Below are 144179 nucleotides of genomic sequence, written 5' to 3'. Positions count from 1 at the left end.
TGCTGATCTTGATTCTTTGATACTTTGTGGAATTATTTGGGTTGAGTTTTGCCTTTCATTTTGCCTATTACCTTCAGGAATCTTGAAAGTGGGCTCAAGTTTAAAGTTAAAATAACATGGTAAATGGCACTCAAATCAGGTTTTCAGTCATCAACACTTGTTTCAAAAACAAATCATTATTATTCTATATTTCAATATTCCTAATGTTCTTATATTCTAGGGGACAACTGCAATAATTTTCAAAGAATGCTGACTAGCAATCAAGAGATTTTGTTCCCATTAGGATCTAGGGCTGTCCACCCTATACACATACTTCTAGTTTTGCCATTTTACTGTTTGGGTTTGGACATCTTATTAAAACAGAAGGTAAAGATGAAGCTGGGGGCCAGGACAGGTGTCTGGCATACTGTACTCACTTGTTGATGACACATGACAAAGGCATTTCAGTTAGGAGAGTAGTGTTACTTGAAACATACTTGATTTTAGTTTTAAGCACAACAATTTCTTGGAAAATCTAAAAGGAAAGAAAGTTTGGAATGTTCATCTCAATTATCTCAGGAAACTTCAAGGCATTCAAATAGAAATTTACAGATACTTTGAGCACTCTAAAAATGGTCACACCCTCTTAAAACAAAAAACAACATCTATTTATGGGGAACAGGACCATTTTCCTCATGTGCCAGATGAGTTAAAATTTGGCACAATGTTTGTACATAAGAGGCAAACAATACTTGTGAGATGAAACAGGGCAGATCTTTGTGATTCATACTCAAGAAAGTGTTTGCACCTCTTTTTTGAGAAACACCATTGTAGCTCGAGTACTGCTTATCAACAGATAGACAGAGGATGTGAGCTTTCAGATTAGTTGAATCCTGTTTGGAATCTTAGAGCTACCTCTGTTCAATGTGTAGGGAATTTTGTTTAAACTCTGTTTACTCATTTCTGGGGATGGTGTGGGAGGAGCACTCATCATGGTGGTAAGGAATAACCTTGATACAGTTCAAATTTCCAATCACTTATCCAGCAGGAATTTGAAGGTCTGTAGGGTCAGCCAAAGCTGCCTTTAAGCCTACATCAATATCACAGCTTCTCCATTTTACCCAACCTTCTTTATCCCAAGAGCACTTAATAAATAACCTGGAATTGGAGCCATTGTTCAGTGGTAGAACATTTGCTTAACACCTGGTAAGGCCTTGGGTTCAATCCACGGTACCAAGGGAAAAAAATGCATACTCAACTCTATCTTGAATTTTTCTTTCTATGAAACTGAATCTATAACATTCATGTAGAATTGACCAAGTTCTAGCATTTCTTTTGGTATTTTATTTGGGATATTAAACAAAAAAATTAATATTATGACAAAGTTTCACTGACTTTTAATTTTTTTAAAAAAATCAAGTCAAAAATCCCAATTATACCTTTAGGAGTGGTATATACAATTGCCCTAAGTGACCTATCAATATGCCCAGTAAGGCATGCCAGAATATCTGGGCTTAGGACTGGTACAAGTCAAACATTTACTTTGAAAAGCTGTCTGATGCTTACCTCGTGTTACTCCCTTCTTCTGGTAGCAGTTGGCCAAATTTCAAATTATAAAGAATAACTCTTTTGTAAAACTGCTTAATAATCCTTGAAGCACAGAGAAACTACATTAGTCCTTTGAAGATAGTCAATTCTTAACCTGTTCTACCACAAATTGAGCAATATGAATTTTCAGTTACTGCACAACAAGTTAAAAAAAATAGTATTTAGCATCTCCTTCTTAACTTTTGTTGTAAATGTGACTGTTAAATCAATCTAACCATACTACAAATAAGAACTTAGTGACTTCTGGTTTGTTGACAGGTTAAAGAAACCGTAAGACTCTCAATTTAGGTGAGAGCGCCATTCCCCTTACTTCAGTTTCGATGCCACAGTCTTGAGGGTGGTATAAAAACTCATAGTAATTATTTAGACAAACGTGGGTTACAGGGCATCCGGTTCCTAAAAATGCTTCATTATGGTTCATATGCACGTTGTAAAATATCGTGTGTGGGATTCTGGAGTAGAAGAAATTGTTGGAGCACAGCACGAGAATGGCTGAGAGGCAGAAAAGAGAATCCCTCTGTTAGTAAGTACACATAGAGCAGCTCAGAAAGTTTTAGCATAGCCAATTAATAGAAATGAAGGCATGCTCCCTGACTCAAATAAAACACGTTTTAGAAGGGGGCAAGTCTGCAAAAGATGGTCTCCATATTATTGCTTCATCCCCAAAACACCCTCATCTACATCCATCCTTCTAAGAGGCTTTTGGATGATTATATGTGAAAATAATTAATACAAAATAACATCTTTTCATTCCACTGTGTGTGATTTTTTTATAGATTCATAAGAATACATCTATATTGTAGCATTTGTGCTAAGTACAGTGCAGGTTCTAGTGATCTTGTTCAATGGAGGCTTCATTTCTATAACCACAGCTTCATGATATATAAGAATAAGCACTGAGGGGCTGGGATTGTGGGCTCAGTGGGTAGAGTGCACATCTAGCATGCACGAGGCACTGGGTTCTATCCTCAGCACCACATAAATGTAAAATAAAGATTATGACCACCTAAAACTAAAAAATAAAAATAAAAAAAGAAGAAGCACTGAGAGTTGATGCAGCAATAAAGATTTATCCAGAAAAGCTAAAGCCTACCAATCAGTGACATTAGTACTCCTCCTCCTCTTTTAACTCTAAATATCTGTACCACATTTATAATTTTATCTGAGAAAGGGAATTTTTATGGTATAATCTGTTAATTGAGCTAGATGCCAAGGGCAGAGACTTAGAACGACCTAGAAATTATGAGACTGGGTAAGCATGAGGGGAAGAGTGAGGTTGGCTAATTACCTAGACCTCCCTAAGAAAAAATCTTCTCACTTGCACTTAGGGTACTGGAAGGGGCCTGAGGCCTCAGGAGATACCCAAAACTCACAAGTCAAATGCAAACAACATAAATCTGCCATCCTTTCTCTGAAAAGGATACAGAAATTGCAAATAATCAAAGATATTCAAAGATAAAAAAGATACTAAAAGATAAAAAGATATTCAACATCATCAGCTATTATGGAAACCCAAATTAAAAAATCACAGGGAATTATCACTGTACACCTATTAGCATATCTAAAATAAAAAGTAGTAACAGTCCCAAAAGCTGGTAAGGCTGCAGCGAAACATTACTACTTATATTTTGCTAGTGGAAATGTAAAATGAAAACTGAAAAACAGTTTCACAATTTGCTTTAAAAACTAAACATACAACTACCATATAACCCAGGAAATAAATTAATGAACAATTTATCCCAGGAAAATAAAAATTTATATTCACACAAACTGTATGAAAAAGTTTTCAACAGTTGGTCAAAAACTAGAAACAGTCTAGATTTTTTTTAAGAGAGAGAGAATTTTTTAATATTTATTTTTTAGTTTTCGGCGGACACAACATCTTTGTTTGTATGTGGTGCTGAGGATCCAACCCGGGCCACATGCATGCCAGGCGAGCGCGCTACTGCTTGAGCCATATCCCCAGCCCTAGAGTTTTTAATAGGCAAATGGTTCAATAAACTGTGGTTCACCCATGCCATGGAATAATAGTTTGCAACAAAAATGAATAAACTATGAATATATGCAAAATAAATAGATGAATCTCCATGAGTGGAAAATGCCACACCCTCAAAAAAAATAAGAGAATAAAAAAGAATAAAGATGATCACAAAAGGTTATATGCCATATGACACATTTATAAAACACCTGGAAATGACAAAAATCATAGAAGTGGAGAACAGATTTGTGGTGTTTAAAAATTAAGAACCGGAATTAGAGCAGAGTCCTCATATGATGGTTTTAAGAGGACAGTGGCAGTGATTCTACAAGTATCTTTATTGTGGTAGAAATGATCTGGCTATAATCATACCCCAATGTTATACAGTATTAGAGTTCTGCAAATGTTATTAGTGAGAGAAATGGAGGAATAGTATATTGATCTCTCTCTACTACTTCCTATAACTGCATGTGAATATACAATTCTATAAAAAATAAAAAGCTTTTGGAAAACTCTGAGTTTCAGTTACTTTTTGTCAATCTCAGTATGAAGCAAGTCATCTTCTAACACCAAATACAGATGAAAATGAAAGAAAGAAAAGTTTTTGTTTTAAGAGGACCCCAAACTGGAATGATCAAATTAGCAAACTAAACCAGTGGGTCAGTTTTAAGATCAGTCCACCCTGTGATCCCACAATTCCATTCCAAGGTATGCAAAAACATACCCACATCCACATCAATATGTACAACTATAATGTGCAAATAAAAATATGGGGAAAAAACCATCTACATACAAACATTACTTGTAACAACCAACAATGGAAAAATTCTTTCAGTATGAGAATAGAAACATTTTGTAATATATTCATTCAAAGGAATAACCAAGTGTAATTAAAATAAACCAATGTTACCAATATAAATCTCTAAATAATGTTAAAAAAATAAAATTATAGAATGAAACAAATAAAACTTTAGATGCCCACAAAACATATTTATGGATTCATAGATTTGAAGCAAAATTATAAAATCCACAGAAAAATGAGTAATTATCAAGTTTACATACAGGCATAGAGGAAAGACCACAGGATCAGGGATATTCACAGGGTCTCTACCTGAGCTTTTATCAGAAAATAAAATTTAAGTAAATGTAGCAAATCATTATGGACTTAATAAAACTGAATAGTGGGGCCAATGGTTACTTACAGTTGTCTCTTTCAAATGGTCCCTAATAAAGGAAAGGAAAATGTAATAAATACTCTAAAATCCTTAGAACTGCCCACGCAGCAAGTCTGGACCATGTTATTGAAGGTAACTTGACAAGAATATATAGCCTTTCATTGCCATTCTGAAGTTTCAGAATCAGAAATGTCAAAACCCCAAGTTCATACCTGGGGTGGCAAACCATGCAAGTTCACCCAAGATAGAAGACTTGCTAAAAGAAGGACATACTGAGAAACAGTAGGCTAGTCACCTGAGGAGGAGCCCTCCAACATGACAGATCTATGAAGGATAAGGAAGGCAGAGACTGTGATAAGGCTCCCTGGCTGCATGTCACACCCTACAGAATCCTGAGTCCTAGCACAGCTGTGGAAGACGCCACTGATTTCTAGCCTCAAGAATATGATGTGGTTTGCAAAGTGTCAAAAGAGAAGGTGTGGTGGTAATCCCAACCACTCGGGAGGCTGAGGAAGGAGGATTTCGAGTTCAAAGCCAGCTTCAGCAACTTAGCGCCCTGGGCAACTCAATCAGAACCTGTCTCTAAATAAAACACAAAATAGGGCTAGAGATGTGGCCCAGTAGTTGAGTGCCCCCGAGTTCGATCCTCTGCCCCACCAACACCACACACACACACACAAAAAAAAAAAAGAAAAGAAAAGAAAAGAAAGTGAGAGAGAAGGGGAATTAGAGAAAGACTGAAGTTCCCAAGTTAGGACACACCCTTTAGACTCAAGAAAACAAACATGACATCCCAAGATCATTCATCCAAGAAGAATCTCCGTCATTACATCCTTAGTTGTTACTAAGATTTATCCAGACCAAAACTGTAAAGAACCTACAGGCCACATCTTACAGTGCTTGTTAACAAATTCCAGTTCCCCAGGTCACATGTGATACCTGACCAGTCCCCAGCACAAATCCACATCAAGGAAGGGAGGAGAAAGAGAACCCCTATTGCCAGAAAAGTCTTCATTTTCGCAGACTGAAATCCAGATCCCACTGAGGAAACAGAAATTGGGAGCAGTGAGCAGCGTTAAATGCCAAAACAGCAGAGGCCACATCAGGAGTAAGTAATTGACTACCACTTTACACAGCACACACATGCCTCAAATATACCATCAAGTCTCCAGTTCCTAGAGTTAAGCAACTGTATGTTATCTTCATACAACAAGAAAAGCAGAAACTTACATAAATTAGAAGACTAGATAAATGCATTTAACCATCCAGTCTGTTCTAAACATTTTAAAAGAGTTCATTTTCTAAACTTTAACATTTTTATTCAATTATCAAAGAATGAGAGCAAACTTGAAGCAAAATGTACTATTTGAGTGTTCCCATAGACAAGCCTAAGAAAACCCCCCTGAAACACACACAGCTTATAATAATGAGTGACGTAAACGAGGTAGGTCTTTGAGAGGTGATTCAAAGATTAATGGAAGTCTCTACACCTGCTTTTCAGTCTGTATCATCAAAAATAGAGTTATTTTATGCACTAATGTATCTTTATTAAAACTCCCTATCATCCTAAAATGTCTATCTCCATATCTAAGAAGAAATAACTGTGAAAGATTTTAATTGTCCTGTGGACCTGAAATAAGGGATATGAAAGACTGATTTCACCTCTTCCACCAAGCAACTTCTACACCATGGCTCCCAAACTTAACAGATATCAAAATCACCTGGAGGGTTTATTAAAATACAGAGGGCCCCAATCAGTTTTCTGATTGGGGCAGGACTTGAGAATTTACATTTCTAACAAATTCCCAGATGATGCTGATATTACTGGTCTAGGGGCTGTGTTTGAGAACCGTGGTGTATAGGGTTTTGCCTTCAGAGAGCATGCTGTGCTGATGCCCATTAGCAGCACTTGCTTATCAAACTTCAAGAAGCATCCACACCACCTGAGGATCTTGTTACAGTGCAGATTCTAATTCAGAAAGTTGGGGTGGGGGCTAAAATTCTGCATTTCTAATAAACTCTCAGGTGATACTGGTGATAATGTGCAGACTACATTTGGAATAGCAAGGTCTGAATAAACCTCATGCACACTTAGATTCCTTTCTTCAAAACAGAAGATGCCACTTTACAATGAGAAATTCAAACTCTACTATGACAAGGAGCTTAAATAAATATTTGGTTTAAATGTATTCTGCTTTTTTTCTCTCAAAGTCAGCATTTACTAGAATTAAGCAACTGTATGTAATATTAATACAACAAGAAAAGTAGAAACTTATATAAATTAGAAGACTAGATAAATTCATTTAACCATCCTTGATATTACTTGAATTTTATCATTACATGTGCAGTCTGTTCTAAGCATTTTTTAAAAAGACTTCTTTAAAGCCAGGGACCATTCCATGGGTTTTCACATCTCCGGAGCTTGGCCGAACTGGTGCTCAATCAGTGACGGTAGGAAACTGAAATGGAGCAAATTATATTCCATGTATGTATGATTATGTCAAAATGAATCCCAATATTATGTATAAGTATAATGTACCAATAAAACATTTTTTAAATCCTTGAAAAGAAGAGATGAAGGGTGGGGAACAAAAAGAGAAAAGAAATATAATTAATTAGCATTTGTTTGATTTAACAATTTACCAAATGTTTATGTTCCACACAAACATATTTTCACTTTCATAATTATAACTTTTAAATTTCACGTGTATTAGGATAAAAGGTGAATTAAAACAGCATTTCAGAAACATTGCTTTCCAGGATGGACAATGCTAAAGAACAGTCCAAATGTAGGACAGAGCCTTGTGCATAGTGACGTACCCTGAGGCTGTGCACAGGTCAAGGTCTTCAACTTTCAGTAACCCTTTCTTAACATCCTGTATCTGCCAATCTACAAAACTACTACTATTGTTATGTTTTCAATAAACTGGTAAGAAAAAAGGTGATTTCTGTCTTAAAATTACATGGATATGTGACATTTGGTTAGCAGTACTTTTAGGATGAGGAGGGGGGTGTCTATAAAGTGATTGCCTATGGCTTCGCTTTGGAATCTCACCAGACTTCAACTTCTAGTTGCTCCATAGTCTCACCAGCATCTGCTATTTTAACTTTTTTCCATTTTACTGGGTGTATAGTGACCTCTCAGTGTGGCTTAAGTTTTCCTAATAACTAATGGTCTTGAACAATTTTTCAAGTGCTTCTTTGCCATCTGTATTCATATCTTCTTTGAAGAGTGTCTGTTCTCCCATTTTGCTCATTTGTTATTTAGCTATTTTTTTTTCTTATTGAGTTGTACCTACTATTTTTGTTTTGTATAAAAAGGTCTTTTTAGAAGAGTCTTGGTTCATTGTCTTGAGTAAAGATTCACATTCAGAATCTTTCTGATCATATTCTCATAGGTAGACTCAAACCTTTTTTTGGCAAGAATATATCATAGCCGTGTTGTATCTTTGTGGTAAAGTTTAAAATCTCATAATTTTAAGAACATATTTTTTCATTCTCTTTTAACTGTGATAAGATGCAAATACATTATTCCCAGTCAGTCATATATCTTTCAATTTTTCCACCAGAGTTTGTTTAATTATATGTTTTCAAATTTTATTTGGTCAGATTTCTACTTACTGCTTCTGGAGTTGAGTATAATTACAATAGACTCCCTTGCACCAGTTAATAAAGTAATTAATACAAGCAAGCTAAACACACACTGAGGTGAGACAAGTGCACAATCAGAAATTCACTATTTGCTCCTATCCAACAGATCCCCAGACACCTAACCGATTCATACTAACTCTCAGCTAAGTGGCTAGTAACAGTAAAACCCATCAGCTCTATCCCTTTAATACTTGTATTAAAATAGGGGAAAAAAGAAAAGAATTCTCTTGCTGGCTAAGGTGCCTGGCTAAGGTGCCTAATGATCTCACCCACAAGGCAGTCTCCCTGGTAGAGGAAACAGGACACCTTGGTTTTACTCTCTCTTTGGACCAGAGCCCAGCCAGCCCTCCCTCTCAGAGTCTTAAAGATAGTAATTTTTCTGCATCCTCACCTTCCTGCCTTGGGTTTAGAGAGTTCCATTTCTATTTGGCCAGATCTTTTTTTTTAGAGAGAGAGAGAGAGAGAGAATTTTTTAAATATTTTTATTTTTTAGTTCTCGACGGACACAACATCTTCGTTTGTATGTGGTGCTGAGGATCGAACCTGGGCCGCACGCATGCCAGGCGAGCGCGCTACTGCTTGAGCCACATCCCCAGCCCCAGATCTTTTTTTTTTTTTTTTTTAAACAAAAAGAATTTTTTAGTTTGGAAGATTTACAATACAGTCATAGTAGAGAACATCATTCCATAGTGCTCTTAATAGTACGGTTAGTCTTTTTTTAAAGCATCCCTTAATGAAAAGAATTGTTACTGGCTCACTTATTAGTTATATCAAAATAGTTACATCAAAATCAAAATAATTATTTATGCTGTAAAAACTTAGTACCATTTGAAAACATTAAATGCATACATTGAAAAAAGTACAATATTTTTATATTATTCTTTTATTTTTTTTAATTGGTTATTCAAAACATTACAAAGATTGCAGAATCACATCGGTTACACATCCACATTTTTACATAATACCATAATAGTAACTGTTGGAAGGAGACCCTCATTGTTATACAAAATTACATATAAGAGTTTGTGAGGGGAATGGGAAAAAAATAAGGAGAGAAATGAATTACAGTAGATGGGGTAGAGAGAGAAGATGGGAGGGGAGGGGAGGGGGGATAGTAGAGGATAGGAAAGGTAGCAGAATATATTATTCTTTAAATATAATCACTATTGCTAATGGAATGCATATGCCTGTTCAACACTGCAGTTTCTCAAATCTTTGAACCAGATTGGACTGTGCCATCTTCGTGTCTTATTCCATGTTGATTTTGCCACAGTGGTTGATTTTGCTCTGCATCACAGCAGCCACTGACTCCCCAGCTGCACAAAGGCATGCACTAATAGGAAGGAAAGGCACACCAGGACAGGGCTATCTCCAGCTCACTGTTCGCACAGTGACTGACAGTTGTGGAGTATCACTGTTTCCCTGGAAATATTAACATTCCCTAAGGTACCCCCACAAGATCACTGTAGTCCCTCTGGGCTCCTCAGCACACAGTGGAGGAACTGTGGAGTTCAGGACACAATGTGTGTGTCTGAAGAAAAACCGACATATTAGTAACTCCTTTAATGCAACAGCAAATTCTCACACACACTTTTTTAGTAAATGAATGAAAATAATAAAATAATGTTTTATATCTCTTCTCACTAATTCAATGAATTTAGTTCTTCAATATATCTACTGAGCACTTAATATGCCAGGGGCATATTTCAGAGAAATAAAAATTTGTTTTTACATGAAAACATGTACAGGAATATTTTAAACAGTCTTATTCGTAATAGCAAAATATTACAAACAATTGAGATATCCTTCAATGAGTGAATGGTTAAATAAACTGCAGTAATTTCTACTATGGAATATTACTCAGCAATAAAAGAAACAAATTGTTGATTCACTGGAACTCAAGGGAAGAATCACCAGAGAAGTATACTGAGTATGAAAGTTGATCCCAAAAGGTAACAAACTGCAAGATTCCGTTTATACAACACTCATGAAATGACCAAGTGGAAACCAAGAGCATATTAGCCGCTGCTAGGGGCTAAAAAAGAGGTGGGGACAGGAGGGAAGTGGACATAGCTCCAAAAGGGCAATATTAGGCATATGTGATGAAGGAAATGATTGATTGTATCGAAGTCAATATTTTGATTGTAATATAGTGATATAGTTTTGCAAGATGTTACTTGGGGAAAATTGGGCAAAAAGTACATTGGGTTTCTCTGTATTATTTTTTTACAACTGCATATGAATCTACAATTATCTCAAAGTAAATTTTGTAACATTAACAAAGAAGTTCTATAAAAACCAGCTATTATTTTAAGAAATTAAGTTAGAAGAGATCTTTTTCAATGACAAGAAAATAAGAACCATAAAAGAAAAAGAAAACAATCTACTAAGTAATCAATTAAGCAGAAATTGTAGGTGAGCAACTAAATCAGAAAAACTTGAAATGAAAAATAAAAGGATAAAATTGCTTTTATAAAACTGCTCTTACAAATTGTTTAGATCAAACAAATAACTCTACTGAAAAAATGAGCAAATTCATTTGCATAAATATGTGCAATTCACATAAGACTAATGAATTAGTAGCTTCTCTCTTCCATTAATAATTGCAAACTTAAACAAAAAGGGGTCACTTACATTCATTTGGGCGTCAAAATTTAAGAGATTTGTTAGCATTCAATGATGACAGTTTCCTTAGAAAGTATGCAATATTATTTACTCCTATGAGAAAGTAAATTAACACATCTTGAGGGAAAAATTTATCAATAAATTTATACTTTATTGCAATTCCTCATCCAATATTTTATCCTCTAGAAATATTGACATGAGATTGCAATGATTTATCTTAAATTAATTACAGCACTCGGTAATTATATAATATTGGCAAAGTAGATTCAACTCAAAAATTCATCATTTGATATGAATATACCACAAGTGTGGTTATATCCATAAAATGCACTAATGTTCAGCAATTAAAAATATAAAGTACACTGATACACCTTCAGTGCCTGTGTATGTGTGTGTATACAGCGTACACACACATGCACTAGAAAACTTCAGAAAAAAAATGCCACAACAGCTATCACTTAGAAATGTGTTAGAACTTTAATTTTACATTTTTAACACTTCTGTATTGCTTGCATTTTATTTCATGGATTTTCTTCAAGTCACCTGGTTAATAGGACTCTGCCTCCACTTCTGACTCAATATACTTAAAACCTAGTTTCTGGGTTTGCTGCACTCAATGTAACTCTTTGGTTTCTAAAATTAGTGACATTTTCAGATCTACCTGTCTAATGCTTCTCAAACTATCTCTGAAATAGAAAGAAAATGAACAACATCACATACAGGGTTGTAACTGGAAGATGCAAGCTCGAAACAGAGTTTTATCCTAAGTTTTCAAAAGAATTTTCACCAGTTTTTTATTTGCAATTTGTGCTGTGTGTTGTGTTACTGGGGATCAAACTCAGGACTTCACACAGCTAGGCAAGCACTCTACCACTGAGTTTCATCCCAAGCCCTGTTTGCATTTTAAATGACATTTTAAATTATTTTCCAGATAAGTCATCAAATACTTAATAGACTTTCTAGGAAATTTTGCCACATCCATCTTTAATCTTTGATTGTATTATTGCAGAGTACTAACATATTCTTGAGCTTGTCCAAACCCTAATATTGAAAAAGCAACACTACTGGAGAAACTTAAATTTTCATGGCATCAACTTGAGGAAAATCTAAGCTTTTCGTTGATCATGGGGATTGTTAAACACTTTAGATTAAACGTACTATCCAGGAGGCACACATTGCTCACCCAGGAGCACCTGTCCATATCAGTTAGTTCCTGGTATACACAGTGTTTCTTTGGGGATATGGAAAATGTGGTTAGAAAAGAGATGAAAGTGTTAACACATGAACTCTTGGAAAGACATTAAGAAGTCTGAAGAGAATGGAACTTGTTAAGGTTGATTTTTGCAAAATGTAGAAATGGTCCAAGTGAGGCTGCCTGTCCCTGTTGGCATCTCCTTCCCAGGTTGATAGCATTGGATCAGGTCTCATGCAGCTCCTGATAGCACCCAAGTTATTAGTTAAGCAATTAATATTAATATATGTATCACAAACGGTGGGTGGAGGGATGGCACTATCAGTGGATCATGAAATGACACATCATATCAGAGCTTTGAAGAATCCCTAAATCAGCTAATAGAATTTCAAAAAATGGCCAGCAAATGACCTCCATACAAGCACTTCAAAGGTCCCCCAAAAGACAATTCTGTGGCACTCCATAATGCTTCCTTATGTTCACCTTAAAAAACATTATAATTTTCTATGCCCAAATAATAAAGACAGGGTCAGGAGCTGGAGATGACAATATGTTAAAGGTTTTCTTTTTCCTCTCTAAGTTGGGTGAATTGAACACACCTGAGTGCGCCCTCCCATATAAAAACACCTCAGGCTTCCCAGTTCCTCTCCCTTGCTGTTTCCTGAGAGGATCTTACCCTGAGATCCAGCATAATGAAGGCCTTACTCATGCTGGAAGGACTGTTTCTGCCACTTTTTTCCTGGATGTGGATGTGCTCTGGGCAGAACAAAGGTACAGGGGGGACATTGACCCCTGGTGTTTTCAAGGGGGAGTTTCTCAATGGCGATGAGTCACAGGGCTTTTGATTGCCAGCACTGAATTGTCCAATGCTAACAATTAAGAACTAAATAATACTCATTAGTCCATGCTTTAGTCTCCCCTTGGGTCCAGATAATCCTGGTGGGTGAGTGAGGGAGAGCTGCGCTCAGGTTGCCATGAGTTTCTCCCTACCACTTCTTCCTCCTTGGGACCTACTAGAATTTCCCACTAGATCATCCTTGGACCATCTGCTTTTCTATATGACTCTTCCCATTCCTGGTAACTCGTTGTTCTTTCGCCACTTCACACTTGAGTTACTCAACCACACACTTCTAACTGGACTCCCTTATGCAAGTGCCCCACCTCCCCGCTACCCACAGAACATCCCTGTGTCAATTTTTAAAGATACAACCTTGAACAGACCCCCTCTTAAACACTCCAGGGCTTCCCTGCAGCCAACTAGGTATAGAGTAGCATCCTATAAAGACTGACCTAAAGCTACCCTTAGATCCCAAATGTCTGATGGCTTCCCAAAGAGTCACAGAAGGGAATTTTAAGATGGTTGCTTCTCCACTGACATTGCACAGCCTCTCTCCTGCTCCTGGTAAGAATGGGGTGCAGAATTCTCTAAAACATCTCACACCATCCTGAATGGAGATTTGCTCAACTTGAAAGAGGTAGGGATTAATTTATAAGTCCTGCAGGTGTATAAACTGCTCTAACTACTTAGAAGGAAAATGACAAGAGATGAGTATATGAAATAAATAGAATTGATGTAGTTCTTTTGGGAGAGGTTCCCTGGATTTCTAGGTGGGATAACATTGTCTTTACTTAGGGGAAGACTTGGGTGTTGGGGAACTAGAAACACTAATTTTTGCCTTAAGCTAAAAAGGGTTGTGTGCACACACAATACCTGTGTTTCCAAGATAAATGGAATACAACCAAATTGGGGAGAAGAAGGAATGTGAGCAGACTAAAGGGGCGGACAGGACCTTGGGGGACTATGAGATGGTAAGGGGTGGGGGAATATAAGCGAGAGGGCCCCTTCCTTTGTACAAATGGTTCTCTAAATTAGTCTTGCAGATCCTTGGAGCAGAGTGCTGTCAGTGGTTATTAGAGAGCTGGAGAAAAATGTAGAAGTGAGGTGAGAGCTAGGAATGGAGTATTTGGTTTGTGACTGAAACACTAGGACTCAGAAGTGAGGAGAGTAGAGAGGGAAAACAAAGGTGACATAATGAACAGCACAAGTTCTGCCCGTCCGTCTGTCTCTGCCCTCCAGTTCACTATCCCAAGTATGAGGGCCTGCGTTTGCTTCTGATGCAGGGGGCTGGCTGGGCAGAGCCTTGTAACTCTTGTTAAGGACTTTGGTCTTTTCTTAGAAAGGAAATCCTTATCGGGAGAGTCCCTATATTTAGGTTAAGAATCAACTACCCTACTCAAGATGGAGGATTGTGGAAGGCAGAATTCTAAACAGGTGATCCTTGTAAACACGTTGCCTGATGTGGCCCAGCCTGACTCTTTTAATTTGCACATCTGAAACCACTTGAGTTCCTCTTTTCCTTTTCTACAAAAGGCAAAGAATGCTTATTCAATTTTCCAAGGATATAAAGAAATTCAAATTTAAAATAATGATGGAAATGTGAAATTCCAAGAAAAGAAAATATGCAGATGTTTTGTAAATATAAATAACTCTCAATTCTTATGAAATGGAATTTTGAAAGTTGAGTTTCCCTTGTGGAAAAAGAGGCATATGAGACTGGGAACTTACGTCAAATTTCCGTTAAGCTTTAAAACTGACAATGAGTAGCTTTATTACAGTTTTTAAACACTGTTTACCCTAAATACTGGATCTTGCCCTGGTGAAATCAGACAGCTTTATTTGGGTTCTTTTGTATTTTTTTTCATTTTATAGTAATTTTATTAATTGAATCAACACATCTCCTAGGGATTTAAATATCAGATATTTTCTCAAATAATTCCACTTATTGATAATTAAGCACACAGACACAATTCAAGGAATAAATTCAGCAGTTTCAATGATATATTTTGTTTATAGTCATAAAAGAGCAAAATCTTTAAAGATAATTAATATTTCCTGGAGTATTCTCCCACAGAAATCAAATCAGTGTTAGATCTGATTTAACACCCAATGTGTGCGTGCTGTTAGGAAGTACTTCTGCTCCCAAAATGTGTGCCCTCCCTCCTGGGGACATGTGGACAGTTATGAATACAACTTGATCTTGAGCAATTCTTTATGCTCCTAGTCCTCATTCCACCATAATATTTCAGGTTCCTCACAAGGTCTGTGTTTTATTCAGCTTTTTTTGCTACTGTGACCAAAAGACCTGACAACAATTTTAGAGGAGGAAAAGTTTATTTGGGGCTCATGGTTTCAGAGTTCTCAGTCCACAGATGACCAACTACATTGTTCTGAGGCCAAGTGAGGAAAGGTGAAGGAAAGCAGCTCAGGACATGGCAAACAGAGAGCAGAAAGAGACTAGGTTCAGTTCACCAGGGATGAAATATATACCCCAAAAGCACACCCCCGGTGGCCTGCTGCCTCCAGGCACACTCTATATGCCTACATACCACCCAATTAATCCATTCAAGTGGATTAATCCATTCAAGTGGAATGAGCTTTGGGGGCATACCTCATATCTAAACCATGACAATAATCTTCAACAAGATCTTCCCCGCCTTTTCCACAAGGAAAATCCATGTTACCCATCTGCTCTGTCCTATTATCAGTATTTAGCACAGGTAGTAAGTAGAGAGTTTCATCAGAATTCTAGATTTCCATTTAATATTTCCTTCCTCATCCATTTACCAACCACATGTCTGACTTGTTGGAAGGAAAAACAGCAGTAAATAGTCACTACATGTATAGCTCTTGAACCCCAGTTGGGGGGAAAAGCCCTATAAATAAGTAGTATGATTCCAGGTTATAATGAGGGCTTTTGTTTTATTTTTATTTTTTTGTTTTAATTAGTTATACATGATAATACAATGATCTTCACATATCATACATTTGAATCAAATGGGGTAAAATTTCTCATTATTCTGAGTGTACAGGTTGCAGAATCACATTGGTCATGCAGTCATGTATATACATACAGCAATACTAGTGTCTATTTTATTCTCCTCCCCTCCCCTCCCATCACTTCTCTCTATCCAATCTAATGGGACACACTTCTTTTTTTTCCCCTCACATCATCATACATGTAAGCTGTATATGATGAGGGTCTCCTTCCATCTTCTGTGCAATTCCCCTTCTCCTTCCCTTTCCCTCCCACCTCTCTTCCCTATTTAGTGGTAATCTTCTTCTCATGCTCTTCCTCCCTACCCCATTTTGAGTCACCCCCTTATATCAGAGAAGACATTCGGCTTTCAGAGAAATGAATAGGGTGATGTGAGATAGGAATAACTGAAAGAGAAAAGCCACTTGAATAGGACCCTCAGCATAAGGTCTGCTGAGAAAGTGACATTGAACTGGGACATGGAAGAAGGGTTATCAAGCCAGAAGCCCAGAGGAAAAGCCATCTATGAACAAGGAGCTGTGAAGAGGGTGTCGACCTCACTGAGCCAAAAGGAGGTCGGTATGGCTAAGGTGGCTTCAAAAAGGCCTTGTTTCCTGCTCCCTGGGGCATTTTGGTAATGTATGCCACTTTGCTTTGAACAAAATTGGAAGGAAAGAAGGTATGCCACATAACCTAAAATGCAAGGGACAATCCCCAAAACAAAGAATTCTCTGGTGTCCAGTATAAATTTCAAATATTTCACCATTCATTTATAATAGAGAGAAATCTGTTAAAACAATCTGAACCTAGAATCCATCGTTCATTTATATAGAACCAGGTTCTCCCCCAGCTAAACAACCATATATATATTATATTATATATATATATATATAAATATTATATATATAATATATAATATATATGTAATATACATGAATGATGTATATATATGTATATATTATACATAATATCGGGATTCATATTGCTGTAATCATACAAGTATGAAATATAATTTGTTCCACTTCAGTCCCCAATACATCCCCTTTCCCTTCCCTTCCTCCTCTTCCTCTTCCCTTAATTCTACTGGTCTTCCTTCCATTTATTTATGGTTTTTTGAAATTACTGCATTATGGATATACATAAAGGTGAAATTCACTGTAGTATATTCGATAGAAGGATACATTGTAAAATGATTACCACTATTGACATAATTAACATATCTATCACCTCAGTTTCATTGTGATGAGAATACTTGAGACCTACTCTCTTGGCAAGCCTCGAGTATACCAGGTGCTCTTAATTATAGTCACCATGCTGTACGGGGAGCTCCAGAACTAATTCATTTTGCAAAGATGACAAAAAGACTTCTTATACAGTTTGTACACGTAACCCAAGGGAAGTTTGCACATCATTGTTCTTGGAACTTTACTAAGTTGTTTATCTTCCTGGAAAAATCTCACTACGGAATGGAAAGCCACTCTGGTGCTTGAAATCTATGTTGGTATTAGCCTTAGTCTTGATCAAGGTAAATATTATGTACATGTTAGAGTATTTCAACAGGTCTGCCTGAGTATCTTTTTATTGATATGAATAAAAAATATGTTTTAGTATATTTTTTCATTTTATACTGCAATGAATAAATTATAATTTTTAAAGTGTAAATAGGTTATCTCTAAATTTTTAGGAATAAGAAAGTAGGCATTAAAATTGCTTATTGTTAAAAATTGGAGCTTGTTGTTAAAATTGGGTCAAATCTTTGAAACTCACTGGACTACGACTTAGCAAATCAAGCAAAGTTAATTGGAGATTCAGTGACCAGGTCAATATGGACCACTAGGATCTCAGATTTTATACCAATCACAATAGGAAGCAGTTAGAAAGCTGTATGCATCCTGGTGAAATGATCTTATCTGCATCCATCCATCTTTGCAGCTGACCTAGAAAAAGAAGGAAACTGGAGAAGGGGTGCTCCTTCACAAGGCTTCGAGGATAGTCCAGGGGAGAGGCAGTGGCAGATTGGGCCAGAGTGTTGATCATGGAGAAGTGAATACATGTGATATAAATTTCAAAGGCCAAAGTGAAAAGGTTGGGAGATTGGCTGTAGGTATGAAGATAAAGGAAGATAAATTCTAAGGTGTTCTGGCTTGGATGTTGGGTGGACTGTGGCACTATTGGCTGAGATGGGGAGAAAATAAATAGAAAACAGGGTAAAATCCTGAGTTCCATATTGAACAAGAACATAATGAGAGAATATTTCAAATATCCTTTTGGAGAGATGACCCTAAAACTCAGAGGAGTTTAAGCCAGGTGTAAATTGAACATTCTGATCTTCCAGTGTAATGGTGTATAAAAAGCAACAAGCCAGGCTTGACTTTCAGTTCCAGATCTTTACTTCCTTAGCCCTGAAAGACTTGCTTCTTTCCTTCCACATGTACTGCACTGTGCTACTACTATGTGGCACATGACCAAAGCTGGAAACCTAAAACAATCTGAACCTAGAACTCTGTTGGGGATGCAAATCAAGTCAAGATGGTGCCTGGCACTTTGCCAGGAGGAGTGGTTTGTGAACAACACCAGTGAGCCATTAAGATGATGATTCCTTACTGGCTGACTGCTGTATCTAGATGATGTTAAATAAGTTAAGCTGTGTGTAATTAGTTAAGTATATATACCTCTGCTGTCCAGCAGAGAAGCGGTTCCTGCTACCTTGGGTGCCCGCTACTTTGAGTTCTTGCTCAGTTCCCGCTGAGTTCACTTGCAATAAAGTAGTTCCCTTTTTAACCTTCAAGTTGCTTGTCACCTCCCGGTTATTTGCCCAGCCGGACTGCGGTAGAGCTCATTCTTCATTTACATAGAACCAGGTTTTCCCCTAGATTTACCAAGATAAATAACCATAATAAACACACACACACACACACACACACACACACACATATTTAAGGACTACAATATGGTTTGTTAGTGCATTAGTTATACATAATATCAGGATTATCAAAGGGCTCGAGTTTTACAGGGACATTAGGTATTGGGGAACTAGGTACCCAGTATGAGCATCCTAATGAAAATATAGACCTTTTCTCTTCTACCAAAGACAGCTATATATGGTGTTTCTCAGAAAAGAATTCCAAGCACATTGTACACTGATTCTGGTTATCTGGTTTTGGTACCAGGAGGGGACTGGTACTTTTACAAAAGAAGGGAATCTTTGGGTGGTTTTGTTTGTTTCCTAGCAGTACTTGGTATTTAATACAGCAGTAGTTGGTATTTATTAAACTTGGTGTTTAATAAAATGCTAGACAAGCATTTTACCACTACCAAAGCCTCAGGCCGCTTTGTATTTTATTTTGAGACAGGGTCTTGATAAGTTACCCCAGATGGCCTCAGACTTGCCATCCTCCTGCCTCAGCTCCCCAGTAGCTGGGATTACAGGCATGCACCACCATGCCCAACTGGGAATCATTTTTAAATAAATCTCTAAGCTTCATTTCCTTTAATTAAAGATGGTTTTCCTTCATGCGACCTAATACTGCTCAGATTTCTTTGCTTGTCCACTGAAGCAGAATTGCTAATTTTTGTCTTCTCTTGGCAGTACTGGTGGAATGCACCTATCATAATTTCCATGTAGTAGTTAACAGAGCACTATTTTATGAAGATGAATTGATAGGCCCTGATGAATTATTTCTTGGGACTGGCTGTGTGGCAATTCATGTGCGACCAAATGTACTTGAGTTTGACTATCCTGTCAGCTTCTGTGGAATCGTACTACAGGTAAGAGCAGCAAGCATTGCACCCAGTGTCATCTGTAAAGTGGTGGGAAGTGTTGCTTTGTCTTTACTCTAGGTGCTAGAGTGCAGGTGGAAGGCAAGAAAACGAAGAACCTTTTCATCAATTCATTCATTCATCAGAGTCTAGTATGTGTAGGATACTAAGTATGAGTAGGACACTCCAAGACCTCTCTCTCAAGAAGCTCACAGTCTGTTGGGCTCCAGCTCCACGCATAGCATAATGTAGTATCCAGCATTGCCACACCTTCCTAATCCCCATAATCCTTGATATTGGTGCCGTCCTAATTTATTTATATAAAAGAATCAAGGTATAAAGGCCAGAAATGAGACAGAACTTGTGAGGTTGGGATATAGCAGAGCCAGGAATAGAAACCAGGTTTGCTGATGCCTATTCGAATGCACATTTTTCTTTGTTTTCAATTATGACTCTGGGATAAGCAGAACAGAATGCGTAACATGATAAAAAGAAATTTCCAGGGGTATTCTGAGGAAAAAGTGACATGGGACAGTCATGAATTCAAAACAGACTTTTCTTGTTCTTCTCTGATTAAAAAATATTGAAAAATATGTTCAAGGTATCCCAATGTCCGAGAAGGGAATGTATGAGAAGGTTTAGATATAGGTGGTTTCTGCCAGACCAAAAGCAAGTACAATATGTGAATTTAGTCTGTCTTAATGCTCCCTGCTTTAAACATGAGGCTAAGTGTGCTGTGCCAAGAACCTAACCTTATCATTACAGAAAAAAGATAACTAGGACATATTGACATGACGTTCTATCATGGTCTGAGAACAAAGTGTGTTTGTCTAGAACATACTATTATACCTGCCCTGCATGCGTCACAGCAGGGAGCTAGTGACTCAGGATCTGTTACACCTGCCAAGAAGAAATCCAAAGGCATCTTGAGATGCTCTAAGTTATTTAAAGAAGCTCTCACACCTAGAGTCTTTGGCACATTTAAGAAATCTGGACTGAAGTAACCCCCTGAGTAGAGATTGCCTGGGCTGGCATGTTAGGAAAAGCTAAAAGTTTAGATTGTAAGAAAAGAAAACAGAAGGCATGTTTCCTGTATTACAAGAACTTCATCAGTTTGTGAAACAGGAGTCTGAAATGACCAACACTTTGGTTCTTGAAACATCTCTGAATCGTGTGCAGTTACTTGGGCTAGTAGGTCAGGATCCCATCCTGAGACAAATGAAAGAGAAAAATCTAGGCACAATATTTTCTAACAAATGAGATGTGGCAATCAGGGGACAGTGACATATACCAAATGGGTGATATTGGCCAAAAGTCAACATGGCACAATATCAGTGTTCCAGACAGGCCTTAGAGATATGGCATATCAGTATATGCAAAAGGGGTGAATTATGTGGATAAAAATAATGTGAGGCAACAAGCAATAATAATCAGAGCTGATAACATGTTATTTCTGAGGGGCCCGACAAAAGAAAAGGCATAGAATGCATGACTCTTCTTTGGCATTATTTGGTACAGTCCCATTTCTGAGTCATGTATAGTCTTTATAATTTCTAAGGAAGATTTAAAATGCTCTTTTATATAAATAATATTTTTCCTAACTGTCAGTGCCTCCTCCCTTTTTGTGTTATAAACCTCAGTAGCTCCTGTAAAAAAAAAAAATTATATATATATTCTGGAGTCAAATTTAGCTGCCACAACTGGAGAGGAAAGGAGTGTACTGGCATCTGGAGAATAGAGGCCAGAGATGCTGTAGGCACAGGACACCCCCACAACAAAGTATTACCTGGCCCAAAGTGCCAGGAGTCTCAGGGTTGAGAAACTCGCCTCTAAATGCACACATTCACCTTTTCCTGGCCCCTCGTTCTCACTTCCACTCCACTCAGAAGTTTAGAATCACTGCAATTGAAATGACCTAACCCCTAACAACCAGGAGAGTGCCTGCCTTTCTTTCTTTCTTTCTTTCTTTCTTTCTTTCTTTCTTTCTTTCCTTCTTTCCTTCTTTCTTTCCTTCTTTCCTTCCTTCTTTCCTTCTTTCTTTCCTTCCTTCCTTCCTTCCTTCTTTCCTTCCTTCCTTCCTTCTTTTTTTCTTTCTTCCTTCCTTCCTTCCTTCCTTCTGTAACTTTTTGGCCCTTTTTAGTTACATATAACAATAGGATTTGTTTTCACATAATCATAAAAGCATGGGATATAATTTGCTCTAATTCAGTCCCCAGTACTTCCCTTTCCCTCTCCTCCTACCTCCCCTTGTTCCCTTACCTCTACTCTACTGATCTCTCTTGCTGTCTACTTATTTTTTTAATTATTTTTTAGATGGACACAATACCTTTATTTATTTTCATGGAGTGCTGAGGATTAAACCCAGTGCCTCCATGTGCTAGGCAAGCATTCTACCACTGAGCTACAACCCTAGCCCAAGTTTCTTTTTTTAAATTGATGTCTTGTAGATGTGCACAATGATATATTCATATATATACATGGGAAAGTTAGGTCAGAAACATTCCACTGTCTTTCCTAATCTCATCCCTCCTCCCTTCCCTTCATTTCCCTTTGTCTAATCTACTGATCTTTCTTCAATTCTTTAATTCCCTACCCCTTATTTTGGGTTGGCTTCTGCATATCAGAAAAAAACATTCAATCTTTGACTTTTGGGGACTGGCTTATTTTGTTTAGCATGGTAATCTCCATTTCCACTCATTTAGCAGCAAATGCCATAATTTCATTCTTCTTTGAGGCTGAGTACTACTCCATTGTGTACATACCACATTTTCTTTATCCATTTATCTGTTGCTTTGGCTATCCTGGATCTCACATTTTTCCAAATAAACTTCATAACTGCTTTTTCTATTTCTGTGGAAAAACATTGTTGGAATTTTGATGGAAATTGCAATGAATCTGTATAGCACTTTTGGTAGTATGACCATTTTGACAGAATTAATTCTGCCTATGTAAGAACATGGGATATCTTTCCAACTTTTAAGTTCTTCAATTTCTTTCTTTAGTGTTCTATATTTTTTCATTGTAGAAGCCCTTCATCTTTTTTGTTAAATTAAATTGATTCCTGTGTATTTTTTAGGCTGTTATAAATGGAATAGTTTTCCTAATTTCCTTTTCAGCAGACTCATAATTGGAATATAAGAATGTAATTGATTTATTTGTCTGTCTTGTCTTACCTCTTGAATAACTGAATGAGATAAAGCATTTAGACCCCAGGAAGCATATGATCCATTCATCTAACAGGATATTATGCAGCTAATCAATTTATACTATGCTTTAATGACACTGAAACCTCTCTATTAAAGTCAAAATATTAGAAAACATACATACATAATATATAATTACTTCAATTACATAAAGAATGGAGACCCTGTGGGAAATCCATACAAATAGTTATGAAAAATGAACTCGGGATGATAGGAATTGTATCTCATCTGCTGACCACCAAACATATTTCAAATGCTCCTATAGGGGTACATATTTTATGTTCAGAAACCTCAATTGGTAGCCTAAATACATCATTTTAAATTAGCTCTCTTCCTTTTGGTCTAATGTTCTAGAGGTAAAAATCAAAAGGAGAAAATATATTTTAATCCATAGATACCAGCTAAAATATTTTTAGAATTCCACCACAGTTTCTTTGTCCTTTAACTCCTCCTTACAGAAAGATTTTTATCCTAAGGACCTGTGGAAAATATTTCTTTCCCAGAATTTTGATTAAAGAAGACCAATAGAAAATCTTCAGGGTCAACTGACACTCATTTGCCAATTCCATTTAAAAATCCTATACCATGGGTTTCTACTTTATTTTGTGACTAAGCTAAGTGCTTCCCCTTTGCCAGAGAAAAATTTAATCACCTTACTTGGGCTAAATTCTCTGATCTCTTGAGATAAGTGGCCATCTTTTATTTTAATAAAATACACTGTTGTGACAAATTAGCTTGCATTATCAAAGATCTCTTTTCCCACCAGGTTTTCTACGATGGTTCTGTCTTTCATTCCTGGCTCACCTATAGACCAAGGAATCAAGTGATTTCTACTGAACTTCATTTGCAGTGTTTAGTTCCCAGGTCAGTCCAAAATATCACTGGCTCCTTGCCTGAATGCCAGTAGCTTTTTGCTGAAATGTATCCTCACTTGAGAAATGAATTACAGTAGATGGGGCAGAGGGAGAAGATGGGAGGGGAGGGGAATGGGGATAGTAGAGGATAGGAAAGGCAGCAGAATACAACAGTTTCTAATAGGGCATTATGTAAAAATGTGGATGTGTAACCGATGTGATTCTGCAATCTGTATTTGGGGTAAAAATGGGAGTTCATAACCCACTTGAATCTAATGTATGAAATATGATATGTCAAGAGCTTTGTAATGTTTTGAACAACCAATAAAAAATAAATAAATTAATTAATTTTTAAAATTTAAAAAAAAAAGAAATGTATCCTCACTTATCCAGAGTCCTTGAAAGTCCTAACTGGTTTGTCTAGCCACTGGGCTTCATAGCATGTGAGCACACGCCTATTTAATCTCTACAGCAGTTCACTTCAAAGGCCCAAACTGCAAAATTACAAAGCTAGAAATGGGCCTTGCCTCTTCATTGTAGACCCTTTTTTCTATCTACTCTTCTACAGATAGGAGGACACACTGCTAAACCTCAAGCATTATACCAATATCTGACACATAGTATCTAGAGGTTTCCTAAGTATACAAATTGGCTTTGATCTTCTCTACAATGTAAGAGGCTGTAGGTTGTACAGAAGAGTTGGAATTTGAGAAATAACAATCTGTTTCTAAATTTTAGATCAAAACAGTAATAAGCTATATAAGATATAGCTCAATTTGAATAAAATCAATTAGCAAATGAGTCTTTTGACCACAGCCAAAAGGCCACCTATAAACCCACCCTGAAATGAATTTGCTGGCCCTGGAATAAAGAGTTGTACAGTTCCAGGACCCCCCTTGAATACAAAAAGCCCACCTAGTAAGCTGACCTCCTGGCCTCAGAGGCCAGGATGTGGCTCCCTGAAGACAGCCTAGCTCCAAAAACCCAGGAACTAAAAGTGATCAATTCTTCCAAATTCACCTTCAGCTAATGCTTTCTTGTTCTGAAATAATTAAGGAAGAAGGCCTGGAAGAGATAGAATTGTTCCTCCCATAGCTTACTTCTCTCCTGAAGGAGAACAAAAATAAACCTTTTTTCTCTTAAAACTTAAAAAATTATAAAGGAAAAAAAATAGTATGCAATACTCCATTTTACAAAAGAAGGAAAATTCTATGGTTTAAACACTAAGTGTATAATCTCTTATAAGCAAAATGAAATCAAATAAGGAAAAAAGACTAGAAAATTTAAGCTAAGATTCTGCTGGACATCAGTTTTTGAGCAAAAATGCTGTTTGACACTTGCTAATAACAATAACCTTATTTATTAAAGCCTCACTATGTTCCAGCCACATGTTTCCAAGAACTTCAAGCATCTTAATCCTCAGTATCAACTATATGCATGAATCATTAGTATTTCCTTGCTGAATAATTTAGAAACTTGGGCTCGGACACATCAAATGATTTTCCAACTTCACACAGCCAGAAAGTCCCAGAGTTGACTCCATGATAAATGACCTGAATCCAGTGGTTTACATCATTATCTACCACTCTAAACCTACTAGACCCTCACCCACAGCCATTCTTTGACATAAAATTCATCAGCCTTACGAGCTCTTAGTACCTAATAAATGAGCTCTAAGAGATTCTAGGAATATCTCTCCCTAGACTAGTTACTATTTTTTTTTTAAAGAAAGAGTGAGAGAGAGTGAGAAAGAGGGAGAAAGAGAGAGAATTTCAATATTTATTTTTTAGTACTTGGTGGACACAACATCTTTGTCTGTATGTGGTGCTGAGGATCGAACCCGGGCCGCACGCATGCCAGGCGAGCGCGCTACCGCTTGAGCCACATCCCCAGCCCGACTAGTTACTATTTTAAGCAAAAAAAAAAAAAATTACTTCAAAACATTGTGAATGTTTTCTTTAAATATTTTTTCCTTAATTTAACAGACAACAGTTTTTCCATAATTCAGTATCCTACAATGGAGGGCTTGATGAGGGGCAGAGCGTATTGGACAAGAATAACACAGTTATGCAACATTTTAAAACAATGAAAAGTTACAACTTTTTTATTGTTAAATATACTAAGCTATTAAATCAAGGATATTGAACCATTAAGCTTTTGAATCATAATAAAATACCTGAGCCAAAATTCAGCCCCAGGGATGATAACTCTTAAGACTTGGTGTTGCTTTTTGTTTTCTTTCTCTGTCTGCTTTTTAATTCCTCTTTCTTTTTTCCTTTGAAAGTTTCCATGCCCCACTTGATGTCAACGAGATGAGCCAGTTGCCCTCGAGTCTCGAGGTGGCCCCTCCTCTTCAACAGTGGTACTTGGTACAGTACAGATTCTGTTCATTCTGTGGCTGCATCCACTTGAAAGATAACTGGGTAAGGATACAAGGCCCAACCAGAAAAATATTATTCAGGGCAAGTAAAAACAGCCAAGGTACACCCTCCCCACACACACACACACATACACTGAAGACAGAATGGCACACATATCAGTAGTGGAGGTAAATGTGGAGCTCTCTTGTACCTTGTTCACACCCGGCTTAGTCTTAATTCAAGTAAGACCCTACACTTACCCATCCTAGAGTTCTCTCCTTACCCTGGGATTTTTCCCCCTAGGCAGTAAGAATTATTCCACTTTACAAAATTCAGAACTGAATATGTCCCTCCAAGACCAATGATTGTGAAGGAAGGAGGAGTCAATCAACTCTGGAATGGCCAGTTTGGAACATTCTCTTCCTTTCTTTCACAAGAAATTAAATGTCTTAAGATGTGGAGAAAGGCCTTTGAAGGAAACATGGGCTAAAACATTTGGGTTTTAATTCTGGCTTCATTTCAAACAAAATTTCAAACATATACAAGATTACTTTGTGGGTTTTTTTTTCCCTATAATCTTTATGACACAGCATCTGTATTGCTCCCATTTTTAAAATCTAGATTATCCCAAAACTGTTTGCAATCTAGTTCATATCTTGGAGTTATTTTTTTTTTAAATGTCCTAAAGTTAACTGGTTCTATTCCCAAGGGAAGGAGCTCAAAAAGTCTTCCCTTTCTTTTAGAGCCATGTTTTAGGAATGTTGTTTATCTAGCAAATATTATGATAATGTTTACAAATTTTGTTTCTTCTACAGTCAACTCCTTTTTATGGGACACGCAGTCAGTCGCTGCAAAGGCCTTTCTATTCATCGCCTAATTTTGTGAATTTTAGAGGCTTGTGCCCTTTGATGTGCAGCAACAAAACAAATTAACTCAGTGGAAGATTATGATGTGATCTTTTATTTGTATATATCTGCATGATTTTAATTCATTTTAATCTATTGTAACCCCCTTTTATGATGCCTTTGAGAAAAGGCCATCAAGTGTTTTTATATTTCAATGTGGCCACAAATTTATAAATAAAACTTGACATTTTGTATCTGATTGCATTCCTAACTTAATTTCTAAGCTGTTGGGCTGAGTTACTGGGAAGATGGAAATTGGTGGGAAGATTATTACCAATCTTGCTTTTAATACATATTTAATACCAATACACAGCTGTTGAAAACAGGTCCTAGTGGTATGCAGTAACATGGCCAGTAAGCCCAGCTGCAAGACAGAAGGGAAATTTAAACCCACCAGGGAAGCAGGAGGAAGCTCAGAAGTGTAAGTGGGCAGGATGTCTATTAAGAGTCTCCCCAACCAAATTATAACCTAATATAAATCCAAAGAGTTGGAGTTTTTTCCCCCCTTCTCTTGACCTGTTGCTCCATTAGTTACTCCCGAGCAGCGTCAGCAACCTTTCTGTTCTTGGGACCAAAGATTCTGTGTTAACAAGATTTGTTGCACAAAATGCTCTGAAAGTTCTGATCAGCCATCCATGCCTTTTCAGATTTATTTTTGCCAAACTATTACCATCATTTTAAACTTAGAAGCTGTGTTACCATCAGGAAAATCTCAATTGCATTCTCTGTGGTAATGATCCATGTACCTCTTGGTAAAAGGGGCACAATAAGACCCCCAGGTGAAGGTCAGAGTTTTTCCAAAGTTCAAACCTGCCACTGAGTACCTGTCTCTAACCTGGATGGATTTTTACCTGCCAAGAGTTCAAGTCACCCTGCCCATGTAATTACCACATTTTCTGCTCGGGCTTTAGTAACACAATGTATTTTCTGTTTGCATATCCATTTAACTTTAATTCAGGCAAGGGAAACACCCACTCCCTGAAGCTACCATGGTATCAGTCCTTTCTACAAGGAGCAGCTTCATTTCTGGGTGAGGGTACAGGGCATCTTGGTCTCAGTCTGCCTAGGGCAAGGCCAAGACTCTCTAAGCATCCCCCTGTAGGGGGATCAGATGTTGAGAAACTTGCTTTTTGAGCCTAGATTCTTCTATTATGATTACCTTTTTTACCTTGCAAAGAAAGAAATCTTCCATTTCAAAAGTTTTGGGACCGCTATAGCCTCAGAGTAAGTTTCCCTTGCTTGAACCCACTATGTCAGGCCCAGGTGCTTTCCTGGGCTTCGTAATACCAGCTTGTGATATAAACTGAACCCTCAGCATGACTTTCCTATATTCCCAGTGCAGAGTTCTTGATATTTGACCAGTTAACTCTGAAACTCTCCTTGAAACATCATTTTCCTACTGATAGTATTATTTACCTACTATCTCTCCATTCTTTTGAGCTTTCCTTATAAAGATCTTTTATTATATTTTTATGGCTTTTACAAATGAGAGAGTAATCAACCCCCCCCCAAAAAAAAGAAACTTCAGAAAGGAACACAAATCAAGAATCTAAAATAAATCTCTCCCCACCACAAAGTGTTTGCAGACAGATGGGTGGACAGATGGATGATGGTACATAGATGGTAATATATATAGAGAGAGAAAGATTTACATATAAAAATACACATGTTTTCTCATATTATTAAAGACACCTAGGACATTACACTGGAAGATTATCTTATACTGTGTTAATTTCTTACTAAATAGAAGCACTTGGTTAAAGCAGATGGTTTAGACTTTTCCTAAAAGTTTAGTTACCAGAGCACAAGTTGGCATAGGTCGTTTTTTATTCAGCTTTTTTGCCATAGCTGTTAGAAAAAATACATGCTTGATGAACATTTTAATTCTTTCCCTCTTTCCTTTATCTGATATACCTACCCTGCCTTGCTACTTCAGAGGGTTCAAAATCAGTGTGGTGGTTTTGAGATGCCACTGAAGGTTGGATAGTGACTTTGCCAGTTTTCTTATTTTGCTATAATTCTTCTGTTTAAAATGGAACCTACAGCACAAAAGAACTCAAAGCAGTCATTCCTGACTTTGAGTTCATGACAATGTTGAATAAAGCAAAAGAGTTCTACAGTTCATCCTGTTATTCAAACATCCATACAAACTGTCATAAGCCATCCTCCCTGCAGATGGCACTGTTTAATAGGTTTAGAAGTGGGAGAAGCTACCATTATAACATCTATTTGAGCATCTGCTCCTGCTTCCCATTAAGTCTAAGATGCCATTAACTTTAGATACGCTGTTTTTTAAAACCAAGATAAAAGAAACTTTTTTTAGACAGAAACTAACAATCTGACAGTTTGCAATTTAGTTTTTAAATAATTTTATAAAAATTCAAAGAGCTCTATGGATATTTTAAACCATATCACCTTGTGCTGTATAAAAAAGCAAGTATGAACAAAATTAATGCAATCCTAAAATGTTGTCACAGTGAGTATGGCTCTTCTACATAACTGCTTGGTTCACAGTCATCAATGTCCCTGGTTCCCCACACATTTACCACTCTTTGAGCCATCAGGATCATTGACAATGCAACATCTCTTTAAAGAATGCTCTGCTCTTATCTCCAGAACTGCCTACCATCTAGTGACCCCCATTTCTCAAGTTTTCAGGAGGTGTCAGCAGAAAGTGTCAGACCAAATTCTCCATGTACAGGCAAGAACAGCTACAGTATAATTGTCCACTGGCCAATCTTAATAAGTTGTTGATTGTAAGTCCTCTAAAATACTGATGAGTCTTATTATGTGAAAGAAATGTGCATGTTAGAATGTGAAATATATGTGCCTGTTCTGTTCCAGACCCTAGAGATGCAGAAATGTGTGTATGCTGAAGTGTTAGTTATCTTGTTCAGGTAACATAATAAAGGGATACAGAAAATAAAAGCTAAATAACTATCATGTTAGGTGGAAATAAACACTATGAAAGCAATAAGGCTCGTAAAAGGTTTAATGTAGTGAGGGGATAGAAGTTAAAATACTTTTTTTCAGTAAGGAAGGCCTCATTGACGAAGTGACATCTCAGTAGGGATCTGAAGTTGTCAGGGAGCTGATCACAGGGCATGGGGGCAGTAAGACCTCCAGGCAGAAGGGCATCAGGATGCAAAGGCCACAGAGCAGGAGCATACCTGCCTGCTCAATGACTGGCAAGGACACCAGAGAGCTAGAGTGTGGAGACTGGAGTGGCATGGAGAGAGATGGGGAAGTTGCCATTTCCTGGCCCTCTTCCCCATGAGGTAGCCAAGCCACTCTGCATAGGGACTCACAGGCCATAACAAAGACTATGACTTTCACTGTGGGTCAGATAAATACAGTGGAGGGTCTTGAGCAGAGGATTCTGAGAGGGTGTGGCCTGAGAGGGTGTGATGAACTGAACTTTGTCTCCTAAAATGACACCATGAAGCTACTCCAATGATGCAGAAGGTGAGCTTATTTGGAAATAGGGTCATTGTTGATGTAATTAGTTCTTAGTCCTGCTGACACCTTTACTTTGGATTTGCCTCCCAAATTGAGAAAATAAGTTTCTGTTGTTATAAGCCATCCCATTTGTGGTGCTTTGTTATGGCAGCTCTAGGAGACTAAGGCACTAGTGAGTGTTAGCAGAATGACTCTGGCTGCTGGCTGGAGAACAGATTCTCCAGAACCAAGGACATAATCAGATGCCCATTAAGAGACAGTGCAGTTATCTAATTGGGAAATACAGCATCTTGGAGCAGTTTGACCAACAGAACTTAGAGACTGGGTATGGTATAGACAAGAACAGAAGGCTGCTGTTTCCCAAGATGGAAAAGCTAGCGGAGGAGCAGACTGGAGTGCAGGGCCAAGAGTATAGATTCAGTTCTGAACTTATTATGATCTTATTGGACATCTGACTGGAGATATTGACCAGGCCATCCCCTTAGGGCTTCTTCTATTATCACTGCTGGTCCACAATCAGAGTTTTCTTCTCACTCTGGACTTTAAGTGTTCTTTGCCCCCATTCAGACTAGAAGGTCTGCTGATGACACTTTGAGGAACATTACAACAGGATCAAAAAATCGTGATTGGGGGCCAGGCACTAGACAAATGGTTACTTGTTATTTATGGGGTATGCCACTTTCAAAGTAAGCTAAAGGAAATGACTGTGTTTATGCCACCACTCCCTCTACATAGGAATCATCCCACCCCTTTTTGCACTGTCTACTGAGCAAGTCTCATGACAACCCCACAAGGCCCCTCATCTTGCTCCACCTCACACACATGCCACCCTCAGGGCTTTTGTACCTTCTGTTCCCTCTGCCTGGAACTCTCCCTCCCCCCTACACCTCAACCTGTTCACCTCCTACTCATGCTGAAGATCTTAACTCATCACTTCCCCAGGAGAACTCCCCCAGAGTGCATCATCCCTACTTGTTAAACTGTCTACAGCTTCCTGTACTCCAGCCATTAGCAATTTTACATATGCAGGATTTGGTTAACCTCCATTAGGTCTTGAGCTGAACACACTTGAATGACACCTGAATTCTGTCTTAATAAGTTTCTCCAGGTACCTGAGAGAGGCCATTCATATTTTATCAGATCATAAAGAAGCAGTTGGATGTTTTGTGTTAAAGAGAAGAACAAAGTCGAGATTTGATAAGAGCATTACAAAGAAAATCTGAAGCAAGGAGCTCAGTAAAGAAAGTCACTCATAAGAATTAAGGAAGGTGTTTAAAAGGAGGATGCAAAAGAAACCAGATAGAGTAATAAACCAAATAGAGAAAATATAGTTTTCCAAAGACATTTTAAAAAGAGAATTAACCGATTAGGCTGAAACTCATCACCCTTTAATATAAGCAGCAAATAATTCTGTGAAAGCCACCAGTCTGGAAATCCTATCACTTAGTCATTCAATCAAACTACCATCAACCTAAGATTTTGTGCCTAAATGACAATATTAATTCTTAGTATAAATCAAGGAAATGAGGACATGCAACTCTCTTACCCATAGAGTAAGAGAGTTCTGCACCTTACTAACCTCACAGCAGGGCCTGTTGAGGAAATAGGAAGTGAAGGTTTGGGATGTCTCACAGGATTTTATGCTGTGGCTGTACTAAGGTGTAGCAATTATCCCCCCTGTAGCACGCCAAGTGGGAACTGTCATTCCACCATCACTTAGCCTCCAGAAAGTAACATTTTTATGACAACTCTGGTAGTAAAAAGTGCATGTTGACCCATGCAATTAAACAGATCTTTTCAATGTCCATGCACCTGAGTCTTCCTGGGAACCTTTAAAGTTCCTGAGAGGATGTCACACACAGATGAGCCAACTTACAGGGGCCTTGGAGGGTGAGTTTAGGGGTAACACTAAGCTTTGTTCTTTGTACATTTGAAATTATTATTTCAGATGTAAGATGAGTCCTTCAGAAAGCTCAGCATGTATCCACCTCCCTCTGGGCACTGAAATAAGCAGCTACAGCATAATGAAGGCCTTTATCCTTCCCAAAGGGCAAGTCCAAGGGGACTTAGACCTGAAGAATCATCCTAACCTGCTCTGGAAGTAACTTTGGTAGAATCCCACCTTTCAAAGTGAATGCTTAGTTAATTAAGCACAGAAATCAACTATGAGAAGACATTTCTAAAAAATAAATCCAAAACTCCTTAGGACTACCCCCTCTTTACTTATTGATGTTACCTACCTAAACTGTACTCACCTATAAAAGTTGTGATTTTTAATAGTCCCCTCTTACAAAACTAGCAGACATGTGAATATGAACAGTATATGAACAGCTTCCCACAATGGGACCAATAAGGGACAAAAATCAATGGAAATGCTTTTTCCCTCTTCAATATTTCAGGTTCTCCTAGGAATGACAATGACTCTGAGACACTGATTAGAGCCACCACTGTCTTACCATTCCCTGGTTCCCATTCTGGAGTTGGTGGGCTTCTGACCTTTTAAAGATGGTGGAAACAATAAGAAATAATCTTGTATGAAATTAATTCATTGCAAGTGAATGCTAGATTAAAAAAAGAGAAAATAAATATACAAGTTGTAATCACTTTTACCCCTCATACAAAACTCTTTTCATATCTCCATAACTTAAATGAAAACTTGCCGCAGTCCGGCTGAAGCAAAATAACCGGGGGGTGACGAACAACTTGTGTAGATTGATACAGCAGGAGTGGGAGCCATTTATTGTAGGACAGGAGGGGTATTTATACATTCCACACAGCTTATCTTAATTTACATAAACTAGATACAGCAGTCAACCAATAAGGAATCTCCACACTTAATGGCTCGCTGGCGTAATTTCACAAACCACTCCCTCTGGCAAAATGCCAGGCGCCATCCTGATTTGTTTACACCCTAATAAAAACTATACATTAAAGCTGGGAATGGTGGTTCATGCCTATAATCTCAGCAACTCAAGAGGATTGAAAGTTGAAGTCCAGCCTCAGCAACTTATCAAAACCCTCAGCAATTCAGTAAGACCCTGTATCAAAATAAAAAAAATATATATAAAAAAGGACTGGGAATATAACTCATTGCTAAAGCATCCTTGGGTTCAAACTCCAGTACAAGAAAGAAAAAGGAAGAAAGTCAGGAAAGAAAGGAAAAGGAAAAGAAATTATATATTAGTACACCATTTTCTGAAGTTACCATTCCCTGGATTACATTCCTAAATTAGTTTTTTTTTTAAGGGATGAGAAAAAATGGCAGGAAGAAATATGTCCTATTACAAGTAGCAGGAATTCATTCCTTGCAGATGAATGCTAGATATAAAAGAGGGAGAGAGGATGAATAAGCAGACTGTAACCAATGTCAATCAAAATTAATACATAAATCCTTGCTGGTCCCCATTGCTATTACAGAAAGCAGTGCCTGTCTTGGCACAGGAAGCTCAGAAGTGTGGCTGACCTGTTATCTCAGTTCCTCAGGTGCCCTTGTGCTGTGCATTGTGGGAGATGAGAGTTCAAAAATTAAATTCTCCAGCCTCCCTTTCAGGCTCTTCAGGCAGAAAAAACTGGCAGAGATGAGAAGACCTCCATCTCCACCCTGGTGTTTTCTAATGATGTGCGCCCAGATTCTCCTTAGTAGGGCTCCTTAATATCAGGTGAGGCACAGGATTGTACTTGAGGAACTCTGTTCTATTTCTCCAAGCATCTCCTGATCTGCAGAGCAGAAGCAATGTGAGAAGTCAAGCTCAAGTTCTGACTTGCCATTTCTTAGCTCCCTGATCATGAACACAACTTTTCAGCCCCCTTAACCCATTTTTCTGTGTCTTGGTTGGGGTTCCCAGCGCAGAATTTGACAAGGGGATTTATAGGCAGATGACTTGTTATGGAAGTGTTCCCATTAAGGGAATGAGTAGGCATGCCATGGAAAGGAAAGGCAACCAGCATGAAAGCTACCTACTGAAGGCATAGTCCTAGCCTCCGCAGGTCCTCCAAAAGAGCTCCCACATTAAACCCTGCCTCCAAATCTGTCTCTGATTCAAGCAGCAAACCTGAACTTTCACACTCTTGCATCACTTAAGCATAGGAGTGGCAAAGATTTTGTAAATTTTCAGGCTTAGCTGGAGTCATTTGAAACCAAACCAGACACTGATCAAATGACACGGATCTGCAGAGGGACTGTACAAACCAACATTATTGCAGATGTCAGATGAAGCTGAGCTCCATTTTCCAAATATTATACTTCTTTTCCTTAGAAGTAAACTGCAAACCAGCTGATCAACTAGACTCATTGGAATACAACACACATCACAGGAATTTTTCCAGCAGTTCCTTTGCATGTTACAATGGAGGGCTGAATAAACCTAATGGGACAAAAGATCTTTTTGGGTTGAAGTACGTCATGTTACACAGCAGTTTTTTGAACGTGATATTTATATATTTATATGAATTAAATGGTGCATTACAGTCATATATAATAGTGAGATTGGTTATACCATCATTATACATGCACATGACATAATTTGATCAATCTCATCCCCCAGTACCTACTCTTCTCTCCCTTCCTCTCTCCCCAGATCTGCTTGCTCTACTCTACTTATCTCCCTTCCATTATGGTTATTTTTAATTAGTGTATTATAATTACATATATGCAGATTCACTGTTCATTCATGGACATAGCACAGTTGGGAGATTTCATTCCCCAGTATTTTCACATGCTCTTCCCTCCTCCCTCCCTCTTGACCCCAATTCCCTTCCTCTATTGGTTTCCCTTTCATTTATTTTTTGTGAGATTCCCTCCTTTTCTTTGTTTATTCTTTTCTATCTCTCTTGCTCTCTGTTTCCACATATGAGAGAAAATATTTGGTCCTTTATTTTGAGTCTGATTTAGTTCATTTAGCATGATGTTATCCACTTTTATCAATTTACCCACAATTGGCATAACTTCATTCTTCATGGCTGAGTTAAACGTCATTGTGTAATATACCACATTTTCTTCATCCATTTGCATGTTGAAAGATCCCTAGTCTGGTTCCATAAATTAGCTATTGTGAATTGTGTTGCAATAAACATCAATGTGCCTGTATTACTGCAGTATATTGATTTTAGTCCTTTTGGATAAATACTGAGGAGTAGGAGAGCTGGTCATGTGGTGGTTCCATGCCTAGTCTTTTCAGGAACCTCCATAATGATTTCCAGAGTGGTTGTACTTTGCAGCCCACTAACAATGTATGCGTGAGTACCTTTGCCCCACATCCTCACCAGGGTTTAATATTATTTTTCTTCTTGAAGACTGTCATTCTAACTGAAATGAGATGAAATCTCAGGGTAGTTTTGATTTGTATTTCCCTGATTTCTAGAGATGTTGAACATTTTTTCATATATTTGTTGACCATTAACTGAAAACTTCTTCTCAGCAAAAGAAGAGGTGCATAGAGAGCCTACAGAATGGGAGCAAAATTTTTACCACACACACATCAGATAGAGCACTAATCTTTAGTGTAATAAAGAATTCAAAAAACTTGACAGCAATAAAACAAACAACCCAATCAGTAAATGGGCTATGGAACTGAACAGACACTTCTAAGAAGACGATATGCAATCAATCAACAAATATATAAAAAAAAATGTTCAACATCTCTAGTTACTAGAGAAATGCAAATCAAAACTAATATTTCATCTTACTCCAGTCAGAATGGCAGCTATTAAGAATACAAATAATAAGTGTTGGCGAGGATGTGGGGGGAAAGGCACACTCACATATAGCTAGTAGGACTGCAAATTGATACAACCAATATGAAAAGCAGTATGGAGATTCCTTGGAAAACTGGGAATGGAACCACCATTTGACCCAGCTATACCACTCCTTGTTTTATATCCTAAGGACTTAAAAACAGCATATTACAGTGATACAGCCATATCAATGTTTATAGCAGCACAATTCACAATATCTAAATTGTGAAACTAAGCTAGATGCCCTTCAGTAGATAAATGGATAAAGAAACTGTGGTATATATACACAATGGAATATTACTCAGCATTAAAAGAGAATAAAATCATGGCATTTGCAGGTAAATGGGTGGAGTTGGAAAATACTATGCTAAGTGAAGTAAGCCAATCCTAAAAAAACAAATTCCAAATGTTTTCTCTGATATGAGGATGTTGATCCATTATGGAGATGGGAGGGGAAGCATGGGAGAAAGGGAGGAACTTTAGATAGGGAAAAGGGATGAGAAAGGGAAGGAGGGGGAGGGAGGGGTATGGGGGTAGAAAGAGATGGACATCATTACCCTAAGTACACCTATGAAGACATGAATGGTGTGATTCTACTTTGTGAGCAACCAGATACATGAAAAATTGTGCTCTATATGTGTACTATGAATTGAAATACATTCCACTGTCATGTATAACAAATTAGAATAAATTTTCAAAAAGAGATTCTCAGCTGAGTTCTACAAGACCTTCAAAGAAGAACTGACATCAATACTTCTAAAATTATACCATGAAATGCCGAAGGAGGGAACACTTCCAAACTCATTCTATGAGGCTAGTATCACCCGGATACCCAAACCAGACAGAGACACATCAAGGGAAGAAAACTTCAGAACCAATATCCCTAATTAACATAGATACAAATATTCTCAATAAAATTCTGGCAAATCACATAAAAAATATTAAAAAGATAGTGCAACAAAGTAGATGCCCAATAAATGTTTATTATTATATTTACATAGCTAATTAATTACCTTGTCTATAAAACTCCCTGACTGTGAAACTCAACACAAATGTAGGTTTTCTTTTCACTTGCTCTACTATTACTTTTACCTTCTTTTTATCTGATATGTTGATATTTTAATAAAAAAACAGCATGTTTATCCTGGTTTTTCCAGTTTGTTAATATATAACTATACCAAACACAAACTATGGTTATTAATCACTTTATCTGTAATTAAACTTTATTTCATCCAAATAAAGTTTTTATTCCAAAGTATATACATGTTTAAAAAAAGACAGTGCAGCACGTTCAAGTTGGGTTCATCCCAGGGATGCAAGGATGGTTCAACATACAGAAATCAATAATATAATTCATCACATCAATAGACTTAAAGACAAGAATCATATGATTATCTTAATAGATGCAGAAAAAGCATTTGACAAAATACAGCACCCCTCCATGTTCAAAACACTAGTAAAACTAGGGATAAAGGAACGTATCTCAACACTATAAAAGCTACCTATGCTAAGCCCAAGGCCAATATCATTCTAAATGGAGAAACATTGAAAGCATTCCCTCTAAAAACTGGAACAGGACAGGCACTTTCACCACTTCTATTCAACATAGTCCTTAAAACTCTAGCCACAGCAATCAGACAAATGAAAAAAAATTAAAGGGATATGAATAGGAAAAGAAGAACTCAAACTATCGCTATTTGCCAAAGACATGATTCTATATTTAGAATATCCAAAAAAAATTCCACCAGGAAACTTCTAGAACTAATAAAGGAATTCAGCAAAGTAGCAGGACATAAAATCAATACCCATAAATCAAATGCATTCCTATACATAAGTGATGAATCCACTGCAAGAGAAATTAGGAAAACTACCCCATTCTCAATAGCCTCAAAAAATAAAATACTTGGGAATCTAACAAAAGATGTGAAAACCCTCTACAAGGGAAACTACAGAAGACTAAGAAAGAAATTAAAGAAGACCTTAGAAGACAGAAAGATCTCCCATGCTCTTGGATAGGCAGAATTAATATTGTTAAAATGGACATACTACTATTCAGATTTAGTGCAATTCCTATTAAAACCCCAATAACATTCTTCATAGAACTAGAAAAAGCAATCATGAATTCATTTGGAAAAATAAGAGATCCAGAATAACCAAAGCAGTCCTTGGCAAGAAGAGCGAAGCAGGAGGCATCACAATACCAGACCTTAAACTATACTACAGAGCAACAGTAACAAAAATGGCATGATATTAGCACCAAAATAGAAATGTAGACCAAAGGTACAAAATAGAAGACACAGAGACAAACCCACATAAATATAGTTATCTCATACTAGACAAACATGCCAAAAACATACACTGGAGAAAAGGTAGCCTCTTCAACAAATGATACTAGAAAAATGAAATCCATATGTAACAAAATGAAATTAAACCTCTATCTCTCACCCTGCACAAAAAATCAACTCAAAGTGGATCAAAGAGTTAGGCACTAGAACAGAGACCCTGAGCCTAATAGAAGAAAAGTAGGCCCAAATCTTCATCATGTCAGCTTAGGACCTGACTTCGTTAACATGACTTCTAAAGCACAAGAAGTACAATTAAGAATCAATAAATGTGATGGATTCAAACTAAAAATCTCCTTCTCAGCAAAGTAATCAATCAATAACATGAAGTGAGAGCCTACAAAATGGAAGAAAATCTTTACCACAGTCACCTCAGATAGAGCATTAATCTCCAGGATATATAAAGAACTCAAAAAACTTAACACTAAAAAATCAAATAACCCAATCAATAAATGGGCTAAGAGGAACTGAACAGACACTTCACAGAAGAAGAAATACAATCTATCAAAAACTATATGAAAAAATGTTCAAAATCTTTAGCAATTAGAGAAATGCAAACAAAACTACTCTTAAGATTTCATCTCACCCCCCATCAGAATGGCAATTATCAAGACTATAGACAACAATAAGTATTGGCGAGGATGTGGGGAAAAGGTACACTCATACATTGTTGGTGGACTATAAATAGTGTAACACTTACACATAGCTGATGGGAATGCAAATTGGTGCAACCAATATGGAAAGTGATATGGAGATTCCTCAGAAAACCTGGAATGGAACCACCATTTGACCCAGCTATCCCACTTCTCGGTTTATACTGAAAGGACTTTAAAATCAGCATATTACAGTGATGCAGCCACATCAATATTTATAGAAATTCAATTCACAATAACTAAACTGTGGAACCAAACTAGGTGGCCTTCAACAAATAAATGAATATATGATGGAATATTACTCAGCCTTAAAAAATAATGAAATTATGGCATTTGCCAGTAAATGGGTGGAGGTAGAGAATATTATGCTAAGGGAAATAAACCAATCCCCAAAAAACAAAAGCTGAATGTTTTCTGATATGCAGATGCTAACTCACTCAGTCTCCACTTATTTAAAGTTTGTGATTTTAAATAAGAAATATGATGTGTCTAGGGATCACTCATTAAATGGCATCTCTGGTGGAAAAAAAAAACAGAAATCAGTCCAACTCTCATGATGTTGACCCAGTTTCCAGAAATCCCTCCATCCAATGCACCATTTCATACCTCCCTCCTACTTTCGCTTCCTCTACACACTTATACATTATACCCGGGGGAAAAAGAGAAAAAGATGAGACAAATCAGTTTGCTGCATGCCCTGTTCTGTCACCCTCAGGGAAGGAAGGAGCTCTGCTCAGAAACTCACACTTTATACAGCTTCACTCTGGCCTTCTCCACTGTGCCCTTTTCTGGGGGAAAGAAGTGTGCTGGGCCACAGGAACATGCCACCAAGATCTCAATCCCCCAGAATTCACTGCCCAAATAGCCCTGAGCTTACACACAAGGCCTGCCTGAGCCCCACTGAGTCTGTCCTCCCAGGTGTGTGTAGCCCTGGGCCCAGGGACAGCCCGGGGACAGTTGTCTGCTGGAAATATGGATGCAACTTGGACACACCTGCACGGGCAGGCCCCATACAATGCAAGTGGGAGTGGGATTAGAGAGAATGGATTTAGCCACATCCATGGACAAGGGAAGGGATTTGAGTGGTGACCATTGCTGGTTCTTACCACAATGTCCCAGAGTAGAACTCTGGAATTCTAAATTAAAATCCGCCTTTCCGGCTCATCATGAAAGTTGGTTGTCAAAATAGGAGGGCAAACTTATCTTGTTTAACAGTTTTTTTCAATTAATTTATAATTTTTACATGGGTCTGCACTACATGTGCCTCCACTGACACAATTAGATAATAAGAGAGACCAAGGAACTGAGGGTAATGGGAGGAAGTGTTTGTAGTGAATCTTGGAAAGTTATCTAAATATGGTCAGAAGTGAGGACATGAGTGGAGTAAGAGTTAGTAAAAAAAAAAAAGGGAGGGCAATATCATTGGCCCTACCTAAATGTGGTAAGGGCCAAAGTACATTGATAAATTTAGATGAGACAATGAAAAAAAAAGGATGATGCCATTTGTCCCACACTTTGCAGAAATCAGTCTATACTGATAAATTTAGGTGAGCTAGTAAGAAAGGGACAATACATTGATCCTACGCATGGTGGAGGTCAAACTATATATTAAAGATAAGTATGAGATTATCCCCACACAAAACCTAAACTTCTTATAAACCTGAAGAATAGTTCCCATCTTGGGGCAGGGGGAGCAGAGGGCAAATTCCCAGGAACCATGGAGGCATCTTTTGTCATGACTATTGGGATGAGGGATAGTATTTACCTGCCAAAGATACTGATGAATAACATTCAAGGCACAGGAAAACCTTACACAACAAGAAATTATTTGGCCCAAAATGTCAATAGTGTCACTTTTAAGAAACCTAGGCCTTGAATCTTTGCATATTTACCTTGTCTTAATATTCCCCAGCTTCCATGTGAAAACTTACATTCAGTGTGTGTCCCCTGAATGTCTTCTATGGATTGGACCATGTGCTATACAAAGAAATTGTATTGTCAGTGTTCTCCACAGAAACAGTAGGGGAAAGAGAGAGAGAGACAGAGGGACAGAATGAATGAATGAGGAACTGATTCATACAATTAGGGAGACTAAGAAGTACCACAGTCTGCTGTCTGCAAGCTGCAGACCCAGGAAAGCAAGTGGTATAATTCAATCTCAGTCTGAAGTCCTGAGAACCAGAGAATCCAATGGTATAAATCAATCCAAGGACTTCCCAGGAGAAGCAAGAAGTCCCTTCTAACCTTATATGGCTACACCCTCACAGGCACATCAGAAATAATGTTTCATCCAGGCTCCCCATGGCCAGTCAAGTTGACACAGAAAGTTAACCATCAGAGTGTTACAGTTGGATATGAGCTGTCCCCCAAGAGCTCATGTGTGACAATGCAGGAATGTTCAGGGTTGAAGTGGTTCGATTGTGAGAACTATAATATAATCAGTGGGCTAATCCACTGATATGGATTAACTGGGTGATTACTTGCAGGTGGGGTATAGCTGGAAGAGTTAGGTCACTGGGGACATAACTTTGCAAAGCACTTCTCTCAGCTTCCTAGCCTTCATGCCCTCACCTGCTTTCCTCCATCACGTCCTTCCTCCATGATTTTCTGCCTTACCTTGTGTTAGGGTTCTCTAGAGGAACAGAATGAACAGGAAGTATAATTATAAAAGGGGGACTAAATAGATTGGCTTACATGACCAGAAGCTGGATGGTCTACAATGGCCATCTTCACACTGAAGAGAGCTGGGAGAACCAGTAGCTGCACAATCCAAGAGGCTGAAGCCCCAGAACAAGAGGGATCAACAGTGCTACCCTAGTCCCAGACCAAAGGCTTCTGGAGAATCACTGGCAGAGCCTGCTTTGCAAGAGTGAAGAAGGGAGAGTCCAATATCCTCAGACAATTGCAGCAGCAACCATGAACCCATTCAAGAAGAATTAAGCTTGCAACTGCTCTGCTTCCTTGTTCTTCCAACTTTTATTCCACCCAAACTATCATCCTATTGGTCAGTGCTGCCCATGCTTAGAGAGGGTCTCCATTTCAGTTGGCTATCCCACATGCTAATCATTCCTAGACACACCTCCATGAACACACCTATAATCCTAGGCATCTCTTAATCCAATCAAGTTGACAATTCAAATTGACGATATACTTTGGGTCCAGAGCTTCAGGCTCAGCTGACCACCAACTGAACCTCTGAAACTGTGAGCCAAAATAAACTCTTTATCCTCTATGTTGTTCTTGTCAGGCCTTTTGGTCCATGCAACACAAAAGCTGACTAAAACACAGAGATACAATGCCAATGATATGTCACAAGTCATGAGGAAGTAGATTGACAATATTCTCTAATAGTGCTTAAAAGAACTACAATAGGCAACACATCTCACATATAGCATATAATATGTAGCAATTTTTGGCAGGCTGAAATTGAAATTTGATGTATATCTCTCTGGTTTTTCTCTTGGGCAAAGAAACTCTCTGGATATCATGAACCCTAAGAGAAAATCTTAGCTTAAAAACCACCATACCAAAGACTGCCTCCTAACCCTGCTTCCCTAATCTTGCCTGCTCCAATTTTTGACTTACAATTTCTACTTTCTTTTTTTATGTTATATGCTCTTGTCCCATCAAATCTGATTTCTCAGGAAAAATAAATCAAATAAAACCAAAGTAGAGTGGAAACGATGATAATGAAAACTAAGTCGAATGTAAAGGACTGATTTATGTCCATCAGACTGAAAACAAGTAATAAATGTGAATCCTGAAGGTGTAGAACAGGAAACAAAAAAAATATTTCCTCATTCTCCCTGACCATACCTTTCAAGTCTTCTTCCTGATTTGTCACATTACTTGACAAATACACTTGACCACACCTCCTGACATTGCTCAATATTTGCTTGAGTGAGAGGGGCTGAGACAGCTGGAGAAGGAGCTCTCATTGCCCTCTGCCCATCATCCAGCCAAGTCCTCAGTTTTCCAGTACTCTGCTGGAGAGATGAGGCATTCATACCAGCTGCCCTTAGCGGGGCTCCTACTGTTTTCTCTTATTCCAAGCCAACTATGCAAGATCTGTGGTAAGTACAATTTCAGCTAAAATTATTCCAGTGTGATAGTCTTCTGAAAGCTATTATCAGAGCACTCTATGTAGAGTTAACTAAGAAAAGACCCTATATCAGGTCTATGTCTGTTTCGACTCCATGCGGAATGGAAAGGGTAATTAAAAAATGATGAGAAAAACTCCACAAGAGGGATCATAGATTCTGTATTAAACTGCCTGTTCTTCCTAAGCTCCAATCCTCTCTACCACAATACCCCTACCAAGTAACTCTCTACTTTGTTCATTTCCAGTGATGGAAAATTCATGATCCCAGAAACTTTTCAGGATCATAGAAAGTGATCTTCTGATTTTGAAGTGCAATCTATTTCTGCAGTTCAACCCATGGCTTTGGTTTAACCCTTTGTAACTCACAGGAAAAAAATAATGCTGATAAGCTCTTTCAAACAATGAGTTTTCTCTCTTGTCATTGTTTATGTTTAGATATTTTAAGCTGCATATCTTCCATCCTTCCTTTCTTTCTATAGGACATAGGTTAGAACCTCATCATCTCTGAGTATTAGCTCCGCAGACTGCAAAGTTCTATTAAAAAAAAGTAAAGCGGGAGAAAGGAAATCCAGGCATGGGTCTAGTTTGACCCCTTAAGTGGAGGATAATGAAGGACAATTGTTGAAACACTTGATCTCTTGAAGTCTGGTATAGGCCTCAGGTGTATGATTTCTCTTTTGTGAATCTGTATTCTAGAATTTAGCTTTAAACAAATTCAAAGATGACTAGATTGTGCCATCTGCAGCTACATACTCCTGGTACTCTAGCCAGCAAGAGGAGATCAATACCATAGGAGACAGGCTTGTATTCAAGCCAAGGCTAAAACACAGAATCTTCCAACTCACATTTTTCTTCCTGTACTGTCAGTTTCCCTACCGGATCCAGAGAATAGGAGACTTCCAGGGAGGCTTTGAAGTTCAATTCATTGCAAAGAATAATTAAATTTGTCTTTAGTGGTCAAGGAAGTTGATTAGAGTTGTTGAACAGGAACTAAAAAGTCTGCTTTAATGCCAGAAAATCTCCTGAACTGGATGCTTCCACAAATCTCAGAAATATGATTCACAATTGTCCTATTGTGCCTGCAACAAACTGTGACCTTCCTACAATCACTCCATTCAGATATTCTTGAGTGTTTATTACAGTGAACAAAATGTGCAAGAGAAATCACATCTCCTGTCTCTAAGTATGACAACAGGAACTCCAGTTGCACTGTAAATAGGAACATATGGAGCATTTTACCATGTGTTAATATCCACAGTTTTTAAATGAAGAAACCAAGGGTCAGGGAAGTTACATAACTTACCCAGAGTCATAAATTAAGGAGCAAAGAGACCATCAAAAGGTGCTGAACACAGGACTACTTTTCTTCTCACTGTCTTACCAACCCATGAGACTATATGGAGATGGGAAGAATTTGGGGATTTTTCTCAATATTGTAAACAAAATATCTTATGTTTTAGGTGGCAATTAACTCTACTTATTTTCCTCCAGATCTTTGGGAACTCTGGATTCTCTTTTACCTCTGCAATAAAATGAACTTCCTTTCATGTTCTCCACTGTAATTTGGGGATATTGTAGGCTAAAACTAGAGGACATTCCAAAGGGAGTGTACTGCTAAGTAATGATCTTGATGCCTGGCCAGTTGGGCAATCAGATAATGCAACTTGGGGGTCAATCATCAATGTAATAGAATTTTTGCCTTAGGGGAATGAATGTTCTCAGGATTAACCCAATAAAGTTAGTAGAAAGAGAAGAAACTAGATAGAAAAAAATAGAAAGAGCAATAGATAGGAGTCAGAAGACATGTATTCTAGTTTCAGTTAACCTTCCAATTATGAAAATTTCTTTAAGGACATTTCTCCAGGGAATGATACTAGATATCCCAGGCTGGACTTATATGCCAGTACCTGATTCACAAGCTGTTAAAATACTGAAATATTACAATGCTACTTGTCACAGAAGTAATGAAGTGGAGGAGGGCTCCAGACCCACCTCTGTATTATTTCACCAACAGCTAGTAACTACTGGATTGACTTTGGTCTGGGCCATAACTATTAGTAAATATTTTAATATAACCCTTGTTTCTAGTCTTAATGTTTTACGAGCATTAATACTGTTACATAAGTTTGCTAAGTTCAGAACCAAAGGGGGTTGTTGAACATGGCTGAGAAAGTTGATGTTAGAGAATCAACCACGGAGCAATAGAGATTTGGATTGGGTTCAAGTCCCCATCAAGGCTTGGTCCAGTTATGTCAATACGGAACCTCCATTTTTAGTTAATGTAAGGGGGAAATGAAGCCATCCTGATACACCTCATAATAGTATTGCCACATTATTTCTTCCTTTCTGTACTACAGAGGTCAATAAAGAAAACTACTCTTATCTGAACCATCTATTGAATACAATGATCAATTCAGAATACACAAGCAAAACCCAATCTGCAAATGTCCTGTTGTCCCTCAGCCTTGTTGGAATTCAGAACAAAACCCTAAAACAACAAGTCGAAAGAACTACGGAAGGGAAAGGTGAGTGTTATATTCTATGAAATATTTAAGAAACGATCTACCTATCTAAAGAGATTATCTCCAACAAATCCTAAAAATTATGTGTTCAAAGTACCTCTGATGCATCAGTCCCAGCTGTATAAAACCTGGAGTGACAGTGCCTAGCAGCATCAAATCCACTCACTCTAGAGCTAGGTCATGCTTCTTTGGATCCTTCAGAACCACAAAGGAAAGCAAAATATATAGACTCTTAATATGGTGTTGTAAACTAGATGAGTTTACACATAAGGATATGAACCACAAACAAAAAAGCTCACAGTAGAGCAGCATCTGTGGAACAATAAAAATTTCAAGTGGGTTCAAGTCCAGGATTATCCTTGAGCTAGTCACATTAATACTGAGCCTCAGGTTTTGAGTTGATATAAGGGGGAAATGAAGCTACTCTTTCCTCTTCATATTATTATAAGAGAAGTCTGAAAGTTTTGATACTCTATAAGACAGAACATAAAAATCAACTATTACTGTCCTAGCAAGATGGCAATATGAAGATAGAAAATCCAAAGGTTTTAGTATTTATCTATTTTTCTTATCTTTTTTTCATCTTTTGTAAATATTGCATGATTTCAAAAAGATCCCATTTTTTCATGAAAAAGACTAAGACCTAGCTTGCACTGATACAGCAGAGCCTTAGAAGGCTCTGCTTTGGGGATTAAAAAAAAGAGAACAATAAAAATTTTAGTGTACAGTAGAATGGAGAAAAAGAAGTTATAAGCAATATAAGCCACAAGGAAGACAGGAAGCAAAAAAAAATCACAAGCATGTGTCTTGTTAAACTTGAACACTTTTCTTTTCAGATCTAAATTTAAGCTCGGGACAGCTTGCTGTGATTATACTGGCTTTGGAAGCATGTCATACCACTGGTGAAAACTTTACATATAATGAATATCTGCTCAGTCATCTAGAAAAGAAATTCCAAGACGAAATTGAAAATATGAGTAAGAATCAAATGTTCAGAAACCCTCAACAACTTTGACTTCTCCTCTACTGATTCAGAACTGAATAATGTCCCTCCATTGTGTCCTCCTTCCTCTTCATCCCATTCATCCTGTGGCATCCCTGCAGGTTACTTCCCCCTCTTCCCTCTTTCACTGTGTGACCTGTATTTTTTTTCTTTCCAAATTGTGTTCAACTGAGCACTGCCATATCTATGTCAAGGTCTCCTTCACACACACACACACACACACACACACACACACACACAATTCTTTAGTCCTCCAGGAGCTTGGCTTTTAGGCAAATAATGAGTAACACCAGAAACAGCTGAACAACACAGGACACTGAGTTGTAAGTAACAAAGCATCCAAAATTAATATAAGAGCTAAAAGTGGCCAGAGTACTTTATCACTGGGAAAAAAGGGTTGACAGTCATGGCTACTAGTGAAATGCATTATTTTTTTTAAACTCCCACCTAATATATATCCTATTATTTATTAACTTCCTCCAATCCCACCTTCTTTGAAGTGCCTCCAACCCAAGACTTTCAGCTTACTGTTACAAAGGCAAGAGGCTTGGAGGTAGGAAATCTAGGTTCTAGTCATAACTCTGTAACCAGCTGAATATCTGGATAGTCCTTCAATCTCTTCACTGTTGGCTCTCCTCGGATTTAAAATGAAAGGGGTTAAGTCAGATTTGGTGACCTTTAAAAGTCTTTACATTTCTTGGATTTGCTCATCCTATGGGTGATCTCTACCTTCTCTTACTTACCTCTTTAAATATACAGAATGACAATAAAGAAAGTAGGAGTATGTTGAAAGGAGTATATTCCCCAGTACCATGAGTAAATATTTATCCTTTTCTTTCTGCCAGAAGCACATGATGGCAATCCACTGACCGACTTCTACCAGGTCAGCCTGGACGTTTTGACTTTGTGTCTCTTCAAGGGGAACTACTCAACCACCGAAGTTGCTGAATTATTCAATTATACAAAAAACTATTATTTGGGTGGTCAGTTCTCAGTAGGTGAGTGTCACTTAACCCAGTTCCCTTGGCTCCGAGGATACAATCACCAGTAGTTCTTGCCCTTTGGGTTTTTGTACCAACATTAATCACATTTTTTTTCCCTATCTTCTTTACCCTCAGAAGAGAATATTCTTTGGGGGAAATCATGGATAATGGTTGGCAGTTAAGCCTCTTTCCAGATGTGTGGTACCATAAAAAGACCTGGCTCCTAGTGCGGATTAATATTACAATCTGTAAAATAAGGATGGAACATGAGAATATACATACAAAATATTTTAGAAAGCATAGAGTTTAAGAAATAAAATTCAAGGCAAGTCATTTAATTTAACACTGCCTCTTTCTCTAATTTACTGAGACAATGTTGGTTGACTTGAACAACACAACCTCTCCTGGGGAAAAGTCCAATATTTTGATCAAGTAAAGGAGAAGAACCAATTTCCCACTGTGTCAGTTTAATCATCCAAAAGAAGTCTCCTCTAGATAACTAGTATTGGTGCTCAGCTCCTATGGATCCAGATACATAAGGTCAAAGCAAAACACCAGTCAGTATTTCTGGACAGAATGTGAGACTTCCCATATTCCTTTTCTTTTAAGAGAGAGAAGGTGCCATACCAAGGAGCAATCAAGCATCAAAGAAAGAGTCCTTATTCTTCCTTCTTCCCGTCTTTTGCCTCATCCTGTTCCTTGAGAGGATTTACTGGGGAACAATTCTGTTAACTGACATTTTTATTCAGTGTAATGGACTGATTAGGAACACACAAAGGTTTTTTTGTTTGTTTTATTATCCTGGATTTTCTCAATTCCCTTACCAATGTGGTTGAAAAGTTGAAGAATGATTTAAAAAGATGAGAGCAATCAAGATCTAAAAGTGAAAGCTAGAAAGAAAAAAGCAGGGAGAGGATTTCATAAAAATGAAAGGGAGATCAGTAGAGTAGAGATAAGGATGGGAAGGGGAAGAACAGAGGAAATGGGGAGGTTCTGGGCAATAAAATCCTGCATTCCTGGAAATCCCTCCGTCCAAGACAAACTGGAATGGTTGGTCAACCTATCACCAACGTTTTGTTCCCTAACAGATATTGGTGCAATGGCTGAAAATAGATGGGAGATCAGTAGAGTATAGAGATTAGGCAGAAGGAAGAGTAGAGGGATAAGGGAGGTACTGGGCAATGAAATTGATCAAATTATGTTATGTGCATGTATGAATATATCACAACAAATCCCAAGATTTTGTATAGTTATGATGCACCAGTAAAATAAAACAAAAATGGAAAACTATTCATGAATATGGACTTACAAATCCATATATGGTTTTATGGCTGTAACATAATATGTCATATATGTGCACATGACAACTCAACATAGGGAAGAAATCTTGAAATAAATTTGAGTGCATAGTGAAAGATGATCAGCCATATCTTGAAATCCTTCTCCGCTGTCATCAATCCGAATGACCAAACATTCTGGTTTTTCCAAATTTGTCCATTTAGCTGACTCTAAGTCCTATCTCCCCAGAAATCCCTTGGTCTAAGACAAACTGGAATGGTTGGTCAACCCATTACCAATGTTTTGTTCCCTGACAGATACTGGTGCAATGGCTGTCCTGGCTCTGACATGTGTGAACAGGAGTCTAACAAATGAGCAGATCAAAGCAGAAAAGAATTTAACAAAAATTGATAAGTGTATAAGGTTCCTGGTAAAAAAAATTCTGTCTGAGAAAAAAGAAAATGGTCTCATTGGAAACACATTTAGTACAGGAGTAGCCATGCAGGTAAGTCAGAGGGTAAAAATAGGAGACAGAAGAGGGAGTCACAGAGAACAATACCTTGATCCCTTATTATTGACCCCCTAAGATGATGATGATATTATTATTATTACTATCATTATTATTATTTCTTTTTTATTACTTTTTAAATTATATGACAGTGGGATACATTGCAATTCTTATTACACATATAGAGCACAAATTTTTATATCTCTGGTTATATACAAAGTATATTCACATCAATTTGTGTCTTCATACATGTACTTTGGATAATAATATCCATCATATTCCACCATCATTTCTAACCCCATACCTCCTCCCTTGCCCTCCTACCCTTCTGCCCTACCAGAGTCCATGTATTCCTCCCACACTCCCCCTCCCTACCTGACTATGAATCAGCCTCCTTATATCAGAGAAAACATTTGGCATTTGGTTTTTTGAGATTGGTTAACTTCACTTAGCATTATCTTCTCTAACTCCATCCATTTACCTACAAATGCCATGATTTTATTCTCTGTAACTGCTGAGTAATATTCCATTGTGTATATATGCCACATTTTTGTTATCCATTCATCTATTGAAGGGCATCTAGGTTGGTTCCACAATTTAGCTATTGTAAATTGTGCTGCTATAAACATCGATGCAGCTGTGTCCCTGTAGTATGCTGTTTTTAAGTCCTTTGGGTATAGACTGAGGAGAGGAACAGCTGGGTCAAATGGTGGTTCCATTCCCAATTTTCCAAGAAATCTCCATACTGCTTTCCATATTGGCTGCACCAAATTGCAGCCCCAACAGCAGTGTATGAGTGTATCTTTTTCCCCACACCCTTGCCAACACTTACTGTTGTTTGTATGCAAAATAGCTGCCATTCTGACTGGAGTGAGATGAAATCTTAAGAGTAGTTTTGATTTGCATTTCTCTAATTGCTAGTGATGATAAACATTTTTTCATATATTTTTTGATTGATCATATATCCTCTTCTGAGAAGTGTCTGTTCAGGTCCTTGGCCCATTTATTGATTGGATTATTTATTTTTTTGGTGTTAAGTTTTTTGAGTTCTTTATATAACCTAGAGATAAGAGCTGTATCTGATGTGTGTGTATAGTAGTAGTAGTAGGAGGAGGAGGAGGAGGAGGAAGAGGACTATGTTTCCTACACTATTTTTCTTACATGATTTCCCAACACCATCTGAAATATATTCTTTTCACCTTCAATCTTTACCTTTTCATATCCAATGCTTTTATGAAGCTTTTCCTAACTATAATTTCTTTATGAAATTAGAAATTTTGCTACAACCTATCTTGTTATATCACATGTAATTTCACACTTTACCACATACTGTTGTTTTGTGTGTTCATCTTTCTTCCAAATTATGTTACTGCTGCATTAGTAGTGATAGTAGTAGTAAATAGTGTCAGTATTTGTTGTGTCCTATTAAATAAATTAATGCACATAACATCATGAGGAAAGGATTATCCTAAACAGGAGTATGAGTCAGAGTGTCAGTAAACTTGCCAAATTTTATAAAGCCAGAAAGTGTTATGGATGGGGATGGACCTCAACAGTTGTTCTCAAAACTCACTCAGTACCTATACTGTCGTGTACACATTCCTCAAGGTCTGGCACTTTTTCTACATTCTTTCATTGACTTACTGAACTCTAAGTGGTAGATACAGGAATAGAAAAAAAAAGAAGGTTTGAAGGAAAAAAATGCAGAGTCATTAGGATGAATAATTATTTGTCAGGCTGACGCCCGTCGGGTAAGAGAACTTTCAGAAGCATCTCTTGGTGACTGGTCAAAATACAAACACTCTATCATTTCAAGGCCATGTGCTCCCCATTCCTACCTTAGGCCTTTGCTCATGCTGCTCCCTCAGCTCAGAGTCCCCTCCTCTTTCCTCCTTCCAACATGCCTCATACTGCCAAGCTGCCAAGGCTCACCTCCAATACCACCGCCTCCAATGAAGTTTTCCTCAGACTCACTACATATATGTGAAACCCTCTCCATTTTTGAAAGACAATGTCACTAGACACTTCTCTTAGGGCATTCATTTAGGGCACCTTTTACAATAGTTTGTTGATTATGTTTATTGAGTGCATCTTTATGATAGGTATTATTCTAGAGTTAAAATACAGGAGTGAATATGGCAGAGAAAGTCTATTTTCAATGGAATCATTGTAGCTTGCATTACACAATTCCCCTGCACTCAAACTAGTCTATAACCTTCCATATAGTGGGAAAGATAACTTAATTATCCAAGGTGCTTCCTATGTTGTCAATGTTCAGTAAATTCTTACTGAATTAGTTAGGTGCCACCTTCCACCCTATTTGAAGTGTCTCTGACTCGCTTTCTTTCTCACTAGGCCCTCTTTGTGTCATCAAAGTATTATGAAGAAAGTGAATGGAATTGCCAACAAACTCTGAATACAATATTCAAGGAAATTTCTCGGGGAATGTTCAATAATCCAACTGCTGCGGCCCAGATCTTACCTCCCCTAATGGGAAAGACCTACTTGAATGTTACAAACTTTCCTTGTGTCTCTGATTTAGGTATAAGCACTGAAGGAAGGGTAAACTCTTTTGCCTTTCAGCCTAACACCCAAAGGATGTGAGAGGCAGGAGTCTTTAGGGACTGAAAGTGAGAGGATAAGCCTCTAAGCCATAGAAGTTTCTAGACAGAATTCAGTTCTCATTACAAAATCAGGAATTACAACCACCTGAGGACTTGTTCTCAGGGTGGCAGACCTTATTCTTGATTGAAACATAGATAAGTGATGTCTGTCTTCAAAGAGATGTTTTCTGATTGTAGATACAGAAATTCCCATCCTAGAAAAAGCATCATTCCCATTCTAAACGAAGTATAGAAGGTGAATATTATATTTCTGACTTTTCATTATTCACACAATAATTTCCATTATTCCTCTGTGAAAAAATACAGGGTTGGAAAGAATATGGCAGTATTCTTAGACAAATGTAGTATGAATTATTTATTCAAACAGATTATTTTGAAATAAGGTAGAAAGGAGTCATTTTCTTCTATCTCCCTTCATTCCTGGTACAGCCACTTACAGATTTAGGGGCATTGGGCAAATGTTTAACCTCTAAGCTAAAGTAATTTCTAATGTAGAAAATGGTAACACTACCTCACACAGGTTTTGTGAGAACTGATTGAGCTAATTCATGTAAAATGATTATTGCAATGGCTGGCACTTAATATGTTCTTAGTAAATATTAAGAAATGAAAAGAGGGAAGATAAGCATTGCTGGATTCTGTACCAAAGGGGAAAAAAATCAGGACTGTCTGTGGAAAACGGGCATTAAGCCAACTGAATTGTTTAAACAGCTGGGAGTTGAGCCCAATGCCAGCATTCACAGGTGGGGTAGTCTCTGTTTTCATTTCTGTTTAGTCACATGAGAGATCTTCCCCTTGATGACATTTGCTTCTTGTAGCAAATTCATCTCTGTATAAAGGAAAGGAGTCCTTAGACAGGGGTAGAATGGTATGCAAACTCTGACACCATATTTATTCTTCTGCATATCTATCTCTGCTTTTCTGTCTCTGTCAGATAAATTCAACATTTCCAATGATGCACCTGAATCTAACACACCTTCTAACTCATCCTCATTCATCCTCGTCCATTACTCTGTGGTAATCAATGAAACATATCCTATCAATGTCACCGTGCCAAATGGTTCAGTCTTCCTAGATGTGATGAAAGAAGCTCAAATACAGAATTCGACAGCATTTCGGTATGTCTGACCATAACCTAATGCTAATGTATTTACTGTAATTTTGAAAGACTTGTTAAGAATATATCTGCACCTGAATATAAAGTGTATTTAAGACACTTCTGTACTGGTACTTTTGTTATCCATCTATACCTCACAGCAGGGTTTAAAAATACCTATTATATGCTAGGAAGATTATTTCACCTCAAAACACATAATATGTATTAAGTTAATGTTCACTTAATGAATGAATGAATCCCAGGATTCTTTCTTTTTTCAGCAAAACTTGAATAAATAGAACCTTTTATATCAGACATCTGTGTCTAGAAGAGTAGTTCTTAACTACTTTTGAATCAATGACTCCTTTGAAAATCAGATGAATGTAATGAAAGCTCATCTCAGAAAAATTAACACCAAAAAAATTGACATTTCAATTGGTAATTTCACAAATGCACTTAAGTCTCTCCATTTCTCCTTTTCAGGAGATGTATGGACCCCTAAATTAAGGTTCCCTGGCCTAGAGAGGTCAAATAGCAAATTTAAGATATTTGTGCCCCTGAAAAGTATGATTTATTTGACTCCTTAAATCTAGTTGAAAGTTATTTATTGTGTCTAACAACATGTGCTGTAGAGAAAATCTGAATAATTGTGTGTGTATATATATATATATATATATACACACATATATAATAAATATATTTAAAAGACTGATTTCAAGAGCTTCCAAGCAGATAATGAAATATGACTAAGGAATGTGAAATAGATAACAACCTTGTCATTTTGTAATACACATCACATGAAATATCAATCCTTCCTTCCTGATTGTCTTTTCTAAAAGAAAACCCACTAATTTGCAGTGCCTTGAGGTTAACATGAGGTTAACACTTTCTTCTACTGCTCCAGTATCTTCAACAGGTACTATTCCAGGGTGGAAGGTTGAAGAAGTTAATTGCAAAGTGTGTATAATGGCAGTGGGGGAAGACAGAGCCATGGGCATCACATTGCCACTTTGACAGAGTGTGAAGTGCCTGCATCAGAATCCCTGGACTTTTGATAAAACCTGCAGCTTCCTGGTCCCCAGCCCAGACCTAAGAATCAAATAATCTGAGTATAGGTCCAGGAAATCTGTATTTTGGGTTACATCTCCAAGTTATATTTAAAAACATTAAAGGGTCTCCTTTGAAAATTCTAAATTCTTATAACTCATTCACTGTCCCCATAGTTTCACAATGGAGCAGAGCGCATGGGGCCCCTACATTACTTCTGTCCAGGGTCTGTATGCCAACAACAATAAAAGAACCTACTGGGAACTTCTGAGTGGAGGCAAATCACTGAGCCAAGGTAAGAAGAGATGTACCAAGAAGTTCCATGGAGTATAAATGCCCAAAGTTCTCAGGTGGGAGGGCATAAGCTTTTGTTGGAAATGGGCCAAAGTGTTGGGCAAGATGGCATCTAATGGTGATTCAGTGGTCAAATCTTTTGACCTCTCTTTCTTCCTCTTTTCAGGAGTTGGTAGCTATGTTGTTCATAATGGAGAAAACTTGGAGATTCGTTGGAGCAAATACTGATAAGCCCAGACTTTCCTCTTATGAATGCACCTTTTGGAGTAGAATTCTATGCAGAAATTAGCCCAACACTCCCCCCTCCAATTCAATAAAAGATCAATGTCTGTACAAGAAGAGCATGTTCTAATCAGTTAATTTTCAAAAGGATTTTATAAGTTATTACAGGGATGATCACCTAAAGAAGAATAGATTAGACTACATGTCCAATAAGCTGGGTTCGGCTCAAGCTTCCCCAACTATCTGGAGGATCTTCGGCAATTGGGGAAAATTAAAGTTTACATCTAGGGCTGGGGTTGTGGCTCAATGGTAGAACATTTGCCTCACATGTATGAGGCACTAGGTTTGATTCTCAGCACAACATATAAATAAATGAATAAAATAAAGGTCCATCAACAACTAAAAAAATTATTTAAAAAAGTTCCAGGGTCTAAAGTTGCAGCAGCAACCATGAGATCAATGAAAAGCTCACAAGGAGACATCTCTCTGAAGAAAGCAAGGGAGGAACCCAGGTGTCACTGACTTCATACAGGCAGTGAGTAGAGAGAAAAACTTGTGTGGAAAAGGAAACATACAGGAGAAATCAGTCCATAGTTTGAGGAACAATACCATCACCTCCTCTGTTTGTCTCCCTTGGTTCCATTTGTTCTTCCCCCACATTTATTTTCCATTTAGTTCCCCATAAATTCACCCTAGTATTCATGTTAAATATGCATGCAAAAAAAATCACATCTGATCAGTAGTGGAAAGAGAATAGCAGGAGAGAGGAAGGGGAGGAAAAAAATCACCTCTGATGTCCATTTCCACCAAATTTAAAAAAAAAAAAACATTTTAAAAAGGGGGTGAAAGGTTTCTAGGCAGCATGAACTGAATTGCACTGTATACCAAGTACCTGAGTTGCATACAGATACAGCCAGGAGCCAGAAGTACCTTTAAGATGTCAAAAGGCTCCAATCTACTGTCATATATAACTAATAAGAACAAATAAAACTTTTTTTAAAAAAGATGTCAAAGGGTGGAAGGTGCTTCACATATCACACAAATAGCCCATTTCAAGTAACTCCCAGAAGAAAGATATCCTCAGGTAGAATCAAAATATTTTAAATTACTCCTCATACTTTCTTCATGATAATCTTCCTCTCTTCCACCTGCGACCCTGCTTCATAGACAGAGGCTGAACCCTACTCCTACATACCACTTTCTGATACTGCTTCATAGACAGAGGCTGAACCCTACTCCTACATACCACTTTCTGATACTGATTCTCAATTCTCAGTTCAACTCTCCCCTGTCCTCTTTTCAGGAGTTGGTAGCTATGGTGTTCATAATGGAGAAAACTTGGAGATTCCTTGGAGCAGGTGGGACACATGTCCCCATTATTAGACTGCAGTGGATTCTATCCTCTTGCTACTGTGACTTACCTTGAAAGTAACAGTAGAGACAGGAAAAAGATGTAAGCCCTTCCAGGCCCTCATGGTGCTGCTAGTACAGAGAGCAATTGTCAGGTCTAGACTATACACTGAAGATAGTAATTTTGGATGACAAATCCAAAAAAAAAATGTTAGAACTGGCACACTATCCCATACTCTGCAGAAGGGAATTGTACAAGGGCAGGAATAGCAGGAAGTGGAGACACCGGCTCACGTTAGATATTGTCTAGCACACCCTAATATGTATCCTGTGTTCTCACCTCACAAAACCACCAACAAATTAGTTCACTAATTCACTCATTCAAGTCACAAGTGCTGGGGATTGAGGAGTGAGAAAAACAAACCAACCCCTACCTCCTTGAAGTAGTTATTCTAATGGGGAGGAAGACAGTAAACAACTGTACACAGTGTGACAGCCATAAGTTACAGCAGGGAAGGGTGTGGTGATGCTGGTGGGGGTGAGGTTAATAGGGGATGGTCTGGAAGGCCTCTCTAAAAGCTTCCCTTTGGACAAAAAGATGAAGGAAGTGAGAAGCCACCACAAGGATATCTAGAAGAGCGTCCTGGGTGGGATCCTGGAGGTAAGGACTTAAAGGAAACCCAGAAGCCACATCTTATAGAGCCTTGTAAGTCATAAAGACTTTGAATTTTATTTTAAGATGAGAGCCACTGGACAATTCCCCCCAAAAAGCAGCTACTTAAAATGCAGAAAAGAATCAGCCCCTTCCTTCATAATTTCAAAATACTGTTCCAGTTCTGTATTATAGAGGAGTTTTCTTTGCTTTATAAAATGGGTACATTTCTAAATATATATATATATATATATATATATATATATATATATATATATATATATATATATATATATATATATACTTTATCTAGTTAACTGATGCCTTATTATCTAATTACTTGTCTGAAGGGTTTGGGTGTTGAAGACTGTTGTCATCCCCAGGTAAAGAAAGATAATTTTTTTTTAATGAAACAGAGGTCTTGTTTAAAAATCTTCAAAGAATCTGGGCCAGAACCAGGTCCAGGTTAACTTGATTAATTGCATAAAGCCAAACTTCACCTGGAAGATCCCCACCTGAGAACCAAAAAAGGGGCCTTGGACCATAAATGAGCTCGTGCCCACAAATCAACCAAACCTCAACAAAGTGGCTGCAGATAAACATTCAGTAGATTATTCGACTGATGCAGTAAGGAATAGAAGTCTTGTTTTATACTCACACATTAGCCAAACTTTCTAATGTAATGACCTAGAAACTTGGTAAAAGCTACTTTCTTGTCACTGTCTTTGCTACACCTAGCCCCAATTCTCTGTATCACTGTACTGCCTAGAAGTCACCTTCAGACACCATGGAGGGTCTATACAGTGGGTAAACACAGATAAGCAATGGAAATTGGTTATATCAGGAAAAGTCAGCTTAAGTAGTGAGGAGTGGCTGGGTCAGGAGCAGAGTGTTTTACAACGATAAGCGTATATAAAAGAAGGTAGAATAACACTCCACTTGCAAACACTGGTATCTGTGGACAGGGAAACGTGGGCAGGACAGGAGAGTGAAATGGCTTGGCTTTCCTTCTACCTCCTAAACCTTCTCTGGGCTATGGCTGGGACTAGTACCCAGACCCGAAGCTTGTGCTGTGAGTATGCTGTTTATTCTGAGATGGCCAGGGAAACAGTTACCCTGTGAAGAGGCAAAGACCTCAGATAAAAGTCTGCTGATGAGAAAGTGATTGGAAGAGCAATCACTGTAAGAGTTCCAAAGTGGGTGAGTCAGGGTGCAAGTGTGTGCTGTTCATCATTCCTGACTCAAAGAACTTGTGAACCAAGTTGATGCATTTTTTATTAAGATGAGCTGAAGTACTATTGCAGGAATGATGCTTGCTGGTACAAGACAGACACTTAGTGGCCACTGAGACCTGGTACCACTACCAGGGAGGTAGTGGGAGGTTTTGGTAATGACTGAGGAACATCCTGTCCCAAATCTTTAATATTCTTCATGGAAGAGTAGGGTGAACATAGATGCAAGGCAAACAGTAATTTTAAGAAGTTACCAGAAGTCATGTGAAATGTCCATGAGCCATATCACTTAAACATAGTAAATGAAAAATAACTTTTACAACCCCAGATGTGAGTTTTTAAGAAAATGTAAGGACTAAATTACATTTAAAAAATCAATGTTTTCTGTATTTCTCTTCAATTATTTAAGTTGCCAACGCCAATCAAATCTTCTATTAAAAAAAACATGGGAATCATGTTTCTGAGGAGAGGGAATAAGGGAAAGAGGTTTGATAAGTAGTTTTTCTCTTCTCAGCTGTCCCCTCAGAACAACAGCCTTGGGTTGATGGCCTACAAGCACTCATGGAGAACTCAGTGATCTCATCAGCCTACCCAAACCCCAGCATCCTGATTGCCATGAATCTGGCTGGGACCTACAACCTGGAGGCCCAGAAGCTCCTGACCTATGAGCTCATGGCCAGTGACACTGCGGGTGAGATATCTGAGCCCCTTGCCACCCTCACAATCACACACACCACTAGCCACTCTCAGATACCAACTTTATGTCACCCCATCACCACCTGAATGCTGCCTTTGACTGTACCCTGATCACTTTTCCTTACACACTGATAAATACCTGGAAAGAAAAGTGTGTGAAGTGAGAACATTAATGAAGGAAGATGGTGAACCAGAAAGAGCTCCCAACTAGACGCACAGAGAGCAGACTTCCAGTTCTGAATATGCCACTTACCAATTGTGACCTTGAGTTTGAGTTTCTTTTTCTTTTCTTTTCTTTTTTTTTTTGGGGGGGGGGGTGGGGGTGGGGCACTGGGGATTGAACCCAGAAGTGCTCTACCACTGAGCTACATCCCCTGCCCTTTTTTAAGACAGGGTCTAAGTTTTCCAGGTTGACCTCAAACTTACAATCCTCCTGCCTCAACCTCCTGAGTCACTGGTACTACAGCATGAGCTATCACATGCCAGCTACTCTGTGACCTTGAACAAATCACTGAATGTGACTCAATCTCACCTCACCCTCTAATAACAATAATGCCATAACTAATAGCAATGACAATGACAATACAATGTCTCTTCTGCCTACCTCACAGGAGTCACCTTAAGGCCCAAGTTCAATAACAAATTTTAAATTATTTTCATAGGGAAACTTGTGTGAGTGTTCTTGCTGCTTTTTTAACTAGATACCAGGGATTATTGGCAAAGTCATGGATCACACAAAAGATACTAGATTCAATACTCCCTTAAGTATTTTTCCATATATATTTCTTCAGAAATATCAAAAAATTATGTGAGTACATAAGTTTAAAAAATCAAAATGACCTGGATATGCTCAGCCCTACCCCTGGCGATCCCTCCCCTTAGGATGCCTTATGTCACTGCTCTGTTTGCTCCTCTGCAGACCTAACTACTGGGCAGCTCGCCCTCACCATTATGGCCCTCACCTCCTCCTGCCGAGACCCTGGGAGTAAAGTGTCAGTTCTGCAAAAGAAAATGGAGAAGTGGGCACCTTCAAGTAAGACCTCATGGGAAGGGAGGGGAGAATGAGCACAGAGTCTCTTTCCTGAAAATTTTAAACCCAGAAAGGAAAAGAGTAGAAGTGGGGAGAGTTACACTGTCACCTTCTCTGATAATTCCACCAGTGACAGATTCACTCCTCAGTCAAAAAAAAAAACCTAGAAAGTCAACAGACTGTTCACACTCATTGGAAATAGCATCATCCCATCATCCCTTTTATTCTGTTCAATTGCCAGATGATATTCTGAAAAACACTGAAGTTACCCTTTGCCAATACTCTTTCTTTAGGGAGAAGTGTTCTAGCGATTTCTATTTTTAAAATTTAGTTTTTCCTTCTTCATAAATGTCTCGAGCATGAGGAATGTTAGTATAACAAAGACTCTTTATTCCCTCTTGAGGCCCTAATGACCAAGTGACAGCTTTCTATGGGCCAAGTCTGGCGATCTTGGCACTGTGCCAGAAGAACTCAGAATCAACCTTGCCAATAGCAGTCCGCTTTGCCAAGACCCTGCTATCCAATACCGCTCCGTTCAACGTGGGTAAGTGGCCACCATCAGACACTGCCCTAAGCTGAGAACATCACAGGCACAATGTGCTTAGTGGTGGAGCTGGACAAGAAAGAAAGGAATTTGAAAAACCTGAGAACCATGCAAGCTTGTGCAAATGGGAGACATTTAGCAAAGTTTGTTGGATATGTGAATTAGGGAATAAATGAAGGAAGGGGAGATAGTAACATGTAGAAACAAGGATAATATTTGAAATGTCTAGCAGCTACAGAACCTCCACTGGGAACAATAAACATGTCACCCAAGTGTAGGGGTTACTTCCAAAGTGATGCATTGCTTCAGCCCTGCCCTGCACCATCTTTAATTGCTGCTAATGCTTCCACACTCAATTTTCCTAATGCTTCTCTCTTATTACATCCAAATATCCTCTTTCTATTAAACAGCAACTGTCTAACCCATAATGTTCCCGGCTTCAAGAAACACTGGGACTATCTTATTCCTTCATTCTGAAAGCTTTCAGCTGCTAGTGCATGGAAGCTTTCTCCTTGCACATCCTTCTTTGGTCCATTCCTCAGGGTGTAATGATCTCTTCTCTGTAGGGGTCACCGTCATGGCCCTCTGCCACTCTCTCATCAGTAGCATTATCTCAGGCTTTGCCCTTTATCTGTGCCTCATCAGAAACCTGTCTCATATCAATTTCTATCAACAAGCAGATAAATGTACTCTGGGCCCTTCTCTGGATCAAGAACAGACGCATCTCCCTTTTCATCCTCGAACATTTCTGGGGCATCTCAGCCAATCAGAAACTCTGGACTTCTTTGCCTCTGGGTTTTAATAACACTATCACCTGGAATGAAGTTACCTGACTTTCAGGTGGAGATTAGGGTAGGAGGAAAAGATCAGTAAAATAAAAAAATGTTATCTGGCAAGTTTTCCATTTGTTCTGGTCTTGTCACATCAGAGCTTCCTCATTCAGTCCACACAAGTTTATCACACACTAATAATGGCAAAGTCCCTGTGTCAAGTGCTCTGGGGGATGCAAAGTTCCCATAATTCAAGTGTTCACAGAGCATAACAGCCACAAAACACAGCAGAGGGTGCTGAAATCGCAGAACAGGCAAAACAACAAATGCTAAATGAGTTCAGAAAAGAGGCTGCAAATGACAGAGAAGATTTCACTGAAATGTGGTGATGGTCAGATTTTCAAAAATGGTGGATTTTTGAAAGATAAAAACTAGACAAAAAGCATAGGATTGAACATACCACCAGTCTACATTAATGGAAAGTATGAGCTGTAAAGGTGCAGAGATCTAGGTTCAAGTTCTGGCCCTGTTGCTTACTGGTTGTGTAGGATTGGGCAGTTATTTAACTTCTCAGACCCCCCATTTCCCCATCTCTTAAGGAAATTAAATACAGTTTCCTATTCCACAGATTATCCTGAGGACTAAGTGAAATCATGTAACTAGAACTCCATGAGCACATACAAATGTTAGCTGTTCAAAATGCAGTGGTGGCAATGATGGTGGTAGGTCTGTCCCCTCTGTGATTCACAGACACGGGAGCAGTGGCAACCTTGGCTCTGACCTGCATGTACAACAAGATCCCTGTAGGTTCCGATGAAAGCTATAGAGCCCTGTTTGGTCAGGTACTAAAGAATATTGTGGAGAACATCAGCAATCAGATCAAAGACAATGGCATCATCGGAGACATCTACAGTACTGGCCTTGCCATGCAGGTAAATACGTCTTGGATGCCCTTGATCAAGTCCAAGCCAATAAGCCCAGATTGTAGGATCAAGAGATCAGATGTCTGCTGACATCTCTGGAAAAGCTCAACTTTGAAGTAGATTTCTAATGGCACCTGTGCCTCAGTTTCTCCACTGGTTAAATGCAGGTAAGTGTTAATTATCTCTTATCTCATAGATAAAGTATGAAAACAAATCTATATGAATTTATTTTCCTCACTTGGGAAAAAATGAAATAAATAAATTCAAGAAATGAATTGGTTTATTATTAATAATGACAAGTTTACTGGTCATAGTAATAATGATTGAAAGTTTGATGTGTACATAATAATATTAAAGCAGGTCCTCAAAAAAATTGAATTTTCTGATTCAATCTTGCCAGCCAAATGCTCTTTTTACCCCTTTGTCTTGATCCAAAAAAAGTCAATTTTCATTTTAAATGGTTAATGAAAATAATCTAAAATTGACTCAAAAAATTCCCTCATAAATGGTAGAACCAGTCTGTTACCAAGCCCACACTCAGTCCTACACTCCCTAGTATATATTTCCAAACTTGGGGTTGGTAAGATGATGCTTGATAGCTCCAACAACACCTTCTCCCTACCCTAGTTGATTAAGGCAGCATCCTCTGTGGAATGCTGATGCACCCAGGATATTAAAAAGTCACCTGGGCCAAATCCTCTGATCTATACTGAGAAATTTATGCTCTGAAGTCTCAAAATATCTTATGGGATTAAGAGAAAAGCTGCACATGAACTCTCCACATCAGGAAAGGGAGAATGCTGGAGTTAGGATGCCAGCACTAAACCTAATCTAACCCTGGACTGCTACTAAAAGGAAACTGTCTCCTGAGAAATAAATGCTGATATTGGTATTTTCCAGACATTAAAAATTAGTAAAGGGCATAAACAACCTAAGTATCAGTTAATGTTAAACATAAGAATAAAAACAAATCCCCATTCCAATGTACCATGTTTAGTATTGACAAATAAGAATCAAGTCAGTTTTCATGTCATGGTTAATAAGAGTCTGTCACAGTACAAAGCACTGGATATTTTCCATGGTTGAGTCAATCATACAAGAGAATCCCCAGTACTCAGGTCTAGAAAACTCCATGAAAGAAAACAGGTAGTCTGGAAGAAATGGCATACGAATTGGTGGGGGTAGAGGGAAGAAAGTCATGACTCAGCTAAAATAATCTTGCTTCAACCTAATGCCTGATAGAGAAGTGTTTATTTTGTAAATTTGCCTTATGAATTCTGTTTTGGATCTTATCATCTGTTAGTTATACTCTGATAAGCTGTACCTGGGAACTAAAGCTTTTCCTCCAAACCCAAACACCACAGACCATGTGGGTTTCTCAGTTAAGACGCTGCCCACCTGGAGTTTACTCAGGCAGTGACTCTATCTGAAGTCAGCAAGTATCTAATATATAACCTCCATCTAATCTAAAATGTTCTGGTATTGAGATCAAAGGGTTCTGCAGGTATAACAACTTGGGTTTGAATCCCAGATCTGCCCACTATCTTGAACAAATACTGAATTTCTTGGAATTTCATTTTCTCTACAATAGTGAAATTGCAACTAAGTTAAAAGAAATGTGATGTACAAAAAAAAATCACAGATGCAATTTCACACTCGCTCACTGTTCGTGGTCTCTCCCAGAAGAACAGCAGTGCTATTAATATTAAATCTTTTTAGCCTTTGTTTTCCCTCTTCCAAGATGATGGTTCCCTTCACATGGCTCAAGCTACCCACTCCCTACCCAATGGCACTCTCAAGGCATTTCCTCTGTTCCCACATTTCTCTCTAAATGCTATCACTTTAAGCTTCCTCAGATAGGAACTTACACTGACAAGGGATCTCATAAACCCATTCATGATTGTTATTAATGACATCTAATAGCTTAACAATATAGAGTATTGGCATTGGTAACTCTTTCTTAGCAGAATTTGGGGGGATATTGTTACTGAGGAGTATCTATCTGATACTTCTTAAACCAAACTGCTTTGTAAAGTCACCTGCAGCAAGATCTATGGTTCATGCTTGCCAAAGACAACAGTATGGTCATACATGTCACAACTGTCAAAGTGTCCATACCTCTCTCTCTAGCTGAGAGAACCATTTCTGACTCATCTCTACCTTCTTCCATTCCCCATAACCAGCTCCAGGCAAACCAGTCATCAGCAATCTCAGCCCTTTAACGTGCTCTGGTGGCCCTAGCCAGCACAACTGTAAAGGAAAGAATGTGGTAATGGTAGTTTGTACATCACATTACAAAATCCTTTTAAATATTAGCCCATAGAATTTCAAATGTCAATTTGAAATTGTCAAGCAGGAATTGTGCTTTTATTTAACCCATTAGATAAAAAACTCAACAATGTTAAGTGAATTGGTTGGTATATTAATCAAGACTCATTTTTCTGTAAACTAAACTACAAATCATTTTGCTAAAAAAAATGGGAATATCATATACACTTGGAATTCCAAGGCTACATTAGGTGGTCTCAGGAATAATCTGAATAAAGGGTTCAAACCATGATATCATGGACCACCTTTCTTTTCTCATCTCAGCCTGGTTTCCCTCATTCTCTCCTGCTACGTGGCTTCTTCAAAGTATTTCAGGAAGATGATGACTCAATGTGCACTCGCACAGTCCCAGCTGAAAAACCCCAACAGGAAAAAGAAGTGTTTCTCTCCCCAACTACCTATGTCAGAGAAAGATTAAATAGTTCATGTATCCACCAGTCACTGTCCCCAAGGCGTTGGTGCACTGAGATCAGCCCAGCCCAGGCCACGAACCCACCCACAGCCTTCATGGTGGAGCCTCTGATTGGCAGTGCTGACAGTTATGAGCTATAGGGAAAGTCCACCCGAGGGTGCACATGACAACACAAAACAAGGGAAGTCGGCTACATGTGTATGGCCAGGTTTGTCTAAATCACAGCTCCCAATGGGGTTGGCTTTGCCCACTCTCACCCTCACTCTACACCCAAAGTCTGCTCATAAATATGGCAGCCCTACTGGTGTTCCTTGAATCTGACCATCTCACCAGTCTTTGTTTTGTGACTAATATGTGATAGATACTGCGCTAAGTGGTAGAAGTGCAGCATTGAGGAAGAAAAATATAGTTCCCAGAGCTGTGTATCCCTTACAAGGCATGTAAGTAAAGCTATACCTAATCTTTCTCTCTGTCTCTCTCTTTCATTCTCCCTTTCTCCCCATGTTCCTCTCTTCCTCCCCTCTCTCCCTCTTGTCCCAGGCCCTCTCAGTGACACCTGAGCAACCTAACAAGAAGTGGGACTGTGAGAAGACTATGAATATAATACTGGATGAGATTAAGCAGGGGAAATTCCAAAACCCCATGTCCATTGCCCAAATCCTTCCTTCTCTGAAAGGCAAGACATACCTAGATGTACCCCAAGTGACCTGTGGTCCTGGTAAGAACTCTTAATATCTACCTCTACTTATGTCATAAGTCAGCACCTTATGCCAAGATGAAATGTAGGTCAAAGTTAAGTGGCATGTAAACTTTGTATGTCTTCCTCCCACATCTGTCTTAAAATCCCCAAGAGCATATGTTAGCATACAGCCATACCATTCAACCCTCAGAATTCAGCCCCATGTCTACTTCATTCAGCATACATTTATTGAAAACAACTATGGACAAAGCATTTTGTGGGATGCTAGAGAAGGGAGGCCTATAGTCTGAAAACCAAATAGCTTCACATTCATTTGACAAATACCGCCAAACATTATGCATATCTTATCATATCTGCTTTTTACAAAGTAGGAGACAAATACACAAAAACTATAATATTTGGAATAATGAAACAAGTATTAAATAGAAATTAAATCCATTCACAATGCAAAAGCAAAAAAGATGACCAATTATTGATTTTATTTGGGAGGCCTAAGATAAAACAGCTGACATTTTAGTCATCTAATTATGAAAGCTTGATCTCACAAAACACCAAAGGGATGGTGTGGAAAAATAGTATGCTACTTTTTAATTTGAAATATCTTTATTTTATCCAATTATAAATACAACACAGAAATATGTAAAATTCAAATATTGCAGAAATGTGTGTTTAGAAAGTAGGGATCCTTCATCAAAATTGTATACTCCAGAGATAGTATTGGTATGGATTTCTAGCTCTTCTTTCTAATCAAATACCAACATAAAGTATTATTCTCTTAAATTAACTTCCTAAGACAAGAAGAGATTATAAACTTCTTGTCCATTTCAACACAGAATCTACAGAGACCAAATGTTCCCAACCATACTGAATATTTATACTCACCTAACTCCTTGGGCTGTTTCCCAATGATTTCCCAACTTTAACAAGTTGGCCATAGAGTCTTTGCCAGGATTCTACATTAGTTGTCCAAGTACCTTGTTAAATGGTCTGAAACTTATTACTTGCTTGAAATGTTTCTGGGATAAGTTGTCAGTAACAGACTTCACACCAACCACATGAACCCCATAAACTTTGACATATTTTATATCTTCACTCTTCACAGATCATGAGGCGCAACCAACTCTATCCAATTACCCTTTCCCTGTCCCAACCTCAGCATCTAATATCACTGTCACATATACCATAAACAACCAGCTGAGAGGGGTAGAGCTGCTCTTCAATGTGACCATCCCAGTTAGTGTGAGAAGTGGATCAGTGTTACTGGTTGTCCTAGAAGAAGCACAGCGCAAAAATTCCATGTTCAAGTGAGTGCTGCGAGTGTTGCTTGCCGTTCTCCTAGTACTGCCCTCAAATACTTTCTCTTTCTCTCCCTCCGTATCCTTACTTGTATTCCTTCTGCTAATTTAACATGCTTTTATAATAGCCCCTTGAGGAGCTCATGAAAATTTAAATCATACATGTCAATATAAGTCAAATGAGTCAATGTTAAGTCATACAGGTCAAGGAGAGTCCACTGTGGATTAGAAGACTCAGACTCCACGGCTTTGTTGGGCCCCAACAACTAGGTACTATTTAGGAAGATGTGGAATCTGTGCTATAATAAAGCATTTGAGATAGGAGTGCACAATCTGGGGTTAGTGAGTAGACTGGTGTTCATAGAGGAGAGGATAGAGGGCTAAATTAAGTGACATCTGAAAGGGTAGGTTGGATGACAGTATAAAAAGTCTGAAGTCCCAGGCTAAGGAGATCAGCTTTCATACTGTAGATATTGCAGATAAGCATTACAAGTTTTTGTGTAAGGAGACCCGTGTTGTAAAATGTTACTTGGACTGTGAGAAGAGGAGGCAAGCACAAAACCTATGGTGGCTACAGTAATGAAGCTGTGAAGTGACAAGGACCTCACCTGGAGTAAATGAAACACACCAAGGAAGACTGTGCAGTGACATAAAGTGGAAGGCAAGAGAACGCCCCAAAACTATTGATGGGAGTGTCAAAAATAATGTCTTTTAGAAAACAATCAGACTGGTTTAAAAAATTATGTGTTCCAACTTGAAACACTGGAGACATTTAGAGAAGTCCTTGGAAAAGACACCAAGATAGGCAAAAGAGATCGGAAAATCATCTTATAGAGATGACAAAGTTAAGGAACTATGCAGTAGGTGGCAGACGCGTGCCCCCAAAAAAACATGAGGCAGCTCTAATATTTCCCATTTTACAGATGACACCCTAGGCCCAAGCAAACTAAGGAACATTCCTAAGATCAAATAATGCGTAACTGGCAGCGTGGAGAGCTAAGCTCAGATGTGACTGACTCTGAAGCTCATGTTCTTTCCACTCTCCTGTCAGGGAAGAGCAGAATACAGGAATAAATTATGGAGGAAAAAGCTAAACTTTGGGGAATGCTTATAGTTTGCAAAGAGAAAACAATAAAGAAAAATAGGTAAGTCTGTTTAGAATGAGCCAAGGGAAAGTGCCCACTCATGGAAAGAAAAAAGGAGATTAATTTTCAAACCTTCTGAATATACTGTTCTTTTCTACGCTTAGCTTTAATGTTGCCTGACTTTTCTTTTTCTGATTGTAAATATAATAAGTACACATAATAAATTTTAGGAGGGAAAAAGCATAAGGAAGAAAACAAATCTACAGTCCGTTCACAATATAACCAATGTTAATACTTTTTATAATTTTGTTTTTTCTATGCATATTACAAACAGTTGTAATCATCCTATAAGTGGAACAGATATTTCTATAAGATATGAATCCCATATTTTCATTTAGCATTATTGCTTATTTTCCCATTTTGCTGAAAATTATTGAAAATATTATTTTCATAACTTTCAAATATCCAATCTCAGATATTCATTCCATCATTCATGTAATTTTTTTACCCATTGCGGGCATTTACACTTTTTAAATTTGATTTTAAAAATCCATTCATTTTAATTTCATTTGATTTCAGGCAAAGTACTTTCATATTCATTAGTCATTTGCATCTTTTTCTTTTAAGCAGGATTTTATCTGATCTTTAAAAGAACTTAGAATTTCTCTGCCCCCTCATCTTACCTCCACTTATTGCCTGACTTAAAGTGAGGTATTAATTATGTATTATTTTATTCTTAGATTTGAAACCACAATGACATCTTGGGGCCTTGTTGTCTCTTCCATCAACAATATTGCTGAAAATGTTAATCACAAAACATACTGGCAATTCCTCAGCGACAAAACACCTTTGAATGAAGGTGAGAGAAGAAAAGGGATGAGCATATCTTCTGTAGTTGGGAGGCTACATCCATTATTTTATTTCATTCATTCATTCATTTAATCAATAAATGTGAGACTAAATATGTATTTATAATAATTTATACAGTAATTACATAAATATAGATGTGATATGTATATCCATAAACATACACACACACACACACACACACACACACACACATACATATATAGCCCTTCGATAGATACATTAACTCTTTAAGTATTAGTGGCCCTCTTTTTACAGTGGGAGCAACAATCTTAGTGACATTAAAAGGACTTGTGCAAAGCAGGCATCTAGCATGTGAGAAAGAAGACAATCAAACCCAGGTTTCCAAACTCACACTCCAGCAAAACCTTAACATTAGTTAGTCTTTGCCCAAATACTAATATACCCTCCAACTTAAAGAGAACTGGTGTATAGTTTTGTCTAAAGATGATGTTACCTGGTTAAGCTAATGTTCGCTGTCAACATGCAGAGCGATGGAAAGCCAAAGTCACAGCAGTGCTAAGGCTGTGGCTTGATAAGAAGGCTTTGTTATACAGTACCACAATGGGAAAGCTGTTGTTCTTAGCATCTGTCATATAATTAACAAAACCTGGCCAGTCAGAATTTGTAGGACTGTAGCATAGCACATAACAAAGATCCTGGAGCTGCACAGGCCTTGGCAAGAATTCCCTTCTTTTATTTAAGACATGCATTAGGCAAGTGATGAATCTTCTCTGGACCAGTCTCCACAGTTATAAAATGGAAATGGCTATAACAATTTCTTAAGTTACTGGGCAGATTACAAATAATGTATTTAAGTACTGGGCCTTTTGTATGGCATGTATTCAAAAGTGGAAATTATTATTATCAATTCTCCTACCTCTTTTATCTCAGAAAATTGCCCTGAGAACTAATATTAGACTAATTTTTGTGTCTACCAATTACTTTCTTTCTCTGAGAGAAGGATGGCAAAGGGAAAGGTCTCTGAGATTCAAAAAAAATGGGCCTGAACTTGTCACTGTTTCTATTGCCTGAACTACCTGGAAGATAATGATGCACCTGGAAGATAATGGATGCTGTCATTTTTTATCTTCCCTGTCCTAAAAGACAAAATTCTCAACCCACTTCCCATCCCTATTTCTTACAAAATCTTCCCCCCAAAAAGTGAAATACTTCTTGAATGCCCTAATTTTGACTGAAATAAGCCATTTTAATAATAACTACCATTTGTTGTATAATTATTATGTGTTGGGTCCTATATGAGGCACCCAGCAGTCACTATTTCTAATCCTGAAGATAACCCTTCAAAGAAAATATTATTAACAAAATTTTCTTTGTGGGGGGAAAAAGAGGCTGGCACATCTTAAGACATGCTCCACAAAATACCAACCTGGAAACTAGAAACAAGAACTCCCCAAATTCCAATTCCATATTTCTTCCAGACTAACAAAGTGCCCATTTCTCACTAGGGTTATTTTATTCCTCAAATAAATTTATTGGGCTGATCATTTGGGAAGTAGGGTTGATTACATGCACCATGATGACCCCATTTTATTCTTTTCTTTCCAGGAGTTGCTTACTATATTCCCTTCAACAACGAGCACATCACAGCCAATTTCACTCAGTACTAAGAAGGAGGTGAGCTCAGTTTCTACTGAACATCTCCAAAGGCTAAGTGAATGTTTTCCACTTTGTTTCAGAAAAAAAAAAATTGGATACCTACAATGCTATTCTTATTTTTGGTGAAAACACAAAAGAATACTCTGTGGAATAAATGATGCAAATTCCTCCAGAGTCTGAACATTCCTGACTCATGAAAACAAAATTTCCCGTTTCCCAAGAAAATGACCACCAGCCCTCACTTAAACCGGGCAGACAGGAAGGGTCCAGCCGACTTTTCTTGGAGATCATTCTGATTTTCTTGATTAACTAAACAATGCACTCCCTATTTCTACAAATGATATGTTTTTATTTTATTTTTCTTTATTTTTTATTGGTTCTTTTTAGTTATGAATGACAGCAGAATCCATTTTGACATTACTATAAAATCATGGAATATATCTTGTTCTAATTCAGTCCCAGTGCCTCTCATGATATATTTTTAAAAAGTCCTATTTGTGTTTCTAGCACCAAATGCTCCTTTTCAAATCACCTAATATAAACATACACCTGTAGGTACAGCAAATATACATAAAATGGCCAAAATTGTTTCATATGAAAACTCTCAGATGGTTCAGAACTCCCTTCCATTTCTATTACTTGCTCTGGGTAAAATCAGGTTCAAAATATATGTTTTATATAATTTTATATATTTACTATATAGATATAATTCATATTTATAACAACATATAATATAAAAATATATAACATATTATGTGTCGATCACAATTCTATCCTCTGCTTATAGGAGTCAACACTGGTACAAACTTTCTAGAGAAAATAAAAATTTATATTAAAAGACCTAAAATATACAATTGGCCCTCTATATTCACAGGCTCTGCATTTGCAGAGTCCACCTATTGCAGACTTAAAATACTTTCAGTTGAATTTGTAAGGAATATGTACCAACTCTTCTTCCCTAAACAACATAGCATTAACAACTATTCACATAGCATTCATGTTGTCTTAGGTATTATAAGTAACCTGTACATGATTTAAAGCATACAGGAGGATGGGAATAGGTCATATGCAAATACCACACCATTGTATATAAGGGATTTGAGCATCCACAGATTTTGGAATCTCTGGGGTCTTGGAACCAATCCCCTAGGATATTGAGGGCCGATGACTGTACTCAAACTTGAAACAAAATCCCAATTGTGAAATTTATGCAAAGAAAAGAATCATAAGAGGACACAAAGATACACAAGAATCAAAATGTCAACTGTGACTATTGGAGAACAACACTTAGGTGCAGTCACAATGCACTGCCTGACACTGAACCCCAGCATGAGACAGACTGAATTTCACAGCCACAGTCCTCCTGTCCTGGCATCTTAAAAACAAGTAACTGCTCACTGGTAACAGTGTGGCTCTCAGAAGAAAGAGATGTGAACCAACCACACAGACCCAGGTCCTCATCCCCAACGCACCTGTTAAGTAAATCACTCTGTCCCAGAAAAATGCCAGGACAGTCATTGTAATAGAAGGAAACTTCAGGAATGATGAATAAAGTGTCTCTCTTATCATGTAATGTACATAAATGAAAAAAGTAGAGGTTATCTATACATCCAACAATAGGGTCGTGGACAGACAAACTTTAATAGGACACATAATAGAATACTAAAGGTTACTATAATTCACCTTCAATACTTGCTGACTTGAAAAGACATTCATGACATAAAGCCAAGTGAATGAAGCAGACTATACAACATTACAGAATCATCCATGCCAGTGTTTTGGTGGCTCTGTTTGAGACAATTACTTGTTATATGGAGGTTTTGTTTTTTGTTGTTGTTTTACTGTTTTTTAAGTTTTGGCTATTTAACACATAATTGAGCAACTGGAACCTAGGAAAAATATTTTAAGCAAAAGCACCTTTTTTGCTTAACAATAAATTGGGCAACCAAAAAACCCTGTGTGTTTGTATGTGTACCTATGTGTGTGTATTGGCAAGACTGGGAGCAGAGGAATGAGTTGAATCTATCACAAGTTGCAGCTCTGCTTTGACAAAGTGCTTTAAAATGTACCCATGTGTATATTCACTATAAAAATAACCTTATTTTGCTATAAGTAATGAAAAGTGTGAAAATACTGTGAAATATATTCACCTATGAGTACTTGAGACAGGAAGTCACATAAATTTAGTTTATAAAATACATCTATTTTTCAAGACATTTCAGGGGTCTTTTCTAGGTTGCCAATGCATATTCTAGTTGGTTTCCATTTGTCATTATCTCACAGATGAAAGAGTTCTACTCTTATTCCTTTGGAGATAATTATTCAGCTTAAGAATTTTTCCAAGCAATGACGCTCTTGTCTTCTGTCGCTGATTCCTACCTTTTGGTCCTTTAGCACTAGTAAATTACCTAAGAAGAAACAGTTAATCAGGGGATTGACTCGTATCCCTGATTTTTTTTAAAAAAAGAAAGTATTACAAAATTACTGAAAAACCTAAACAAAAAAATCAAGATTAGATTCACATATACAGAAAGTATCTAAAAGGGGAAAACCTGACATTTCCTCCAAATTTCTTCTCACTATTTTACTATTCCTACTCACACATTCTCACAGTGCCACGAGAAAGAACCACAATATATCTCCACCAACTAGCACAGTTCCTGGCATAAAAATATATATATTGATTATTTCAGATCAGAAAAGATAACTTCCAGTTGAAAAAAATAGCCTGAAGATATGGTGTGAGAAGAAATCTGGACACGGAATCAAAATATTTTTAGCAATCATTCTGTACATGTTAGCAAGTAAGCTGAGTGACCTGGACAAGACAGATTCTCATTAACTAAAAACTCAATTTCTTCATCTATAAAATGGGGAGTCTGGCCTAGAAGCATCTCAAAAATTTTCTCAGTTCAGAAAAGGTTTAAGAATTGTATTCCTGAAGATATGTATATTGTTTATAAAAAGCTCCCTACCCAAACACACTAGCTGTATTAAAAAAAAAGAATAAATTAAAAGTAACAGCCCCCTCCATTCATAATCACATGTGTGTATTCTTTAATGCTTTAGGTTAAGTTGCAGTGACTATAAAAAGAACTTTTGTGACCTCTATTGGCCACCAGTGGTAAAGCCTGAATTTTTTTTCAATGCATTTTGACACATCATCCATAAATGGAGTATAACTATTCATTCTTTTGGTTGCACACGATGTAGAATCACACTGGTCGTGTAATCAGATATTCACATAGGGTATTAATGTCTGACTCATTCTACTATCCTTCCTATCCCTTCTCCTCTCCCCTCCCTTCACTCCCCTCTCTCTAATCCAAAGTACTTCTATTCTTCCCTAGCCCCCGCCCCAAATTAGCATCTGCATATTGAAGAAAACATTCAGTCTTTGGTTTGGGGGGATTGGCTTATTTTGCTTAGTATAATATTCTCCAGTTCCATCCATTTACCAGCATGTACCATAATTTCATTCTTATTTAAAGCTGAATAATATTCCATTGTGTATATATACCACATTTTCTTTACCTGCTCATCTGCTGAAGGGCACCTAGGTTGGTTCCATAGTTTAGCTATTGTGAGTTGAGCTTCTATAAACATTTATGTACAGATGGGAGAAATCTTTACCGCCTACACCTAAGATAGAGCACTAATCTCCAGGATATATAAAGAACTCAAAAAATTTAATACCAAAAAACCAAATAACCCAATCAATAAATGGGCTAAGAGGAACTGAACAGACACTTCACAGAAGGAGAAATACAACCATCAACAAATATATGAAAAAAATATTCAAAATCTTTAGCAATTAAAGGAAAAAGATAAAATCAAGTGTTGACATGCAAACAAAACTCCTCTAAGATTTCATCTCACTCCAGTCAGAATTATCAAGAATACAAGCAACAGTAAATGTTGGTGAAGATATGGGGGAAAAGGAAGGGTCAACTATTTTCTTGTATGTGGAAGTTAAGAGATAAATAACAAATTTTTAAAAGTAGGGGAGAGGGGAATCTCATGAAAATAGAAGTGAGAACAGTGAAGTAAAGGAAAGGGAACAGAGAGGGAAAGGGGAAGAATTGGACAGGGGAGGAACAGCAGAATGAAATAAACCAAATTATGTCATTTGCATTCATGAACATGTCACAATCAATTATACTTTTATGTATAACTGTAATGCACCAATTTAAAACATCGATTAAAAAGATAAAATCAAGTGTTAACATGCATAAAAGTTTATAAAAGACCTAACTCCAGCAGATTGACAATTTTGTAAAGTAAGGTTTTTACCCATTTTTCCCGTCTATCCTTTTTCTGATTATGTTGAGCAATTTTTCATATATTGTTGTATAAGTGTTATGAATATCATTTTCTGCACTGTGAATGGGTTCCCCTTTTTACTTTTCTAATGGTTTCTTTTGATGAAGAGAAGGTCTTACTTTTAATATAAAAAATTACATCATGCTCCATAAATACATACCATTATTTTGTGTCAGTAAAATAAAATCTGTAATGCTTGCAGAGGTACAATTCTCTTAAGAGAATTACTGGAAGATCTTAGTGCAGAAAAAGAAATGGTTATACTTTTAAAAAACAAAATTAAGTCATTTTGCAGACAAAATGAAAAGAAAATTGGAATAATCACAACCACACAGAAGATAATCTATTTAACAAATAATAAGCAGTTTTTAACTAAAAAGAAAAAATATGAACAGTATGACTAAAATATAGACAAAACATACAAGCAAGCAAATTGCAAATGCAAAAACTACAATGGGGATGTAGTTCAGACATAGTGTACTTACCTAGTATGCTCAAAGACCTGGGTTTAATCCCTAGTATTGCAAAAAAAAAAAAAAAAAGGTGGGGGGGTGTAAAATCAAAGACATGAGAAAAAGCTTGATATTAGTCATCTCTAAAAAGGAAAACTAATCTACAACCAATTTGTAAATTAAAGTAAATGGGACTTAGAAAATGCTAATGAAAATCAACTTCAGTGTACTACTTTTAGCCAACCATCTCTGCCAGACTGGTTTTGTTGCTGTGTCTTGTCATTTTTCTCATTACTCTTCAACTTAAAATTAAACTTTAAAATTATTTTTTTTTTACTTTTAGTCAAGGAAAACTTTCTCATATCAGTACCTAAAATGTCCAAAAGTGTAATATTCTTAACTATGAATTCCATTCAAAGGCAAAGCTCCCACCCTCTCCCAGCTCAATCCTGCTTTAGGTCGAGAGTAGTGGGAAAAAAAATGGGCAAGGAGTGTCTATTTCCCCCACTTAATGCTTTTATCGCTCAAGGAAGATCTTGTCTGCCCCTGATCTCTCTCACCATTTGTGATTTCCGAGGAATGGCATCTATTGTGGGCTGAATTGTGTCCCCCCAAAAATGTGCTCAAGTCCTAAACCCCAATCCAACATCGGAATGTGATCTTATTTGGAGATAGGGTCTTTACAGAAGTAATCAAGTTTAAAATGAGGTCATGGGGTGCTTGTAATCAAGTCTGTTAACTCTTTGGAAGCAGATTCAGCGTGCAGGTCTATCAAACTGTGAATAGAGTCCTCTCAATACTTCCACAGGCATGACGAGTCTTATCTGCTGCTACTTGTGATATTATTTTCAGGGGAAGGCGATATGCAGATTTATTGATTTAAGCACAACGACATCAGTCTCCATTTGCTAATCCCATTTGTGTCCTAGGAGCTTGGATAAGGATCTTCTCTCATTCCAATTATTAGAAAGCTTCGGGCTCGTAAAAATAATTGACCCAACACTCTCCCAGAAGGGTGACACGTTATTCACCGTAACTTGACTAACTGAAGCTACTGTCCTTTCCCTGGGATCGCTGGGCTCACAGATCCTGACTCTGCTGTTTTTCTGTGGTGAGACCCCGAGAAAGGCAAATCCTTTGACTCTAGGGATGGAATGGGCAAAGCAAGGATGACTTACTCGTCTCGGGGAATTGTTGGGAGGACTAATACAACAGGATGTCCTCGTCTGACCACTGCAAGACCAAAGACCTGCTATCTTCCTAAGGTGGTTCCCCAGGGTTCCCCTCGAGAAGGGGCTAACGCAGTAAGGAGCTGACTGCTAAGCGAACCCCAGGATTAACGGTGAGTTACTCAAAGGAGAACACTCAGAGCCCTTCCGCCTTCGGAAAAGACGCGGGATTGGGTAGAAGCCGCCACAAAACCAAGAAAACGCGCGCAAGTGGCTGGACGGGACTCGTATTGACCCGCAGACAGCAGCGCCGGAACGAAGCTTCCGGGCTCGGGTTTCTTCCCTTCCGGCGGGACTCTGTGCGGAGTGGACCTGCGTGAACACAACTTCCGGCAGGGCTAAGCAGTATCCTGAGCATTTTAACTTCGCGCTAAGGCGCCGCTCCGGACCCGGGAGAACGAAACTGTGGTAGTAGCGGAGGGAACCTGGCTGCCCGCGACCATGTGGAGGCTGCTGTCTCGCGCCAGTGCGCCGCTCCTGCGGGTGTCCGTGTCAGGTCAGAAGTCCCTTTGGGTCCCTAAAGAAGACTTCCCCCTTCTCCGGCCCCCCCCCCCGCGCCCTCCAATGTTGCCTCTTCCAAATCCAAAAAACGGTGCTAGCTGCAGCTGGTTGGGGGCTGCCCTTTCCCGCCGCCACCTCCGCTCTAGGGTTCCGTACCAAAGGGGCACAGCCGTGTGGCGGGGTGGCTCCCGGCTGACTTCTTCAGGGAAGCCTGAGCGCCCATTTAATGGAACCCTCTAGACGCTGTTAAAAGTACCTTTGGCCCAGCCTTTGTCGCCTCGTTCAACTTCATTTGTCTTTGTAGATCCTAGGGCAGCCCTGCCCGCCAGTGCTGGCCTAAAGACTCTGCTTCCGGTGCCATCCTTTGAAGGTGAGAGTTTGTCTATCACTTTCCTCTTGGTCTTTTCTCTGATGGAACCCAGTAGAAAGTAGAAGACATTGGGTGTCCTTGTGCCATCTGTCCCCATTCACTCATTCAGTAAATAATGCGTTGAAGGCATACTATCTTGTCGGTGTTCTAAACACCAGAGGTAAATAATGAGGGGCCGTAAAAGTTCCCTGCTCTTAATGGAGCAAAAAGCCAGTGGATGGTTCCCCTATAGCCTATTCTTGGTATGTGGCCCATGGTCCAATCAGCCAAAACTAATTGGCCTCAAATTTGGACTTTTGATGTTCTCTCCAAAGGTGATTGCATGTATGCAATCATTTAACAATATTATATAAAGTGCTAATGTATTAAATATAAAAGTTTACAATAAGCCTCAGTTTTGTAAACTACTTTGCCATTCTTTTTTAATATACTGCAAAATCTCAGAACAATTAAAGGCATGTGGCTATCTGAAGGTCTTCAACGTGTAATTGTTAAACCACTTTATGTTCTGGGAAGTACATACTGACTTGCAGTCAAAAGCATTACCAAATTCATTTCTAGCTGCATGAGAAAGCTGGGAGGCAGCTTTTATAACCTGGAATAGTAATAATTTTATAATTCCACTGATAATTATATCAAATATCATTCTTTGAGGTCTCCTTTGTTTTATGATTCCATCATAGAGACATACTTGTTTTACTACCGAGATTTTTTTTACATAAATGACAAGATGTTTGATTCCCTACCCCTCAAATTGCCAAGGAAAGAGGATAAAGAAGTCAAGTGTCTGGTCTGAGGTTGTGCCCACCCAACCTCACCCAGTACACTGGGGCACAGATTAGGAATTGTGCAGGTCTCAGCATAACAGCCTCTACATATGTCAAAGACAGTACATTGATTGATAAGATTCCTAAGTTGTAAGTTTTCCAACAAAAACGTGGCAGAGATGAAGAACTTAGTTATTTTTATATGCAATAAAATATGTTTTTATCCCATTAACATCCAGAGATGCAGTAAACTATTTTTTAAAAAAGAATCATATTGTCTGGCTTTGCTGTTTTAATTGGATAGTCTAGACCAAATTACAAAACATCTCCAGGCCTAAGGTTCTTCATCTATAAATTAGAGATTAAAAACACTTTCTACCTTAAATTATGTTTATTGACCTGGGTGATAGTGATGTATTTGTCTCATGCATTCACTTTCAGATAGTTAACTGACCTTTATGTGTGTTAAATGTTAAAAAAAAAAAAAATACCAAGGCTATAAAAGTGTTGTGAAGATTAAGAGAAATAATGATTTCCAAACAGTTCCTTTAATAGGTGTTAACCCCTGAGTGGGGTTAAAAAATGCACATTAGCTTCAAGGTTAAAACTTTGCTATTTTCAAAGACTTAGAAGCAATTGTGTTAACCATTATCAATAGCGTGAAGAATGCAGTTTTACTAAATGCATTCACAAGAAGAATGTAATATTTCTTTGGAATTATTATCCAAAGGTAACTCCTTAAGAGTTGCCATTTACTGTTATAACTCTTTCTAGAGATATGTAGCTTTACTTACTCTTGGTTGTCTGTGTTCCTTTTAGATATTTCCATCCCTGAAAAGTCCAAGCTTAAATTTGTTGAAAGGGTACCACTTGTGCCAAAAGTAAGAAGAGAACCTAAAAATTTGAGTGACATACGGGGACCTTCAACTGAAGCTACTGAGTTCACAGAAGGCAATTTTGCAATTTTGGTGAGTGAAGGAAGCTACAGATTAAAAACAAACAAACAAAAAAATTTTCAAAGTCTTCAATTCTAGTCTTTTCCTCCAGTCTGTATTAGAAGTGCCTCACAGGGATGCCACATACTAGCTGCCCTTTAAACAGATGTATAGAGGCTACTAGGTACCCTGTATACCTATATCTTTTTAAATGTAGAATGAAAATCCCTTATCTATGAAGGATACATTCCTCGTATCCCACTGGATGCTTGAGGCTATGGATGGTGCTGAACCCTTTGTACAAGCATTGTGATACCATGACAGTGCATCTAATAACCTAGAGGGCTACTGAGTGACTAATAGATGGCCTAAATAGCACAGTTACATACTGGACAAAAGATAATTCATGTCCAGGTGGAATGGAATGGAAAAGGATATCTTGCTGCTCAAAACAACATGCAATTTAAAAACTCAGGAACTGTTTACTTCATATTTTTTTATTTAATATTTTCAGACTGTGGTTGACTGTGGATACCTGAAACCACAGAAAGAGAAACTATGAAGGAGTTGGGGGAACTACCATAATATAAAAGCAGAAGAGAGACTAATTTGCCCAGCCAGACCATGAGATCTCTTCAGACTCTTAGTAAAAATAAAACTATCCACAACTTCAGCTATGAGGCAGCTGTTCCTTTATTTGTTGAGTAACTTCCATAAAACTAATTGAATAGCTATACGAACAGGTGCACTGGGCTTTATGTTTCATCCAGCAGGGAGACATTTCAAAGTTCATCAGCCTGCATGAATAGCCCCTGCTGACCTCTTAGAACCTCATGCCCACTTCTCCAGCCACCCTGGCTTTTACTCCCATTCAGCAAGCTCTTTACTTTGTCAGGTCTTTACATAAACTGTTCCTCTACCTGGAACTCATTCTCTTGCCTTAACTAGTTTTTATTATTTTGTCCTCAGCTTTAAATGTCCCTTCTTCAGAGGCCTACCCTGGCTCACCACCGGAATGGGTCTACCATACTCTTTTATTACCATATGCTAGGCTTTTCCTCCATGGTACTTCTTAGTAAGAACTTACATTTTCATATGTATCTTTGAGGCATGGTTTCTAAAAAAGGGAGACATAATAAAAACCCACTAAAGACATCTAAGTTCCCGTGTGTTTCTAATTCTCTCATTTACTTTTAGGCATTGGGAGGTGGTTATCTCCATTGGGGCCATTTTGAAATGATGCGCCTGACAATCAACCGCTCTATGGACCCCAAGAATATGTTTGCCATATGGCGAGTACCAGCCCCTTTCAAGCCCATTACCCGCAAAGGAATTGGACAGCGCATGGGGGGAGGCAAAGGTGCCATTGATCATTATGTGACACCCGTGAAGGCTGGCCGCCTCATAGTTGAGATGGGTGGGCGATGTGAATTCAGAGAGGTACAGCATTTCCTGAACCAGGCTGCCCACAAGTTGCCCTTCCCAGCAAAGTCTGTGAGTCGTGAGACCCTAGAGAAGATGCGGAAAGATCAAGAAGAAAGAGAACGTAACAACCAAAACCCCTGGACCTTTGAGCGTATAGCCACTGCCAACATGCTTGGGATACGGAAAGTACTGAGCCCATATGACTTGACCCAGAAGGGACGATACTGGGGCAAATTCTACATGCCCGAACGGGTGTAGTGAGAGCACAAGGAATGCATGCACGTGAGCTGCTGAGAGGGGGATCTGCACTTTACTTCTCTACAGCCTGACCATTAAAGACTCCGGGTATGTCTTAGGTTATATCTAAGAAGCAGTGTGTTATCTGTTTTTTTAAATTAGAGTGTAACCTGAGGGTATAACTTCTCATTGGTCACCTTTAATCCCTTAAGAAATTAAGAATGATTATTAAAAACAAAGTTCTTGGTTCTTATGGATTGTGAAATAAATGTCTTCAGGAATGAAACAGATGTTCGCATTTCATCACTCATGAAAGTCTGACTTAAAATGTCCGCCCTTGCCTTTTTCCATGACATTTACTAGTTAGAGATACAAATGTTTTTGGAGTAGTAACAAAGAAAATAAGGACACTTAATAGGTTAATGGATTCAAGAGATATTTATTGGTGCCATCTACCCATCTTCTTTGAATCTGGAAAGAGGGGATGTTGGACAATATGACAAGGAACATAGCTTTTAGCAAAGGAACGTAAAAGTTGAAATTACATGGTGCCTCCTAGTCTGGAGGTCTCCAAGGAGGGGAGTGTTAGGCTCTTTGTGTCTCTGCAGGATTAGCACAGTGCCTTATGCCATCTGGCACACAAATTACCACTGCTGGATGAATGGGGACCCCATGTGATTCAAATTCCCATGGTTCCAGCACCCTGTTTATAACAAGATTAATCTATATTTCAGAGCTAGCCAGTTATAGCCCCTATTCAAACTAAAGGAAACACAAATTACAAGAAATGTTAAACCATTTGCTTTTGAAAATTAATAGAAAGCACACTGATAAAATGTCATTTTTATCCCATTTTCTTAAAATTACATTTCCAGAAAAGAAAATAAGAATTTATCACCGACTTTCAGAAGTACACATCTGCACAATTGGGTGGTCCTCAACAAGTCATGTACTATGAATTTTTAATGTATTTTTAGTGATCCTTTTGCAGTGTAATCAGTAAATCATTCATATTGGAACTCACATATACATAGTTTTTAAAGGGGAACAGAACAACCTTGAGTTGGACAAAGCCTCCAGACCACTTCTGTGCGGGGTGCATTCCAACCAACAGTTTCAGCCTGCAATACATACCACGAAGAAGTAAAGCAAGCGACCTCTTACTCCTCCTTTCTTACCTCACACTTCACCTGTTTGTGTGGACAGAAAGAGGCTACTAATAGGACTCCACCATCACCACCCACAAAAACAAAAACGGGGGGAGGGGGCTGTTAAGTGGATCAGCCCAGTGGCTGTCAGCTTTCACAGCTTCTGACAATAAAAAAAATAGTAAAAAAACTTTTAAAAGGTTCCCATTGATGCCTTTAAAGAGTCAATCCCAAGCACTCATCCGTGAGTGGAATCACAACTTAATAATAGATCGCTGAGTCAGCAGATATTTGAGCACCTGTGAGTGGCAGGCACTGTGCTAAGCACTGGGGACAGAGTAGTGAGCAAGACAAGGCCTGGTACCTCCCAATTTGAAGACTACTGTGGGACCCTGAAGAAGGAAGAAGATATATAGTTGGTCAAGGGTGAGACCTAGAAGAGCCTTAAAAGCAGAAGTAACAGGTGTGCTGATCTTAGTTCACAGCAGTTCACAGAAGACTCTGTTGAACTGAGTGTGCTACAGGAACTGCCCCTCCACAGCCATCCTGTTGGTGTGGGCTCCGATCGTCATCTCCTAAGCAGGTACCCATTATGCCTATTGATGTACCCTGCAGGCCCTTCCTTTAAACCATTTGCCTAACCAACTATATATTGCTGTGCCCTCTGTTCCTTCATTCCTTCCCCCTCCCATTTCCATATTTGCATACATTCTCCCTTTGCATAACGTAATAAGTAGTTGATTGATGCCTTGTGTCATAATAAGTTGCCTAATGGAAAAGAGGTATAGCTGATGAGGAGTCTGCAGTGGAGAAGTGATGACCCCACAAAGGTGGGAGAAGGATTGGAAATGCCACGAAGATCCATCTGTGAGGGCAGAAGGAAATAACAGAAAAATGGAGGGGAAAAATCATAGATTGTAGAGCATGGTATTTTATTTTCAAATAACTCCCTCTTCAGTAGGGGTAAGATAGTATTCACAAGGTTACACTAACTTATCCTAACCCCAGTTCAGGGTCCACCTAATGCAAGAGCTAATTCTTTCTCATTCTGCCATTCCCAGACACCAAGGCTCAATTTTTACAGCAGGAATCAACAATTTGACCTGTACAAAGCATTCTGCTCCCAGGTGCAGTTATGGGACAGATTTCTACCTCCTTTCTTCCTTGCTCTCCCACTGACTGCTACCAGCTCCACTCATTTTTATCTGAAAAGTCCTTTTCCTTAGTTTACCTATTCTAGCACCTCATCACACACAGATTAGGGAAACTGGCAACAAACAGTGAATGCTCCCGAACACAAGAGTGTTTAGTGAAAGCAGACCTGACCCTCCTCCCCGATGACAGCTCACCTTTTTCAGGAAAATATGCTCCCAATGGTGGAAGCCAAGATGATCACAAGGATAACACAGCAGATCATGATCATGATCTTCTTCTGCTCATCCAGACAAGGAAAGAAAAAGCACATGAGCAATGACATCACTGTGAAGGAGACAGTTCTGACTAAAGGAAGACAGGTGCCTCTGAACATGGAGGAGGGTACAAAGGGAAAAGGAGCAGCAGAAGGGAAGAGTGATGGATCTGGCTTCTGGAACCCGGAGTGTTCACAGAAAAATAGCAAGGTGCTCTGAACGAGTGAACAAATTCTTTTGTGGGAAGTACCTCAACTCTGAAACTCAAGTGCAGTTACACCGCATTCTTTGGGAGTGAAGCTACTTTCAAAAAATTGAACTTTCTAAACCATCAGAGTCCTAAAACCTGAACAAAAACCACCACATGGTGGCACCAGATCACCAAGTGTTTGCAGGGAGATAAGAGACAGAACTGTTTTGCAATCATTAGAAAGTCATTTATTTTTAAATTAGCAATAAAATAATCAAATTTACATTTTAAAAAAATACAAAAACCCTTCATGTGTTGCATTCCAAACTTAAAGTCCCAGGCCTCAGTCTCAGATGACAGTAAAGGCCTGAGATTACAGCCTATCTTCTAACATCATAGCCATGGGGAAAAGGGCATCCCTGTGGCTCTGTTTGAGTGCTGGGTAGTGAGAAGTGAGGAGCCTTTGCACAGGAAGCTAATAGGCAGTGCCTGGATCAGGGTGCTTTCTCTGCCTTAGAAAGCATTACTGTTAAAGCTGAAATACAGCTAGTACCCAAAATCAGGGAGACTGACAGGGATCTAAGGGGCTACCTACAGCTTAGCAGTCACTACACGAAAATTTCCTGACTGTTGCTTCCTCTGTGACAAGAATTGGGGAAAACAAAGAACCTGTCAAGCTCATTCACCCAGTAGCAGGTAGTCTCGGGTCTCTCCCAACTAACTCCATCCAAGACAGGACCTCCCATAGGTCATGTGGATTGTTGTGGGATGTTCTCAAGGAAAGCCTAGTGGAGGCAGCAGACAGGGAAAGGTGTCAAACCATTACACCTCTACCTGCTGCACAGAAACCAGAAATCAACTCAGTCCTTAGTCTGAATATCTCATTTGATTCTCCCAGTTCTCTTCTAGAAAACAACTTTGTTGATGACATAAGATGATCATAATTCTACAATGATTCATTTGCAGGTAAACAAATGCAACTTATCTAATTTTTAGTCTAGCTCAAAAATTTTTTTTAATTTTTGAGGTCATAGTATCTTTCTTTTCTAGTTTCCTATTTCCTGAGAAACAGACACATATATGTACATGCATCTCACATACACATTTTTAAAAATACACCTGAACACATGAGTGACTGAACACTCAGCCTCATGAAACCTTTTCAGAGTCTGAGACTCTAGCACCTTGTCCCCAGCCCAATTTTAAATCCCTGGTTAATTTTGGCCTCAGGGCAACAGCTTCACAAAGTGTCACTCCAAAGGTGAAAAGCCAGTTTCCAAAATTCATAGGGAAAAAATATTCGAAATCCTCAGCCTTTGAAAATGGCAACCTCAGATGACTATCATCCTGGTCCCTCTTTGAGTAAACATGAGAACACAACCTAAAGAAAGACCAAATTGGCCCCCAGGTTGATCTTAATTTGAAGTTGAATTTCAAGCAAGTCAACTTTTTGGACCAAAATGGCATCTACCAGTCACTCATGTTTTCAGAACCCATAGGACTGGCATCCTGCCATGCAGAAGTCCCCCATCAAAACCCTATTGTTGCCAAATTTAGAAGAATCCATCTGCTTTGTTAAAGATACTCCCCTAGAAAAATACACTGTAATTTCTGGGAGAATACTCCATGAGGTAGAAGATGCAGCACCTTGGGATAGTCTCACATGGGATTTCCAAGGTGCAAGGCATAATTTAACACACCACAGGAGGGAAAAAGCTGGGTCAGTTCATATGGTCCAGGAGGAAAGGTACTTCAGTTGCTGGGGCAGGAGTTGGTTTTGAGGAGAACTTGGGGGTTGCATCAGGTAGGTTAGATTCCTCCAGGGCTAGATTGATTGCTGAGTCAGGTCCAAGGATGGTTACAAGGAAACAAAGGAACGGGTTCCCTTTGCTCTCAGGAAGGCCATTCAGACTCCATTCCCATCTGAAGATAAAGGTGGTCCCACCAGGCTGGAGTGAAATCAGGTTCTAAGAGAGGCGGGGAGAGGAGCTGATCAGTGTACCACGTGAGGAGGAGGAGCAACAGGAGAAACCACTCACAACCCTGGAAGGTGCAATGATCAGAAGCAACTGCAAAAGAATATAAAAAATACAAAAAAAGAAAGCCAACCAACAAACCCAGATAGGGCCTGGGATTAAATATTCCACTGCAAAAGAACAAAGATCCCAACTAAGGGAGCAACAGAAAGCAAATTCTGTGGGCCTTGTATAAGTCTGTGTGAGAGAGACAGGCTGTCACAACATTGGGAAGACTTGGGTGGGGGCAATCACTGCTGGCTAAAAACATCAGTTCTCTGGCTCCCTTCTTGAATACTAGGTTCCAGAGCCTTCTGGTACTCAAATCTCTATGCCCTTTAGAAAGCAGAAGGACAAAAATGAAAAGAATATGGGAAAGTTCGAATGTCATATTACGACTGCTCCACCTTATAATCTACATAAGCTTGGCCAATTTCTTAACTTCACTGAGCTTCAAAGAGTTTCCCCATCTAAACTGGGGACATTGATAGTATCTTAGAGCTATAGCTGATGTATGTCCAGGGAGCATAGTCCCAGCTTGCCTTCACTCCCTCCTATTCAGAGACGAGGTAATGTAAGTGTTGACTTTGTTAGGGAATATGGAATGAACCATGAGGAGCAACTTTTCAGCAAATTAGCATCTTATAGAAGGGATTAGTCAACTAGAAACAATGTATTATTCTCTTATCCTTGAGGAGTCACCTCAAAAATGATTCATTTACATTCAGGACTCCTGGAAATGGGCATGAATTTGCAACGGGCACCTGAATTTGGAAGGCATCTATCAACCAAGGATATGGGAAGATAGTTATCACACCTTTTTTAAAAAAAATCTTTTCCAATGAGATAGTTAAGATTCAGGATAAAACTCAATATCTTTACAGTCAAAAAGCTATCAAGGACTACATGGCAAATGTCAGAAAAAAGGAAAAAAAAACACCAATAATTAAGTGCCTCTGAGAAGCTGGTCACCTAGCTACTGTTTCTCTCTCAAGAAGAGGTACTTGTTTAGTGATATGATTAATAATCTGACTTTCAGACCTGCTCGTCACAAGAAAAAAAGAGAAATGAAGAAATACACTGGAACTAAGTACAAAAACACAAAGGGGCAGCTCTGAGTCTCAATAAGGACATTTTCAAGTCTGAAAAATGTTTCTCTCTATTACCTCAGAAACTCAACTTCTGTGAATTTACAATGAGAAAGAAATAAAAAGGGGGAAATATTACATAAGGTTAGTCACACTGCGTTATAACAAAAATATCAAACTCCAAAGTGGAGAAAGTGTTAACTATTTGAAAGCATATCCACAATCTCATGTTGAAGATTAGATTTACAAAGAGATTTGTGTGGGGGACGATCCTTATGATTTTGTCACTGGGCACAAATAATAGATAATATAGTTTGAACTGTATAAAACTGAGTATGTGTGTGAACATGCCACAGGGTTACTAGCAATAACGTTAAAGCTATTTTCATTTCTCTATACTTTATAGGCTTTTAAAAAAACTACACATGCTACATTTTATTCAGAAAAAAATCTTAAAAGTCAGAGTCTTCATAACTAGATCATTCTGTCATGCTAACTGCTACTTAATGATCAGCCCTATCTTTTAGAAACATACTTTTAAGAAAATTAATAGCACTGATTTTAAAGTCACTCTGAAAAATTCTCTAGACTTTGTAGACAATGATAAATAGCTACCTTATTTTACAAAGACAAAGTAAAATGTAGTAAAGAATAAAGAACTCCCTAGGTCCACTATTAGCTGTGTGAACTTAGTGCTGTTCAACTTTACTTCTCTTTAAGACTCAATTTCTCTAAAATGTGCACATTAGCACTACCTATCCCATGAGAGTATCCTACAGATTCAATGATTCACGGACAAGTTGTGTAGTATATTGTTTGCCACAACTCAGTACTTGGGAAATGTTAGCTATAACCTCATTCAAGATCAAATCAGTCAGCCACAAAACAAAACTACAGGATCCAAACCCCAATACAAAGCTTCATTCACAGTGATGAGGATATAGAAAGCAAAGCCCAAGAGCTGTGTAGGAATTCAGTAGGAATTCAGAAGACAGACCCCAGATCCAAGACACAGACTCCCTCACATCCACCTGCATGTCAATGGGATGCTCAAGTATGCCAGGAGACACTCAGAGAAAACAGAAGACAGGGACAGTTTAAAGAACAGGAACAAAAGGAGACCTGACCCATCTAATGCAGCCAGATCTGAGAAGAGAATTTTAAGGAGATGAAAGTATCCACAGGCTACCAAAAGTTTTAGAAAATTCATTATGCCCAAGGACAGTCATTAGAGGAAGGAAGAGGAATGTGAAGTCCCAGGCCAGTTTCCTCATGGGAAGCCAGTTCAGAGTCCCTGAGAACCACCCCTTTACTTACATTTCAGTGCAGCAGCCCCGCAGGCCACTCATTACAGCCCAACGGAAAGTCCAATAATCAATGCTAAAATGCCCAGCAACACAACTACTATCACAATGATAATTATCAATTTCTGGAGAAGGGAATAAAACAAAAACAAATCATTATTACAAGGAAAAAAAGCAATTCGTCTAAAACCCAACCCCTCTCATCTCTGATAGAAAGCATCTATCTTATCAATCCAAATAATCAGCTTACATCTCAGTAACACAGCCTTTGGGACAGGAGTCCCCTGTGTTTCTCCTTTGCTAGCAAAGCAATAAATCTTCTTTTTCCTTTTAAAAAAGAAGAAAGAAGCAGCAGCAGCTTACAACTCTATATAAAGATATCAGTTAGGATATTTCACAGTTCTTAAATTACTTCTAGACTAACAATGCCAGCAGATGGAAATATGGAGCTTGTATTAGCTCTCAGTTCACACTACAGTCTTGTAAATGTGGACAAATGTAGTAAGAGACACCACCATGGGGTCTCCAAGTAGCAGTTATCCAAGACATAAAGTGACTAAGCATCCCTTTTCAAGAGGGAGTATAAAAACATTTTTATAGAGTCCTAATTTTTCTTTTTTAATACTAGGGATTGAACTACGGGCATTCAATCACTAAGTCACATCCCCAGCCCTATTTTGTATTTTATCTAGAGACAGGGTCTCACTGAGCTGCTCAGTGCCTCGCCATTGCTGAGGCTGGCTTTGAACTCGAGATCCTCCTGCCTCAGCCTCCAGAGGCACTGGGATTACAGGCATGTGCCACCACACCTGGCTTAATCCTAATTTCTAACTTATTTTCATCTGTCCCCTAAAGTCCACCTCTACCTATCAGACCCAGTATACTGAATGGGTTCACCTCATAAAATAACTTCCAGCTCCCTAAGTACCAGCATAAGCAATAGATGCAGTTGGAAGAAAAGGCATTGAAGAACAAAAATATCAGAGCCCATGAGAAATAAAATTAGTAAATGGAAGAAGCTCCCAAAACTGGATACCCACATTCAATGAGTAGAGCATCTTAGAAGTCCTTGAGCAGCCAAGGCCCAGAAGAGTAGGCAAACACCAAGGTTTAGTGGAAAAAGCATGATTGGGATCTGAATCTGAGTCCCAGCTCCTGTATTTACTAGATGATCTGAAGCCAGTTACTTAACTTCTGGCCCTCAATTGTTTCATCTAAAAGTAGAAAAAATAGACGCCTCCATAGCTATGAGATATGTACGTAGCAATTAGCACAGTGCAAGGTATGAGACAGAGAAAAAGAAAAGTGGGCCGGGCTTGGGCTACTGGAGTGGAAGACAATGAAAAGAAAGAGTCAGAAGAACAGAAGAGGCAAGTGTAGTATCTGAAAGGTTCATGAGCTACATCCAGGACAGGACTAGCAGCAAGACCTGGACCATGCATCTGTCCTGCAGAGCTGCCTGCTAAGCATGTCCTTGGGTAGAGAGCACGTGAGCCAGATCCATGCAAGGCACACTAGGAAGGAAGGGTGAGCAGCTAGTCTCTAGGAAAGGCTGAGGGAAGGAGGGTATGATGAGGCAAGGACAGAGCTCAAAGGCACAGGCTCAGAGACACAGGTGGGGGTGACCAGAGAGGAGAGGCAAGTACCACCAGCAGAGGATAAGGCGCTCACCCTCCGAGCTTCACTTTGATACTTGACAGCCTTTTTGGTATCTGCCACGGCCCGCTCCACAAAGCCCACTGATTGGTCCATGTTGTTCTCAATCCGGTCAATCATGGTTCCCTTTCCCCAGGTGCAAGAGGTGGCAGCAGCAGAAACAGAGACAGGAGGAAGGAAGAGAAAGAGCGAGAGACAGCGAACAAAATGGACCCTTTTCTGAAGGTAGCAGGAGAATCTCACCTTTCGGGCCTGACCCTGATATTTCACAGCTCTTTTAGTTTCGTCTCGTGCCTTCTCCACATGGTCCACTGTGTGCATGACATTCAACTCTATGTTATCTAACATCTCGCCCTGCAGAGAATAGACACTAGTCACACCCAGTTAACCTGTCCAGAACAGCCCTAGCCACTTAGAACCTTTAGAGAAGAGGAGCGTTGAGAAACCTTGCAACTCCACCTTCTGTAGGTCACATCTTCGCATTTCCCATGTGACTACCAGTACTTCCCCAGCCTTGATGGGGGTCACTCATTCAAGGGACGTTCACTGAACTACTTCTCTATAACCAGCACTGTGCTGGACATGTGCAGCAGACTGTCTAGATGCCTGTTAACTACATATGAATATACTCTGAGGGATCCCTCACTCATCTCTCTCTCTCTCTCTCTCTAAATTAAGCATATGGGGAGGAGCTATATATCTCATGTTTTCAGAGTATCACCAGGGTACTGGCCTCTTCCTGGTCATTCAGACCTGAAAGTTCATTCAGCACACACTGACCTTGCTCAATACTGTAGAGTAGTGCCTGGCACACAGTAGGTATGCAATAAGTATGAGATTGGAAACATTTGCTTTCTCCAAGAGAAATCCCCAGGTCCCTAAGGTCAGACATCGGGTTTACCCAAGCTGTTTGGGTATATCTTCCTTCCTAGATGGTTGTTTCATAATAAGATTCTCAAATGTTGCCCAACTATTACTTCCTGACATGGATGTTTGGCCATTCTAGTTAATTCCTGTGTGTCTGAGAATGGAAATTACCCCCCCTCATTTCCCCAGGACTTCCTCAGTGTGACCCCATCACGTTTGGCCCACTGTGAACAGAGCAAGGCACTTACCATCACTTGAATCTCAAACCCGTTCCTCGGCAAGGCAGTGTGGGGTGAAAAAAGAAAGTGGGAAGGAAGGGACTTGAGAAATGGTCTCAAAACCAGAAGGAGGTGGGGGTAAGAATCAGGCCCAGAGCAGAGAACTGATGTCAGAAATAGCTAGACACACTCAGGCTTCACCTAGGTTTTGCACTGTCTTCCTAGGAAGCAGTCTCCAATTCTATCCAGGTGGCAGAGCATCTGGAAATTCCTGGTAAACGTGTCACAGCACTATGACCCTGTGGCATATATATCTGTGTCCTAAGAGTTGGGGACCATCTGGTGCTGTGACGCTAACCCCACATGCAGGTAATACAGAATTCAATCCTCAGCACCCTACCAAACTCAGCACCCTGAGTTTTCCAAGATTTTCTGTTCTTATTCTTTTACTATTTTTTCCCTTATGTTTGTTCTTGTTCCTTAACAAAAAATTGCCAAATTTTCAGAAAAACACAGGTGAAAAAAAAAAGAACAAAAAATCCTCTTTAGGTTTCACTAAATTGTCACTGTTAACTGGATAAAAGAACACATTTTCAACGTCATTAGTCTCACATGAGGAGACTGTTTAAACCATCACCAAGAAGCCCTATCTCTAATTTGAAAAAAAGAAGAAGGAGGGGCTGGGGTTGTGGCTCAGCGGTAGAGCGCCGCTTCGCACGTGTGAGACTCTGGGTTCAATCCTCAGCACCACATAAAAATAAATAAGTGAAATAAAGGTATTGTGTCCAACTACAACTAAAAAAAAAAAATTTAAAAAAGACGGAAAAAAAATCCTGAGGCTGGGTGAACTAGGCATTTGATATAACACATCAGACTCTGTGTCAGCTAGCAATGACTGTGAAGTCAAGTAATGGACAAGAAAGATAAGGCTGAGGCGGCCCAAGGCGATGAGAATGCGCACCTCCTTGAGCTATGGAATTCTGCTCCTGTTATGCAGTTCCCTGGTTCACCCTTCCTCACCTGACTTCCACTATGCCTTTCCTCCGCTGTTCTCAGGGGAACCTGAGCTTTCCTCTCCTCCATCCCTGCCAGTTACCTGGTTCTCCACCAGCATGGCGATGTCCATAAACATGTCATGAAGTTCTTTAATGCTGCTCTCCAGCCTCACAATGTCCTTATGCCGACCCTCGATCTCACTGAGGGCTTGCTTGGAAATCTGCGAGTCGATGATCTGCAACAGGCCACACAGACAGGCCATCAGCCACCCCTGCAATCAAGGCTGCCCCTGCAGCTGCCCTCATACACACCCAGGTGGGCTCCTCACATCCCCTATGTCCCTGCAACTGCAGCTTATCCTGTGTTTGCTAGACCAGGTGAAGCTTTCCAGGCCACATGACTCACCCCGGAAGTGAAGATGGCAGGGTTGCCACTCTCTAGCATCTCCTCCAGCTCCTCATCTGTTGTCTTTTTGCCAGCTTTATAACAAAAGAAGTAGAGCATCAATTTCAAGATCAAAGCACAACTCCATTTTTAAAGTTTCCTGAAAGTTAGGAATCTGGTTGCTTCATTCTAAAGGCCAGGGTCTCTACAACACTGCCCCCAAAGCCTCCCGATTTTTTTCTTCTGATTCCTCCCTTCATCCAATCCATCCATAACAGAAATAGCAGCTCCTTTCCTAAAGTACAGATCATGGTGCTCACATCACTTCCCAGTTCGGGCTGTGTACTAACCTCATGCTCTACGCTACAGACTACAAGGCCTTCCTTACAATGTACAGTTCACGGGAAGCCTTCCCTTAACCATCTTAACCTTACACTGCCACTCCAGACACACCCTTTTTCCCAGACCCCGGATGGCCTACAACCTAAACACACATGCATGCCTGTTCATACAGTTCATCCCACTTGAAGCACACTCACCCTGCAGGGCCCTGCCTTCCATATCACAAATTCCTAAAGGGCACAGCTTTATGCATGTCCTTATTCCTCACGGCAACCTGCACCACGCTCTTATTTCACAAATGTGCTTTGCTACTTGACAGCAAAAATGAGGGGAAGCAGGTGCGTGCTTCCCCTCTAGGATGAAAAAGTGCTGGACTCCACAGGGATAAAATGACTTGGACCTGACAACCATGTGCCACCTTTCCCAAGATGCAGGATGTGCCAATGCTGTAACATCTGCTCTGAGACTGGGCACAAAATATCAAGCAGAAGCCACAAGCAGGGGTGCTTGTTGCTTGTTCTCCTACAGTGTCACAACTTGGAATGGACAATCACATAGTAGGAAAGCCAAACCTTAAACACATACTAATTTCAAGCTGCCGCTGGATTCGCCCTTTGCTGCGTTCACGAAAGTCCACCTGAGCCTCATTGTACTTGGTCATCACCTCCACAAACTTCCGAGAGAGGACGGAGTGCTGTGGAAACAATGTTAGATGAGTATGTCCCCAGGAAGTGAGGGAGGGAAAAGGTGCACAACTGCTATAAAGCTTCTTCCCTTCCCCACCCCACCTCCCACAGCCTCGTCTACAGCAGCACTAGGTGGGACTCAAAAGACCAAGTATGATACCTTTTTAACTTCCTAGCTTGGATCACTGGGTAAGTCTACTGCTATTCCAAAGCATGGTTGCAGTATCTGTCTATCCTCCTGACCTCACATGGTAATTAAGAGGCAAAAGGAGACCATCTCTGGGAATCCTGGAGCCCTACAACTACCTGGACTAGTAAAAGTTTTCTGGCACACCCCTGGCTTGTTTTCTAAAACTGTCAGCCTCCCTTCCCACAGGTCATGCTACCGAAGATCCTTGAGTTCTTACTTTAACTTGTCACCTCAACTTTCTTTACTTATTGGTAGATACATTCTCTAGTAGCCCTGGATGCTTCAGCTCAAACCTTCATAATAACTTTTACTCCTTGCCTACTTCTCAGAAATAAGCCTTATTTATTTGCCTTTGCAAAATCACCATTATCTCTATTTTATGCAAATCCACTACCACCAGGCAAATTCAGTCACTGTAAAACTGACTAGAGATTCACCAGCCTCTTGCTCTTCCTCACTTGTTTCCAGCTGGATACTTGTTCCACGGCCACTTGAATGTCATGCAGCTCCTGAAGGATACAGATGATCCCCAAAGTTCCTGGCTCCAAACTGAACTAATGACTAACAATCTTTTCAAAAAAGACCTCAGTTTCTTTGCTTGTGAAACAAGGAGGCACTAACATTGCTTTGGGGAGTCTTGGGAAGTTCTTAAGGCCCAGAAGGAGAGTGTGAGAAAAGGGCCCAAAGGGGCTGGACTCTAGCCATGACCCCTGCTGGATAGTTCAACTTTAGCAGTTTTTCATATCGAGTTCCAATAAGAATTGTAATTTTTGTTAAAAAAAAAAAAAAGACTCCACAGCTTAAGAAAAAGAAAGAAAATAAGAATTGGAGAAGATGATTGTCAGATCAGGGACAACTTTACCTGAGATTTCCGAATCCGAAGGTCTGCTGATGAGCGGACTTCGTCTTCTTCAATATGCCTCTCCATGCCTGGAATGAGAAAAGGGTCATTCCAGCAGTGCATCTCCTCTTCCTTCTAAAAAACAAACTCTTCCCTGCAACCTCCCCGCCCCCCCATGCTCACACACAACACCCATGAAGGGGGAACGACAAGGTCAGCTCACATGAGCCACAGACCTGCTTTCATTAGCCTTTACCACACAATACCAGGTCTGAGTCTTGGTCACCAAGAGACTAGCTCAAATCCTTGCCCTGCTGCTGACCAGCTCTGTGGCTTTGGGAAAGTCACTTATACTCTCTTAGGTTTCATTCTCTTGTTTATAAAATGAAACAAATGCCAATACTAGTTGAGTATCCCTAACCTGAAATGCTTAGGAGCAGAAATGTTTTGGATTTCAGATTTTTTGGATTTTGGAATATTTGCCTGCACACAATGAGGTATCTAGCGGTTAGGACACAAAATTCTTTTCTCTCTTACACACCTTATAAACACAGCCTAAAGGGTTTTGCATCATATTTTTAGTGCATCTGTTTTTGGACTGGGATCCTTCACATAAAGTCAGGTGTAGCATTTCTTACTTGGGTCCTATCAGTGCTCAAAATGATTCAGATTTTAGAGCATTCTGGGTTTTGAATTTTCAAATTAGGGAAGCTCAACTTGTACATTCCTCACAGTACCAACGTGAAGGCTAAATGAGAATGCACATAAAGTGCTTATTAGCACAGCGGTAGCCACACTATCATTATTATTTTTGGAAGCTGCTTCCAACAACCCCCTTTCCACACCCATTAGAATAGTTACTGTAATTTATTTGGGGGGAAGAAATGACAAGCTAGGCTCAGTGATTCTGCTTTCTCATCTGAGCAACTGCACATACTCACCAAGTACTTTGAGCAAGCATACAGACTGCAGCCATGGAACTGTGGAAACCCTTTGTTCCCCAAAAGAATTGAATCTATGCTCTGAAATAGGTGGTGGGCAGCAATGGAAGGTGCCCACCAAGAAACATCTGTGGACTGAATAAAGCCTGCGTGTATGTATGTCTAAAATTACTACTCTAATGTCGGCTGGTGCTGGGGAAACAGAACCAATAAGAATACAACCATGGACTGAGCAAAAGGACCAGGCCAGTAGCTGAAGCACATTCCAGCTCCCATCTCCTAACTTCAATTCTGAACTCTTTCAACTATAGTCAGGATTCAAGAGAACGGGACTTTCTAGGGCTGCCATAGGTCACTCCAGGGACAGTGCCCAAACCATAAGTCACTTCATCCAGATGACTGTCAGTTCAGAGGAGGTACATGCAGGGAGCTGAGTGGATGGTGGCAGGGGTCAGCTTGTCCCCCTGTTCCCTTCTTACTCTTTAGTTTGTTCCGGACATTGTTGGCCCTTTTCTTGATCTCGGTTGTGAGCTGCTCAAGATCATCCTTGGTTTCTGGGTAAACAGAGGAGGTAGAAGCCATTAGAAAAGGAAGAACTAACTTCTTTTACAACCATCAGCAAAGGGTGTGGGAGCTTAGGCACCCACTGCTCTCAACAGTATTATCCTAGTGTGTTTCCCAGAATCTATCATTAGAATCAGAGAGCTTATTTTTAGAAAGCATTTTCAGGCTGGATGTATAGCTCAACGCTAGATCCTATGAATGAAGCCCTGGGTTTGATCCCTTGCAACCCCCCAAATTAATATTTGATTAAAATAAAAGGCATTCTCCAGTTACCATTTTCCAGATGTACAGCAGAAAATACCCAGGGTTTAGGCCCCAGAATCTGCTTTTTCAATAAACCTCCCCAAGTCAGTTTTGAGAACTTTTCTTTTAGAGGAAACCACCTGGTTTATGATGAGGGCTTAATCTCACAGGGTAGGAGAGAATTCTGTGGGAATTCTTGGTGAAAGAGATATAGTCAAGGTTCATCAACTTAGAATGAAGCAAGTATTTTTGATACACCTACTCCATGCCCAGGACTATCCTGGATGTTAGCTATAACCATTCATTCAAAAACCATCCTTGGCACCCCACTACAAGCTTGGAATGGGGCTAGAAACTAAGGAATCAGAAAGAAGATGTAGAATCCGCCTCCAAGGTGCTCAAAGTCTAGAGAGGGGTGGGAGCAAAATAAACGAACAGCCCTGACATACAGTTTGGAGTAGGCGGGAGTTCTGACAAGGTGGTTATAAAGGGCTCCCTGGCACAGCTAGGGATTGATAGGGAAAGCTTCTAAAGATGAGGAAAGTAGGACAGAGTCTCAAAGAAGGACTAAGGGTTAACCGGGTAATGAAGGTGATTGGCACTGGCGCCCCCAGGAGCAGGCACAATATGCAAGAGGGAATAAGAAATATTTGGAGAACAGAATTTAGTCTGTCTAAAGTATAAGTAACATGGGAACATGCAGGGTGGGAGAAAAGGTGGAGAGGAGGGCAGGAACCCGACCGACATGACTCCCATATGCTCTGCTAAAATGTTCCAACTTTAATCTTGAGGTAATAGCCACTGAAAAAAAGTAGAGTGAAATGACAGAATTGGGCTTGCCCCTGTTCTTAAGGAATAGGAAATGGAGCCCTAAATTTTACTCTCAAAATGTATTCCCCCTACTATTAAGAGGAACAAAAGTTTGCCTCTGTGGTGGTTAAAAAAAAAAAAAAAAAGCTTAGGAACAGGAGTCCTGTGAAACTGAACCCTACGTGACCACCTCATGGGAAAGGTGGACTTGATCTGGTGGGATTGAGAAAGGGGGCTGGGAAAAGCATTTCAGGTGGAAGCAGAAAGGGGGGACAGAGCATGGAGTACGTAGGAAGCAGTAAGAGTCACTGCCAGCCACAGGAGAGTCCAGCTGGGAAGCAGAGGAGAGACTGGGTAAGTGGTTCAAGAGGGACCATAAAGGGAAGAGCTGACGGCTGGGCAGTGAGAACTCAGATAAGGTAAAGAAATCAAAGAGGTGATACGATGTGGACATTAGTCCAGGGCGATGTGGACACCTCCCTGCTGTTCACAGAGGCGAGGAAAACAGGAATGCCTCTGCCCCGATGCAAAAGGTCACCACTGGGTGACTCAGCTGAGTAAACACTCACTTGGCTCTGGAATTGGTGCAGAGAGAATGATACTGTAGAGTTTCTTTGCTTCCTCCACATGCTCTGAGATCTTGTCAATGTTGAGCCGAGTCTCCTCGATCTACAATCAGAAAGACAATAGCCTTCATCATCAAAGAGAAAGACTAATCCACGGCTGAGGTGAATGCTCAGCAGAGCTTCCTGGTGACACTGCCACCCGGTGGGCTTGGGGAAGGAGATGATGACTTCAAGTCTTAGCTCCCCAGTGAGCACCCTTTCCATAGAGAGATAAACTAGTTTCAACAGAACGGTCATTAAAAATCCATCCTCCTTCTCCCTGAAAGGGAAGTGTTCACCCCTCTTGAATGGCATGGTTCAGGCCACAGTCAAGAAGATCAGGAAAATCCATGAGAACATCAGAGGGACACCAGCAAACCTCATCAGGCAGATCCCTCCTTAGCCCAAAAAGTGAGGACAGAAAAGGGTGGGGGTGGGGAGAAGAAAAGGAAGAAGCGAAAGGGCAAGGAAAATACTTTGAGAGAGAAGAAGAGGAAGAAAGACAGAAACAGATAAAGATAACAGATGGAGAGGGGGAGAGAAAGAGAATAAACGATGGTTGTCTCAGGAGACAGCAGAGGTTGTCCTGGACACGGGTTCCAGTGAAAGATCTCTCAACCCGATTCCTGCAGCTGATCAGGGCTCAAAAGATAGAACCATGGACCATTTCTGTGCATGTTAAAGCTCTAGATTGTTCAACGGGGTGTCATGATATATTTCCAGCAGCACGTCACTCCTGGACAGAACACCATCACCAGGCACCGCCGTGTGCACAGTAAGTGCTACCTTAGCTCCCTCCTCAAGGCACATAGCCCATCTTCAGTGCAGGCAGATGTATAGAGAGCAGCACCCAGAGGGTCTATCCACCTCATCCCTCAGCATGCAGCAGTCAACCAACAGAAAGCTTGTAAACTGACAAGCAGGAGGATCTTAACATCTGGATACAACGAGAGAACAACTCCATGTACATGCAGCTCCCAGTGTCCCTTTCCTCCAGGAGATGATTTTCCCCTTTTTTAAAAACCTGATCACAGTTTTCCAAATTGGACAGAAAATAGAAGAAATGTAACTTGAGCTCTAACCCTTCAATTCATTCATATTTTTGCCACTGAAGCAAGGAGTATTCCCCTCCGTGAATATGTTGGCTCTGATGTATCACAGTTTGACAACAGAATCACTTGCTTAATGATGAATAAAATTTCAATGTAAGATCATCATAGTATAGATGTACATTTATACCTAAATATTTGTGAAGACCTTTAACAGCTGACTAAATAACTTACAAGACTGTATTAGTAGCATTATTCAAATGAGGAAACTAATGCTTAAAGAAGTTACAGGTCACACAGCTGGTGGTGGAGACAGCACCCAACAGTTCCCTCCAGGATCCATCTGGGATCTTTGTCCATTTGATCTCAGACCTTTTTTAATTCTCTACACTGTTCTAGTAGAATCTCAAGCCTACTCAACTTTAAAAAGGGCCCGTGTTACCATCATGAATACTTGTGGTTTCTAAGGCTATAATCACATCCAGAAATTTCCACCTGTTCTTCCTTTTTCTGTCACTCAAATGCAGGCTCCTCCCACAGCTCATAAAATGGCACAAGTTTCCACTTCCATCACATGGATGTCTTGCAAAAGAAACTACACGGTACTCACGGGACTGAGAAAGACATTTTTCTAGAACAAAATGCACTAACCAATTTAAAATTAGTTTAACAAACTTTTAACAAATCACAATACCTTAGATTTTGCATGGCCAATGGACCAGTTATCTTACAAAATCTCTTCTGGAAAAATCATTTAATGAACTTAAGAGTGCCCTGGCCCAAACAGTGGTCAATGGTTCAAAGCAAAGACAGGACTTGGGAAGTTGCTGGAATGAGTCTGCAGAGCCTCAGGTTCAGAGTCACTTCAGGCTTGTGGAGACTGGATGGGAGATGCTCATCCAGTCCTATGGATAGGAGTGTTGGATCCTGCATCCTTCGTCCTCTCCCTGCCTACTGGACGTCCCAGGCCCCAGGAGCATACACTCCCACTCCCACACCACACCCCCCAGTCCTCACCCACTGCAGTGCTCTCTCTTCTATCCTCATCAATTCACCATTTGGAAGCATTTGATTTCACAGCGCTTTAGTGAGTTCACCAAGTAATCACAAACCTCTCTGGGTCTTCAGGATGTGACTAATCCCAGAGGAGTTTTTTGTTGCTGTTGATTTTTTCCCCCTGAACTGAGTGTCACTGTTTTTTCTTGGAAGTGCTGGTTTTTCTCAAAGATGACTTTCTGGGTATTTCACAGCAGCAGCTACATGTGATTTCCTTTTGTGCAGTTGCCAGGTAACCAGAAAATTATGAGGAGAATGGGGGAGAGGAGAGACCTAGTAGGAAATTGACAAGTGCCGGATCTAAAAGCCTAAGAGCTCTTTGGAGTTGAGCATGCTGACATTCCCTGCATGGTCATGTACTTATGAGCTAGAATTGACTGAACACACGCTTATCAGAAACAACTCTGGCCCTTCACAGTACTTCTGTGAGGTCACCATCACTATCTCCTTTTCATATACAAGAACTGAGGCTCAAAGAGGTAGAGAAACGTACTCCAGGTCGCGCTACAAAAACAGGCAAAACTAAGGTTTAAACCCAGCCATCTATTAGGTACCAAACCCTGTCTCGCGAACCAGGTAAGCCTGCAAGAACCACTATAGAAGGCTCCTCTTCTCTCCCCAGTCCACATGCATTCCCCCTACATCAGGTTAACACGCATGTTCAACCCGTGTTTTGTGAGACTGGTTCAGCCACATTTCACAGAGATCATGTGCCTTATTTCTTTGTCCTGAAAAATTCATTATAGAGAGCTTTTTACACAATGAGATTTCAAGAAACACTGCTGATGGAGGGAACCAATCCAAAAGTGGGTTGGTTTGTTTGTTTTAATCACCGTGTTTTGGTTTTTGATCACCATGCTAACTTTGCAGCTAATACATTTCCAATGCCTTCTGTCAGTAATATGGGACTCCAGATAACATAGGATTGAAGAAAATAACTTATCATCAAACAGATTAGGTTCAAGTTTTGGCTTCATCTTTCAGCATTTTTATGACCTTGACCATGCTTAGGTCAAATTCTTAACACAAAATACACTCCCACTCCCACACCATGCTCAATAAATGTTAGACGATGACTGATATTATACAAAAGTTGCCAGCAATTTCTGTATATTTACTATATGCCAGCCACAAGCATGTCTCGTTTAATCCTTACGACAATCGTAATGTTAACAAGGCACTAATGTCACCGATAGCCACTCATGGAAATCTAAGGGCAGCAAGTCAATCACTTATGGGGTGTTGCCAATTGTAATAACCATATTATACTAACCACTATCATCTAGCTAAAAGGAAGTACTTATTTTGAAGGCATGGATGGCCTTTCTCTGGACTTAATTAACCAGTAGGATCCAGGTAGGCAATGAAAAGCAGAGGAAGTGCTGCTTTGGAAACTAGCAGGTTGCATGGTGGAAGATGAAGCAAAAAGCTTTGTTTCTGGTCCCAGAATTAGTCTCTATTTCCCCTAAATGCCCCTGTATCTTGTACCTTTAGGTGGGTATTAATTCATGCATTTTTATGTACTGAAAATTTAACTTTGTACCCATTCTAAGGTGACAAAAGTAGCATGGCTGTAGTCAAATAAATGATCCCTCCTTTTTACAATTCATACACCTTTACTTTTCCTCAAAAATAATGGCATAAGCCAGGCTCAGTGACGCACGCCTGTAATCCCGGAGGCTTGGGAGGCTGAGGCATGAGGATGTCAACTTCAAAGCCAGTCTCAGCAATGGTGAGGCACTAAACAACTCATTGAGACCCTGTCTCTGAATAAGATATAAAATAGGGCTGAGGATGTGGCTCAGTGGTCAAGTGCCCCTGAGTTCAATCCCTGGTATCAAAAATAAAAGGTATAATCCAAAACAGTCCTTATATTTGAGCTTCTCAGTCAAGTCCTCTGGATTTGTTAAGTTTGATTCACTGACTGACGATTTTTGGTACTGGGGACTGAACCATGGGATGCTCTTCAACTGAGCTCCATGCCCAGCCCTTTCTTCCATTTTATTTTAAGACAGGGTCTTGCTAAATTGTCCAAGCTGGGCTTGAACTTATGATCCTCATGCCTCAGCCTCCGGGCAGCTGGGGTTACAGGGTGCACAACCACGCCCGGCCTTGCTTCTTTGCTTTAGAAAACAAACACTGTTGAGAAGGGAGGGAGAAGTCACCTCAGTCAAACAAGCAACAAACAGTCAAGTCCCGAGGGGGTTTTATAAAGACTGAGACTAGTGTTTCAACTTTTTTGTTATGAATGAAAAGAAAATAATGATCTCAGAGTTATATTGACCAGCAAAAACAAATTTTCTTAGACCATTATCTCAAATTAAGTATATCTGGGGTTTGCATTACTCAAAATTCAGTCAGGAAAACAAAAACCTATGTAATTATTTGAGCCAAAATAATACAGGGAGTTTTTTACACTGGGAACAAAGGCTAAAAAGCCCAACAGAGGATGGTGAGGCACTCTGAAAACAAGCAGCAACAGCTGGAGGCACAAAGGGGGGGGGCACGAAAGCCTGACCTTGGTGGAGTCCACCAGAACTGGGGTCATGGAGGCAGAGTCTGGGGAGAAGACACAGCCAGCACTTCCCTGACTTCTACAACAAGCACACATTTCTCATAGTTCTGGAGGCTGGGAAGTCCCAAATCAATATATGAATGGGGTAGGCAAAAATATTCACTCCCTAGCACTGCCCTCGGGCGAACATACCAAGAGCAAGTTGGTGAAGGAACCTGCAAAACATAATTCTCTGCAACAGAGAACAGAGCACAGGAAGGGTGGGTGATAGGTCTGAGAGCACACAGGCAAATGCCTGGCCAGGGCTTCCTGCCTGACTATAGAAAGAGACCAGAAACGAAGAGAGTGCCAGCTTGCCTCGTTTGGTCCCTATCATCCAAATATCCTATTTAAAATGCTAAAAATATTTAACCTGCTGAGTGTGGTCTAATGCTTAGATTTCTTATTCCAACCACTTGGAGATTCTTAGTTCTAACAAAAATCAAGCTTACTAGCAAATCCCTGTTTCAAGACTGGTCACCTGGCAGATCCTCTAGCCAAGCATTGCTCCAGTCCCCCACCCCACCTTGGACCCCCATCTAGGCTCTGTAGCACTTTGCCCACACTCTCTAATCCTGACTTGGACCTCCTCCAGAGCTGGGACATTGGGTTTCTCATCTTTGACGACTTGATATCCACCACTGTGTCTGTCAAGCATGGATGTCACTCAGTAGATGTCTGTTGAATAAATAAATGAACCTAAGCAACCTCAAGAGACAAACATGTTTCATATACTCCTGTAAAACAGTCTCCAATTTTTTTAAGTGCACCTATTTTGGAGTCACTGTTTCTTATACACACACACACACACACACACACACACCAGTAAATTCATGTTGGCGCCTAATTAATGTGATCATCTATGGGGAGGGGGAGGTAATTAGGTAATGAGAGTGGAGCCCTCATGAGTGAGAGCTGATAAGAAGAAGCCAAAGCTAGCTTTGCTCTCTATCACGTGAGGATACAACAAGAAGTCAGCAGTCCACAGTCTAGAAAGAGGGCCCTCATCAGAGTCCAGTCATGTGACACCTTGAGCTCAGACTTCCAGGCTCAAGAACTGTGGAAAATAAATTTCTTTCTTCCTTTTCTTTATAAACCACACAGTCTATGGTACTTTGTGACAGCAGCCCAACCTAAGATAGAATCCAAAAAAGAAAACTCTCTAATAGCATTTTCCAAAGTGTATTCATTCATCCTTGTTAACAGAAGTTCCATGTCACAAAGGGTGAAAAACTCAATGCCGGGCTAGCCAAGGTGAGCAGGTTTCCTCACAACAGGACTTCATGGAGGCTTTGAAAAGTTAATGTGCATTTTAAATTTCTAAGAGAGAAGAACAGGAATCCCAAACGCTCTTCATCACAGAGACTTTCTGCATCCCACACTGTGTTCCAAGACAAGGACTTTGACCCACCAAAGAGTGAGCCCCTCGACTGCTGTTCTTTTTCTTTTTAACAGAATTCTGATTCTGTTTTGGCAGCTATGCTGCCAGCCCGAGATGATGGATCTTGACCTGCACTACAGAGATCCTGGTAATCTTGTCCCTTTACTAAGTACATATTTTCCTGGCACCCTTCCAGCTAGGGATGGTCATGACCACATGACCCAGTGATAGCCAGTAAGCCACAGAGGAAGTCAGTTTGACCATTAGATAGCTCTCCTCCCTGATAAAAAGAATTCTTAGACTTTTCTAGCAATTCCCATTTTTTTTTTGCTAGTGATGCTGACGCTGGGTGATGTCAAACAGAGCTTTGACTCTTGGGTAGTTTTAAACAGGGCACAAATTCCTTAATGCTCTTCCCACTGAGAGGTAGGATCCCTGGGTTTCTCTCTCAAATCTAGCAGGCTTGTGACTGTACTACGTAAGTTTCATTGCCAGAACACTGGCCCTGCCTCCCTGAACCCCATGTCACAAGTCCAGCAACCCTGAGTGCTCCATGCGATGAGGAACACTAGACACAGAGGTCACGTTTGAGGACTTTGGTTGACAGGTTCTACTGAGCTTTTCTTTTTGGTCACCCCAGTCCAGGCACCCACTATTAGAATACTGAAGTTTCCATTAGATTCTAGCCTCTGGTAGTTCAATTCTTCCCAACCAATGCTCCACATATTGTAGAGCAGAGATATACCACCCATTGTGCCCTAGAAAAATACCCAATCAAAAGGATCTGTCAGCATAACAAAATAGTTGTTTTACACCACTTAATACTGAAGTAGTTTGTTATAAAGCAATGATAATCAGAACAGATTTGATCTCTTAACCCTAAGGAAAAATTCCAAAGGATCACAGAGATGCTGGCCTGAAGCCCCAATACATCCCTAATAGGAAACTTCTTCACTTCATCTCTTTACTGCTTAAGCCACAGTTAGTCAAAACATCCCTAAATGATGCCCCATGCTACTGCTCAGATTGACACATCCAGATCAAAGCCCCACTCTTTTCCCCATGCTTTACTGCATCGGTCAATCTGCTGGTATTTCTGCTTTTGGAGTTCCTTTCCTCCACAAACTGCCATAGATTGATTTGTCTAATTACAACCCTCCAAGTCTCCCCACCACTCTGCAGTTGTCCATTGCTGCAGTAAGTGGCAAAATCAGATGCAAGAAGTGAAAAATCCAAGTCTGAGCCATCCCAGTCTCTATGAATCGGGCATGGGTACGCATAAGCTCCCAGGCAGATCTGAGGTACAAGTCTAGATAAGAGCCCTAGAAGCCCACCTTCCTCCAGGCAGAAGGCCACACTCCTTCTTCTGTGCTCCCACAGTGCCTTTTTGGTATTTCTACTACAATATGATAACTTTTTAAAAATTTCTATCACCCTCACCAGATAGAAAGACACCAGAGAGCAAGGACCTGTCACACAGAATACTGCACCCCAGCACCTACTACACCATCAGGAGGCAGTCAGCATGGTTGGATGAACACAGAACAATAGACCGCTGCCTTCAGAGGCAGGTCTATTTCCTCCAAAACTTTGCTTTCTCTGCCAACTGAGCAAACGACCACGGGAAATACAGAAAACTGCAGATTAGACAAAGTCCAGGGTTTATAATTTACGAGGCCTGGGTTGATTGGCCAAAGTAGCCTGAAAACCCAAGGGCCAATTCTTTAACAACTGAGAAGACAGAGAAGCCATTCAAATTTTACACTGCAAAGCACATTCTGAAAATATATTTTGAGGTCCATGACTTTATCTGCATCTTGCACATGCCTCTATACCAACCCATGACTTGCACTATGAGTTCTCAGCAAAGGACCTAATCAAAGGTGTCCTGTTGGCACCAATCCAAAAAGCAAAGTCTATCACAAGAGTGCTATCTTAGTTAGCTATGTCCTACAGGGTACACTGGGCAGGTTCCTCAGTCATACACAGAGGGAAACTCCTTCACTTCCCCAAATCCCTATTATCCAAAGTACTTTATCCCAATATGAAGGATATTTCCAAGCCATGCTCTATAAAATGAACTCTACGGTCTGCTTACTCATGAGTATATTGTGACAAAAGAGTGATAAGGACTAAAATTTGGTGGCACTGTGCTGGGTACATCCAAATACTTTCTCATTTTATATTCATAACAACTAGTAGAAATTGCAGCACTATCCCCATTTGAGAGAAAAACTGGAGTTTAAAGTAGCTGTACAACTTTTTCAACGGGCAGAGCTGAGATTTGGAGCAGGATCTGTTCACCACTGCCTGCAGGATCTCTTCCAGTGACCATTCCCTCTCGCCTCTGTGCCACCCCACCCCACAGCATCTTTCCTCTCTGGGCTCTTGCAAATGAGAAAGGAGGGAAGCAACACTGCCTAACCCCATTCTAAGCTCTTTCCCGGTGTCAGGGAAAAGCTCTTCTCATGCCCAACAAAGCTTTGAATATTTTTCTCTCCGTTTCACAGATAAACCCGCTGAGACATGGAGACCTTACGGAACATGACCAATATCACACAGTTCATGACACACAGTGCTCTTTTCACCTCACCATGCAGTCCCCTTCTCTGCCCTAAATATGATTGGGTTTCCTTGTTTTTTGTTTTTTCTCCTAAGTGATCAAAAAGCATTTAACACAAAGAAAGCAATAGGAATCCAAACAGCCCTGGAGGTCACACTACCTCTCTCAGGGGCCTCTTCCAAACACCCTTCTTCCACATGGGGCACTTTTCTGTCCAGAGAATGCTTGCCAGATACGTGAGCTCATGTGACTCTCCCAACAGCCTTGAGAGGGGCAGACTGACATCCTTGACTTCCAGAGCAGGAAACTAAAGCTAAAACCGGTTAAGGATCTTAACCAAGGTCACACTGCTACAAAATGCTTGAGGACAGACTCCAACCATGCCTCACAAGTCAAAGCCCACCATCTTCCCACCTCATAAGGAACACCGACTGCCAGGGACCCACCCACCCATTGAAAGAGCAAGAAGTTACTAGAGGAGATTCTTCATCTTAGGGAAGACATTCTTTAATATATGTGGCTCTCCAGGGCAAGAATTAGGGACAAACTACAGAATCTGCAAATGTCTCCTGAAGGCTACTCCTCTCACCCAACCCCCAATGAACAGAGGACATTTGCCCTCCATGATCCACAAGTGGAATAACACTGGATTCACAAAAGCCCAGCGTTGTTTGATCTCACCATGACTTCCTAGACCCAAGGGACAGACCCACCCACAAGTTGGGTGTGGAGCTGTGGAGGTTTACAGCACACTTCCCAATCAGGTCAGCACATACATGCTCAAGTTTGCTCTTGAGCCTGGTTATTACTCTAGCAGATGAATGGGCATGACTGTCAAGCCCCACTCCACTGCATTTAGAGGAGATCTGGAAGCTACGTTTCCACATCCACAATCCAGATGATGGTCAGTGCCCAAATTTTCCCTGCAAAAAGAACACAATGCCTCTTCTTTTCTTTTGGGGGGTGAGTGGGGGGGGGGGACATAAATAAAGAAGCCATTTTACAATGGCAGAAACTTCAGCAACAATAAGCTTTCTGGTTTGTTGTGGGTTTTTTCCCCCTTCTTTTTTTAACATACTATTCATTGAGCACACGTATGCCTGATGATACTCTGGATGTTTTCTAAGCATTATCTCAATTGTTATGATAACCCTATAAGGAATTATGATATTATCAATGTCAATTTACAGATGAAGACAGACTCCAACCAGGGTTCAGCATGTTAAGGAAAGCTCACAAAATCAACAGTTGGACAGAAGCAGACTGAGATTTGAGCCCAAGTTCATTTGGCTCCAAAGCCACTGCTTTTCCATCACTACCTATCAACATCCCTATAAGGCCTTCAAGATCAACAAGCAGGTGAATTTGTAGACATGGGCAACCCATTTTGGCCCCTGTTAAACTTTACAAAAATAAACTGCTAGATTCTTAGTTTCTCTGTTACTGCTAAAATTAATTAAATTAATTTTATGGTCAAAGGGACCATAAAAATGTTTGGAGACAACAAATTTGATTTATCAGAATCAGGCCTCGAGATGAAATTCAATTTTTACACTCATGGCTGCGAGCCTATGGTTGATGTATTTAAATTATGTGCTTTGGCAAGAAAGGATATCATTAAAATGCTGTCATGTAGCATACAATTTTAAAAGCATATCCTCAATTACATGTAATTTACCCTCTGATGACTCGAAGATTCCAGTTGCTCACAAGAACTGGAGACTCCCCTCTAACATTTTCAGCCCTCTCATCCCAACAAAAGACTGCCTGCCACCCTTGAAAGAGCCCAGATTTTTTACTCTTACTGAGGAAGCTGTGTTTCCTTATGCATATTCACCCCCTCCCCCGAAAAAATGCAGGAAGGTTGCCCACCTCAGAAAAGAATTCATCCATGAAAGCTGTGTTGTCAATAGCGATCTCCACCTCGTCCGCATCATCATCCTGTGTCAGCTGCTTCTATAAAAGACAAAAAGGAGCCGAGTGAGAAGAAAAACACAGTAAGTAGTGAACACTGAATGCTCACTAAGGCCCAAGAGCTATGTTAAGCTTGTTATACATCATTTCCTTTAAAACTTACAGCAGCTCTATGAGGTCTTAAAAGTCTGGTGTAGTACTATCTGAAATCTACTGACTTTTTGCAGGGGATGACAGACGGGGAGAAAGAGAAAAACAAGTAAGCTACTCATCCTGTTAGGCATATGTTGCCTTATCGGTTAGATGCTGATAATAACAATACCTAACTCACAGAATTTAGGGATGTAAAATACTTTTGCACAGGCCTGACACACTGAAATGCTAGAGGTTTTTGCTATTTTGATGATGACCATTTGCTGCTTTTCTGATGCTCGGGAATCAAATCCAGGTGGGATAATTGAACCCAGGTAGGAAACCAAACAGGAGCCTCACCCATGCCAGGGGAGCACTCTACCACTGAGATGCACCCCCAGCCCAGTGCTAGGTCTTGTTGCTACTGCCAGTGACGGTATGAATAATGGCATTTGAACAACTCACTCTAGTTGAACCTAAAACATACGAAGGCTTAGTAACTTGGCCAAAAGCCACCCAGCTACCACATAACGACAAGCAGATTCTATCTAACCCATCTACTGGTTCTGGACCCTTTGAGAAATTTCTAGCTACAGTTCCTCCAAAGCATGAACTTTGGATTCTCATAGCTGGAGTAAAGAAAATTTTCCTGTTTTTAGACACCACCTATTACAAAGGAAATGGTGCTATGCTGTCCCTGTCAGCTATTGTTCAAAAGGAAAAAGGAAACTCTCCTCCCTTCCCCAGCCCCAGCAACCTCTGGGGACCCAAGATTTCTCAATCTTATTCACCTTCCTCTGCAGAATCACCAAATGGCTAAGGAAATGATTACATTCCCACCCCGCAACAAGGGCCCAGGCTATTTCTACATTCTTCCGGATTGTTCTCCCCAGTCCACTGCTGAACTTCACACTGCAAACTTATAAACACAGAGAGCAAACTGGATACTGAGGGTGCAGGTGGCGCAGGGGAAACCCCTATGCCTGCTTCTGCACAACCTTCAGCAGCCTATGGCCCAAGACACGTCACCCAAACACTCAGAACTCCACAGGCAAAGAGACCACCAGGAGCCTTTTTCCTGTACCCACTACCATCCCCCTACACACACACAAGGAGTCACTGGGATTTCCCATAGATATATCGGGTTCTCCAACCTTGGAGAAGACTGTCTCTCGCAGACCTCACTCTCTGGCTGCTCTGCAAAAACCAGCATCCCTAGATTAATTGGCACTTTCAAGGGAGTAGGATCTAATACCTCCACAATAATCTTCCTAAAATGAAACTGATCACGTCCCTCTGCCACCTACAGTTATTTAATGACCGCTCATCTGCTAGAATTAAAACTCCCAAAATACCTACGAGAACACACAGGGCCCTTTAAGATCCAGCCCCACCCACATTGATGGTCTACACATTTAGAATTCCTTGTATTTCCTGCACACATTCTTTTTCACATCACTACTGTCACCCAAGGGCTTCTTCCTGAAGGGTGTTTGTCCAACTGGCAAAATTTTACTGTCCTTGAAACTTGGTTCAGACAACCTTTGTGTACCTTACCTGACACATGCCTCCCCCATGCAAAATTTACAACCTCCCTAAGCACCTTGTACAACGCTTACACAGCAACCGCCACAGCCTATTATTTTTATTCCTTTATTTATCTATTTTTTCTCATGATAAACTCCTGGTGGTTCAGAATTGCCTTATGTGTCTGCTAAAGTAGATTCTTTGTGTGTGTTTGGGGGGGAGGTGTCTGTCTGTCCATTCAATAAATCTTCCTCTAAATCACATCCCATGTGATTCTGAGGAGGCCATCAATGGTGACCTGAGCACCCAGAGGAATGTCACTTGTGAGAGGAGTCTGATGTGAACAGAGCTGAGCCAACCAATGGCAGCATGCAACAGAGCCACCATCCTTCCTGTCCAGGGTGACCCCTGGCTTTCAGCAGGGTCTGCAGATCTTCCGCAGTAATCTCTCAGTGAGTTGAACAGGATCCTCCCAATGCAGTCATTTTGTTCATTAGCCAGAGCTGGCTTTGTCCCTTGCAATTAAAATTCAGCACTGTAGTTGTCATGAATTAATTGATCCCACATAGTCCCTGAGTACTTAACACACAGTAGGCATTTAACAGAAATTGCATTAATTTTAACTGAATAAATAATTAACTTCAGCAGAGTTCAGCAGCCTGGACTTACCCATCATTTCTAAAGTTTGAGACAAATGTTCCCTTGGTCAAACATCAACACTCAGGCTTCTCATCAGCCTCCTCAGGTTCCTCTACCAATAAGATCGCTGCAATTCTTACTAAAAAGCAGGAACCTGTCTTCCTCTGGAAAGGAAAGTCAATAAGCTTTTGCTGAGTGTCCTTTCTTCCAAGGTCATCCGGAGACGCACACAGAAGGGGAAAACCTCAAGTATGTGTCAATAAGATCCATTCCAAGGCATCGCTGCCTTGTTACATGCTGGTCACTGAGACTTAAACACATGGTTCTGTATCTGAGTCTCCATTTCCTCATCTGTGACACAGAAATGATAGCATGTCACTGGACCTTGACTGAGCATTGGGCCCCATGCCATTGCAACAGCCTCCCACCCACTTGGTTATCTCTCTGTTCTAATCGCATTATATCCCCATTTCTCCATATATGATAGTTCCTTGTCACTGCCTTGTCAAGTTCAAGGCCTCAGCCTGCCTTTCAAGATTCTTTGGAAACTAGCGTTTTTATGCCTTAGAGTCATACCCCTGCTCTCCACCAGGAGCCTTCTCCCTCCACCTGATCTCACTTACTCTGCACCCATCACACCCATTCCTGCTCCTGGGCTTTCTGTGCACCCTCCCTGCCACCACAAATACCCAGTGGCTGGAACATCTCTTAGCCTCCTCTGCTAACCAAACTCTACCTTCACAGTCTCTCTTTGATCACATCTACCCCACAAAACTGCCCCCGGTTTTTTATCTAAGAGTTTTATGGGTTGCAATCTCTACTTCTGACCTCAATTTTAAGCAACTTGAGGTCAGAGAGAGTATCTCTTAAGACTTAGTAGCTACAGGGCACCTGGCACAAGGCTGGCACATAAAAAATACGTATCCATCGACTTGTCGCCTGCCTGTCACCTTCTGCCTGCATGCCTACTAATACTGCCAAAACTTACTCTTGGGTTTTATGCCAACAAGGAGGAATCACTGAAAAGCCACCCTCCTCTTCCCTGCCTCTTTCCTCTATTAAAATTATATAGCATACATACATATAAATACACACATACATATATAACTTACATATATATAAATGTGTATTTTAAAAACAGCCTGCCAGGACTTATTTGAGGATTAAATAATATTTTAAAGTTCTTACCCAATGGACCAAACAATGGGTTACTGACACACACAGAATAGAGCCTGGGTTTCTGGCTTTCTAGCTTCTCCTAGAGTTTTCCCCCTCACGCAGCATGCTATTTCCAAAAGTAGAAAACAACATTTAATCCAGATCAGATGTGCAGGAAGAGGCCATCATCACTTGTTATCTGGAGTCACATGAGCCTGGAACTACCCCCAGGGATCCCCTACAGAGTGGGCTCTACCAGATCCCAGGAGGGGCTCCTTCCTTTCTGACACAGGTGGCTCTTGCAGACCAAGGGGCATTGGGGACCCCAAAGGCAAGGAAAGCACACGATGCCCTTTATCCTCAGGCCTATGACTGGGCTTACCTGAGAAGAGAACTACAGCATCATTATCAAAGAATCGGAGTATGTGGTAATAGGAACGTTACAACAGCTGCAAGATCAGCCACGAGGGGGTGGGGGTAAGGGATCAGTACAGGGGAACATGAGCCCAGCACCCACTTCCTCCCTGCCCGGCCTCCTGACGCCTCTCATGTCAAGAGATGGGAGATATTAGTAATGACTTAAGCAACACTGGGCTCCAGCTGGGGATGTGTCTCCCCACACTTGACCCTCAAATGTATACCAAGTTTGAGAATTCACAGCCAAGGTTATGACCTTCCCTCTGCACAGAAAGTGGGAAGAACTGAGGAGCCCAGAACTCAAGCTCAAGCAATTTAACCTGCAATCCTCTCACTCAGTGCTGCCTTTCAAACTGCCTTCTCCACCATCCTCAGACCATCTGACCACAGGCCCCTTTATACTAGCTCAGTTAATAAAAAGAGTTGCCACCTGTAGGGCCCCTACAAAGTGCTGGGTAGTCACAACACCCTCCTTGCTTTCTGTATACCACGTCATCCAATCCTATCTGCAGTCTATAGTGAAGCAACTGCAGTTCAGAGAAGCTGTAATTTATTCAGGGTCTCCCAGCTGCCGACAGAGTCAAGGTTCAGGAATAGGTCGCCTGTCTCGGGGCCTCTTAGGGCACTGTACCCCACACAAAGCCTATCACAAGAGCAGCCAGGGGCCAGGAGAGCAGCAGTCCAGCTCTGCAGAAAGAACCCTGGGCTGGGAGACAGGAGCTGCAGGCCTTGGGGACAACACTTGTCTTTGTTAAACCACAAGTTTCTCAGCAAGTCAGGTTGGCTTTCTACTGTGGTTTGGGGAAACCCCAGGATGCCTCAGGTGTGCCTCAGAAGCCACCCAGGGGAGTAAGGGGAGGGGAGGCCCACAGGCAGGGCTCCTGGGCCTTCCTCCCTCTCTAATCTGCATAACTTCACTTTTACCTGTTTATACAGTCGATACAAGATTTCATTCTAAGAAAGTGTCCGGTTGTCAAAACAAGGAAGAAAGAAAGAAAACAGAAAAACCACTGAAGCAGATAAATAGGTGCCCTCCAGAAGGGAGAAAAGGAGATGAATTCCTGCCCCTCCCTGAGTGAAAGCAGGGCTGCCCCACAAGTCTAAATCTCCAGCATTTCATTAAGGATTTTACAAATCAGAGCAGAAAGACAGGACAGGGACAAAGAAAGAAAAAGGAAGTCACCCACAAGTGGAATACCTCCTTCACCAGCTGTCTGACTGCCTCTTCCCATCAGTGCCCTGGCCCCCAGAGGAGAGGGTGGAGGACAAGCCAGAAGGCCACCAGTTCCCAGGAAGGAGTCTCTGGGTGAAACAAAGGACACAGGGGAGGGGACATCTGGTCCTTCACATCCCACAGCAGGATAGTAAAGGACTGTGAAGTGGTAGGCGGGAACCTCCCAACACATGTGCAGGTGACCAAAAATGCTGTGTCTTCCTCCTCCCCACCCTGAAATGGCTCTTCACTCTGGAAACAAAGACTTATTTATAAACCCAGACTCTCCTGATAGACTTGATTCAGAGGGACAACAGCATCTGCTGCCCACACCCACCACCTGCCTTCTCTAGGATGAGGGTCTGTGGGCCAAAGACGAGACACCACGCTTCCTTGCACGGGTTCCAACACACATGGACACACGCCATGCACACACTGCCTGACGTCTGGGATTTCCAGTCCCTCTTCTCTGGTCTATAGGTAAGAATTCTGAGTGGGCATGTGGGCTCTCAAAAAGTACCGGGTATCATCCATTTCCCATTTAAAGAGTCAGATGACCCTTCTCCAATGCCCAGTTCTCCCCATGACACTGTTTTCTGTTGCAGTGAACCCCCCCCTCCCCCCCCCCCCCCCCCCCCCCCGCCAAAAGGAACACTTCCCCTTTGTGCTGATCTTACCGTCCACAATACCCTAGTCAGATGAACCACGAGGAAATGACAGACAGTAGGACCCTGGGGGAGCCAGCTTTGGCTTTGAAGATTCTGTTCTAGCTGAGAGACTCAAGGCCAGCAACTCACCCTGCGTGGGAGAAGATGCTGAGGAATAAACTCATTACCAGATTAAGTCAGTGGACAACTGGATGCGGGCCAGAGTCCCTGAGGACTCCCTCCACCCATTCTGCCATAACAAACCGTAGCAGACAGCGTGTGTGTGGTGGAGGTGGTGGCGGTGGTGGCAGCACTCTCGTGGTTTCAAATAAATTATTCAATTCTCACATCAACCCTATGAGGAACAAATTTTAATTTGCCCACTTACAGATAAGGTGATTGCTTAATTAGGTTAAATGATTTATCTGAAGTGATTCAGCGACTAAATGGCATCATTAGGATTCAAAGGCTGCTCTGTGGTAGCCCAGGGCCCCTGCTTACACCTTGCCATGCTACTTGAAGGCACCTCCCAGTCTGGCCAGGTAACACATCCTAGCTTATTTCAGAGGACGCTGCAGCGTCTACTGATCTAAACTGAATTAATCTACATGAGTGAATGAAAAAGATACTGATGCATATAATCCTATAAATGAGCATGTATGTAGAGATACATCTGACTTTGAGAGTTCACAGCCTGACTCTGACACTCAGGAGCTGTGTCCTCTTGAATGAGTTACTTAATCACTCTCTGGCTCAGTTTCCTTTTTTTGTAACAGGATCAGAATAATCTGCTCATAGAATTTTTGTGAGGATTAAATGAGCTATTACAATGTGAAATGCTCAGAGCAACTCTGGGCACATAAACTCTGTTAAACGTCCAAGTTCACACCACCTTAAGTAGAGAATGGAGCCTTGCTTTTAAAACTGCCAGTTCTCAAAAGGTAATAGCCAGTGTCCCAGCAAGAGGGAAGTTCACATAGTTACTGGAATTTACTTCATTTATTTTGAAACTGTCATTTTAAAGAACTAGAGCTCCCTCCAAATTCTGCTTTGGCTACATTCTCACCACTTGACATTTACTGCTCTCATTAGCATTCACTTCTAAATAGTGTGTCACTTCTATTTTGATTCATTTTTAAACCAAGAGTGACATGGGAAGGTGTTTTTAAATTTCCAAGGTGGGTAAGCTGGGAAGGATTATTATTGTATTGTGATTCCTAATTACATCTCTGTCCGAGAATACATGACTTGTAGTCTATGCATTTTCTTTGTCTTAATACAAGGTCATTATCTCTTATTCTTCTATGTGTCTTTTGAAAGAACTTCTATTCAGCCAGGTGTGGTGGCTCACACCTACAATCCCAGAGACTCAGGAGACTGAGGCAGGAGGATCACAAGTTTGAGGTCAGCCTCAACAACTCAGCAAGGACCTAAGCAACTTAGCAAGACCTTGCCTCAAAATAAAAAATAAAAAGAGCTGTGGACATAGCTTAGTGATAAAACATCCCTGGATTCAAAACCCAATACCAAAAAATAAAAAAATTCTTAAACTTGCATTATATTTGTTATATACAAATTCCATCCCCACATGTCATCTAGTTCCTACCTGCTTTTGCTTCTCAATACGTGAGCTAGATCTGGGTAGAAGCAGTGAACACAAGGAAAGAAAAGATTGGGAGAGACCCTCTGGGTAGATGTCATCTTTGCCAACAAGGAATCTGGGTTAGGAAGGTTAATCCAACCAGGATTACCCAGCTCATGAGGGGAAAAAAAGAGCTGATTTTGGAGCCTCTTGGCCCAATCCAAGATTCACTGCTACATCAACTTGGAGAGGGAACTCAACCACCCCATCCCCAGTATTCTTCACTCACAGGAAGGTTCCATGCCAAGTAACAGATTCATGTGTTTGTTCACTCATCCAACAGTATTTATGGAACATCTAACATTTGTTAAGCCATAGTACAGACGCTAGAAAAACACAAACACACTCAAACACCCCCAGCTCTCCAGGATCTCACTGTCTCAGATGGCAGATGGACCGACAGGCCCTTCCAGCACCACCTGGTGAGTGATGACAGCACACAGTACAAGGAAAGTATAAGCACCTGCCCAGCCTCACCTGAACACAAGGCATAGCCGGGGAAGATGCAAGCCTATCAGAGAATCCTTGCAGAGGTATCTCCTTGGGGAAATTTTGAAAACTGGATGGACTTACTCCAAGAAAACCTACAAGAAGGCCATTGCAGGTAAAAAAAAAAAAAAAACACATCTTCTTTCTGCCTTCTCTCTCACCCTGTCACAGAGCTGAGGGCTGTCTGAGAAACTGAGGCAGTGAGAAGATCCCTCTTCACACCCCGATTCTTATGATCAAGACAGAAAGATTTCAGGTATGTCTTTCCGAGTAACAGGCATGAATTTACTGAAGGCATAGTAAAAAGGAAAAGGGACCCTCTAAAGGGAGAGAGTGGGTCCTCTGAGAGAGGAAAGGGACAACATGCCTCTCCTGCATTCCAGTCTCACTGAGGATCCCCAAAAAAATTCCAGAGAGTCCTAACTCATGCCCAACTCTTGACTTTTGACTGAGAGCAAGATGACATCAGACTTTCAAGTACCAATTGTCATGACAATTCTAGGTCACCCTGGTGGACACTGAATGGCTCTAAGTGGATTCCTAACCATACATTCTTACCGATTTTACGGTCAGGAGGAATTATCCTGATCTCCCAGAGTTTCAGGATCTGGTCACAAAAGTCCCCCTCCAGGGTAACTTGGGTTCCTCTTTATCAACTTATCTCAGGCCTACATTTCTCCTGCAGTTAACAAGTAGTTTGCTGAGGAATATGACCTATTCTGTTCACTTAGGCCAGGCAGGGCTGCAGGTAAATTGCTCCTTGGGATAAAAAAAAAAAAAAAGGCATGTGGGGGTCAGCACAATGGGCCCTTTTTACAGAATTATTCTCTTAACCCCTGGAGCCATTCAAACAAATCCAAATAATGTCTTCTTTCTCCTCCTGGAGAACTCAGCTTCCCTTTAGTTTCTTCCTCCTCCACCCAGGATTCTTCATCTCTTTGAGACTTCCTCTCCCTCCTCCACCCTCCAAACCTGCCCCCCCAACACCTCCTCAGCCTTCAGCTTAAGGACACAGAAGGAGGAAGGAAGGAACATTGTCTTACACCCTTCTCAGACCTCTCCTCAAACCCTCCTTTCATCCTGTCCCATAACTCCCTTCCCCACATGGCCCTTCTAGAATACTTAAATCACAGTTAAAACATGAAGCATTCGTTGAAAGCTCTAAGTAAGCTAGGGATCCTTATAAGACACGCACTTTATATTTACCAGGGCATTTAATCCCCAAGCTTATCTTCTGGGGACACTTCCCATCCTACAGCTGAGAAAACTAATGCACAAAGATGCCAGGTATCCTGTGGACAGCTGGGAGAGGGCCCGGGCTGCTGGCCCCGGAGCCTTTGTTCTCAACCATCAAGGAGTGATGACTCTTAGCAGCTAACCCACCCCCACCCCAGCTGCAGCAGCACTGGCCCCAGGAAATGCACTTCCAAAGCACCATAAAACAGTGCCATACTGACAAGGTCATGAAAAACAAAGGACAACTGAGAAACTGTCCCAGGCCAGAGGAAGCTAAGGAGACATGACAACCGAATGCAATGTGGTGTCCTGGATTGGATCCTAGGACAGAAAAAGGGCATTGGTGGAATAACGAGAGAAATCCAAATACAGTCTGGCATTTAATGAATAATAATGTACCAGTTATAATAGGGGAAACCAGCTAGGGGTAGACAAGAACTTCTGAAGCATCTTTGTAACTTTTCTGTAAAACGAAACATAATCCAAAACAAAAAGATTTTTTAAAAAACACGGGCACCTGATGCCACACCAAGTCGCCCTGCCCTACCAGACAGCAGAACATACCCAAATTGTACACGCTTCACTAGTCTCTTTAGGAGGGGGCTGAACTTCAGACTGTCTCCACACAAAGACGGCAGAATGTTGCTTTGGAAATAGCCTGTTAATGCCTAAAAGCAGGGGTCAAGGACCTGAAAAGGGGCCATATATAAAATAAAAGGGGGTTGAGATTTATCTCAGTTGGCAGGGAGCTTGTCTAGCCTGGACAAAGCCCTGGGTTCAAGTCCCAGAACCACAAAATAATTAATTAATAAATAAATAAATAAATAAATAAATAAAGGAGACTGGAGGTAAGGCCCTTCAGGGACTACAGAATCTGCAGGTAAATCCACTGACAAAATAAACCCGTTCATCCCCTGAATGGTCTGGTTTTCAGTCCTCCAAGCTTTGGGCTGGAGAGAAGGAGGCATGTGGGGGCTGTGCTCTGTTCCACAGTCCTGGACCTAACAGGGCAGACAGCTTCTGAACTTGCAATATCAATGAGGCTGTTTTTATATATCAACAAAAAAATCAAGTGGGGGTGAGGGAAGGTATGGTCAGTGTAGTCAGCCTGGGAAACGTCCATACAGTGATGATACTGGAACCCTGCCTTAAAGGACAAGTCGGATTTTGTAGGGGAAAATAAGATTTTCACTGAGATACCTACATCTTCTCCTTCACTGTCTTTCCAATAAGAGGCAACCCTCCATGTCATCTTGGGCTGAGGGTTTAGGTAAGGGTAGGTACACTGGAACTCATTCATCCTTGAGGATGGACCAGTGACTTCTGGCTTCATTAGGAAATTTATGGGTTCCCGGAATAAATGTTCCACTTTAAGCAGGTAAAGTTTCACCAACCCACAGGGAATAGAGCACAAAAAAATCAGTCCTAATAATGAATAAGAGGTGCATAAGGCCCATAAGGGTGCACAAGCTGCTGTTGATCAGCCAACAAACGAATGTTTAACACGAGCCTACCAGGAAGAGAGCTAGGCCCTGAGACCCAGGAGGATATCATTATCTGCCATTGTACTGAGGAGCATAAAGTGCGGTGAGGGAAATGATCATAATACAGCACAGGGCATGATACAAATATATAAGAGAGACTCACTCAATTATTGATCCCACCACTTTCCAGCTGGGGATCTCTGTCAAACATAAGCCTCAACTCCCTCACCTGTAAAATGGGAAGAATACATAAAACTGCCTTGCCTTATTGGATTGAGAGGATCAGGTAGGCAAGGCACCTAATGCAAGTGCTGCCCAATAGACAATAGCTGCTCGATAACTTATAGTTATTACTGTAGTTGATATGGTGACAACAAAAAGAATCATTGATCTTCAACACAGAAGATCAACTGTTAAAGACAGAGTCCAGATCTTTAAAAAAAGAAAAAAAGAAAAGTAGAAGGTGGTTTTCAAACCCACTTCATGGTAATAAAAACCGGACTGACTTCAAAGTATTTAATTGTAAAGCAACATACAGTCAACACAAACTGCAGGACCGAGAGAGAGCATTCTAGGCTGCAGTTAGGGAGCACTGTCTATAAAGAATGAATTTGGGGAGATGGGTATAAATGCTGACCAAAGAGGGGAAGGAAGTGCTGGAGGGAAGAGAGAACAAGATCCTGCACAACATCTCTGCCTTGGCGCCTGCCAATCCCTCCCTCCCCCACACTTGCAGGAATAAAAATAAAATTAATCCCCTTCTCTCATCCAAGCATTTTCTCTCGGCCACGGGCTGATGGGTCTGTAATCCCTTCTCAATCCCCGTCAGTCACCCTCATCCCAGCTCTGCTCCCAGCAAAACATCTCTCCCAGAAAATGAATCCTCCCAGGTTGAGAGAGGAGGGGAGGAAGGAATCCTGACTAATAAGAAATCTTATCACTAAAGGACAGAATCCCAACAAAGGGGTAGGTTGGTATGTCAAGATTAGGTGATGATCCGAAGCACCTGGCGCAGAGTAGGGGCTCAGTAAGCATGTACATGAAGAAGTCAGGTACAGCTTCCTGCTTCTAACGGATCAGCACCATCCTGAGCTTCACTGGGGAAGGAGGACAGCACAGCCCACTAGGAAGGAGCAAGACACAAGACAGGACAGACAGAATAAAAGTAAACCTGCCCTTTAGAGCCCCAGGGAGTTGATTTCATTAGTGTACCCACTGGTGCTGATCTTGGAGGGTCCAAGGCACTCCACAGATCAGTCTCCAAGGGGATCCAAAATCCCAGACCTCTTTTCCATACATCACTGGCTTCTCCATTATCTACTACCTTTGACTTTTTGGATTTTGTTCTCTTTCACAAAATACATTTCTTTGTTTTCCCTTTATGGCCATTTACTCTTTAAGACCAGGACTTTGTACAATAATTCTGCTTAATGTCATATACAGAAGGATGCAAAGCACATAGAGGTCAAAAGGCTCTGACCATGGCAGTCAGTGGCTGCCATACACAGGCACCTGTGGGAATGCTTCGTGCATTTTTATATTCTTGATGGTTTATACATGAAGCACTCACCCATGGGGAGAGTGATTGAGAAAATACAGTCTCCTGGTCTTTCTTCCTAAGGGACTCTACATGCACCTGAAGACAGTAGATTACACTTGAAGAAGGACCTGAACTCAAAAGGTTTACTTTTGGAAATCCCACCTCCTTGCTCATCCCCATCTCAGAGGCCAGCCAGTCAGGTCTTCCTGTGGCTGCTTCTACCACAAGGATGGTGTATCACAGTGTCTATTTCTTGTGTGTCTCCCCACCTGACCATGAGCTTGCTAAGGGCTAGAAATAGGTGTTGGTTGCCACTCCACTCCAGCACCTACTGCAGGGTCTGGAACACAGTGGATACTCAGTAAATGTTTGCTGAGTGAAAAGAGGACCAGACAAGAAGGTCCCTAGACTGGGAATTGTCCAGACTCAGCAAGTTCAAAGTTCACCTACAGAGAAATCAGAAAAACCACTAAGAAAGGCTGGATGTGGGTACTGTACATTCTTGGCAAGCCTCTCCCAGGTCAGAAGCAAGCTCCTGAGGGAGCCCATCAGGAGGGGCAGCGCAAGGCTTGTGACCATGGCCTTAGGAAGGTATGCCCTAATTTAGTGTGGATGTTACTCTCAGGGGGCCTAGTACAGAGAACTCACATTTACTGTGGTCGGTGATTGTCACGGATTATCTCATTTCACCCCCACAATGATGCTAGGGAAAAAGGATAATGGTCCACTTTATAGGTGCCATTCTGAGGGAAAATCCTTATGGTCTCCAAAGCCTTGAGACAGACTCACATCACAAACAGTGAAGCTCAGGAGAGGCTCACAATAAAATATCTTATGGGATCATACATTGTCAGGGTTCGTGGAGGCCTAAATCTCCTGGTTCACCTTCTCCCCTTCAAAAAGATACTCTAATTCCTGCAGCAGCATTTAACATCCCAACAAGCTTCTTAGGAAAGAAACCCTGCTGGAGGGTTTGCCACCTCTCCAGTCAGCCTACCCTATCTTTGAACAGTAAAATTGCTCTTACCAGTTCCTGACTTCTATCCACCCACCCCACACCTTCCCCTGGTATCTACACAGAGCAAAGCTAATCTCATTCACATGCCAACCTTCCTGCTATGTGAAGGCACTTACCACCTCCCTTCCTGGGGTTTAGAAAGACATTGCACAGGCTACTCTCCTTTCATGAAGATTAGCAAACACTTTTGGTTGAGAAAAGGAACCAGAGAAAGACATTGGCATATCTTGTTGCAGTGAAGGTGATTCTTGGGGCAGCGGGTAGAGGAGATGGACTACAGACCAGAACACTCACAAATCCTGACGGGCTTCACAGAGACCATTAATAAGGCCAGGAGGGTCTTCTGGGATCAACTAAAGTCCTCCTTTTACAAAGGAAGCATCAAGAAGCAGAAGGGTAAAGTGGCAAAAGCAACACAGCTAATTAACAACATGGTCACAATTAGAAGGCTTTGAACCTGCAACCCAGTCCTCTTAGCCCTGTGCTGCCCCGCATCTCTCTACTCCAAAACCTAACAGCAACCACCCTGTGATTTCAGAACAATACTCCCACAATAACAGCACCTTCTACAGTCTCACTTTCACTACACTCCCAAGGGGTGAAGGGAAGAAACACATCATTAGCTTCCTTTTATAGAGGGTAAGAGGAAGCACAAAGCACAGAGGCAAAGGGACCTGCTTGGGTTCACTAGCAAATTGCATTTATTCTTGGAACTCAAAGCTCAGTTAAGACTCTTTACTCTGTTGACAATGAGCTATTAAAGGGCCAGAGGGCATCTTCCTCTGGAAATGGATTTCCTGAATAAGGAAGGGGATCACCTCTGTCTGCAGTTCAGCTTGGCACTTTTTTATGACACACAAAAATCTTCAAAGCCTTCTTTCCTTTCTGCCTCTTCAACTAGCATGCTTCAAAGCAAAGAGTATCAGAAGTCTGGGTTCCTATCCTGGTTGTGCCCTGACCAGATCTATGACCTGGGGCATCCCTCCTACCCAGGGCCAGCTCCAGCTTCTCTATCTATAAAATAGGGACAATAAATTCTGCCCTGTAAGTAACCAGGATGCCCTAAGGCTCAGATGACAAAGAGCAAGTCTGGGGCAGGGGCGAGCTCACACCCACAGCTCCCATAGTATGCAACCTGTTCCCCTGTTCTTGCTGCCTGGCCTCCTCTGCAGCCCTACTACCCAGTGCATGTGAAAGGTTCATGAAGATCTCATCCAAGCAAAGATGGAGGAGAAAAAAACAAATGCAATACCCTAACACTTCTATTTTCCAAAAGACATTTACACTTATTAGCATAATACTTATCATTTATAAGTTCTATATGCATGCACCATACAAATGGTGCTTCTGCACACTCTCTTGCTTTTAGTTTTCACAACTACTCATTTTACAGATACCTTAGGCTTGAACTTTATGGAATTGCCAGTAAGCAGGGGAATGGGGGACAGGAGAAAGCCCCACTTCTAACCCAGTTCAGTGCTTTCCAAACTTTAATGTGCTCATAAATCACCTGGGAAGATTCATAAAGAATCAGATTCTGCAGGTTTAGACTGAGGCCTAATGTGCTGCGTCCAAGTAGATGGACTACACTGTATCAAGGGAAAGATTTGAAATTCCATTAAGGTAGAGCCTGCGTCACTGAGTCTCCAAGGTTTAACCCGGGGCCTGTGCTATAGAACGCACTCAATAATTATTGAATGAGTCAGTGAATATCTGACTGCAAAATTCATGTTTTAATGCTTCTCTATATTGTCTCATTATGATCCTCAAACAAATCTCTAACATTCCCACTTGACACACAAGGAAACAGGCTCAAACGAGTCACCTGGTTTCAGTTTTTGTGAAGCAACGCCCACAGCGGTTAATCTTAGGATCCTTTACTCTGACCACAGCTGTCCCAAGGAATGGGGGCGGAGGGTGGGAGTGCCGCGGGGTGGGGGGGGGGGGGCGTAGAGCCGGGAGGTTGGGGGGGGGGGGCTGGGGGGCGTAGAGCCGGGAGGTGCAGGTTAAATACAGACCACCAACGGATGGCTAGAAGCTGGAACCATCCCAGCATGTGACCGGCCCACAGCTGGAGAGGTCACCGGAATATCTGAGCTGCTCCCAGGGAAGGAGTCAACAGGGTCCGGTGTCCGCCGGGAGGGAATCAGGAAGAAGGGCGAAGGAGACCAGTTATGGATAGGTGCCTGACACTTGTGGGGTGACCCTCGGGACCTCTCCGCGAGCCCCGCGCGGCCCAAGCACCTCCTGCCTGTCCACCTAGGGGTGGGAAGGTTAGAGGCGTTCAGGGAAATCGCTGCTGGACGATGAATCACGGGCACATGACCCTGCAGGACCAGGAAGGGTGAGGAACCTGCGCGGGATGCTGCGGGGGCTGGAGAGGGCAGGCCTCGCGCTCGGCGGCCCTCCAGCCTGGACTTGGGGAGCAAAGAGAAGCCCCCCGACACACGCAGCTCCACCTCCCGGCCGTGCCCCGCAGCCCCAGGCTTACCGCCTTCAGCTGCTCCAGCCGGTCCTTCATCCTGGAGCCCAGGTGCCCGGAGGCAGGTAACGCGTCCCAGGTGAGCGCCTCCCAGAGGAACCGCCGGCAGTGGCGGCCGGTCCCGGCCGGGGCGAGGGAGCTCCAGGCGGAGGCGGGCGGCGGCCCTCGCTAGGAGGAGCGTCCCAGGCCACCGAGGCTCCGCCGCGCCGCCTCCTCCGGCCCCCGCCGCCGCCGAGCGCTCCAAATCCGGCTCCCGGGCCGGCGCCGGCGCGCAGCGCTCATCCGCCCGCAGGCCCGCCCCTTACCTGGCCGCGCCCGCGCTCCTAGTTAAAGGGCCCGCGCCCGGCCCCGCTCGCGCCTCTCACTCCACCTCTAACTCCAGGTCCCTCAAAGCAGTAGAGGCTCTGGCGCTGGTGGACCCTGCCGCTAGGAGAACCGTGGGGGTGGCCCAGATGGCGTCTTTTCTACTCGACAGCCATTCATTAACTAGACTGGGATCCAGCCCCCAGCTGACTCACTGCTAGGGTGGGACAATCTCCTGAAATCAAGCAACTAAGACAAAGTGATTTGTGCCACGGTGGGTGGGAGGAAAATGTTCTGATGACACTCAAGAGATATTCCCCTGGAGGAAGGGCATTCCAAGCACCAGAAGCAGCGCGGCCCGGGCTGGAAGGGGTGTCCCGGGGCGTCCCAGAGGAATAACTAGAGATGAGGTGGGGTGGGTGAGGCTGCGGCCAGGAGTTTGGGTTTTTACGCTGTTAGTAGTTGAGGTCTGACACCTGCCGTTAATAATTTGTATACCTTTGGGAAAGCTCTGTTTCTCAAAAGGACCCGTTTCCATATCTGTAAGTCAGAGATAATATCTATTTGGCCGTTTAATATCTACTTGGTCTATTTGTGAATATCTACAGGTCTACTCATTTCCTACCAAGTGTAGAGGTTCCCGGGTGTTTTATGAAAAGATGGACCTGTTCTAATTGCCCCTCCCTCCTATCCCTTCTCTTCCTTCTCCCTCTCTTCCCTTCGCTATTTTTTTGGGGGGAGGGGGGGGGGAACGGGAGACCAATGACAAATTAAGCAGAAGAGAACTCAGTAAATGGGACGAAGGAACCAAAGATGTAATTTTCAACTTAGGGAAAGAAGTTGCTCTATGCATTCAGTTTAAAAGGCTATAAATATTTTTGCAATTCTAACAGGACTTTGCCCTCTTCTGCGACATGCATGCTTCACGCTGACTTCAACGACTGCCATAAAGATAGTCTGTATGACAGGGGTTGGGCTGTTTGAACTAGCCCTGCGGTTCAAAGCCCTAATCCTCTCCATGACGTCCAGCAAATATTCTTCTGCCTCCAGCGCTCTTTAGGTGGAGTCTTGTTTACCAGGAAGACTTCCATGCCACCTGGTGGTCATAAAAGGAAAAGGTGAGTACATCACAAATAATACACCACCTCCTTCCTTTGATTTTTGTTAGTGGGGATAGCAAGGTTCCTGCACTTCCGGAAAATTGGGTCTCCTAGAGGAGGCAGAGAGATGAACAACTCTACATTGGAAGTTTGAAAAGGACCATAGTAGTCAAGAGTAAGGATTCCATTCCATAGCAGGAACCAAGAAGTGGCCATGCATCCTCCACCATAACACATTCAAGGGTTCTTGTTAAAACATAATTGCTTTCAAAAGACTGAAATCATGGCTTTTGTACAAATATAAAATGAACACACAAATATTTTATTTAGTTCATTAATTAATGAAGGAACCAATAAGGACTTAAACTTTTGTAGAGGAGAACTCAAAAAACAGATACACAGGCAGTAGGGAAGCTGAAATGAATATAATAATAAAGGCATAACTGTCTCTGTGGTGGGGGATCAGTTGTACTTCTGCCTGATAAAATTTATTTGCATCTCTATGGACAAGAATCATTTGCATTACTATCCATATTTTTAACTTACAGAATTGGAAAATAGCTACATAACCATTCAAGGCATGTATCATTATAAAAATCAAATAACCCAGAAAAGTGCATTAGATAAGTCCATCACAGGATACATGCCATAGGACACACAATAATCTTTTGGGGGGAGGGCATTTTAATTTTTCCAGTTCTTGCAGACACTCCCAAGGTACACCTTCCATGGTTGAACAACACTAACTATATGTAAAATTCTTTGTTATACTGAACAAAAATTTCTCTCCCTGTAACTTCCATTATTTCTTGCTCTGGCCTTTGTGCAAATACTTAAGAAATTCAATCACATGATGGTCTTTCCATGAAGGGAGAGTTGCTATAGGAGAGGAGCACAATTCCCAGGCACATGGCCAGGAGGCCTGAGTTACCACAAAATAGCTGTCACTTGACATCACACAGCTTATTTTCTCCTCTGTCAAATTAGAGTACTGACCAAAACTAATAATTCCCAACTGTTCAAAGTCAAGACTGTCATATAATCATTATTTTGATTTACAAATCTCTCATTTTAAAAAATGCCATTTCCCCAGAAAATATACATACTATGTAATAAGACTCTATAATAAGAACTTGGCTTCTTATAAAAGAATATTTCCATGTTGAGGGCGGGAAACAATCCTTTTGGTCACTCTATGTGGCTATAGCAAAAATGTCTATATTTCTCTGAAAGTTTTTAAACATTGAAAATACCATAAAGAGCCCTGTTAACTGCAATTAAAATCCAGAAACCCAGAGAGAGAAGCCCATCGGCACATGTTTTTTTCTTATGGCATTCTATTGGAAGGTAGTTATCAAAAACTTGGACCCTTCCCTACAACTCCTGCTAGGCATGAACTCTAAGTTGTTAATTTTATATTAATACTTGTTCTTTCAGGCAGAAGTGTGGATTCCATTCCACTGTCTGTGCAAGAAATTGAAAAAAGTAGTTCTGGACAAAGTGGCTCAGGCTTGTAGTCCCAGCTATTTGGGAGAATGAGACCGGAGCTCTCCCAAGTCTCTCTCAAGTTTGAGGCCAGCCTGAGCAACTTGGCAAGACCCTGTCTCAAGTTTTTACAAAATGGAGAGGGCCCAGGGTTGGGATATAGCTCAGTGGTAGATCACTTAGCTAGCATGTGCAAGGCCCTGAGTTCAATCCCCAGTACCAAAAAAAAAAAAAAAAAAAGTCAAGTAACTGTGGGACAAGGGATGGAGGAAGGGGTCCACGGACTGGTCAGGAAGACTGATAGGGCACCCAGCTGGTCCACAGGATCTTGGAGTAGGGAGTGCTTAGTAGGAGCTCCCTCTCTTGGATGTATTTGTATTTTTCTGCCCTATGATGGTACTTGGACTCCCACCTACTGGGTCCTAGTGCAGCTGTTTCCCCGCTGGGAAAAAAAAAATAGTCAAGATTAATTCAAGTGTTTGCATTTTGATTCATAAACCATCAACATTTAATTTCACACTTAAAAACAAACCCAAGAGAGCCTCTTGAGTTTGGGGGCTCCACTTTCCTCTCTTCTCTTTCTGCTGAGCCAATGTCTTTCCCACTGAAGAAAACGACTGAACCTAACCCTACCTGTACAGCCACAGCTGCTGTGAGACAGGTGAGACTATTTCTGTCTGGGGTGTCCTGAGGCAGTGTCTGCGGGGTTTGGTGCTGAGTAGAAAGAGATAAAAGGAGCTAGAGAGTTGAAGAGGAAGATCCTTTCTCTTCCCCACTGTGGAGACTGATTGACAGTCTCCTCCTGCTTACAGTTTGTATTAGTTGTCGGTTGCTACCTAAGAATTTGCTCTAAAACCTAGCTGTTTAAAACAACAAACATTTATTATCTCATAGTTTCTGCAATTGAGAAATCCAGGTCCAGCTTGGCAGGATGGCTCAGCCTCAAGGTCAAGGACCTGTTTCCAAGGTTATTCATATGGTTGTTGGCAGAATTCAGTTCCTTAAGTGCTGTTGGACAGAGGACCTCAACTCCTTGCTGGTGATTGGTTGGAGGAGTCCCTCAGTTCCTTGCTACATGGTCCTCTCCATAGAGCAGCTCACAACATGGCAGCTAGCTTCTTTCCACCAGAGGAGGAAAGTAAGAGGGATAAAGAGAAAGAAAGAGAAGCCCCAGAGTTGTTGAGACCTACTCTCAGATGTGACATTCCATTACTTTTGCTGCATTCTGTTATTAGAACTGAGTCACTAGCTTCAGCACATACTCAAGGCAAGGGGATCACACAAGGGCATGAAGACCAGGAGCCAATTCAGTGGCTGCCTGACATAGTTCAAATCCCACATGAATGCCAGAGTTTTGCAACTTCACCTCTTAGAGCTCTCTTCTCCCCCATATCTAACCTGGACAACTCCAACCCTGTCCCCGGCCTCAGAGTAGAATGTTCTAAGGGAAAATACCTTACTCCCCAGGAGGGAGTTAGGTGTCCCTCGAATGTGCTTCTCTGGCACCCTACATTCCTCCATTGTACCCTTCCATATTGGATAAAAACCGGGCCACTTGTCTCCACAGGAGAGCAACTTTGTCTTTCTTGTTCACTGATGTGGAATCTGACCTGAACAGAGGACCAAAACGTACTAGACACTCAGTAAATGTTTACTAAACTTATTAAGTGAGCCTTCTTAAAATATGGTTCTCACCTTTCCTATTAAAAACCACTGTGTTCTCATTACCAAGAGAGAGTCCATACTCTTCTTGGAATAGCATTCCAGGTCTTGCCCAATCTGGCCAAGGCCTTGCATAAGGGCACCCCAGACACACAGCTCCACCATCAGCCTCAGCAAACCATCACCTCTCCTCTTAACCTAACTCATCCTTCCATGAGGTCCCACTTCTCTCTGCCTCTTATGTCCTTCTTCCACGTCAAGACTGACAAATTCCTACTCCTCCAAGACAGAGGCTCTTTGCATTTTACCCAGGTAGTTTCCATACTTGTCTCTGTACACAACCTCCCAACTTGTTCAAGTCTCTTTAAAAAAAAAAAAAAAAAAAATCTTATGTTGTCTTGAACCTAGTTTTTCACATAACCATTTCTCTAGATTGACCATGAACTGCCTGTGAGTAACAACTGGATATTTTTCCTCCATAGCTCTCATGAAATAGGTCTGGGGATCCTTCCCCTCTCCCTAAGGAGGAAAGAAAACCCTTCCTGGATTTCTGCTTTTAAAAACCAAATGCAATTGCAACTCCACACAACTTAAAGAATGAATTTGGTGTTGCTGAATTGAATTCTAGATTTAAAATAATATGCTTTATTGACAAAGGTGTTTTATATCATGTTGTTCAAATGTTTCTCGAACATTAAACATCATATACTATAGGTTTGTGTCTATGAATTTCAGTGTAAATTATTTGTGCCACAATTTGCTTTGTGTTTTTACATAAACTCCTCAGACTCTGCATCCATTAAGCACAAAGTACTACACCAAAGAGGTTGGTAGGGAAAGCGTGAAGACTTGGTGAGGAAGACTCTGACCAAAAAGCCTAAAGTTATTTCTGACCTGCTGAAGACAAGAGTGTTTCTTATAGCACTTTGAATAGATGTCAAGACTAGCAAGATAATCGTAATGAAGCACAAGAAAGAGGCACTGGGATAATTTTACTAATTAAAAGGGTAAGTCACATAGTGTAAGTACTTCTCAACTTGGAAATTTGAATAGCTATGCTGAATCTTTTACTTTACTTTTAGTTCTCTTGATATCTCCCAATAACTTGGGGGTGAGGTAGAGTGGATGTTGTCCCCATTTTATTGTGAGTTAAATTAAGTATGGAGAAATAAGATGGTTTTTCCAAGCTCACATAAGGTAGTTAATAAGCCCAGGCTGTGGGACCAAACTGCCCAGGTCCAATCTCAGTTCTATTATTACTTGCTCTGTGATCTTGGATTTATTTAACTTTCCTAGGCATCATGTTCCTCATCTGTAAGCAAAGATAAATAGTCATACACATCTCATGGGGTTTTTTGAAGACAAATGTGTGAACGGATGGAAATCATCACTTCCCTTATTCAGTCCCTGGAATATACCACACTAACTAACCCATTATAACTGCACTACTTTCTCAAAGAACATGAGGAATTGAGAAATGCCTGTAATACTTCAATCAAATATGAAATAACCTTCTTAGTATTGAAAAGTCAACAGCAGCTACTAAAGCACTTTTCATAAGAGGTTTCAACAGGGTAATACACTTAAAAAGGCACTCAAAGAAAGTGAAAAATAAGGTGAAATGCATCCTTCATCTTTTTTTTTTTTTTTTTTTTTTTTTTTCCGGTACCAGAGATTGAACTCCCGGGCACTAGACCACTGAGCAACATCCCCAGCCCTATTTGGTATTTTATTTAGAGACAGACAGCTGAGGCTGGCTTTGAACTCATGATCCTCCTGCCTCACCTACCTGAGCTACTGGGATTACAGGCCTGTGCCACTGAGCCCACCTCTCATCCTTCATCTTTGAGAGTCATGACTCAGGTTTTCATGCTGCAGTCTCTGAGAAAACCTGCAGCAAACCCCTAATAGTAGATTGATCAGCACAGTGTCCTTCACACTAGTTGAACACATAACATTTATTCCACCTAAAAACCTAATAGCCAAAGAACTAGTGTCCTAGCAGAGTGTATTATAGAAGACCATAAAAGAAGCAGTAAATGACTACAAATGAAACAAAAGGAGATCCTTTTTTTTTAAAAGAGAGAGACAGAGAGAGAGACAGAGATAATTTTTAATATTTATTTTTTAGTTTTTGGCGGACACAACATCTTTGTTTGTATGTGGTGCTGAGGATCGAACCTGGGCTACACGCATGCCAGGCGAGCGCGCTACCGCTTGAGCCACATCCCCACCCCAAAAGGAGATCCTTTAGGGTTCTTGTCTATCAAAAGAAGAAAGCAAAATTTCAGTTCCATGTAAAATGAATTCTGGTCATTTTTTTTATTGATCAAGCTTCTGAACCTTTTACAAAAAATAAAATGTTTCAGCACATTCTTATACTTTTCCAGATAAGGAAACAGAGACCCAGGGAGATGATTTCCCATCCTTGTGCCCTGCCAGTTCCCTCTTTCAGAAATGCATTTTCAGAGATCTGGAAATTTGTCATGATGCAGTTCAAACACCACCTCCCACCATTATTGCCATTTCTCCCTCCTGTCCCTCTTCTGAAGTCTCAAAGTACTGTATTACTTGACCCTTGGTGTAACTGTCCCATGAGTTCTTCAATCACATTAGATTTGCTTTGAGACAGAAGCTGCTTCTTACTTACCTTTCCATTTCCTGCTCTACTTGCCACAAGTGGAAGCATAGTATATTGTAGACAGCAATAAACAATCCGTTACTGCCTTGTTGCACAAAAAAAAAAAAAAATCAACAAATCATCAAAGAGTAGGGGAAGGAATGCATGCCCCAAACTATGAAAAAGATGTTCTGATACATCTGTGTTCTGACACTGTTGTCTTGAGACAAATGGTCATCTGGTAAATGACTACCACCCCATAAAGAGACACCAAAGAACTCCTTTCCCTCCTCGATGTGTCCAGTCTGTTTCTCTTCAAAAATTATCTTTGTTCTATGTGAATCTATTTGAATCAATATTTCCCTTCTTCTACCCCCAGAGAGGTTCAGTTAATAAAACAAATTTACCCTATTGTGCATACACAGCTAGGGAGAAACAAAAAGAAAGGAGAATGTGGAATATGAGAGAAGGAGACTAGAGATGGTACTAAGCAGTTGAGAGGACAGCATCCAAAGGCCAACTAACATAGAGTTAGAGACGGGGATGAGCAGCTTGGCTCCAGGATTAAAAGAACAAAGTGAAACTGCTAGCACTGAAATTCCAGAGCTTTCCCCAGCATCTTTCCCTGGAAAATAAATTGAGTGAAAATTAATATTTTTTAACAGTTCAGAGTTTATGCCACATCAAGAGAAAGAAGCTACGATGTTCCCAGTGTGATTTGCATCTTATAGCTGGTTGTACATCCCTCCCTGGATGTACAGCGTTTGAGATTGTTGGCAACCTAATAACTGGATATGAAGACGAGTCCAAGGTAGGGCTAGACATGGGATGCTAATAACCACATTCACGGCAATCTCTCCCTTTAAAAGTCATGAAGTATTTTCACTTAATGTATCTGGGGATTCATAGCTACATACTGGGGGGTTATTAGTCCTCATTCTGAAGATGAAGAAACTGAGGACGACAACAACAACAAAAAAGATATTTCAAAGTGCTGCAATCAGGAAGCCTAACAGTATGAAACCACTGCCCTGCCGGCCCCCATCTCCTCTTGCAGGCGACTTGTGGTCTTCCCTGGGGGGTGTTGTCGAGGAACAGTCAGAGTGCTCGCTGTGCTAGAGCACAAGGAGCCTCCTCATTGCTCTCTTCAAAGCCTCCTTAAGCTCCCTGTTCCTCATGCTGTAGATCAAGGGGTTCAGCACAGGGGTGACAAACGTGTAAACCACAGACACCACCTGGCCCCTGTCTGGAGAGTACCTGGAGCTGGGGCACAGGTAGATGACACTTGTGCACCCATACTGCAGGAGCACCACAGTCAGGTGGGAGGAGCAGGTGGAGAAGGCCTTGTGCCTCCCCTCTGCAGAGCGCATCTTCAGGATGGCAGCCACAATGAAGACATAGGACAGGGTGATGAGCAGGGAGGGGATGGTGAGCACAATGACACTGACCACAAACAGGGTGACCTCGTGGACGTGGGTGTCGGCACAGGCCAGCCTCATGACAGGGAGGACGTCGCAGTAGAACAGGCTGATCTCCTTGCTGCTGCAGAAGGGCAGCCGGAAGATGAGCACAGTCAGCTGCAGGGCCAAGGCGAACCCCAGCACGAGGGACCCCACGGCCAGCTGCACACACACGCGCCAGCTCATGATGAGGGTGTAGCGCAGAGGGTGACAGATGGCCACAAACCGGTCGTAGGCCATGACGGCCAGCAGAATGCAGTCCGCGCTGCCCAGGAAGATGAAGAAGAACATCTGGGTGCCGCAGCCTGGCAGGGAGATGAGGGTGCTCTCTGTGGACAGGACGCTGGCCAGGGTCAGAGGGGCGATGGTGGAGGAGTACAAGACCTCCAGAGCTGCCAGGTTTGCCAGGAAGAAGTACATGGGGGTGTGGAGACAGCGGTTCATCCAGATGGTGAGGAAAATGGAGAGGTTGCCACTGACGCTGACCAAGTACATCCCGAGAAAGGTCACGAAAATCACCACCTGCACCTCGGGGAGTCGGGAGAAGGGGCGGAAGTGGAAGTGGACCATCCCAGTTTGGTTTGCTTCCTCCATGTGTCCTCTGCATGGGGCCTGCTGTTAGCCCAGGCGCTGCCCCTGAGGACAGATCAATGTCAACCAGATGCTTCTCCTTCAGTGTCTTCATCTATAAAGACAGGACTGTATCATTCTCAAGAGCCTCAGGAGACTAAATGTGGCAGCTCCCTAGCAAGCACTCATGAATGCTAGTAATCCTGAAAACCACTCTTCTTCCACCTCTTCCAGACCACCTTGAGGCTTCCAGCTTCCCCAAAGAAGTCTCCTCTGGGCTCTATTCTCTCTCATCTAACAAAGATGTCTGATGCTTCTTTTCCACTAGTCTTCCACCAATGCTCGCCATTTTCACGTCCTTCTGTGAGCCCTGACACCTGCTGTAATGTCCCCTGTCTCTAATCCTAGCTGATCATGACTGAAAAAGACCACAAAACTCTGTCCCCTGGTGCCACAGCAGAGATTGGCATTATCAACCCCAGCACCCTCCCCAAGCCCCCGAGTCAGCCCCTCTTTCCAGTCCTCACCAAGGCTAGTCCCTCACCTCGTCGCCCTTCTCTTCTACCCCCCTGCACACACACAAAGCAGGAACAGAAGCCCCCGAGGCAGCTCTCCTTTGTGCTCACCACCTCTGGGCCTGCAGCGGTCTCTGCCCACCCGGCTGCCCATCTCACACTCCCACCTGCCTCAGTGGGAGCGTCCCTCCTCCTTGGCATAAATACTGGCCTCAGCCTCCTGCTGGGCCCTCTGGGGTCTTGCTCCACAGATCCACTGCTCAAGCTCCAACACCTACCTCTGCCCCCGACTCTAGAGGGCCCTCAGCTCCCCCAGTATAAAGAAACCACCTTCAGGGTTATGTCACCCTCCCGGCCTCCCAGAATGGACATCTGCTGTTCTTCCTTCATCATGGGCCGTGTGCTTCCCACCTCACCCCTCCAGCTCCCTGAGACCACTTTAATGAAGACCACCAAGGACTTCCAAGTTCCTGAATCCAATAATTTGACTTCATCTCTGTTGCATTTACGCCTAGTGGCCGCTCCCTTTTCCTGAAAATTCCTCAGTCCTTGGCTCTGTGATGTTATTCTACCCTCTAGACACCCTATTCCCCAAATTTGGAGAGGTTGCTGTTCCTGTTGGTGATTCACCAAAGGAAGGTTTTGCTGGTTATGCAACAGTTACCCCCAGATCCATTCTCTGCCCCACTCTGCCCCTTGAAAGGCTGGTCCCCATGCATTACGTCACCAGGGCTCCTTCACTCTCTGGCTTCTGGTAGGAGAGGTACAGGCAGAAGAATGAAGAACAGTATGAAGACAGGCAGGGTATTTATCCCATGCATTCCATGCCACCTCCTCCTCCCTCTTCCCTATTGGTTCTATGACTGCAGTTCTGGGTGGGTGGCCTGACCCCCATAGCACCAGGTACAGCTGGGCTCAGTAACACTGTTCCCTCACCGTGTCACTTCCCCCATTGCTAGCCCTGAGTGCCTCATCACCCTTTGTATATTCCTGGAATTCTGCCCTCACCCCTGTAAATGGTCCCAAACTGATGCCTGTCCACAATTTGTTACATACAGTTGGTTCTTAACAAATAGTTATTTCATGCTTAAAGGGAAAAAATATTGTGTTTTAATTCATTCTAGAGTCTCTTGTGTATAGTGGTTTACACCTATATCCCAGAAGCTGAGGCCAGAGGATCACAAATCCAAGACCAGCCTGGGCAACAAAGAGAGACTCTATCTCAAACTAAAAAATAAAAAGAGCACCAGGAAGGGTCGTGCACGCCTGTAATCCCAACACCCCAGGAGGCTGATGCAGGAGGATCAAAGCCAGCCTCAGCAAAAGCAAGGCTTTGCTAAGCAATTCAGTGAGACCTTATCTCTAAATAAAATAAAAATAGGGGTGGGGATGTGGCTCAATGGCCAAGTGCCCCTGGGTTCAATGCCTGGTACCCCAAAAAATAAAATAAGATAAAATAAAAAGGGCTGTGCATGTAGCTCAGTGATAGTGTCCCTGTGTTCATTCCCCAATTCCAAAAAGATAAAATATCTTCTTTTATTTTTTTTCTTTGCACCACTTATGATCAGTAGAAATGCATTTCTAAGCAAGTTTTTATGGGATCTAAAACAATTAGACACACACACACACACACACACACACACACACACACACTCACACACAAAAGCAAACATACAGACAAGCACACACCATATCCCCTGGAGAAAACTAACCTGACACTTATCCTTGTTCTAAAGAGTAAACACTTGTTTTAAACAGTTCAGAGTGTTATTTTAGAATAGCATAGACTGAGTGGCTTAGACAAGATTTTCATTGCTCACAGTTCTGGAGGCTGGTAACTCCAAGTTCAGGGTGCTATAAAACTGGTTCTTAGTGAGGCCCCCATCCTGGACCGCAGATGCTGCCTTCTCACTGTATGCTCTTCTGGCAGGGAGAGGAAGCTGCAGGGTCTCTTCCCCTTCTATGAGGACCCTAAACCCTTCAAGGGACATGCATGCTGAATCTCCTGAAACTGATTACTCCCCACATGCCCCGCGTGACCATCACAACGGGAGCTACAGTTTTAACATGTGAGTTTGAGCAGGAGAGACCGCAACATACCTCACATGACATGAACGGTGGAAAAATGTTACTTGGCACTTAGCACCCTGCGGTGACCAGATCATCCCCAAAAGACTGAATTTTGCTCTACTCCTGTCTGAAGATATGCCGTGACCTTTGTACACATAATGATCCCTTAACCTCTTTGTTGCTTCTTCTCACACAGAATAAGTCATGCTTAGTATTCCTGCTGATGGCAGCTTTTCCTCTAAATACTAGCTCTCAATGCCCAGTTTGCAAGTAAAATGTTTATTTTTCTTTTTTTCCTAAGTGCTTCTAACTCTGTGCTCTCGTCCAATGATGCAGTGTTTTGGCACAGCCTTACCTGGGCAAGTGGGATAGAATATCGGCTCCTTCATGGCTGGCCAATTTCCATATGGAAGTTTGTAAGAGTATGTTGTTCCTGAAGAGGTGAAATTGCATTCCTGGGAGCAAAGGCAGGAGCACATTCCCCCTCCCCCCCCCTCTTTCTCTCTCTCTCTCTATCTCTCTCTCTCTATCTATATCTCTATCTCCATCTCTATCTCTATCTCTATCTCTTACTGTTTCTGTCTCCAGGGTAAGTAAAGGAGCCTAGCAGACCCTTTACCCCAAACATTTGACTTCCATGAGTTAAACATGAAGGGGAAAGTCGGGGACTAGAAAGAGAACCGTTATCTCTAACACAGTGCTGTGTTCACCTCTGGGCTCACTTCTTTGTAATTGTCCCCTCCATGGTCTCCAAGCTCCATGGGGTAGCCACCGACTCCACTTCACCCTCACTAACACCCAGGACCCACATCAGTGCCCGGCACTTGATAATTATGCTCTGACGCAAACACTGAGGTTTTATTGAGATTAGTAGTACCGGTGACTCACATCAGTACTTTCAAAATAGAAAAGGTCATCTTTATTTTCTACCTTTGAAACTATTAGAGCATACCCTTTCTGAAGAGAGAATCGGCAACTTTCAAGAAGAGTTTTTAAATGTTTCATGATTAAACCAACGCTCCACATTAAAAGTTGTCCCAACAAAACAGACCAGAACATGGACCCAAATGCATTAAGATGCGTCCAAGATGGTTTAACGGTTTTTCTATAAAGGAAACTAATACCGTGAGTTAAAGTTCAAGGCAATGGTGGGGTATTCATATGATCAGCTCTTACATTCCCATTAAAATTGTTCCACTTAAGAGGTTTAATGAAGTAAGTGCTGATAACGTAATGCTGAACGAGGAAACAAAGTGGCACACAGGGTGTCAGCAATGAGGTCATCCCTCCAAAAGGAAACCAACCCTCCACGCTTAGCAGCCTTTTAGAGAGAATTAGGAGATTGATATTTTCTTTATACTTTTCTCTATTGTTCAAATTTTCTGTAAAGAACACTTGCTTATTTTTTTAAGTCATTAAAATGTTATTGACATTTTAAACTCCCATTTGAGAGGGTACAGAGCAAGGATCACAAACGTCCCGGTAATTGCAGAACCATTAATTGTCAGAACCAGAATTAACATGGACATGTGGCCACACAACCTGGATGATGACGAGAAAATGATGCCATCCAAGCTGCTGCTTGTAATGTCCCTCCCTCCCCCTCCCTTCCTTCTTTCCCTCTCTCTTTTTTCTTTTAGCCTTACCTCTTCTTTAAATGAACATTTTTGAGGTTTGATTCACCACTCCAGCCTTTTGAGATCTTGTGAAGAATTCTAATTCCTCGCTCCAAAATATCAGTGTCTCTCCATGGTCATCTGTAAATACAATGAACCTGTGTCTCAAAGCTCACTGTGCACATTGGACCATTGCCCCAGGAAGCCTTACACGTACTTCTCTAGAGAGTCAACCAGATTTTCTTTAGAACATCGACAAGTTTTCAAGTATGTTTCAAAAAAAAAAAATCTGTGTAGAATATGTCTGAAATGCTTGAAAACCTCAGTGAATTCCATTTCTTTAAACCAGTGCCTCATTTACAGAAGGGATGTGATCCTGAGTTCTTAACAAACTTCCTCCAACTTCAGCCCCCCACACATATGCGTTCCTGTCTCTGAATGGAGACATGGATATCATCCTTCTTAACCATGAATGCTACATGTTTCCCTTTATGCCTTAGCTGCTAGGAAGCCCAACACTAAGCTTGATACTTAATTAATGAATACTCCTCAGCCTCAATTTAAAAAATTAAATAGATGTCACCATTTGTATTTAATTTGTCCCTTTTATTCTATGCAGTTGATTTGGCTCTTAGGGTTTTATTATAAGATATTGTACTACTTCTTGCCATTTTGGTCCTCATCCAAGGCATTGATGAGTGAGTGAGAACTCTCCCCACTCTCCACTCTCAAGCGTGTTCCTCCTCTGAGTTCTTCTCAGTGAGATAAAGTGCCAGTGCTGAGAGCTTCTGATGCAGCCAGCGGTCCCTTCCCCGAGCACCTAGGCTGCCTCTGCTGCTGTGCAATCGCTTGCTACTTCAAGATTGGGTGGGTCAGCTCCAGGTCTCTTCTTACCCAGCAAATGGCAGGCCTCAGGAAGGTGACATCCTCTGATAGGTCACTTTTGTGGTTCCGGATTACCTCCAAAGACTTGGTCAACATCTGTGCAGGGACCCCTTCCCAACCCAGAAAGTGCTGGGGTGTCTAACTTAGAAACTGATTATCTTAAAGGATATTTGCTGGGTGTCCTAACCCCTGCAAGAGAAGGTAGACACCCCTTTCTCACTACCCACAGGCAACCTAGAAAACTGGTCACCTTTCCAGGGAGAGACAGAGCTGTCCTCATCCTCAGCAGGGGGAACGTCTGCCTCTGTGAGTATCATTGGCATAAGTAGTGACACCTCACTGGCTCCAGAGCTAACCTGCTGCCCCACTCCCTGTGGAACTCAGTGCCAGGAGCCCCTCCCAGGATCAGGAATCCCCAGGTGGTAGCATCCCAGGCCATGTCCCAGGCTCCAGAGCACACAGCACTCCATGGGCAGGTCTTCCTCATGCCTTTCCTCCCTCCTGCTCACAGGGGCTGCAGCCACATCTTACCTGAGACTGAGCAAAGCCCGAGCTGTGATCATCTTCTTACCACCTAGGGAACCACGGAACTGACTCTCTGAGAAACCCCCTTCCCTGGGAACAGCACATGTTTAGACACAGTCACCCCTTCCCTGTGGCCTCTGCACAAGGGAAGAGGGCAGGCTGGGAGCTCTGGGCCTCAACCTGCATCTCCTTGCTGTGAATTCCCTGCCCACTCCGACTCCACCAAGCCCTAGGAGGCTGACTTGGCTTTCAACTGGACCATCTCCAGTAGGACTTTGAACACAAATAGGAATTGTTTGGGGACGTGATAGTCTAAGCTGTTTTAATTGCTACTAGCCTTAGCTATACTTTAATCATTGTTCACATTTTTATTTTCTAAATTTAAGGTCTTTTGGCAAGATAGTAACAGTTGTTTGTGAATGAATATTGACAGTACTTTATTTATTCCAACACAAGTGTGTGTGGGTATGTGTGTGTGGGGGGGGGGGGGTGCTTTCTCTTCTTTAAGTCCTCAATTTTTTCTTTCCCAGGATGCTATCTCTCTCCCCCTCCCATTTCTTTTGTTTTTCTTTCCTGTTTCTCATACCACTAACTACGGTTTTACATTTGTTGAACTTAATTGCCTCATACCTTCTTTTTTTCTTTTTTAATTTTTTTATTTGTCCTAATTTGTTCTACATGACAGCAGAATGCATTTCAGTTCACAGTACATAAACAGAGCACAACTTTTCATGTCTCTAGCTGTTCACAAAGTAGAGTCACACCATTCCTGTCTGCATACACGTACCTAGGGTAACGATGTCCATCTCATTCCACTATCTTTCCTACCCCCATAACCCCCTCCCATACCCTCCCTCCCATTTGCCCTATCCAAAATTCCTCCATTCCTCCCATGCTCCTCCCCTACCCCCATTATGGATATGAATTATGGATAAGCATCCACTTATCAGAGCGAACATTCAGTCTTTGTTTTTTTCAGACTGGCTAACTTCACTTAGCATTATATTCTCCACCTCCATCCACTTACCTGCAAATGTCATGATTTTATTCTCTTTTATTGCTGAGTAATATTCCATTGTGTATATGTAACAGAGTTTCTTTATCCATTCATCTATTAAGTGCATCTAGGTTGGTTACCTCATACCTTATTGATGCTGAGTAAAAATATTCATTTTTTAAAGCTTTGGGGAGAAAAATCTGCTGACTCCCTAGCAGGTAGTAGCAGCCTATAGCTATCTTTTGGTGGCTCATCTAGAATCAGACTCCAAAGGATTTGCAAGAGACAGTGACAGTGTCCTAGGAGGCCATGAGGTTCTTCCTATAACCATTGCATCCTTCTCCCCCAGGATGCAGTCTACACATTGCCCACTGGTTCACTGTGTGCTTCTGGCCAAATCCCAGTATTTCAATCTGGTTCTCTCAAATGCAAACTGCAAACCACGCTTGGCACAGTGGGCAGAGTAGACAGGTGTGTACTGTATCTCTATGACCCAAGGAGGCCGGCCAATGTTTCTGTTGCTCCTTGAGGCCTTGAGCACCTACCTCTGTAGGCTGAGATGCTCCATAGAATGCCATGTGTCCCAAAGCTCTTTGGTCCCCTTCCTAAAAGCAAAAATCAGGAATAATGAGCCCTGAATTTCACTACAAAAATGATTACAACATTGGAATTTTGCTATGCTTTTTGCATGTGTTTTTGGTTTCTAGGTCAAAGTTAGCGGGAACACAACTCATCTGACAGATCATTCAACCTAGTGCTACCCCCACAGGCCTTCTCTGTTGTCCTTCCTGTGAGTGTTTCCAGAAGGTTGTCTTCATTGGGTTAAGACAGCAAGTATTAAAGAAAGAAAACTTCCACGTGATCAAACGCCTTCCTAAGATTGTTCCACTTCAGAACCTCCAAAGTAGTGCACCTGCACGTCTTCAAGAACACAGTGGAGCCGTCGCCTGTTCAACTCTTAACCATGGAATTCATTTTTCCATGACATCCAAATGAAGTAAGTCTTTGAAAATCAGCCATTATTTTAGGAAATGCTGGTGTCTGCTGTTGTAGAAGAGATGACACTATCTCACGTGATCAGCCTTTGAGAACTCTGCAATCTTTGTGTCATTGGAACTTGGCACACTGGTTATCTTAGCTTGTAGCCATCTAAAGAATGTAAATAAATTTTAGGAAAAGCAAGAAACAGATTTGGTTTCTAGGGAGAAATATGATCAAAAGGAGATCCAGATTATCAGAGATCAAATGCTGCAGTTGACATAGTACCTGATGTCAACTGCATCACAATCTCACTTCATGATCCTTTAAACAAACCCCACAAGCAGCCACTTTTAGCAATGAAGGACTGAGCTTGCACTGCCAGAAAACGCAACCACAGCAGAAAAAGAGGAGCGACAGAATTTGCATCAACTCCTGAAATGTAGCAGTCTTTTACCCCTTGGCTTCTAGACTTTTGTATAATCCATCCATTTTTCTTTTCAGTGGAAAAGTAGCTACTTGATCAACACTCTCCAGAAACAGCCATTGTGTTCTGAGCAGCAAGAATCTTGTGATTTCTTCTTTCTCTAAGAGCATCCTTAAGCTCTCTATTCCATATGATCTGCAGATCAAGGGGTTCAGCCTGGGGTGTTGAATGTGTAAACCAGACACAGACCCTTCTTAGGAGAGTAGCTGGAACCGGGGCACAAGCTGATGCGACTAGTACATCCAAACTGGAGGAGGAGCAGAGTCAGGCAGGAGGAACGGGTGAAGGTCTTGTGTCTCCCTCTGTAGAGTGGATCTTCAGGAGGCCAGCCACGATGGAGACATAGGACAAAGTGATGAGCAGGAAGAGATGGTGATGGTGGTGACACTGATCATATAATTTGCTTGATAACTTAATGCTTACAAAGTTTCATTTATATTTCATGTTAATTTTATAATACTGTAATGAATACATTGGGCAGTGATTGATAATTGATATTAATAATTAATAATTCCTCATATGATGAAACCACAGTTCACAGAAGTAAATCAGCTTGTCCATGTTTGCAGGACTGGTGGGTAGCTGATCTGGGATTTGAAACCTAGACTTTGGCTTTATAATTCATCCTTCTCCACCAATATGGATGACCAGCAAGAAGAGACCTCGGGTGTCAACCAGGGCCTACCTAATGCTGAGTTACAGCCTGCCTGATGCCTTTTGTTTAAACAGTTTTGATAAATATCTACCTTATATAAACTAGTTAGCCAGTATGTTATTTCCTTCACATAGCTAATGCCACTGAGAGTCATTCCATCAGGCTCAAATGATAATTTTATTTATGAGTAAATTGAATCAGTACATAATGACATTATTTTGCATTGTTCAAGTGTAATTCCATTATGATTCCATTATGAGTTGGAGTATGCTAATGGATGTGTAATGGAATAATAAAAACCAATCCTGTCCAAATCTTATACAGTAAGTGTAAAATAACATGACTAATTATTTTTACAAAATATTTGTATTCCAATTCTCAGATGGAAACTATAATCAGGAACGTTCTCTACTTTGATTCCTATGAAATGCCTCTTGGGTAAAATAATATTTGTTGAGCAATTCTGAAAGACATGCTGTCTAATTAGGTGCTCATGGTTTAGATTTATTACTTAATATCTCTTTAGAATATCAGAGAATTTTATCCTTTGATTGATTGTGATGGGCCATGAGAACTGCTTGAAGAGGCTCGCATATCAATGTCACACCATCAGGCTATATTGAATTTGCTCCCCAAAATTCCTTTTATATTTACTGTGCTTTGTGGTGATTAAAGTCACAGGCTCTAGGGTGCAATGTCTGCACCAGCACTTCAATAGATAGGTAATGTTGCAAAATTATTTAACCACGCTAAGTTTCAATTCTTTATGTCTAAATTGATGATAACGATGGCACCTACCCCATAAAATTTTGTGGTTATCAAGTGAGATACCATGTACTAAGCAACTAAAACAATGTCTGGTACATAGTTTAATGCTTAACAAATGATATCTAGTGTCATTATAATTGTTAGTGTGTTAATACATACACTGTATCCTCCTTTGAAAATTATAGGGAAAAAAATCCTTTTAAATATAAGCCCTAACCAAGAAAAATGTGGTTGTGTATTGTTACATGAACTCTGTACTATCCTAATTTAATTATATTGCCCTTGACTACTAGAAAGCTCAGACACCAGTAGACAGGTGATTTCTACAAAACTGCAGAGAAGCTTTTTTTTAATTATTATTTTTAGTTGTAGATGAGCATAATACCTTTGTTTTTTTATTTATTTTAGGTGGTACTGAGGGTTGAACCCACTGCCTCACATATAGGAAGCAAGCACTATACCACTGAGCTACAACCCCATCCCGAGAAGCATTTTTGCATAGCAATCTTGTTACTATATCTTTATAGTCCTGTCTGAATTTTTTATTTACCCCAATCTTCTTGACTCTGTGTTTTTAACTTTTGTACTAGATGTATTTTTAAGTTACTTCAAATCTTCTGTGTAAGAATATTGCGTTAGAGTAAATTAAAACAAATAATTTATTAATTTCAACAAATACCATTGCTACCAATAAGATATTTACTAGATCTCCTGCATAGTAACACTAATGAAAATAGTTGTAAGGTCCTGTAATTCTTAATGTTATGGCGTGGCCAAAGACCCCAAAAGTTATTCCCATTGAGTTTCCATATTGTTCTTCATTGTTCCACTTTCTTATGTGTCGCACAATCAAATAAGTGACAGAGTGTCTTTTGGTACCTACTATACTGTTAGAGTCTGTAAACAAGTCAGGATGGCACCTGGCATTTTGCCAGAGAAATGTTAGAGTCTGTAAACAAGTCTGGATGGTGCCTGGCAAAATGTCAGAGGGAGTGGTTTGCGAAGTAACTCTAGCAAGCCATTAAGTGTGGAGATTCCTTATTGGTTGACTGCTGTATCTAGTTTATGTTAATTAGATAAGCTGTGTGGAATGTATAAATACCGCTCCTGTCCTACAATAAACGGCTCCTACTCCTGCTGTATCAATCTACACAAGTTTTTCGTCACTCCCGGTTATTTTGCCCAGCCAGCCAGCGGCGGCACTATACCATTGCATTTGCAACATCTAAAAGAGAATGAGATTCTTCACTTTTATCTTTTTAAGAAAAATATCTTGGAAATACCTTTCCCTGCTCACAATCCTCCATTCAGTCCTCTCCACCAACCTCCAATGGTACTGCTCATTGCCTCTTGTGATTTGGGGACTCCCCTGCAAGGATCACAGGACCTGAGGTCTTGCAATGAGAAGCAGCTGACTCTACTATCTTTTTTGGGGAACAGTTGATATGACTATTAAAGAAATCGGACCTGAAAAACTCAGTGAGAGCTGCTCTGTTGCAATGACTGAGGACCTCCAAGAAATATAGGTGTGTGTGTGTGTGTGTGTGTATGTGTGTGTGTATGTGTGTGTGTATGTGTGTGTAGGTGTGTGTGTGTATGTGTGTGTGTGTGTATGTGTGTGTGTATGTGTGTGTGTGTGTGTGTGTGTGTGTGTGTGTTTTGAGACAGGGTCTCACTATACCCAGGCTGGCCTCAAACTCCTAGGCTCAAGCAATGCTTCTGCCTCCGCCTCCCAAGTAGCTGGGACTACAGGCATGTGCATTTTTCCTGGTTCCAAAGAAACATATATACATTTACACGTTTGCAGAAATGTATTACGGCTTTTTGTGTACTTTCCTATTATAGTTTTGCATATCCTTTATCTCATTTGACTATCATTCCAATCCCTTGAATTTGGAGATCTGTCAATATCATTATCATCCCCTTTCAACACAAACAAAACATTAAGGCTCATGTTCGTGCCCTGGATCCTCAGGCTAAGCACTTACTCTTTGCCTAGCATTGTGTCAGAAGATGCAAAAAAAATATTGAACCATTTCTTCTGCCCAAGGGACCTTGTAGAGTTACTAGAGAGGTAATACCAAAACGTATGAAACTCTGTTGCATAAAAAAGAAGAATGATTTCACTGAAA

The 144179-nt window shown here is 40.8% G+C and overlaps 6 protein-coding genes and 1 pseudogene across 11 annotated transcripts in view; 4 read left to right on the top strand and 3 right to left on the bottom strand.

Moving 5' to 3' along the window:
• LOC143641373 (putative oocyte-secreted protein 1 homolog) overlaps positions 1 to 5755 on the bottom strand; it is a 6566-nt gene extending 811 nt beyond the window's left edge. The window contains exons 1-3 of the mRNA XM_077108608.1: positions 5680 to 5755; positions 1898 to 2079; positions 417 to 514 (exon numbers count right to left, since the gene is read on the bottom strand). Of these exons, the coding sequence (XP_076964723.1) occupies positions 417 to 514; positions 1898 to 2079; positions 5680 to 5755 (356 nt within the window). The remainder of the gene's footprint in view (positions 1 to 416; positions 515 to 1897; positions 2080 to 5679) is intronic.
• A 15110-nt stretch (positions 5756 to 20865) lies between these two features.
• LOC143391882 (single-stranded DNA-binding protein, mitochondrial pseudogene) lies at positions 20866 to 21265 on the top strand (annotated as a pseudogene).
• Positions 21266 to 43285: 22020 nt separating this feature from the next.
• Tcn1 (transcobalamin 1) lies at positions 43286 to 54976 on the top strand. Its single transcript, XM_076844652.2, has 9 exons — positions 43286 to 43364; positions 45751 to 45918; positions 46752 to 46892; positions 47764 to 47916; positions 49497 to 49684; positions 52043 to 52229; positions 53246 to 53429; positions 54631 to 54749; positions 54915 to 54976. The coding sequence occupies exons 1-9, from the start codon at positions 43286 to 43288 to the stop codon at positions 54974 to 54976; spliced, it is 1281 nt and encodes a 426-aa protein (XP_076700767.2).
• Positions 54977 to 57965: 2989 nt separating this feature from the next.
• Positions 57966 to 70485, top strand: Cblif (cobalamin binding intrinsic factor). Its single transcript, XM_076844651.2, has 9 exons — positions 57966 to 58044; positions 58719 to 58895; positions 59820 to 59933; positions 60334 to 60474; positions 61995 to 62176; positions 65448 to 65625; positions 66710 to 66911; positions 68728 to 68846; positions 70424 to 70485. Exons 1-9 carry the CDS (start codon positions 57966 to 57968, stop codon positions 70483 to 70485), a joined length of 1254 nt encoding a protein of 417 aa, XP_076700766.2.
• A 6287-nt stretch (positions 70486 to 76772) lies between these two features.
• On the top strand, positions 76773 to 80999 carry Mrpl16 (mitochondrial ribosomal protein L16). Its single transcript, XM_076844650.2, has 4 exons — positions 76773 to 76974; positions 77284 to 77349; positions 78936 to 79084; positions 80249 to 80999. The coding sequence occupies exons 1-4, from the start codon at positions 76920 to 76922 to the stop codon at positions 80732 to 80734; spliced, it is 756 nt and encodes a 251-aa protein (XP_076700765.1). The 5' UTR covers positions 76773 to 76919; the 3' UTR covers positions 80735 to 80999.
• A 139-nt stretch (positions 81000 to 81138) lies between these two features.
• Stx3 (syntaxin 3) lies at positions 81139 to 123634 on the bottom strand. 6 transcript variants are annotated; one of them, XM_076847293.2, is made up of 11 exons: positions 123361 to 123628; positions 107686 to 107769; positions 97175 to 97274; positions 95468 to 95542; positions 94069 to 94136; positions 92916 to 93024; positions 92010 to 92083; positions 91705 to 91839; positions 89767 to 89877; positions 87881 to 87992; positions 81145 to 85529 (listed from the first exon to the last, which is right to left on the bottom strand). In XM_076847293.2, the coding sequence occupies exons 1-10, from the start codon at positions 123388 to 123390 to the stop codon at positions 87912 to 87914; spliced, it is 867 nt and encodes a 288-aa protein (XP_076703408.1). In that variant the 5' UTR covers positions 123391 to 123628; the 3' UTR covers positions 81145 to 85529; positions 87881 to 87911. The 6 variants fall into 6 exon arrangements, with proteins under 6 accessions (XP_076703411.1, XP_076703405.1, XP_076703410.1 ...); XM_076847292.2 differs by having other exon boundaries at positions 81145 to 85427; XM_076847296.2 differs by lacking the exon at positions 89767 to 89877 and adding an exon at positions 89539 to 89649 and having other exon boundaries at positions 81139 to 87992; positions 123361 to 123634.
• A 3096-nt stretch (positions 123635 to 126730) lies between these two features.
• On the bottom strand, positions 126731 to 132575 carry LOC143390549 (olfactory receptor 10V1-like). The gene is made up of 2 exons (XM_076842920.2): positions 131644 to 132575; positions 126731 to 126797 (listed from the first exon to the last, which is right to left on the bottom strand). Exons 1-2 carry the CDS (start codon positions 132573 to 132575, stop codon positions 126731 to 126733), a joined length of 999 nt encoding a protein of 332 aa, XP_076699035.1.
• Positions 132576 to 144179: the final 11604 nt, after the last annotated feature.

The sequence above is a fragment of the Callospermophilus lateralis genome, chromosome 2 (genome assembly GCF_048772815.1).
Source record: "Callospermophilus lateralis isolate mCalLat2 chromosome 2, mCalLat2.hap1, whole genome shotgun sequence".
In the NCBI taxonomy this organism is placed as follows: Eukaryota; Metazoa; Chordata; class Mammalia; order Rodentia; family Sciuridae; genus Callospermophilus; species Callospermophilus lateralis.
Note: the sequence above shows the minus strand (reverse complement) of the source record. Positions and strands in the feature narration are given on the sequence as shown.

Excerpts from the sequence above, each read along its gene's own strand:
- Tcn1 (XM_076844652.2), top strand. The coding sequence starts at position 43,286 with ATGAGGCATTCATACCAGCTGCCCTTAGCGGGGCTCCTACTGTTTTCT. Across the intron at positions 45,919-46,751 it reads AAGAACTACGGAAGGGAAAG|ATCTAAATTTAAGCTCGGGA; the intron begins GTGAGTGTTATA and ends TTTTCTTTTCAG. Across the intron at positions 52,230-53,245 it reads TCCTTGTGTCTCTGATTTAG|ATAAATTCAACATTTCCAAT; the intron begins GTATAAGCACTG and ends TGTCTCTGTCAG.
- Cblif (XM_076844651.2), top strand. The coding sequence starts at position 57,966 with ATGGCTTGGCTTTCCTTCTACCTCCTAAACCTTCTCTGGGCTATGGCT. Across the intron at positions 58,045-58,718 it reads CCAGACCCGAAGCTTGTGCT|CTGTCCCCTCAGAACAACAG; the intron begins GTGAGTATGCTG and ends TTCTCTTCTCAG. Across the intron at positions 60,475-61,994 it reads TACCGCTCCGTTCAACGTGG|ACACGGGAGCAGTGGCAACC; the intron begins GTAAGTGGCCAC and ends TGTGATTCACAG.
- Mrpl16 (XM_076844650.2), top strand. The coding sequence starts at position 76,920 with ATGTGGAGGCTGCTGTCTCGCGCCAGTGCGCCGCTCCTGCGGGTGTCC. Across the intron at positions 76,975-77,283 it reads CCTGCGGGTGTCCGTGTCAG|ATCCTAGGGCAGCCCTGCCC; the intron begins GTCAGAAGTCCC and ends TTGTCTTTGTAG. Across the intron at positions 79,085-80,248 it reads AAGGCAATTTTGCAATTTTG|GCATTGGGAGGTGGTTATCT; the intron begins GTGAGTGAAGGA and ends ATTTACTTTTAG.
- Stx3 (XM_076847296.2), bottom strand. The coding sequence starts at position 123,390 with ATGAAGGACCGGCTGGAGCAGCTGAAGGCG. Across the intron at positions 97,275-107,685 it reads TGGATGAATTCTTTTCTGAG|ATCGAGGAGACTCGGCTCAA; the intron begins GTGGGCAACCTT and ends TTCTGATTGTAG. Across the intron at positions 87,993-89,538 it reads ATCAAAGTGAAGCTCGGAGG|AAATTGATAATTATCATTGT; the intron begins GTGAGCGCCTTA and ends TCCCTTCTCCAG.
- LOC143390549 (XM_076842920.2), bottom strand. The coding sequence starts at position 132,575 with ATGGAGGAAGCAAACCAAACTGGGATGGTCCACTTCCACTTCCGCCCC. Across the intron at positions 126,798-131,643 it reads GCAATGAGGAGGCTCCTTGT|CCCCCAAACTCAAGAGGCTC; the intron begins GCTCTAGCACAG and ends AGGAAAGTGGAG.